The sequence below is a fragment of the Giraffa tippelskirchi genome, chromosome 12, assembly GCF_054371585.1.
Source record: "Giraffa tippelskirchi isolate mGirTip1 chromosome 12, T2T-mGirTip1v1.2.pri, whole genome shotgun sequence".
Classification (NCBI taxonomy): Eukaryota; Metazoa; Chordata; class Mammalia; order Artiodactyla; family Giraffidae; genus Giraffa; species Giraffa tippelskirchi.
Window position 1 is genome coordinate 108,330,328 of NC_137286.1, and position 144,179 is coordinate 108,474,506.

The 144,179-nt window shown below is 35.5% G+C and overlaps 1 non-coding gene and 1 pseudogene across 1 annotated transcript; one reads left to right on the top strand and one right to left on the bottom strand.

Annotated features, from left to right (window-relative positions):
• Positions 1-14,378: 14,378 nt before the first annotated feature.
• Positions 14,379-89,005, bottom strand: LOC145528644 (mitogen-activated protein kinase 1 pseudogene; annotated as a pseudogene).
• A 28,137-nt stretch (positions 89,006-117,142) lies between these two features.
• On the top strand, positions 117,143-117,215 carry TRNAW-CCA (transfer RNA tryptophan (anticodon CCA)). Its single transcript has one exon. It is a non-coding gene; the product is annotated as a tRNA-Trp (tRNA).
• Positions 117,216-144,179: the final 26,964 nt, after the last annotated feature.

The following is a 144,179-nucleotide window of genomic DNA, read 5'->3' on the forward strand; positions in this document are numbered from 1 at the left end:
TGACTAGATGGACCTTTGTTGGCAAAGTAATGTCTCTGCTTTTAAATACGCTATCTAGGTTGGTCATAACCTTCCTTCCAAGGGGTAAGTGTCTCTTAATTTCATGGCTGCAATCACCATCACGCTAGTAAAGTAATGCTCAAAATTCTCCAAGTCAGGCCTCAGCAATATGTGAACCGTGAACTTCCAGATGTTCAAGCTGGTTTTAGAAAAGGCAGAGGAGCCAGAGATCAAATTGCCAACATCCGCTGGGTCATTGAAAAAGCAAGAGAGTTCCAGAAAAATATCCATTTCTGCTTTACTGAGTATGCCAAAGCCTTTGACTGTGTGGATCACAATAAACTCTGGAAAACTCTGAAGGAGATGGGAACACCAGACCACCTGACCTGCCTCTTGAAAAACCTGTATGCAGGTCAGGAAGCAACAGTTAGAACTGGACATGGGACAACAGACTGGTTCCAAATAGGAAAAGGAGTACGTCAAGGCTGTATATTGTCACTCTGCTTATTTAACTTATATGCACAGCACGTCATGAGAAACGCTGGGCTGAAATAAGCACAAGTTGGAATCAAGATGGCTGGGAGAAATATCAATAACCTCTGATATGAAGCTGACACCACCTTTATGGCAGAAAGTGAAGAAGAACTAAAGAGCCTCTTGACGAAAGTGAAAGAGGAGAGTGAAAAAGTTGGCTTAAAGCACAACATTCAGAAAAGAAAGATCATGGTATCCAGTCCCATCACTTCATGGGAAATAGATGGGGAAACAGTGGAAATAGTGGCTGACTTTATTTTGGGGGGCTCCAAAATCACTGCAGATGGTGACTGCAACCATGAAATTAAAAGACACTTACTCCTTGGAAGGAAAGTTATGACCAACCTAGATAGCATATTAAAAAGCAGAGACATTACTTTGCCAACAAAGGTCCGTCTAGTCAAGGCTATGGTTTTTCCAGTAGTCATGTATGGATGTGAGAGTTGGACGGTGAAGAAAGCTGAGCACTGAAGAATTGATGCTTTTGAACTGTGGTGTTGGAGAAGACTCTTGAGAGTCCCTTGGACTGCAAGGAGATCCAACCAGTTCATCCTAAAGATCAGTCCTGAGTGTTCATTGGAAGGACTGATATTGAGGCTGAAACTCCAAGACTTTGGCCACCTGATGTGAAGAGCTGACTCCTTGGAAAAGACCCAGATGCTGGGAAAGATTGAGGGCGGGAGGAGAAGGGGATGACAGAGGATAAGATGCTTGGATGGCATCGCCAACTCAGTGGACATGACTTTGGGTAAACTCCGGCAGTTGGTGATGGACAGGGAGGTCTGGCATGCTGCGGTTCACGGAGTGGCAAAAGTTGGACACGACTGAGCAACTGAACTGAACTGAATACACACTATTATCTTCTATACTACATGAATTTTTGTCAAAAACTAACCTAATTTTACATAAAATTTCAGAGACCTGATGATTTATACAAAAATTATGACAAATGCAAAAGAAAGCACCTATTCCAATATTTGAAATTGGATTTTCTTACTCCAAAACACTACACCTGACTTCTACCCTTGGGTGAAAAAATAGTAATTGTTTGGAGGTAAGTTTGGTGAAAAGCTGAGAAAGCTTGGCTTCTCTGTCAAATATTGATTTATATTTACATATAGGCTTTAAGATGAAGACATTGCCCATGAATATTTCCATTTCTTAAAAAGAGATTGCCCTTTTTACGTTGTGAATAATTTCAATATCTAATATATTCCCACAAAATCTCTAAAGTTATATTGCGTATTTACTGTAGCTTAAGTTTTCCTTTAGGCTATTTTAGTAAATTGCTTGATCAACTTAAACATGTTCTCAGATATTTTCAGAGGCCAAAAATGTGTAAATGTAATAGGTGTCAGCTGCATACTTATCCCTGATTTGATCTTTTAGATTGCAACACCCCTTTGAAATGTGTACACTATTGTTTAGGGTTTTCTCATTCAGTTTTACTCAAATGATTTTTCACAGATTGGCAATAAATCATAATTCTTTTTTATTCTTTGCAGTGTCAAGAAAATAATGTAGCTATTTATATCAATATAAAATATGCAGGTATGTAATTAGAAAGTAATTTTAATTAGTAAGTCTTGCTTTCTAATAACAATAAATGTAGTCAGTTGATGACATAATGTATCCCAATACAATTCCTCTAATAATTGTTAATGAATATAGTGGCAATTAATCATTAAATATATGACTTTACAGATAAATTCTGCTTTTGATACACAAAATACTTTCTATCAGAGATTTCCTTTATAAAATAAAAATTTGGAATAAGTGCAACATATGGAGTACAAAAGTAGAAAATTTGCTTTCTAGTGATCTAGTGATCATTATATTCATTGGTAAAACACCATTTTTAGTTATAATACTTACCATCAAGATTTTAAAAAAATGGACAGATTAAATTTAGCATACATAAAATCTCTTCACTTGCCAATGGATGTGTACATCAATGCAGACATCTGTGACTTTTTTTTTGGTGCTTATTCACGTATGTGAGTATCAAATTTTAATTATTTGATAAAATATTTTTTAAAAGCTTAACTATTTTAAAGGAATTGTGTCTTGTGCAGTATTTTGCAAATATTTTTCAATATTTGCAAATCAATCAATGTGATACACCATATTAACAAATTGAAAGATAAAAAAAAGACATATGATTATCTCAGTAGATGCAGAGAAAGTTTTGAAAAAATTTAACATCCATTTATGATAAAAAAAAACTCTCCAAAAAGCAGGCATAGAAGGAACATACCTCAACATAATAAAAGTCATATATGACAAACCCACAGCAAATATTATCCTCAGTGGTGAAAAACTGAAAGCATTTCTTTCAAAATCAGGAACAAGACAAGGGTGCCCACTCTCGTCACTATTATTCAACATAGTTTTGGAAGTCCTAGGCACAGCAGTCAGAGAAGAAAAAGAAGTAAAAGGAATCCAGATCGGAAAAGAAGAAGTAAAACTCTCACTGTTTGCAGATGACATGATCCTCTATATAGAAAATCTTAAAGATACCACCAGAAAATTACTAGAGCTAATCCATGAATATAGTAAAGTTTCAGGATATACAGTTAATACACAGCAATCTCTTGCATTCCTATACAGTAACAATGAGAAAGCAAAAAGAGAAATCAAGGAAACAATTCCATTCATCATTGCAATGAAAATAATAAAATACCTAGGAATAAATGTATCTAAAGAAACAAAAGACCTATATATTGAAAACTATAAAACACTGATGAAAGAAATCAAAGATGACACAAATAGATGAAGAAATAAAGCATGTTTGTGGATTGGAAGAATCAGTGTAGTGAAAATGAATATACTACCCAAAGCCCCCTATCGATTCATCACAATCCCTATAAAGCTACTAATGTTATTTTTCACAGAACCAGAAGAAATAATTTAAAAATTCATATGGAAGCACAAAAAGCCCTCAAATAGCCAAAGAAATCTTGAAAAAGAAGAGTGGAACTGGAGGAATCAACCTGCCTGACTTCTGACTATACTACAAAGCTACAGTCATCACGACAGTGTGGTACTGGCACAAAGACAGAAATATATAGATCAATGGAACAAAATAGAAAGCCTAGAGGTAAATACACACACATATGGACACCTTATATTTGACAAAGGAGGCAAAAAAAATATATAATGGAGAAAAGACAATCTCTTTAACAAGTGGTGCTGGGAAAACTGGTTAACCACCTGTAAAAGAATGAAACCAGAACACTTTCTAACACCATACACAAAAATAAACTCTAAATGGATTGAAGATCTAAAGGTCAGACCACAAACTCTACAACTCCTAGAGGAAATCATAGGCAAAACACTCTCTGACATAAATCACAGCAATATCTTCTAAGATCCACCTCCCAAAGTAATCAAAATAAAAACAAAAATAAACACATGGGACCTAATTAAACTTGAAAGCTTTTGGACAATGAAGGAAACCATAAGCAAGGTGAAAAGGCAGCCTTGATAATGGGAGAAAATAATACCAAACAGAGCAACTGACAAAGAATCAATCTTCAAAACATACAATCAACTCATGCAAATCAATACCAGAAAAATAAATGACCCAATCAAAAAAATGTGCCAGGGAGCTAAACAGACATTTCTCCAAAGAAGACATACAGATGGTTAACAAACACATGAAAAGATGTTCAATGTCACTCATTATCAGAGAAATGCAAATCAAAATCAAAATGAAGTACCATCTCATATATATATATGTGAAATCTCATTGTAATATATATAGAATTTAGAAGGATGGTAACGACAACCCTATATGCAACACAGCCAAAGAGACACAGGTGTAAAGAACAGACTTTTGGACTATGCGCGAGTAGGCAAGGGTGGGACGATATGAGAGAATAGCATTGAAACATGTATACTACCATATGTAAAATAGATGGCCAGTGCAAATTTGATGCATGGAGCAGGTACCTAAAGCTGGTGCTCTGGGACAACCCAAAGGGATGGGATGGGAGGGACGTGGGAGGGGGTGTTCGGAATGGGGGACACATGTATACCCGTGGCTGATTCATGTCAATGTATGGCAAAACCCACCACAATATTGTAAAGTAAATAGCCTCCAATTAAACAAAGGACATCATTTTTCTCCTGAGTAACAGAAAGTCTTTTTTTATTATTTTGTTAAAGCACAGATTTTTTTTTTTTTAAATCAGCTGTTTTTAGAAAGAATGTATTTAAGCTATATTATCCTGTGATTAATAAACTTCAAAAATCTCCATAATGTGTAGTCCTGCCCCTTGAGGCTACAAAGATTAGCTGCTAACCCGCGGAAAGCATTGGCTCTCCCTAGTCTGTCAGGGGTTCAGCCCCCTGCATTTTCAGTGCCTTTATTATCTCTGTTCCTTGCTCTTAATAAATTCACTCGCTTCTGAAATACTCTGTGTCAGAAAATTATTTTCCAAGCCTGCACTCTGACTGGCAGGACACATAAGTTCAAGATTAACATCAATGAAAGATGGATATTTCTTTAAAATTTTATGATTCTGAAATATTCAAAAATAAATATTAAATTCATCAGGACATTATTCTAGGTACACATTATGAATGTTTTGCTCATTTATTGTTGCTTCCCTCTACAGTTTCCCTCTCACAGCCACTTCAAAATATGAATTCCCTGATGGTTCCAATGTACAGGTTATTAATAAACAATTTTTTACTCATCTGGAATTTATTTTTGAGTCAACATTGCTTTATTAATTTTCTGGAATGTTTAGCTTCTTGTCTTGGCCATTTAATGAATAACTGATTCTCTTTTTAATTGGTGAATGCCCTTAACGGTGGGTTCTCCTTTCCTTCATGGGCACACAAGAATAAGACTCTTGCATTTATGATGAACACATGACTTAGATTTTTATCTTCTCCTCATTTTGAGGGTCTCTTAAAGATATACTTTGGTAATCTGTCTTACAGAGTCTTACTTCCCTCTCTACCCATCACTCCTCACAGCCTTGTTCTCAGTAAGTCTCATTTCTCATAAGTATCCTTGAAGAAACAGTTGGCATGATAGGTTTCGGGCAAGGTCATTGTTAGTGTCCAGCTGGAGAGAAAACTTTAACTGAGTTCCTGGAATACTTTATTTCCTTGGCCTTCATACTCCCCTAGAGGATTTTGCCTTATCTATTTTCTCATTTAACTTCCTTTCTGCTAAATTTCTGTTTACTGAAGGAGATAATTAGCTCTGGGTGATTATGATAATTTTGTCTTCACTCTCCAGTTATCCTCCCAATAGGCACACACACACACACACACACAAATGCTTAGCAAACTGGTTCTTTGTGCCTGTTGGAGAAATGCAAGCTTTATGCGTAGCTTCTGTTATTAGGATGTTTTAGATTTGTATATCTATTTCCAGAATTTCTTCTTAACCTAACCATCTGCTTCAGTTCAAATCAGGAGTAAAAGAAATGTCAAGATTATTGCCTGCTTAATTTTTTCTCTCTTGTATCTCATTTTCACACACACACACACACACACACAATTCACACAATTTTGTTTGGTTTATGTGAGGGGAGAATGGGCAGGATTAAGAATTAAGAGACTTTCTTTTGCTTTTTCTTGCTTCTCAAAGCCACATGGGAGAGTAGGCAATCATCTGCATTTACATCTGTTTTCTGCTTGGATTATTGTGATGTATAGATATAAATATAGATGCAGAAAGAAATATAGCTATAGATGTAGATAGATAAAGATATACAGAGATACAAGTTGAAATCAGATAAATTTCAGTTTTCTTTTCGCTTTTTTCCCCACTTTTTAGCAACATTGAGTAGAGTTTATTTTATCTGGCAGTACTCTGCCAACACAAGCCACTATTTAGTGATGAACTTGGGCTTCCATAAGTTTGATTTAACTAGACTTAAACCTCTTAATTTTTTTACTATGGAAATTATGCTATTAATCTGTGCAGTTTACATATACTTAAAGAACACCCAAACCATGTGTTATAAAGCAAAATTTAGTTTGTTCTTATTGTTTCCTTGACGAAGATCTAGTAACACTTCAGAGTGGGAAAGGCAAAGTCATTACAATTTTGAAGTTTTGAATCTTGTTCAAATTAGGTCTCTGAACACAAGGGCTTGGTTAAGCTTGGGTAAAAATCAAGATACTGTAGTTGAGCATTAGTGAATACAGCAAAGTAAATATTTTGATTCAAGTATTTCAACAAATATTGGGGTATAAACAGTTGATTGATGCTATCTTTTGAAAAAAGAAAAGCTTAATGTTTACTCATATTGGTTTTTCAGAAAAAAATGACATTATTTGCAACTTGTATATCCCTTGTCAAGTGTTCTTTAGATTACAATACAATGTCATATTGATGAAGATAGTACACTAAGAAATTTGTTTTGGTAGAAACTAGAGGTAAGTGGCTGTTGATAGTTTTGATTATCAAAATGCATTGATTTAAAGAAAGTCACATTGTGCTTAATTCTCACATTTTTTCAGTAACTAAATGAGTGCTATTACTTTAGTGTATCCTGTGTAACAGAGCCTTTAATGAAAATAATAAAGTGATAAAATAGAACTTACAATAAAAAAAGAATCTAGTTATCTTCCTTCCAATTCAAGAAAATGTTCTGCCAAATTTTTGGCATAATTGGCCACTGTTGGTAAAATAAAATAATCCTGTCAACAAATTTCCCTTCATATCAATATTGAAGAGAGATGGAAACAATTTAACCTTAAATAAACATTATGAATGCACATGCATGTATGCTAACACAGAAATGACTACAAGTCTGGATGGAATATTACACAAGCTGAACAGTAGAGAGGAAGAAAAATTAAAACTCCTCTTGTCTCTTTGAGAAACAAATAGATGTACCTAGTGATTGTCTCCTGTGTTCATTACGAGAAGGTTAATTTCAATTTTACATATACATGGTACCAAGAGTCAGAAAGACTGTAACTTTGAATTATAAAATCAAACCTTTGGTCCTGTTATCTGGCCTATTCTGCTTTCAAGGAGACATCCTACAGAGAGGGATGAGTAGAGATGCAGCTGTTGCCTCACTGCTCAAAGAAAATGTTTTTATTTTACCTTTATATAATCCTCTGTTTCGATGCTTCCTTCCTTCTTTCCTTTATTCATATGTGATATCCTCTTACTTATTTGCTATATGATTCTGTACACACAAAATTTATCATTTTTAATATTTAATTATGATATATTCATAGCTATCTCTTTCCTTTAACTAGACTCTGAGTTCATAAAAGAGGAATTCTATTTTATTCTTGGTTTCCTAGCCAACCTCTAATGTGTGCTTGGAAGATACTGAAATTATTTTTATTGATGCAAGTAAAGTTTTATCATTATCCCTATTAAAAAGTAATGTCCACAACAGAAAAAATATCCTGCTGCAAAGAATGAACCTTACTCGTTGTACCTCACACACTTTACTAAAATTTCCAGGCTTTTGTGAATATTGATTTTTATACCACCAGGAGCATCATGAATTGTTACGCTCTTGCAGCTGAGTATGCTTACCCAATCTTTTTAACTTCTATTTGCTTGTATTAGCATGGACTAATACATTTTTCATTAGAAACTGCATCTAATGCTTATTTCATACCGGGGTAATTGTATAAACGAAGGATCATCAGTGTGATGCACAAATCATTTTTGATCCAGTGTTATAAATGTTTAATTTCCATGATTTCTAATGTGATCTCGCCACTAACACAGCTTAATTGCACGTTTAAGGGCAGTACTGCTTTTAAAATTGAAATCTGCTTCCATACAAAAAGAAAGATTTAGAAGCTGCAAATATCTTCAAACTCTTTTTTTAGTTTGAAATTGTGCAGCATTTTTACTTAGTCTTTGATTGAAGTGAGTATTCTTGGCATGATGTGGTCAGCTATTCTGTTGAGTTTCTTCAACAGAAAAAGACTAAAATGTATGGAGACACAGCTTTCAGTTGGAGCAACTGAAGAGTACAGAAATAAATGGAAAGAAAATGGGATACAGCCAAAACAAGTTACAATGCCTTAATGTCTTAGAGAAAATACACCTTTAACACAATTTCCCTTCAAAAAACAAAAACTATGCCATTCAACTTTCTCCTATTCACCTGTATGTGCTTTAAACATCGAAACACCACAGATGTGTGAACTATTAATAAAAGCTAATATGTTTTCTAACATGTCCAAATAAAAGTTGAATAAAAATAGACATTTGGATTCAGTGGGAAAAGGAGACGGTGGGATGATTTGAAAGAATAGCCCTGAAACATATACATTGCCATATGTAAAACAGATGAACAGTGCAAGTTTGATGCATGATGAGGGCACCCAAAGCCAGTGCTCTGGGGCAATCTAGAAGGAGAGGATGGGGAGGGAGGTGGGATTGGGGTTCAGGATGTGGGGGACACATGTATACATACCTATGGCTGATTCATGTAGATGTATGGCAGACACCATCACAATGTTTTTTGTATGTTAAAACAGCTTATTAAGAATAAGCACAATTGTTGCATAATATTATGGCATATACTTTTGAAAGATATATAATCTTGATGACTTAAATTCTTTACATGGTAAGTATTTGATATTAACCCAAGAAATCAATACATCATCAAGCAGAATCTTCTTTGTAATTTGCAGTGGTTTTTGGTATACATTGACATGAATCAGCCACAGGTGTACAGGTGTGCCCCATCCCAAAACTCCCTCCCACTTTTCTCCCCATCCAGTCCCCCAGGGTTGTCCCAGTGCACTGGCTTTGAGTGCCCTGTTTCATGCATTTAACTTGGACTGGTCATCTATTTCACATATAGTAATATATAAGTTTCAATGATATTCTCTCAAATCATTCCATCCTCACCTTCTCCCACAGAGTCCAAAAGTCTGTTCTTTATATCTGTGTCTCTTTTGCTGTCTCGCTTAGAGGATCATCGTTAACATCTTTCTAAATTCCATATATATGTGTTAATATACTGTATTGGTGTTTCTCTTTCTGGCTTCAATTCAGTTCAGTGGCTCAGTTGTGTCTGACTCTTTGCGACCCATGGACTGTAGCACGATAGTCTTCCCTGTCCATCACCAACTCCAGGAGTTTACTCAAACTCATGTCCATTGAGTCGGTGATGCCATCCAATCATCTCATCCTCTGTCGTCCCCTTCTCCTCCTGCCTTCAATCTTTCCCAGCATCAGGGTCTTTTCAAATCAGTCAGTTCTTTGTATGGGGTAGGCAAAGTATTGATTGGAGTTTCAGCTTAAGCATTAGTCGTTCCAATGAATATTCAGGACTGATTTTCTTTAGGATGGAATGGTTTGATCTCCCTGCAGTCCAAGGGACTCTCAAGAGTCTTCTCCAACACCACAGTTCAAAAGCATCAATTCTTCGGCGCTCAGCTTTCTTCACCGTCCAACTCTCACATCCATACATGACTACTGGAAAAACCAAAGCTTTGACTAGACGGACCTTTGTCAGCAAAGTAATGCCTCTGCTTTTAAATATACTGTCTATGTTGGTCATAATTTTTCTTTCAAGGAGCAAGTATCTTTCAATTTCATGGCAAAAGTCACCATCTGCAGTGATTTTTGAGCCCCCCAAAATAAAGCCTGTCAGTTTCCACTGTTTCCCCATCTATTTGCCATGAAATGACGGGACCAGATGCCATGATCTTTCTTTTCTGAATGTTGGGCTTTAAGCCAACTTTTTCACTCTCCTCTTCCACTTTCATCAAGAGGCTTTTTAGTTTTACTTCTTCACTTTTTGCCATAAGGGTGGTGTCATCTGCATATCTGCTGCTGCTGCTAAGTCGCTTCAGTCGTGTCCGACTCTGTGCGACCCCATAGACTGCAGCCCACCAGGCTCCCCCGTCTCCGGGATTCTCCAGGCAAGAACACTGGAGTGGGTTGCCATTTCCTTCTCTAATGCATGAAAGTGAAAAGTGAAAGTGAAGTCACTCAGTCACGTCCAACCCTTAGCGACCCCATGGACTGCAGCCTACCAGGCTTCTCTGTCCATGGGAGTTTACAGGCAAGAGTACTGGCGTGGGTTGCCATTTCCTTCTCCGCTGCATATCTGAGGTTATTGATATTTCTCCTAGCAATTTTGATTCCAACTTGTGCTTCATCCAGCCAAGCATTTCTCATGGTGTACTCTACATACAAGTTAAATGAGCAGGGTGACAATATACAGCCTTGATGTACTCCTTTCCCTATTTGTAACCAGTCTGCTTTTCCATGTCCAGTTCTAACTGTTGCTCCCTGACCTGCATACAGGTTTCTCAAGAGGCAGGTCCAGGTGGTCCGGTATTCCCATCTCTTTAAGAATTTTTCATGGTTTATTGTGGTCCACACAGTCAAAGCCTTTGACATAGTCAATAAAGCACAAGCAGAAATATCTACTTCTTCTAACTTACTTCACTCGTATAATAGGTTCCAGTTTCATCGACCTCATTGGAACTGATTCAAATGCATTTTTAATAGCTGAGTAATATTCCATTGTGTATAAGTACCACAGCTTCCTTATCCATTGGTTTGTTGATGGACATCTAGGCTGCTTCCATGTCCTAGCTATTATAAACAGTGCTGTGATGAACATTGGGGTACACGTGTCTCTTTCAATTCTGGTTTCCTCAGTGTGTGTGCCCAGCAGTGGGATTGCTGGGTCATATGGCAGTTCTATTTCCAGTTTCTTGAGGAATCTCCACACTGTTCTCCATAGTGGCTGTACTAGTTTGCATTCCTACCAACAGTGTAAGAGGGTTCACTTTTTTCTGCACCCTCTCCAGCATTTATTGTTTGTAGACTTTTTGATAGCAGCCATCCTGACTGGCGTGAGGTGGTACCTCACTGTGGTTTTGATTTGCATTTCTCTGATAGTGAGTGATGTTGAACATCTTTTCATGTGTTTTTTAGCCATCTGTATGTCTTCTTTGGAGAAATGTCTGTTTAAGTCTTAATTCATATGGAAACACAAAAGATCCTGAACAGCCAAAGCAGTCTTGAGAAAGAAGAATGGAGCTGGAGGAATCAAGTATGGTACTGGCACAAAAACAGAAATATCAATCAATGGAACAAGATAGAAAGCCCAGAAATAAACCCATGCACCTATGGATACCTTATTTTTGACACAGGAGGCAAGAATATACAATGGGGCAAAGACAGCCTCTTCAATAAATGGTGCTGGGAACACTGGACAGCTACATTTAAAAGAATGAAATTAGAACACTTCCTAACACCATACCCAAAGATAAAATCAAAATGGATTAAAGACCTAAATATAAGACCAGAAAATATAAAACTCTTAGAAGAAAACATAGGCAGAACACTTGCCAGAAAGAAAAACACCAATACAGTATACTAATGCATATATATGGAATTTGAAAGATGGTAACGATAACCCTATATGCGAGACAGAATAAGAGACACAGATGCATAGAACAATTTTATGGACTCTGAGGGAGAAGGTGAGGGTGGGACGTTCTGGGAGAATAGCATTGAAACATGTATATTATCATATGTGAAACAGAACACCATTCCATGTTCGATGCATGAGACAAGGGCTCAGGGCCGGGGCAATGGGATGACCCAGAGGGATGGGATAGGGAGGGAGGTGGGTGAGGGGTCCAGGAAGGGGAACACATGTAAACCCATGGCTGATTCATGTCAATGTATGGCAAAAACTATTACAATATTGTAAAGTAATCAGCCCCCAACTAAAATAAATAAATTTATTAAAAAAAAAAAGAAAAATCAAAAAGAATAATAAAAAAAAAAAGAACACTTGATGTCATAGCTCAAAGCAAGATCCTCTATGACCCACCTCCTAGAGTAACAGAAATAAAAACAAATGCGAACAAGTGGGACTTGATTAAACTTAAAAGCTTTTGCACAGCAAAGGAAACTATAAGCAAGGTGAGAAGACAACCCTCAGAATGGGAGAAAATAATAGCAAATGAAACAACTGACAAAGGATTAATTTCCAGAATATACAAGAAGCTCATACAAAACTCGATATCAGAAAAACAAACAACCCAAACAAAATGTGGCCTATTTTTTGATTGGGTCATTTATTTTTCTGGTATTGAGCTGCATGAGCTGCTTGTATATTTTTGAGATTAATTCTTTGTCACTTGCTTCGTTTGCTATTATTTTCTCCCATTCTGAAGGCTGTCTTTTCACCTTGCTTATAGTTTCCTTTGTTGTACAAAAGCTTTTAAGTTTAATTAGGTCTATTTGCTTATTTTTGCTTTTTTTTTTCTCCCATTACTCTGGGAAGTAGGTCACAGCCGATCCTTCTGTGATTTATGTCAGAGAGTGTTTTGCCTATGTTTTCCTCTAGGAGTTTTATAGTTTCTGGTCTTACATTTAGATCTTTAATCCATTTTGAGTTTATTTCTGTGTATGGTGTTAGAAAGTGTTCTAGTTTCATTCTTTTACAGGTGATTGACCAGTTTTCCCAGCACCACTTGTTAAAGTGATTGTTTTTACTCCATTGTATATTCTTACCACCACAATATTTTAAAGCAATTTTCCTCTATTTAAAATAAATAAATTAAAAAAATAGAGTGCAACTTGATGAAAAGTAGCATGTAGTTATATTAAATACTATTGTAAAGAATATTAAAATAGCAATGATAAGTAAGCAAATATTGATGCATGAAATATAGAAAATATATATATTAAAATATTTATTTTCTGTTTCTAGGAACAATAAAAATTATTGCAATGTAAAGTATATACTGTGACTTATATGATATTTTAAAGGGAGATGCTTTGGGTTCTCCTTATGTGATTAAATTCCACCAGTCTATTTTATAGAAACTGTAGCACTAATTAGACTCACTGTAATTTTTAATTTCGAAATGATTGTTTATGTCCGCTTCAACACTATGGATACATTAAAATAGCTTTTTCCACATTCTGCTTTATTACAAGGTGTGTTCTGATACTGTACTTTATGTTAGTCTTCTTTGTTAAGTACAATAAATACAGCACATTTACTATATGTTCTAAGATGTTTTGTCTTATTCTGTTTTCAAGAATTAAATGTTTTACCAGAAACTGATGTTTTACCAGAAACTATAAGAAAAGCATGGAAATAATTCAGATAGAAGCATAGAAAACAAATAAAAACATCTTGCAGTTTTCACATGCATTTGTTGTGCCATGCTCAGTCACTGAGTCGTGTCCAACACTCTGTGACACTATGGACTGTAGCCTGCCAGGCTCCTCTGTCAATGGGGATTCCCCAGGCAAGAATACTAGAATGGGTTGCTTTGCCCTTCTCAGGGCATCTTCCCAATCCAGGGATCAAACCCAAGTCTTCTCTGCAATCGCAGGCAGATTCTTTACCATCTGATTCACCAGGGAAGCCCATGGTAAATATCTTAAGGGCAAAGATAAAAAGCAGTATTCTGTGGCAGGTGTATTCACAAAATTTTCAATTTCTCTTAATTGCCTTAATATAATTTATTGTGACATATTATAATTAACATTAAAATAAATTTCACTCACAATGTTTTTTTAACATTATATTTCAGTTAGACTGAATTTGCATAATCCAATAAACCCATTATTCATAAGACAAAAACTTTGAAACAGAACAATGAAATTAGAGAAAGTTATTTAATTCATAAACAAGACTGATTATGTTTTTCAAATTCTACTACTGTTTATCAATACCTTAAATAATGAAGATATATCCATCAAGAAACTGGTAATGTGCATATGTATGCAAGCTTTGTTTCTATAAGTTAATGCAAGATCCATTTCAATTCTACTAGGCAGGTGAGTAGAAGTGGTATAGTTAAATTTTGAATCAAGCATTAAGTGTTTTTTTTTTTAACTATAAAATATGGGAATTTAGACAAAATGGAAAAATCATTAAATTTAGATTAGCTAAGAATGGTTTCTCCATGCTTTGTAACTCAAGGAAGGGTGAAATATGATTACATAAGGAGAACATTTTAGATATGAGTTCTCTGAGCTTTTCCTTGGGCAAGTCGTCCAATTCCTTGTCAAACTTGAAGGGTGCTTCAGTGATGGGCTCGTCACTCGGGTCATATTACTGCTCCAGGTACAGGTGGGCCAGAGCCTGCTCCACCTCAATCTACTTGAGGTGGAATGTCAACATTTTGTCCAGTAAACCCAGAGCTTTGGAGTCAGCATTTGGGAACTGCCTGTTCCATGGCACCTTATTTTTGTGTGGAAGAGAGAGCAGATAGTTTCTAGCTTTTAAATTTTTTATACAATTCAGGTCTTCCTGAGATGAGGATCCAAGAATATTCAGAACGTGGTTCAGCTGGTCGAGGTAGTGCTTCCTGGGGAAGATGGGCTTGTTGGAGTGCATCTCTGCCCAGATGCAGCCCACAGACCAGATATTGATGTACTTGGTGTAGCCCTTGGAATTCAACATGATTTCTGGAGCCTGGTACCAACTAGTGGCTATATTCTCTGTCAGGAGCCCTATGTGATCAGTTCAGTTCAGTCACTCAGTAGTGTCTGACTCTACAATCTCGTGGACTACAGCATGCCAGGCTTCCTTGTCCATCACCAACTCCTGGAGCCTGCTCAAACTCATGTCCATTGAGTTGGTGATGCCATCCAACCATCTCATCCCTGTCATCCCCTTCTCCTCCTGCCTTTAATCTTGCCCAGCATCTGAGTCTTTTCTAGTGAGTCAGTTCTTCGCATAAGTTGGCCAAAGTATTAGAGTTTCAGCATTAGCATCAGTCCTTCCAATGAATATTCAGGACTGATTTCCTTTAGGATTGACTGGTTTGATCTCCTTGCACTCAAAGGGACTCTCAAGAGTCTTCTCCAATACCATAGTTCAAAAGCATCAATTTTAGATTTAGGGTAGGTACAATCAAAGAAATGGATGCTGTGTTTTATCAAAATGAAATTTGTAGATACTAGATATCATGCACACATGTCGTGATGTCATGATATATCGTGTCATGATCATAAACAATCATCTTATATACTCACTATGTTCCATGTATATTTAAATTCATATACATATGAATATGTATATTACAAAGTATTTGTTTTGAAGTGATACCTTACAAGTGAAAAGTTTGTTGAGTATGATACTTAAGTTTGTAATTGAAGGTTTTTTCATACAAGCTTTCAATATATATTTTCCCTTTAAAAAATGATCCAGGGATTATGTAGCTGTTTTTACCAGTATCCTAGTATAGATAGGGAGTAGCAATATCCAGAATAGATGAGGTATTGTTTTAAGGAATGGGAACAAAGACATTTTGATGATAGAGCATGTATTATCAGCGAACTTTAAAGGCAACTGAGGGGTTCAGACATGAAATTATAGGTAACAAGAGATTAATATAGATTCCTGATTATAGCTGGGGAATGAAGAAAATATACATTTAAGGATATGATTAGAAGTGGTATTTGAGGAAAGATTTGGTGAGTAAAATGTCAAGAGCCAGGAATACCTAAGAATTATTTCAGTAAAGCCAAAACTTCCCTCATATTTGGCTATTGTGAGTTTACCTCAAACTAGGACAGTGGCATAGAAGTGTGTTGTATGTAGCTAGAAAAATGGAATTAGACATTCAGTAACTTTCACGGTGAAAATATTCAAAACACTAAAATAAAGTTATAATACTGTCTCCCCTCTCAATGTTAAAATAAACAAATAAATAAAGGCAAAGAGTGAAAACTGGATATTTCTGTGTTCAGGTTAAAACAAAATTATTGTAGCATGATATTGCTAGTATGTATCAGAGCCTAATGTAGTCATCTTCAGGTGTAGTTCTTTACAGAAAGAGATTCATTTAAAAGAATTTTGAATAAATTTTTGATTTCACTTTTTGCCAATATGATATATTTCTTAGTCTCTTTCAGTTATGTATTATGCATATCAGTTCAGTTCAGTAGCTCCATCGTGTTCGACTCTTTGTGACCCCATGAATTGCAGCACGCCAGGCCTGTCTGTCCATCACCAACTCCCGGAGTCTACCCAAACTCATGTCCATCGAGTCAGTGATGCCATCCAACCCTCTCATCCTCTGTCGTCCCCTTCTCCTCTTGCCCCCAATACTACCCAGCATTAGGATCTTTTCCAATGAGTCAACTCTTCGCATGAGGTGGCCAAAGTATTGGAGTTTAAGCTTCAACATCAGTCCTTCCAATGAACACCCAAGATTGATCTCATTTAGGATGGATTGATTGGATCTCCTTGAAGTCCAAGGGACTCTCAAGAGTCTTCTCCAACACCACAGTTCAAAAGCATCAATTCTGCGGCACTCAGCTTTCTTCACCGTCCAACTCTCACATCCATACATGACCACTGGAAAAACCATAGCCTTGACTAGACATACTTTTGTTGGCAAAGTAATGTCTCTGCTTTTAAATATGCTATCTAGGTTGGCCATAACCCTCCTTCCAAGGAGTAAGCGTCTTTTAATTTCATGGCTGCAGTCCCCATTTGCAAGGATTTTGGAGCCCAAGAAAATAAAGTCTGCCACTGTTTCCATTGTTTCCCCATCTATTTGCCATGAAGTGATGGGACCAGATGCCATGATCTTCATTTTTTGAATGTTGAGCTTTAAGCCAGCTTTTTCACTCTCCTCTTTCACTTTCATCAAGAGGCTCTTCAGTTCCTCTTTGCTTTCTGCCATAAGGGTGGTGTCATCTGCATATCTGAGGTTATTGATATTTCTCCTGGTAATCTTGATTCCAACTTGTGCTTCATCCAGCCAAGCACTTAGCATGATGCACTCTGCATATAAGTTAAATAAGCAGGGTGACAATAGACAGCCTTGAGGTACTCCTTTCCCAATTTGGAACCAGTCCATTTTTCCATGTCTGGTTCTAACTGTTGCTTCTTCATCTGCACACACATTTCTCAGGAAGCAATCAGATTGATTATATTCTTTGCAGCCAAAGATGGAGAAGCTCTATACAGTAAACAAAAACAAGACTGGGAGCTGACTGTGGCTCAGATCATGAAACTCTTATTGGAAAATTCAGACTTAAATTGAAGAAAGTAAGGAAAACCACTAGACCATTCAGGTATGACCTAAATCAAATTCCTTACAATTGTACAGTGAAGTGACAAATAGAGTCAAGGAATTAGATCTGATAGACAGAGTCCCTGAAGAAATATGGACAGAGGTTCATGACATTGTACAAGAGGCAGTGATAAAGACCATCCACAAGAAAAAGAAATGCAAAAAGGCAAAATGATTGTCTGAGGAAGCCTTAAAAATAGCTGAGAAAAGAAGAGAAGTTAAAGGCAAAGGAGAAAAGGAAAGATATACCCATCTGAATGCAGAGTTTCAAAGAATGGCAGGGAGAGCTAAGAAAACCTTCCTCGATGTTCAGTGCAAAGAAAGAAAGGAAAACAGCAGAATGGAAAAGACTACAGATCTCTTTAAGAAAATTAGAGATATCAAAGGAATATTTCATGCAAAGATGGGCACTAAAAGACAAAAACAGTATGAACCTAACAGAATCAGAAGACATTTAGAAAAGGTGGCAAGAATACACAGAATAACTATACAAAAAAAAATCTTATTGACCCAGATAACCATGATGGTGTGATCACTCACCTAGAGCCAGACATCCTGGGATGCAAAGTCAAATAGGCCTTAGGAAGCATCACTATGAATAAAGCTAGTGGAGATGATGAAATTTCAGTGAGCTATTTCAACTCTTGTTGTTAAAGTGCTGCACTCAAAATGCCAGGAAATTTGGAAAATTCAATAGCGGCCACAGGACTGGAAAAGGTCAGTTTTTATTCCAATCCCAAAGAAAAGTAATGTTAAAGAATATTCAGACTACCACACAATTGCACTCACCTCACACACTAGTAAGGTAGTGCTCAAAATTCTCCAATCCAGGTTTCAACAGCATGTGAACTGAGACCTTCCAGATGTTCAAACTGGATTTGGAAAAGGCAGAGGAAACACAGATCAAATTGTCAACATCTGTTGTATCATAGCAAAGGCAAAACAAGATGAAGTGTGGGGGAAAAAAAAAACTACTCAAGAAGGGCATCCCAAGGAGAAAATAAATTTCATCTTTCAGGAGATGGAAGAGAAAACGGAAAAAAAAAATATAGAAACTTAGTAATGTAAAGCAATTCACTTACATAGTTAAAATCATGAGATGAATTGAAATGAATAACAGTAGTGGACATATACAATAGCTTGAATCACAAATCTCAGAGAATATTATCCCACAAAGAAAACTCCGAGTCCAAATGGATTTTTGGGTAAACTCACTCAAGAATTTAAGAAAAAAAAAATACTAATATTACATAAAATACTTCAGAGTTTAGAAAAGTGTGCAACCAATTTTATGCAGAGAGTATAATATCAAATCTTGAAAAGGATATTACAAGAAAATACTGAGTCGATATCATTTATGACTACAAATACAAACATCTTAAGCACAATCTAACAAATTGAATTTAGTAACACATAATGAATAGTTGTTTGTTGGGGGGCACTAGTGGTAAAGAACCTACCTCCCCCAGTGCAGGAGACATAAGAGACACCAGTTCAATCCTTGGGTGGGGAAGACCCCCTGGAAGAGGAAATAGAAATCCACTCTGTTATTCTCGCCTGGGAAATCTCATGGATAGAGGACCCTGGCAGGCTACAGTCTATAGAGTAGCAAAGAGTCCAATATGACTGAAATAACTTAGCACAAGCGCTTTTTTGTTGTTCAATTGCTAAGTCATGTCCAATTCTTTTTGACTCCATGGAGTGCAGGACACAAAGCTTCCCTGTCTTTTACTGTCTTAAGAAGTTGGTGAGGCTCACAAACTCATCCTCCACCAACCCTTTCATTTTTTGCCTTCAATCATTCCCAACATCAGGATCTTTTCCAATGAGTCTGGCTCTTTGCATCAGGTGGCCAAAGTATTGGAGTTACATATTCAGCATCAGTCCTTCCAATGAATAGTCAGAGTTGATTTCCTTTAGGGTTGACTGTTTTGATTTTCATGCTATCCAAGTGACTCTCAAGAGTCTTTTCCAGTACCACAATTAGAAAGCATAATTCTTCTGCACTTAGCTTTCTTTATAGTCCAACTTTCACTTCTGTACATGACTACAGACCTGATGAGCTGCTTGTATATTTTTGAGATTAATTCTTTGTCACTTGCTTCGTTTGCTATTATTTTCTCCCATTCTGAAGGCTGTCTTTTCACCTTGCTTATAGTTTCCTTTGTTGTGCAAAAGCTTTTAAGTTTAATTAGGTCTATTTGCTTATTTTTGCTTTTTTTTTTGACTATCCAGACCACAGCTTTGACTATCCAGACCTTTGTTAGCAAAGTATGTCTCTTCTTTTTAATCTGCTGTCTAAGTTTGTCATAGCTTTTCTGCCAAAGAGCAAGTGTCTTTTAACTTCATAACTGCAGTCACTGTCCTCAGTGATATTTAGAGCCCAAGAAAATAGAATCTGTCACTGTTTTCAGTTTTCTCCCTTTTATTTACCATGAAGTGATGAGACTGAATGCCATGATCCTAATTTTGTAACACTGAGATTCAAGTCAGTTTTTTCACTCTCCTTTTCACTTCATCAGGAAGCTCTTTAGATCCTCTTTACTTTCTGCCATTAGAGTGGTAAAACCTGTATATCAGAGGTTGATGACATTTCTCCTGGCAATCTTGATTTCAGCTTCTTATTCATCCAGCCAGGCATTTTGCATGATGAGCATAGAAGTTAAGTAAGGATGGTGACAATATACAGCTTTGTTTTACTCCTTTGCAATTTTGAACCTGTCAGTTGCTCCATGTTCCACTCTAACTGTTGCTTCTTGATGTGCACACAGGTTTCTCAGGAAGTAGGTAAGATATCCTGTTATTCCAACCTTTTAAGAATTTTCCACAGTTTGTTGTGATCCACACAGTCAAAAGTTTTACCTAGTTAATGAATCTGAAATGGATTTTTTTTTTTTGGAATTCCTTTACTTTCTCTATAATCCAATGAATGTTGACATTTTGATCTCTGCCTTTTCTAACCCTATCAAGAAGTTCTTGGTTCACATGCTGCTGAAGCCTAGCTTTAAGGAATTTGAACATTACCTTGTTAGCATGTGAAATGGTAGTTAGAGCATTCTTTGGGATTGGAATGAATACTAACCTTTTCCAGGCCTGTGGCCACTGCTATTTTCCAAATATGCTGGCATACTGAGTGCAGCACTTTAACAGTATTATCTTCTAGGATTTTAAGTAGCACAGCTGGAATTCAATCACATCCACTGGTTTTGTTCCTAGTAGTGCTTCCTATAGGCCCTCTTGACTTCACACTCTGGAATATCTGGCTCTAGGTGAGTGAACACACCATCATGGTTATCTGGGTCATTTAGATCTTTTTTGCATAATTCTTTTGTGAATTCTTACTACTTCTTCTGCCTCTGTTATATCCTTACTGTTTCTGTCCTTTATTGTGCCCATCCCTGCATGAAATATTCATTGATATCTCCAGTTTTCTTGAAGTGAACTCTAGTCTCTCATTCTATTGTTTTCTTCTATTTCTTTGTGTTATTCATTTAAGAAGAATTTCTTATTTTTCCTTGCTATTTTCTGGAATTCTGCATTCAGTTGGTTATATTTTTCCTTTCCCTTTCACTTCTTTCCTCAGCTATTTGTAAAGCCTCTTCAGACAACTAATTTGCCTTCTTGCATTTCTTTTATTTGGATGGTTTCGGTAGCTGCCTTCTGTACAATGTTACGAACCTCTGTCTGCAGTTCTTCAAGCAATCTGTCTACCAGATCTAATCCTTTGAATCTCTTAGTTGCCACTATTATATAACCGAAAGGGACTTGATTTAGATCATGCTTGAATGATCTGATTGTTTTCCCTACTTTCTTCAATATAAGCCTGAATTTTGCAGTAAAGCAACCCACTCCCGTATACTTGCCTGGAAAATCCCATGGACAGAGGAGCCTGGCAGACTATAGTCCACAGGGTTGCAAAGAATCGACTTAGCACACATGCATGCTCATGATCTGAACCACAGCCAGCTCCAGGTCTTGTTTTTGCTAACCCTATAGAGCTTCTCCATCTTTGGCTGCAAAGAATATAATCAGTATGATTTTGGTATTGACCATTTGGTGATATCCATGTGTAAAGTCACCTCTTGTGTTGTTAGAAGAGTGTCTTTGCTATAACCAGTAGGTTCTTTTGACAAAACTATCCCTAAAATCTGAAAAGAATGACATTATTAAAATGAAAATACTGTTCATCAAAAACACTAAAATTGTGGATCACAAACTTGCTAAAATATATCTGTAATCCTATATTTGAAGAATGACCTTTTTTAATTGTTTCAGAATTTAGCTAATTAATGCTCTTTTTTATTTTTCTATTTTTTAGTTCTTATACAAATTTTAAAGATTACTTTCCATTGACAGCTATCACAAAATATTAACTATATTTCCCATGAGCCTATTTTACACCCGATAGTTTCTACCTCCCATTCTCCCATTACATTTTGTATATATATATATATGGGTAAATATATATATATATATATATATATATATATATATACATGCATATATGTATATATATTATATATATATGTATATATTGCATTTTCCTTTTCCATTTATCTGTTGATGGATGCTTAAGTTGCTTCCATGTCGTGGTGATTGTAAATAATACTGCTATGAACATTGCAGTACATGCATCTTTTTAAATTAGACTATTATCCAGAATATATAAAGAACTTCTCAAAAAGAGAAGGTAAATATCCCAATAACAATATTTGCCTTCAATAAAAGTTCTGAACTGTTATATTACAGAAGAAATTAACACACAGCCAACAAATCTATGATAAGAAGGTCACCTTTTTTTTTTAATTAGGAAAATTAATATTATGACCCATGTGAGCTATCACTACTGTGCTGATTAGTTTCTTTGAGAAGCAGACGTCAAGAGGATGACTGATGTGTGAAATTTGTTGGGGAGAATGCCTGTGAATGATCGGGATAGAAAAAGTAGGTAAAATCCTTAAAGTCACAATGCAAATCTGTGAAAGGAGAAAGAGAGAAATTGAGGATCATGGAAGAGAAATTCAGACTGCAAGGAGCCCTGAGGATGTTTCAGTCAGCTCAGTGAAGAGCTCCACTGTAAATGTTGCCCACAGAGAAATCCTGCACTTCTGAGAAGTGGCAAGACATTGCAGCAATGCTCTGTTCCATCAATGGCTGAACACTGGCCAGAAAAGTGCGTGGTCTCAGCTAAAGTCTCAGGCAGATAATATGGACAAGTGCTATTGCTATTAGACTGCAACATTCTCTGTGTCAGGCTCTTAGTATCCAAGTCTATTACACCCATAAACCCATCACAATGGCTAAAATTAAAACAATTCACAAAAACAATTATTGCAAAGAGATTGGATTTTCTCACATTGCTGGTGGCAGTATAAATTGGCATAATGATTTTGAAAAATTATTTGATAGAATCTACTAAAGTTAATCATATGCTTATCATTTATCTCCAGATATATGTGTTCCTAGGCATCAATCCCCAATGAATTGAGAACATTTGCTAACAAAAAGATTTGTATGCACCATTTTTAGTAGCATAAATGCCAAGCATGGTAAATCAAGAAGTTCATTAGTTATAAATACATTTTGGTATATTTATATAGTGAAGCATTGCACAGTGTGAACAAATACTTTACACAGTAACATATATGAATTTTGCTATCACTTTGCAGAGTGAAAAATGTCAAGTGCCAAAGGGTGCATACTGTATGATTCTATTTATATGAAATTCAAGAACACACAGCACCCAGAGCTAGTGACTCAATCACTGTGTCAAACCCCTGTCCTGGAACAATGCAGCTTCTTCAGCAATAGAAGCTTTTTGTTTGTGAAAGTTTTCTGAACACATCACATCCTGTATTTCTGATGTGACGATTTGAGCTTTGTCTGAAGGAAATTCCCCAGTCTTACCATCCTACTTTTCTTGATTACCATCCTCTTTTCTTGGTTATATTTTTCTACTCCTAAAAATGTTGATGCAAAGTTACTTCATTTGGCAAAATTTATAAATCATAAGAAGGATAATATACTCCTCCTATATGCCTTTGCCATCTAGCAAAAAATTGTGAGATCTTGTTCTAAGCATTTTACATATATTATCTCAATTGACCATCTCACACGCAGATCTATTGAATAGTTATTATACTATTATCATTATCAGTTTACATACAGGAAAACTAAAGCATAGAAAAATAAACAACATGCAAAACAGCATATATTTTTAAAATGATGTATCCTCTGTTATTATTTTTTAGCATTTCCTTGAATTTTTCTAATCCTCTTTCACTCAGTCTTATATTCAGTCTTTGCCCCTAACTCTACAACCATACTACCACAACGTTGTAAAGCAATTATCCTTCCATAAGAAAAAAGAGAGAGAGAGATGTTAAGTATTAAAGATTTTCCTAATGTTTCATTACACTGACACTTGCTATCCTCAAGTGTCTCACGTGATTAGGTCTGCATTAGCTATTTAAGTTTTGGTGAATATGTTCAGTGAATAATGGATAGTAATATATGAAATTGTTTTCCTACTTCCAAGAAATCACACTAAATGCATGAATTCCCAGTTTGTATGTCTTTCTTGTGACTTTATTTGAGATTAATCTATTTAATTTCTATAGTCTTTAGTAATAGATTTCCAATATATTTCTCTCAGAGATACTTAATAAAAGAGGAGAGTACTTACAAAGTAATATCCAGGGGCCGAAGATACAATGGTTAATGTGAAAGATAATTATAATTACATTCTATTATAACATTGATTAGAGTGCTTCTGAGAATTAAATTATCATCATTCATTGGAGCTTATCATTATAGAAATATATTAGATAACTCTCTAGCACAGAGTGATTTTAAAGAAAAAGGTCAAATTACTGGTAGTTAAACTTACATATATATGAAGGAAATTATTAGGATTTTTATATACACATCTATATAAATATTTATGCAATAATTTGTTTTACATATCCCTTTAAATATTATATTTAAAATACTAGCTAAGACCTAATTAGTAATATATTAACTAACTTACATTTTTTAAAAATCCTCACTTTTCTAGACATAGTATGACTAATTGACTCAGGAAACTTCTTTTATAGATTTAGTGTTATAATTCCAAATTAAAGTAAGCTCAAGGTCATCCTGTTTTTAGGTAATCTAATATTTCCCAATATTTTATTCATAAGTGCTAGTATCATCTTATCTCCAAGCTATAGCTGTCATTTTTCATTAAAGCCTTACTTGCAACCAAAATCAGAAGAGAATGATTTTACTTTATATTGATACTTGGTGAAAAGTTTTAAGAGAAATTTAATTTTATAATTTTATAGAATGTTTCTTTAATATTAACATACTAGAAATATCAGATGTATAAATCTTCTCTTAAGCATTAAATTGCCATGTGCATATATGTTTATTTCATTACTAAGTGACATATTAAGCACCAGAGGGAACAGAAGCATTTTAATCACATGACCACAGATAGATTATAATTTTTGCTTCTTCTGTCTGCTTTCTGATGGATGAGGATAAGAGGCTTGTGCAAGCTGTCTAATAGGAGGCACTGGTTGTGAGGAAAACTGAGTCTTGCTCTGGCGGACAGGGCCATGATTAGTACATCTTTATCCAGTTGTCTACTGATGAGTGGGGATGTGCTCCCTCCCTGTTAGTTGTTTGACTGGAGGCAACACAGTCCTGGAGTCTACAGGCTCTATGATAGAGCTACTGGTGACCTCCAAAAGGACTTATGCCAACATGCATCTCCCAGGACTGCTGCTACCAGTGTCTCTGTTCCCAGAAGCAGACAGAAGAAGCAAGAACTATAATCCCACAGCTTTCAGAATGAAGACTACAAGCACAGAAAGTTAATCAAAACAATCACATGGATCACAGCCTTGTGTAACTTGATGAAGTTATGAGTCGTGCTGGGCAAGGCCACCCAAGATGTGGGGTCATAGTGGAAAGTTCTGACAAAACAAAGTCCATAGGAGAAGGGAATGGAAAACCACTTCAGTATTCTTGCCTCAGGAATCCCATGAACAAACAAGAATAACATGTTTTATGAAAGACAAAAAGATATGACACCTGAAGATGAGCCTTCTCAGGTCAGTAGGTGTCCAATATACTACTGGGTAAGAGTGGAGAAATAGCTTCAAAAAGAAAGAAGAGACTGGGCCAAAGCAGAAACAATGCTCAGTTATGGATGTATCTAGTGTTAAAAGTAAAGTCTAGCGCTATAAAGAAAAGTATTGCATAGGAACCTGGAATGTTAGGTCCATGAATCAAGGTCAACTGGATGTGTTCAAGCAGGAGATGACAACAGTGAGCATTTTAGGAATCAGTGAACTAGAAAGGATGGGAATGGGTGAATTTAATTCAGATGGCCATTATATCTACTACTGTGGGCAATAATCCCTTAGAAGAAATGGAGTAGCCCTCAAAATCATCAAAAGAATCTGAAATGCAGTACTTGAGTGAATTCTCAAAAATTACAAAATGATCTTGGTTCATTTCCAAGGCAAACCATTCAGTGAGACAGTAATCACAGCCTATACCCCAACTGTTAATGCCAAAAAAGCTGAAGATGAACGAGTTTTATGAAGACCTACAAGACCTTTAAGAACTAACACAAAAATATGTCCTTTTCATCATAGGAGACTGAAATGGAAAAGTAAGAAGTCAAGAGATACCTGGAATAGCAGGCAAGTTTGGCCTTGGAGTACACAATTAAGCATGGGAAAGGCTAAGCAAGGTTTGTCAAGAGAATGCACTGGTCATAGTAAACACCCTCTTCCAACAACTCAAGAGATAATTCTACACACGGACGTCACCAGATGATCAAAACTGAAATCAGATTGATCATATTCTTTGCAACCATATATGGAGAAGCCATATACAGCCAGCAAAACAAGACCTGGAGTTGACTATGGCTCTAATTATGAGGACCTTATTGAAAATTCAGGCTTAAATTGAAGAAAGTAGGGAAAACTACCAGACCATTCAGGTATTACCTTAATCAAATTCTTTATGATTATACAGAGGAGGGGATGGATAGATTCAAGGGATTAATTCTGGTAGACAGAGTGCGTGAATGTTATGGAAAGACATTCATAACACTGTAGGAGGCAGTGATCAAAACCATACCCAAGAAAAATAAATGCAAGAAGGCAAAGTCATTTTCTGAGGACACCTTACAAATAGCTGAGAAGAGAAGTGAAAGACAGAGGATAAAGGGAAAAATATATGCAACTGAATGCAGAGGTCCAGAGAATAGTAAGAAGAGAAGAGAAAGCCTTTTTAAGGAAAAATACAAAGAAATGGAGGAAACCAATAGAACGGGGAAGACAAGAGATATCTTCAAGAAAATTGGGATATCTCATGCAAAGATGGGCACAATAAAGGACAGAAATGGTAAGGACCTAACAGAAGCAGAAAAGATTAAGAAACGGTGACAAGAATACACAGAACTATACAAAAAATTCTTCATGACCCAGATAACCAGGATAGTGCGGTCATTCCTCTAGACATCCTGGGGTGTGAAGTCAAGTGGACTTTAGGAATCATTACTACAAGCAATGCTAGTGGAGGTGATGGAATTCCAGCTGAGCTATCTCAAATCTAAATGAATGATGCTGCTACAGTGCTGCACTCAATATTTCAACAAATTTGAGAAACTCACTTTGGCTACAGGATTGGAAAAGGTGAGTTTTCATTCCAATCTCAAAGAAGAGTAATGCCAAACAAGGTTCAAACTACTAGACAATTGCACTCATTTCATATACTAGCAAAATAATGCTCAAAATCCCTTCAAGATAGGCTTCATCAGTACACGAACTGTGAATTTACATATGTATAATCTAATTTTAGAAAAGACAGAGGAACCAGAGATAAAATTACCAATATTCATTGGATCATAGGAAAAATAAGGACATTACATATATATACATATATACTTCTGCTTCATTTACTATGCTAAAGCCTCTGACTCTGTGGATTACAACAAACTGTGGAAAATTCTTAAAGAGACAGGAATACAAGACCACCTTACCTGTTTCCTGAAGAGCTGGTATAAAGGACAAGAATCAACTGTTAGAACTGGGCATAGAACAAGAGACTGGTTTAAAGTTGGAAAAGAAGTAGGTCAAAGCTTCATATTGTTATCCTGTTTATGTAACTTCCATGTAGAGAACATCATGCCAAAAGCTGGGCTGGATGAATCACAAGCTGCAATCAAGATTGCCAGGAGAAAGATCAACAACCTCAGATATGCAGATGATACCACAAAGGTAGAAAGTGAAGAGGAAGTAAAGAGCCTCTTGATGAAGGTGAAAGAGGAGAGTGGAAAAACTGGCTTAAAACTCAACATTCGTAAAACTAAGATCATAGCATCTGGCCCCATCACTCCATGGCAAGCAGAAGGGGAAACAATGGCAGATCTTTTTCCCCGTTGGGCCCTAAAATCACTGGATTCTTTGAGAATCTGCCTGCAATGTAAGAGACCTCACTTCAATTTCTAGGTCACGAAGATACCCTGGAGAAGATATAGGCTACCCACTCCGGTATTCTTGAGCTTCCCTGATGGATAAGACAGTAAAAAAAATCCACCTGTAATACGGGAGACATGGGTTTGATCTCTGGATTGGGAAGATCCCCTGGAGGAGGGCATGGCAACCTACTCCAGTATTCTTGCCTGGAGAATCCCCATATGCAGAGGAGCCTGGAAGGCTACATGGGGTCACAAAGAGTTGGTCACGATCAAGTGACTAAGCACAGACAAAGTCACTGGGCATGGTGAATGCTGCCACAAAACTAAAAGTTGCTTGCTTCTTTGAAGAAATCTATGACAAACCCAGACAGCATATTAAAAAGCAGAAATATCACTTTGCAAAGGTCCACAGAGTCAAAGCTATGGTTTTTCCAGTAGTCATGTATAAATGTGAGAGTTGGGCCAAAAGAAGGCTGAGCACTGAAGAACTGATGCTTTCAAGCTGTGGTGCTGGGGAATACTCTTGAGAGTCCCTTGGACAGCAAGGAGATCAAACAAGTCAATTCTAAAGGAAATCATCCCTGAATATTCATTGGAAGGACTGAAGCTGCTGAAGGTGAAGCTCCAATACTTTGGTCACCTGACTCAAAGAACCAATTCTTTGGAAAAGACCCTTCTGCTGGGAAAGATTGAGGGCAAACATAGACAGGGCTGACAGTGGGTGGGATGGTTGGATGGAATCACTGACTCAATGGACATGAGTTGGAGCAATTTCCACTAGATGGTGAAGGACGTGGAAGCTTGGCATGTTGCAGTTCATGGGTTCACAAAGAGTTGAACACCTCTTAGTGACCGAGCAACAGCAACAACACAGATAGATGCTAGTAGCCTAAGCCATTGAGATATAAATGCTCTTTCAAATCTAAGGATTTCACAAAGTGATGGGCATTACTGAAGTAATTCTCCTTTCATGAAATTTATTCTATAAATGAGTTCCAAGTCCCTTCAGTCATGTCTGACTCTTTGCAACCCTAGGGACCATGGCCTGCCAGGCTCTTCTGTCCATGGGATTATCCAGGCAAGAATACTGGATTGGATTGCCATGCCCTCCTCCAGGGGATATTCTCTAACCCAGGGGTCGAAAAGTCATCTCCTGCACTGACAGGAGAGTTGTTTACCACTAGCACCACCTGGGAAATACTTAGAGTCTTTTCACATTCTTTTGAATAATGAAATACAATTTTATAAAGGATATCAGTTTAAATCTAGAATAATACATGATTTTCTCTGGTTATTATATTTAAGTACTGTGTAAGCATGAAATTAAAAGATGCTTTCTCCTTGGAAGGAAAGTTATGACCAACCTAGACAGCATATTAAAAAGCAGAGACATTACTTTGCCAACAAAGGTCTGTATAGTCAACGCTATGGTTTTTCCAGTAGTCATGTATGGATGTGAGAGTTGGACGGTGAAGAAAGCTGAACTCTGAAGAATTGATGCTTTTGAACTATGGTGTTGGAGAAGACTCTTGAGAGTCCCTTGGACTGCAAGGAGATCCAACCAGTCCATCCTAAAGGAGATCAGTCTTGGGTGTTCATTGGAAAGACTGATGTTGAAGCTGAAACTCCAATACTTTGGCCACTTCATGCAAAGAGTTGACTCATTGGAAAAGACTCTGATGCTGGGAAGGATTGGGGGCAGGAGGAGAAGGGGAAGACGGAGGATGAGATGGTTGGATGGCATCACTGACTCGATGGACATGAGTTTGGGTAAACTCCAGCAGTTGGTGATGGACAGGGAGGGCTAGAGTGCTGCGATTCATGAGATCACAGAGAGTCGGACACGACTGAGCAACTGAACTGAACTGAAGCATATTTGAGGAACTATCTCTCCCATATAAATTAATGACACATGTATTTATTTTAATTAACATAGGTTATTTTTCCTTGGCAGAATTGAATGCATCTAATCATAGATCTAATCATGATGCTGGTATTATGGTGTGTTGTGATCATACAGTGGTTAGTACTCCGTGTTGTGGCTACAGCAACCTCAGTTCAAATCTAAGTCATGGCTTTAGAGTTACACATGATGTCTATCTTCCTTTGGTTTCCCTGATGGCTCAGATGGTATAAGAATCCATCTGCAATGTGGGAGACCTGCATTTGATCACTGATCTGGGAAGCTTCTCTGGAGGAGGGCATGACAACTCACTCCAGTATTCTTGCCTGGAGAATCCCCATTGACAGAGGAGCCTGGCGGGCTACAGTCCACGGAGTCGCAAAGAGTTGGACATGACTGAGTGACTAAGCATAAGACAATCATAGATAGTTGTAAATAAAAGCAACCATGAGTGTTTTGTTAAGTATTGTGATTTCCATTAGCATAGTTTTGGTGCCCATATTTAAGTTAATCTCACTTTTTTTGGTAAAGTTGCTAATATGTTGTCAGGGCAAGTTGTAAGTTCATAAGTGGTTTATTTTGAGCAGACTAAATAATGAAGTACAACTGCCATGTCTGGGGTCTTCTCCTTTTTATTACAACAGGTTTTTCCACCAAACTTAATCACATTAATGTTACAGACTTACAACATATGTATTGCTTCAGTTTAATACAACTGAACTGAATTGACATTTATTAAGAATCTATGTGCAATTATATTATAAAGTGTACGGTGACTCACAAAAATAACCTTTCACTTTGTATTTATTATTCAAATCTTGCACTGATTTTCTAATTACATTTTTTTGTTGGATTATAATTCCATTCAGTTCAGTTCAGTCACTCAGTTGTGTCCAACTCTTTGCAACCTCATTAACTTCAGCACGCCAGGCCTCCCAGTCCATCACCAACTGCTGGAGTCTACCCAAACCCATGTCCATCAAGTCAGTGATGCCATCCAACCATTTCATCCTCTGTCGTCCCCTTCTCCTCTTGCCCTCAATCTTTCCCAGCATCAGGGTCTTTTCAAATGAGTCAGTTCTATGCATCAGTTGGCCAAAGTATTGGAGTTTTAGCTTCAACATCAGTCCTTCCAATGAACACCGAGGATTGATCTCCTTTAGGGTGGACTGGTTGGATCTCCCTGCAGTCCAAGGGACTCTCAGGAGTCTTCTCTAACACCTTAGTTCAAAAGCATTAATTCTTCAGTGCTCAGCTTTCTTTATAGTCCAAGTCTCACATCCAAACATAACTACTGGAAAAACCGCAGCCTTGACTAGACGGACCTTTGTTGACAAAGTAATGTCTCTGCTTTTTAGTATGCTGTCTAGGTTGGTCATAACTTTCCTTCCAAGGAGTAAGCGTCTTTTAATTTCATGGCTGCAGTTACCATCTGCAGTGATTTTGGAGCCCCCCAAAATAAAGTCACCCACTGTTTCCACTGTTTCCCAAACTATTTGCCATGAAGTGATGGGGCTGGATGCCATGATCTTAGTTTTCTGAATGTTGAGCTTTAAGCCAACGTTTTCACTCTCCTCTCTCACTTTTATCAAGAGGCTCTTTAGTTCTTCTTCGCTTTCTCCCATAAGGGTGGTGTCATCTGCATATCTGAGATTATTTATATTTCTCCTGGCTACCTTGATTCCAGCTTGTGCTTAATCCAGCCCAGCGTTTCTCATGATGTACTCTGCATATAAGTTAAATAAGCAGAGTGACAATATACAGCCTTGACGTACTCCTTTTCCTATTTGGAACAAGTCTGTTGTCCCATGTCTAGTTCTAACTGTTGCTTCCTGACCTGCATACAGGTTTCTCAAGAGGCAGGTCAGGTAGTCTGGTATTCCCATCTCTTTCAGAATTTTCCACAGTTTATAGTGATCCACATAGTCAAAGGCATTGGCACAGTCAATAAAGCAGGAATAGATGTTTTTCTGGAACTCTCTTGCTTTTTCGATGATCCAGCATATGTTGGCAATTTGATCTGTCGTTCCCCTGCCTTTTCTAAAACCAGCTTGAACATCTGGAAGTTCATGGTTCATGTATTGCTTGAAGTCTGGCTTGGAGAATTTTGAGCATTACTTTACTAGTGTGTGACATGAGTGCAATTGTGTGGCAGTCTGAGCATTCTTTGGCATTGCCTTTCTTTGGGATTGGAATGAAAACTGACCTTTTCCAGTCCTGTGGCCACTGCTGAGTTTTCCAAATTTGCTGACATGTTGAGTGCAACACTTTCACAGCATCATCTTTCAGGATTTGAAGTAGCTTAACGGGAATTTCATTACCTCCACTAGCTTTGTTCGTAGTGATGCTTCCTAAGGCCCACTTGACTTCACATTCCAGGATGTCTGGCTCTGGGTGAGTGTGAGTGATCACACAATCTTGATTAACTGGGTCGTGAAGATCTTTTTTGTACAGCTCTTCTGTGTATTATTTCCACCTCTTAATATTTTTCTGCTTCTGTTAGGTCCATACAATTTCTGTCCTTTATTAAGCCCATCTTTGCATGAAATGTTTCCTTGCTATATCTAATTTTCTTGAAGAGATCTCTAGTCTTTCCGATTCTGTTGTTTCCCTCTATTTCTTTGTATTGATCGCTTTGGAAGGCTTTCTTATCACTCCTTGCTATTCTTTGAAACTCTGCATTCAAATGGGTATATCTTTCCTTTTCTATGCTTTTGGCTTCTCTTCTTTTCACAGATATTTGTAAGCCTTCCTCAGATAGCCATTTGGCTTTTTTGCATTTCTTTTTCTTGGGTATGGTCTTGATTCCTGTCTCCTGTGCAATGTCATGAACCTCCATCAATAGTTCATCAGGTACTGTATCAGATCTAGTCCCTTAAATCTATTTCTCACTTCCACTGTATAGTCATAAGGGATTTGATTAAAGTCTGAATGGTCTAGTGGTTTCCCCCACTTTCTTCAATTTAAGTCTGAATTTGGCAATAAGGAGTTCATGATCTGAGTCACAGTCTGCTCCTGGTCTTGTTTTTGCTGACAGTATTGAACTTTTCCACCTTTGGCTGCAAAGAATATAATCAATCTGATTTTGGTGTTGACCATCTGGTGATGTCCATGTGTAGAGTCTTCCCTTGCGTTGTTGGGAGAGGGTGTTTGCTATGACCAGTGCGTTCTTTTGGCAGAACTCTATCAGCCTTTGCCCTGCTTCATTCTGTACTCCAAGGCCAAACTTGCCTGTTACGCCAGGTGTTTCTTGACTTCCTACTTTTGCATTCCAGTCTGCTATAATGAAAAGGACATCTTTTTTGGGTGTTAGTTCTAGAAGGTCTTGTAGGTCGTCATAGAACTGTTCAATTTCAGCTTCTTCAGTGGGCTCAATAAAGGACAGAAATGGTAGGGACCTAACAGAAGTAGAAGATATTAAGAAGAAGTGGCAAGAATACACAGGAGAACTGTACAAAAAAGTTCTTCATGACCCAGACAATCACAATGGTGTGATCACTCACCTAGAGCCAGACATCCTGGAATGTGAAGTCAAGTGGGCCTTAGGAAGCATCACTACGAACAAAGCTAGTGGAGGTGATGGAATTCCAGTAGAGCTATTTCAATTCCTGAAAGATGATGCTGTGAAAGTGCTGCACTCAATATGTCAGCAAATATGGAAAACTCAGCAGTGGCCACAGGACTGGAAAACATCAGTTTTCATCCCAATCCCAAGGAAAGGCAATGCCAAAGAATGCTCAAACTGCCATACAATTGCGCTCATCTCACATGCTGTAAATAGTTGATACAATTTATTAGGTTGAAACAGACCAGCAGCAGACCAACAGTAAACATGACCCTTTTTTTTGGTGTAAATTTGGCTTTGGGAAACACTTTGGAACTTCTTCTTGGTCCAAAGACTGAACTGGTCATCACTGGTTGTCATTTAAATCCACTTTTCATCATTTGTCACAATCTGGTGAAAGGTTGTTGCTGAACCACGAAAGATGCCAGGATTCTTGGCCTCTGGAGGAGAAGAATTAAATCTGGGGCCAGAGACGAGACTTGATCCCTCAGAGCTTTTGGGTAATAAAGTTCTATTAAAATATAAAAGAGATAGAGAAAGCTTCTGACAGAGCTATCAGAAGGGGGCAGAAAGAGTGCCCTCTTGCTAGTGTTAGCATTGGAGTTATATACCTTTTAATTAGTTATTATAATGAATCAAAAGAATGTCTCAAATTTGTGAAAATTTTACCAGACCCACTCCCACAACTTACATTTTAGGATAACAAGTTTAGAATTTAACAATAGAAAGATCCTACCAGACCCACTCCCATAATATACATTCTAAGATATCAAGATTAGTCAGAAGGTTTTCAGGAAGGAGAAACTGTCCTCAAGCAGGATACATTGTTGTTGTGCAATTCCTAGTGCAGAGTTTAAACTGAGTTGTGTAATTGACTAAGACTGAGGAATACAGACAAAAAAGTTTGTCCTTTCCTCCCCCTTGAAAATTCCAGACCCCTATCTCCACTTCGAGAGCCCCAGACCCGTATCTCCTCCTTGGGGACCCTGGACTTCTTATCAATCTGCCTAGGAATTGACTCTCTCAAGGTTTGTTGTGATTGCATATGAAAAGAGAAGATAACACTTCAAAATGATGATTTTTTTTCATTTGGAATCAGCCCATGAGGCACCCACATATCAAACTTTTTCACCTTTCTAATTTGCTTCAAATGCTGAACAACCATACAATGATTGACACTGAGTTCTTTGACAAATTCTCATGTAGTTGTAACAGGATCAAATTTGATGATCCTCTCAGTTGTTCATTGTCAAATTCTAATGGCTGGTCACTATGTTCCTCATCTTCAAAGCTCTCGTCTCCTTTGCAAAACCTCTTGAACCAACACTACACTGTACATTCATTAGCAGTTCCTGGTTTAAATGTGTTGCTGATGTTGCTAGTTATCTCCACTGTTTTACAATCCATTTTGAACTCAGAAAAGAAAATTGTTTAAATATGCTTTTTGTCTAATATCATTTTCCTAGTCTAAAATAAATATACAATAACAGGGTATTTATTGTAAATATACAATAACAGGGTATTGTATATTGTAAATATACAATAACAGGTAACAGGGTACTCAGGGCTGGTGCACTGGGATGACCCAGAGGGATGGGATGAGGAGGGAGGTGAGAGGGGAGCTCTGGATGGGGAACACATGTACACCCATGGCTGATTCATGTTAATGTATGGCAAAAACCACTACAATATTGTCAAGTAATTAGCCTCCAATTAAAACAAATAAATTTAAAAAATAAATTAGTTAAAAAAAGAAAAAAATTAAGCAAGAATTGTGCATTAATATGATGTATAACATAATGACATTTCTTTAAGAATGTATTCCAATATCAAACAGCAAAGTTCAACAATGCAAAACTGCAATTAGTTTGCATCCACCTGATATAAGTGTAATGTAACTCCATTTAGTAAAGTTGTGAATCTGAATATCATGCTATGCTATGCTAAGTCGCTTCAGTCGTGTCCGACTCTTAGCGACCCCATGGGCTGCAGCCTACCAGGCTCCTCCATCCATGGGATTTTCTAGGCAAGAGTACTGGAGTGGGGTGCCATTGCCTTCTCCGCTGAATATCATACATGCCAGCAATTCTATTTTCAGGTATTTACCAAAAACTGGCTTACATTTTTAAGATGAGTCATGACAGCACTGTTTGTGAGGACAAAATGTAGACATAATATGGGTTTTCATCAACAAATGATAGGCATGCTGTGTATCTGTGTATGGTGGGTATCATGTAGCAGGTAGAAGGACTTAGTTAAAGCAACACAGGTCTTTAACTGATCTCAAAAATAAAAAGTTGGAAGCATAGTTTATAAAAAAAGACAGCTTATGCAAATTAAAAATCATATACAAATGAAACAATATTTTAAGAATAACTATCGTACAGGAGACAGGGATCAAGACCATCCCCATTGAAAAGAAATGCAAAAAAGCAAAATGGCTGTCTGAGAAGGCCTTACAAATAGCTGTGAAAAGAAGAGAAGCTAAAAGCAAAGGAGAAAAGGAAAGATATTGCCATTTGAATGCAGAGTTTCAAAGAATAGCAAGGAGAGATAAGAAAGCCTTTCTCAGTGATCAATGCAAAGAAATAGAGGAAAACAAGAGAATGGGAAAGACTAGAAATCTCTTCAAGAAAATTAGAGATACCAAGGGAACATTTCATGCAAAGATAGGCTCGATAAAGGACAGGAATCGTATGGACCTAACAGAAGCAGAAGATTTTAAGAAGAGGTGGAAAGAATACACAGAAGAACTTGTACAAAAAAGATCTTCATCACCCAGTGATGGTGTGATCACTCACCTAGAGCCAGACATTCTGGAATGTGAAGACAAGTGGGCTTTAGGAAGCATCACTACGAACAAAGCTAGCGGAGGTGATGAAATACCAGTAGAGCTATTTCAAATCTTAAAAGATGATGCTGTGAAAGTGCTGCACTCAACATGCCAGCAAATTTGGAAAACACAGCAGTGGCCACGGGACTGGAAAAGGTCAGTTTTCATACCAATCCCAAAGAAAGACAATGCCAAAGAATTCTCAAACTACCACACAATTTCACTCATCTCACATGCTTGTAAAGTAATGCTCAAAATTCTCCAAGTCAGGCTTCAGCAATACGTGAACCGTGAACTTCAGATGTTCAAGCTGATTTTAGAAAAGGCAGAGGAACCAGAGATCAAATTGCCAATATCTGCTGGATCATCAAAAAAGCAAGAGAGTTCCAAAAAAACATCTATTCCTGCTTTATTGACTATGCCAAAGCCTTTGACTGTGTGGATCACAATAAACTGTGGAAAATTCTGAAAGAGATGGGAATACCAGATCACCTGACCTGCCTCTTGAGAAACGTATATGCAGGTTAGGAAGCAATAGTTAGAACTGCACATGGAACAACAGACTGGTTCCAAACAGGAAAAGGAGTACATCAAAGTTGTATATTGTCACCCTGTTTATTTAACTTATATTCAGAGTACATCATGAGAAACGCTGGGCTGGAAGAAGCACAAGCTGGAAGCAAGATCGCTGGGGGAAATATCAATAACCTCAGATATGCAGATGGCACCACCCTTATGGCAGAAATTGGAGAAGAACTAAAAATCCTCTTGATGAAAGTGAGAGAGGAGAGTGAAAAAGTTGGCTTTAAAGCTCAATGTTCAGAAAACTAAGATCATGGCATCTGGTCCCATCACTTCATGGGAAATAGATGGGGAAACAATGGAAACAATGTCAGACTTTATTTTTCTGGGCTCCAAAATCACTGCAGATGGTGATTACAGCCATGAAATTAAAAGACGCTTACTCCTTGGAAGGAAAGCTATGACCAACCTAGACAGCATACTAAAAAGCAGAGACATTACTTTGCCAACAAAGTTCCGTCTAGTAAAAGCTATGGTTTTTCCAGTAGTCATGTATGGATGTGAGAGTTGGACGGTGAAGAAAGCTGAGCACCGAAGAATTGATGCTTTTGAACTGTGGTGTTGGAGAAGACTCTTGAGAGTCCTTTGGACTGCAAGAAGATTCAACCAGTCCATCCTAAAGGAGATCAGTCCTGGATGTTCATTGGAAGGACTGATGTTGAAGCTGAAACTCCAATACTTTGGCCACCTCATGCAAAGAGTTGACTCATTGGAAAAGACCCTGATGCTGGGGAGGATTGGGGGCAGGAGGAGAAGGGGAAGACAGAGGATGAGATGGATGGATGGCCTCACCTTCTCAATGGACATGAGTTTGGGTGGACTCAGGGTGTTGGTGATGGAAAGGGGGGCCTGGCGTTCTGAGATTCATGGGGTTGCAAAGAGTCAGACACGACTGAGCGAGTGAACTGAACTGTTGCACACTTTAATTGATACGTATGTGCAGATCTTGATCTTTGATAGATATATTAGTATAGATATTTTATACGTATAAATGCATATATACTTGACAATATATAGCTTTATAAGCTTGGTTAGAATAAGGTTATGTATGTACTCTGTTTGTACAGCAAAATGGAATTGATTAATCTCTGACGGTGTGACATTTGGTACATATATATCAATCCAATTTCTGATTGAACAAGCACCTCCCTGAATTAAAGATTCCCTCTGGTTTTCAAATATGATAACTGATTTATTATTTATTAATAAACTCAAACATAAAAAATGTTCTTATAAGTTAATGTGCATTCCACTTGAGTCAGAAAAACTGGAATGTTTATTCAAAGTATTCCAGGTCCCTATCTCAGATATATTGAATCACAATCTCTAAAATGGGGCCCAGGAACTTGTATGGTTTTAAAACATTCCATGACTGGTAAGAAGTCGAGTTTGGACAACAGGGGTTTGCAAGTGTTACAGTAAAATTTCCAATCTGTGGCAAAAAAAATAGAAATAATATTTCTAATATGAAATTATTATGTAATTTGTTTTTATTATAACTGTTTATTTGTGCTGGAATTAAATATATCTTGAATAAAAATATTTTGTTAGTAATATTTGAACATGTAGTTAATGTCACTCATATCTAGTATATTATTACATTTTAATTTAATTATGTAGCTATTTTTGCTATTTAATCATAAAGCATTTTATTTTGTGGAGAATTATGTTTAAGGGAAAGATACATTGTCAGTTTTCCTAAATGAAGTTGAAATAGCCCCATGAGGGAAACAAGATTTCTCCTGAATTTAGGTATTTTAACTTTTTGTGTCAAATTTTCAAGAATGAATAATTGCCAATTATTTTTCTTCTAGAGTTCAACCAGCTTTATGCTTAAAACACAAACACATACACACACACATATTTTCTGTTTCAGAGGACAGGAAAGTTCAAGGTCAAGTGCTAATTTTGTCTCCAGAAAATGTGCACATGTGTTTAGAAACCTGATCTAACATGGTTGCTAATAAGAAAATATGTTGGACATATATAAAAATTTATATAACAAAAAAGATGAAGTTGTAAGTCAATACTTGAGAAATGTTTCTTAAGTAAATGATTAAACGTATGATTAAATGATTAAATCATGATTAAAAATGATTAAAGATATGTCACTTTGCAATAATTTTGACTTTGTAATAATAGAAAAGTTTGATGAGAAACAGAACTATATTAAAAATGTAAAGAGAAACTAGCAAAATAAGGCAATATGATTTATGTGGATTTTAAAAGTAAAATATGAAAAATTCCAAAACAATAAAGAAATATAATTTTGCTTTAAGAATTCAAAGAATTAAGCAAACATCTTAATGTTGCTGCTCTACTAAATGAATATATCATCTCGGGTAGGGCCTTAAAATTTTTCGTTGGGCAAAAAAGTAAGAAAATATAAGTTGGTTTGATCATTCATTCCTCCTACTACTATATGCAGAATATTTATAGTTTCTATCATTGATCAGGTACTACAAAGAGGGAGAGATAAGAATCCTGTCATAAAAGGGCCTCAGGACCAATGTGGAAGACTTACTGATAACAAAATAATATGTGATGATGATTGTACTAATTAATACTAGTAATGAAATCAATAATTACACATTGAGTAATGAGTGATTACAGAGGTATAAACATATGGGAAATACACATACGAAATGGCACTTGACTCTGGGTTGTAGATGATTTTAGGGAAAGATTTCTAGGCAACATAATATTTGATTCATGCTATAGTCCGTGGGGCCTCAAAAAGTTGGACACAACTGAGCAGACACACATTGCAACTAAATAGAATTTTGTCATAAGACCAAAGAATTTAGCATATTTAAGATGAAAAGAGGGCTTTCCTGGTGGCTCAGTTGGTAAAGAATCTGCCTGCACTGCTGGAAAACTGCGTTTATCCCTTGGTCAGGAAGATCCCAGGGAGAAGGAAATTCCATGGCAGAGGAGCCTGGCAGGCTATAGTTCATGGGGTTGCAAAGAGTTGGACACACTGACACACACACACACACACACACACACGAGATAAAAATAACATATATGAAGAAAAATCAGTGAGAAAAGCCATGGGAAATTTGAGGAACTGCATGAAGTCCATTACAGCTATACAAGCAAAGTATCCATGTCCATGAAGCATGTCTTATTTTCTATCGATAGCACTTAGTATTGTTGTCAAAATATGTCCTTGGTAACGGGAAAATAATTAGAAGCATAGTCAAGATGATTACAGTGTGCAGATGTACTGAAAGAGAAGAAACTATGAGGAAGCAAAAGCTGAAATTCTGCTTTGTTATAGATTAACTCTACAAAAGTAATGGAAAATCAATAAGCATTCCCCTAAAGAAAAAAAAAAATCAATAAACCCTATATATTGATAGCATTAGAAACACAGATGTAGAGCTTTATATGACCCAAAATCAGCACAGGTTCCTGAACCATGGCCTCATTTTCCCTTGGGCCCAACATGTGCACTTCTTTTCCATTTTTTGTTATTGTTGTTGTTGTTCACAAAGGAAGTCCTCTTTACAGCCACTTCTTTGTGTTTGTGTATATTTTTCACACTAACTCCTGTTTTTGAGATAATCTCAATAAATCTGTTTCTTATTGCCATAAAAATCTATCTAAGAATGGAGGTATGGTACAGATGATGAATGAAGGCTTTCAAACCAGACAAACATGAAATTGTATGTCAACTCTTGCAAATACTGATTTCTGGCTTGGGCATATAATCCTTCAGAGATTTAGTTTTACACTGTATAAAATGGGGATATTAATAAGCATGTTTATGTATTTCATATTATCAGTGTTATATTGTGCTTGAAAACTGGCATACAATAAGATAGTAATAAATATTATTCAGTATTGTCCAATTAACAATAATTGTTACTGAAGGAATAAGTGAGCTAGGGTAGAGAAAATGTTTATATTCAAGCCCCAGAGCAAAATCACCAATCTAATTTTTTAATCCAAAGTATTTGCCAGTGTCTTAGTAGAGATTTAGATGGCATGCTTATCAAATTTGCTAATCACATAAAGCTAGTCACACTCATTAATACTGGGGAACAATTAAGTTTTCAGAAAGATCTTGAAGCAAACTAACAGTGAGAAATTAGAGTCATGTGTTTGGAGTTTTTTCTTAAAGTGAAGGAAAATTTTCAGTACATATAAAAATTTTAAAACTCTTTAAACAAGGTATTTTCTAGAAAACTATCTTACAAAAATAACAAGGGATCCAATAATATATGTACATAAATGCTTGCTGCAGTGTTATGTACAGTCACAAAAAACTAGAGACCTCTTAAATGCTCATTAACTGCTGCTGCTGCTGCTAAGTTGCTTCAGTTGTGTCTGACTCTGTGCGACCCTATAGAAGGCAGCCCACCAGGCTCCTCTGTCACTGGGATTCTCCAGGCAAGAATACTGGAGTGGGTTGCCATTTCCTTCTCTGGCTCATTAACTAGGAAAGTCTTAAATTCATTATGGTGCACTTATATGGTATAGTGGCAGACAGCTATTAAAAGGATGAGAGCATATTGAAGAGCAAGTTTTCTGGAGCCAGATTACCTGGTATAGAATCTCAGATAGCGATGATGCGCCAGTTAAGCTCTCTGTGTTTCTGTTTTCTCATTTGTAAAGTGGGAATAACAGATAGACCTCATAAGGTTGTTGTGACATTTATATGAGTTAATATATATAAAACTTTTAGTACATCACATTTACTAGAATATAGTAAATGATATATGGCCATTCTCATCATTTCCATACTAAATGGAAAATATTCACAATATACAAATTAAAAAAGTGCTGTGCTGAAAGATCTTTAGTCTGACTTCTTTTCTGTTTAAAATAAGAATGAAGTGATTTTATTTATATGTAGAAATAAGTAATAATATGGTAATAGGAGTGGAAATGGAGAGTGAACTGTAAATAAATAGAAACAGATATAAAATTACAATTAGAGAAATAGAAGGAGAAGCTGGCAGAAGTGGAGGAAGAGGAGGAGGATGGCAAGTGGTAGGAGAAGGGAGGAGTCGAAGAGAGAAGAAGGCCAGGGAGATCAGTGACCAGAAAGTATTATAGCTTCCATGAAAAGATTTCTTTAAAAAATCTTTCTACATGTTGGAATTCTCTGGAATGCTTTCAAACTAGAGTAGCAACATGTGCAATGTAGAAGTGACTTTTTTGTACTTTTTGGATAAAAGATAAAGGTGAAAAGGTACACTTCCCACTTAAACAAATGGGAAGCACAGGGAAACAAAAGTGTTACATGAGTGCTCTGGTTTCCACAGGGAAACCAATATATATAAGCAGAGATTTCTTATTGCATTTTTTAAAAAGTAATATCCTGAAAATTTTTTCTACTGAGAACATAGAATAGCTGGGAACATGCAATGACATTACTCATAGATATTATTTATTTTAAAGAAAACTTTGTGAAAAATTTAGTTTTTAGTTTTAGTTTTCCCTTTTCTTATCAGCACATATTCTAACGTTAAAATAAGCTTTCAAAATATTAATTTTCTCATAGAACCATTAAAGTTCTCTAGTTCATTTCCTAATAAAGTGAAACTTGGTTAATGTGTTCTGGTTCTTTCTACTAATATGTTCCTTTGTGTAGGTGATCTTCAGACTTAATGGGAAAGGTGACTATGTCACAGTGCTGAAGAAAAACAGCTAAATGATCATTACAGGTCACTTAGAGTATCATTAGCAATAATGCCACTCACAGATTAGAGAACTCTGGCAGGTACAGGTAGCTGATCAAAATCTATTTTGTCATGCTGCCATTGGAGCAATAAAAAATCTGCTGAAAGTTTGGCCACAGAGAGGACACCCATTTGTACTTGATCAATAACATATGATTGGATGCAGTGGGGTTTGAGAAATGGCTTTGACACTCACCATAATCAGCTATTTGTGTACTTACCCAGATGTCTTGTGTGCAACTGATGGCATGCGTTTTAGCTTTTCAGTTAGGAGAAGTATATATTCTGCAGTGTAAATAAGATGAGTCAAATATGGTATGGCACAAGGGTAAAAAATTGTGGTTCATATTCTATCTCCATAGGACCTATTGAGATGGAAAAGGCATGTTCTTTTTGGTAAAAAGTAAACTTGATTATACTGTAATTGCACAACAGTAATGCATATCAGTAATTATGTTCCAATACAAATTAAGCAATAGGGGACCAATGAAAGGATGTTTATGCTATAGAGGGGGCTAAACACTAACTCACAGATGAAAACATTAAATTTGTAAGCATATGTAAAAATAGTCATCATTCCTAATTGAATTATATCATCTTCTAGGTGGAATACATTGATTTTAATAAAAATGTGAATTCCAACTTGATCCTCCATAACAGCATAAGAAATTATCATTGTAAAGTGGTAAAACATTGCAGATTTAATAATCTAAAGATGAAAAATAGTACATTCTATTTTTAAAACACTAATTATAGGTTGCTGGTTAAGTTATTTGATATTCTGAGGCTTTGAGGGTCTTTAACTGATTAGTATGAAGTATTGCCCAGACTCAAAGTTGAAGTGCGCTAGTACATAAAAAAGTGTATCAAATAAAGAAATAAATGTATATTGTATTTTTACTGCTTTTCAAACTGTCAGTGGGCAATATTTTTCATCTAACTTCCCAATATTTGCTATGAAGGCTTCCCCATCAAAAGTTATGTTTGGAATTTCTAATATATATTCTTAATAGAATGAAATACTGTCTATTCTTCAGTATAAATACTTCTATATTATTGAAAGTAAGATAAAGCTTTCTCCTAATTTTCTATTTTTTTTCTTGAGATATAGGTAAAATGTCTGATACCTTAGAAGGAAAAGTTACTTCCGTAAAGTTAAAAACTCAATAACAGAAACAAAAACATTTGTTAATACATTTGCTTTTCTGAATTGAAGATATAATTTACATTATAAAAGCCTCATTACTAGAATTTGAGAAGGGACAAATCTTTATACTGACTTTGGACCTGGAAACTTAGATAATTTTTTATGCTGGAGTATTTCATTAATGCAGCTTCTCAAAATGCTACAATGAAACAGAATCAAACTCATTGAGAGCTCTCAGTTTATTTTCCATTTTTAAATTTTTATTTTATTTTATTTTAGCAAACACTTCAAGTCCTTAGTATAAGCCAAACAGTAGGTTTAGGTCTGGGCAAACACAACCCAGCCATGACTCTATCTTACAACAATTTGCAGTGTGGATCCATTGTCCTCCAACATAGGAAATGAAGATTCAACTTCCACATATTTGTTCATTTATGCGTCCACTCAACCATTCTTATATTTTATATTTGGAAAATAAAATTTTAATACTTATTTTATTAATTTTTGTGTTGCTCTCTGTCAGATCCTGTGTTAAGGATTTAACGAATAAATTATTTTAATTTTGCAACTCTATGGTCCTATCTATCTCTCTATATATCTATGCCTCAAAAATTTGGATCATTTACCCAGGAATATATAGTTAATGTTAATGGATAGCAAGGAGAAGTTGTATATATTTTACTTAAGAAATTCTATAGAATTAACAGTACAATAGAATTTTCCAAGTCTAGTCACAAGAAATCTATTTCCTGTTTCCTAGACAGGCTTCATGGAGGAAAAACTGTGTCAATAGCCAAAAAATTTCTGGAAATGCACATCATTCCCTCTTTATATACCACTTATGTTTGTATCCACAAGGCTGTGGAAATATCGCAATGAAAAAGACTGCTTGACTTTTTTTCCCAAGTCCACTGTAAAACCCATATTTTATGTCAAGCACATATTAATATTACCTTCCATGCACAGAAAAAAATTGCAATACACCGAAAAAAAAATCTTAGGTAAACACTAATCTACAGGAATAGTTGAGATTATAAACTTTCATTTTGGAAAATGAGAACAGAACAGAGAAAACAAGCTATATTAACTACATAAGTCTAATTATAAGAAATCTGTAAATTCACTGGACAAACAATGAATATTTTCCTGAGTCTTACAGTTTAAAAAGACTTCAGAAATTTTTTGAGCATTAAAAACAAGCAAATAAGCCAACCAACAAACAAAACTTTATCACTGTTTACCGTTGTTCATTCAACTGTGCTCCGTTAAATTACTTTACACTCTTTTTCCATTCCAAGGATGTTGTTTTGTAGCAGTGAATTTTTAATCACTAGAAGTAATAACGGAAAGCATACAGCTGGTCAATTAGCAAACTATCAACAACTACCAAAACAAAGCTAAGTAGCTCGTACCTCTAATAGAGACCAATAGATCTGTCTTTGCATGAAAGAAACTGAACCTTTCTGTGTTGTTTTACTTTTATTATTATACCTACGATTGTTGATTTCTTAGATGGTGCTCAGTAAGTGCTATATGAACACCTATTATTTTAACATTGTATCATGTAGTAAGTGGGTTCAAGCACAGAATGACTGAAGAGTCTTGTGAAATAAAGACAGTGAACTCATTATCACCATTTCTAAAGGTTAGATTTAATGATTTATCAGGCCTAAAATGATTTTGCCTCACTGAAAAAAAAAAATCAACTTAATTCACAATCTTTATGCTCAAGCAGTCCCAGAGTTTAGTAGGATTAGTATCATTCTTTATTCCTTGAAGAACAAGTTTATTTCTTATTACTCTTTTTGTGAAGAGGCCTAATAGCAACACTTTTCTTTCTCAATTTTTGTAGATTGCTGTATTCTATTTCTCCATCACACTCTTTCCTGTAGGGAAAAATGTATGATTTTCCAGTTTCTTGCCCTGTGCAATCATTTGCCTCTAATCAACACTAAAACAAACGGGAAGCACTGCCTAAGAAATTATTCTTCAGTGTCTCAAACATCCTTGCTTTAAAATTTAAGAGAGGGCTATAATGAGGTTCCTACTGTCGTGCAAGATAGGTGAATCTGTAATTTCATGACACAGTTTAGAATTATTTTCAATTTTGGTGGACTAAAAAAAGTGTTTCTTATTTCTTGAAACCAAGAAACTGGCTTCTAACAAAATATGTTAGGAGTAAATTTAGCTCAATGAGCTGAAAAGAAAAAGGTGGAAGTAAGTCATGCTGATAGACAAAATGGAATAGAGTTCTTCTTTCTATTGCATAAAGAAACATTCTTCTTTTTATCTATCACCAGTATTTTCTGTCACTATATTCAGAGAAACCAAAGTAATCAATGTTACAGGTTTTCTGTAAAGAATTGATTTTTGAAAAATGAAAGGAATTAAGAAGTAAAAGTGGTGGAATTTTGTATTAGGTTTGGGATTGGGGGAAATTGTACTCATTAGCTAGTTAATCAGATTGATTAATCCTTCCACATTATTCAAAAATTTGCATAATATTTTATCAAAATTCTATTGCATATCTGTTTTAGTCTGTACAGGCTGCTATGTTGAACTAACATAGGCTGAGGTGTTTAACACAGAAATTTATTTCTCACAGTTATGGAGACTGGAAGTTCAAGATAAGAGTGCCAGTGTGGTGGGGTTCTGGTGGTAACCATCTTCTGGGCTGCAGACTGGCAACTTTTCACCCTGTCTTCACATGGGAGAGGGGTTAGAAAGCCTTCTGAGGTCTTTTTAATAAGGGCACTGGTTCCATTCATGAGGGCTCAACCTGATGTGAAGAGCTGACTCATTTGAAAAGACCCTGATGCTGGGAAAGATTGAGGGCGGGAGGAGAAGGGGACGACAGAGGATGATATGGTTGGATGGCATCACCAATTCAATGGAGATGAGTTTGGGTAAACTCCGGGAGTTGGTGATGGACAGGAAGGCCTGGCATGCTGCGGTTCATGGGGTCGCAAAGAGTCAGACATGACTGAGCCACTGAACTGAACTGAACAACCCTCATGACCTAATCACCCTCAAATGCCCACCTCCAAATGCCACCACATTGGGGCTTAGGTTTCAACGTACAAATTTTGGGGAGATAAAAGTATTCAGCCTATATCAATGTCTTTCAATAAATAAATTCCTCATGTAAATAATACAAATGTATCAAAATGTTGTTTTCTCATATTTCCAGTTAACATTGCTGTTTATTTACATCATAAAAAACATTCAACATCTGATGTCATTCATTATATCAAAATTTTATCAACTTCCTGTAATAAGTGATTAAAAACTTCTAGATTGGGTTTCTTCAACCCATTAACATGCAATGTTTCCAAATAATAAAATATATTTTCAATGCAAATACATGAACCTGAGAGTTGGGAGAAAGAGCTAAACATAGACACTAAATAGTAGATTTTAATGTACTGGTAATTTATAAGTTGAAAAGGTCTAAGTATTTTGGAATTTACTTTATTAATTCTATAAGAAAACAAAAGCAAAGAATTCACATTAAATATATGGAAAATTATAAATGCATATTTTATTTATTTTGAAATAGTTTTTTGCTTCTAGATATGATATTTAACATTTAAGGAAAATATCAAAATATGTTCAACTTTTCTAAATTTTACAATTTATAATGTTCCTTTCGCCAAGATATTCATACCTAAATTTTTTTCTAGACACTGAGAATTTAATAAAAGATCCTTTGTTGTCATAAAATAACCATATTTGATTTCTTAAAGCATTCAGGGATATATTTATTCTTTTATTTTATGATTGTATTCTACACTTTTTTTTTTTTCACTTCCCTTTTCTCTCTGAGTTCTTAAAATGTCAAAACAAGATCCTATATATCCACAAAGTATTCCTGGACCTGGGAATTCTGCCTTAAATGTCTAGCATTAGAAGGGATTAAAATCAAGTAAAATCCCCAAGGACTTTCAGCCAGCACATATTTTGATCTAAGACTTTTTCTTTTGGTTTCATAGGGAGAAGTGTCTGAGATTAATGTTACACTGGCTTAAAGGGGCAGTTTTCTCCTTTTCCATTGCCAAAAAGCACTGAATAGCAAAATAATTGTTTGTATCATCTTTAAGTTTGGAAGGTCCTGTGGGAAAGTGTTTCCTTCACAAATTATTTTGGGAATTAAAAAAAAAAAATTGCACTGATCTTTTAGAAGGGCTTCTGGACCACATCTTGATCACAGAGAGGAAATGACTGTAATGTTGAAGGCAATTTTATTTTTTTCTACAAAGTACCTAATGATTCATCACCCTGCTGTTGCTCAGTCACTAAATCATGTCTGACTCTTTGGGACTCCATGGGCTGAAGCACACCAGGCTTCCTTGTCCTTCATTATCTCCTAGAGTTTGCTCAAACTCATGTCCATTTTGTTGATAATGCCCTCCAAGCATCTTGTCCTCTGTTGGCCCCTTCTCCTGCCCGCAGCCTTTCCCAGCATCAAGGTCGTTTCCAGTGGGTTGGCTTTTTACATCAAGTGGCCAACCTGTACTTTATTTCATTAATTAGCATTCTAATTGTATAAACTAGAATAGTACACAATATGCTAACTCTATTCCCATTCCCTCTGTGACTTTAGAAAAATAAATATATCACATTCTGGTCTTTGAGTTTTTCCATTTGTGAAGAGGGTATTTTAGCTTAATTATTATTAATTTTCTCCACTTCTTATGCATAATGTTTCTATGGGGTTATATGAATATGAGTTTAAAGAAATATCCGAATGGCTGGTGAATCAAAGAAAATATTTGTTGAGCTAGAATAAGACTTTTGAATGTTTGTAATCCCCCTCAAAATAAGTGAACATGTATTGCGTTTTCTTTTTCTGCCAGTCAGCATTACTCTAATTAGGGAATACTATCAGGAGTTAGAAAGCTACAATTCAAGTATTCAAAGTGCAGACACTTCTCATTTATGTCCACTTTTAGGATTTCTTCATGGATATTTTGACGATAGTAATTGAAGATATTATAAATGGTCAACACCCTAAAGCATCAAATTAGGATGTGAGTACAATTAATTAAATCCAGCAATTACTCAAATTTTGGCTTTTGCACTTTAAATCAAATTCAGTAAAAGCATTCTTTTCTCATCTTTAAGTTCACTAGATTAGAGCTATTTTTTTCTCCCTTTCTTTTCCTAATTCATCTTCCTAGATTTCTTTCTCAGAATGATCCATGAAAAAACATATGAACTCAAAAAAAAAAATGAAGATATTTAGTTAATAACTTGCAGGAAAAATATTTAAATGTTTATATTAAATTAAAGAGTCCAAGAAAGCCAATCACTTGCAAGGTACTAAAGATATTGTTCCAAAAAGATGTCTGTGTAATCTTAATATGATAAAAGGAAAACACTAGAGATACCCTTCAACATGAATCTGTTTCTGTCCAGATGAAGCTGTTTAATGATAATAAAATATAAACTGAACACAGAAATCAGGACTGCATATGTACTAACACTGTAAGCTATAATTTATATGTAAAACAATGACATTAAAATTATGAGAAAGTTTAATATTTTTGAATTGACAAAGATAGATTAAAATACAAACATTTCAGGTAGATGCCTGCATTAATAGCTCTTATTTAATAGCTATCTTTCTCATGAAGTACTACTGTTTTGTCTCTTATATTTTGGTTTTCTGTATAATGAGAAGAGTCAATTTTTGAGGTTGTTTACATTTTCAATTTCTGGTAAAAGCAAGAAGAAATGAAGGACAAAGGACTGAAGCATAAAAAAAAATACCTTTAGGCAAATCTTGAACTCACCTTGTTATGCCATTAATGCATTAACCTCAAAGGAATCAATAGCCCATTGAGATTAACACATTAGCAAATCTAATCTCTCTCTCTCTCTACCTCTCTCTCTCTCTCTTTTTTTTTAAATTTGAATCTGTTATAGAAATAGTATTTATGTGAAATATGGTTTTGGAATTTTAATTCTTTTATATTTGCATAGCAATTTAAAGTTTAAAAGATACTATAATAAGCATCATTTAAGTTTTATTTTTGTCTATACAAACATTGTGAGAGAAAGGCAAGACAAGCATTAACATCAGGTTTTATAGAACAGAAGAGGGGAACTGATAGACTGTTAATTTCTTGCTCAAGTTTATGAAGCAAGGAAGTGAACCCAGTTTCCATGAATTTAAGCCCACCATATCTCATGGTTTCCTTTAATAGGTCATTAATTATAGGCACTTTAAAAAATTATTTATTTACTTTAATTGGAGGCTAATTACTTTACAATATTGTGGTGGCTTTTGCCATACATTGACATGAATCAGCCATGGGTGTACATGTGTCTCCCATCCTGAACTCCCCTCCCACCTCCCTCCTCATCCTATCCCTCAGGATTGTCCCAGTGCACCAGCTTTGAGTGCCCTGTCTCATGCATCAAACTTGGACTGGTCATCTATTTCACATATGGTAATATACATGTTTCAATGCTATTCTCTTAAATCATACCACCCCCACCTTCCTCCACAGAGTCCAAAATTCTGTACTTATATCTGTGTCTCTTTTGCTATCTCACATATAGCATCATTGTTACCATCTTTCTAAATTCCATAATATATGTGTTAATATTCTGTATTGGTGTTTTTCTTTCTGACTTACTTCACTGTGTATAATAGGCTTCAGTTTTACCCACCTCATTAGAACTGAGTCAAATGCATTCTTTTTAATAGTTGAGTAATATTCCATTGTGTATATGTACCACAGCTTTCTTATCCATCCATCTAGGTTGCTTTCATGTCCTAGTTATTGTAAACAGTGCTGCAATGAACTTTGTAAATATTTTCTAGCTCCAATGTTCATTTCCCACATATACACTCAGTTTTTGTCCATGAAAATCTGTTGTAAAAAAAAATGATAATTTTCATACTCTGGAAAGATAAAAATAAAAGACATTTAACATTTTGCTAAAAATGTTTTCCAGTGATTGATAATACAATTAAAAATTTTTCCGTATGTATTTTAATAGTTAAGCCTGAAATAATTAAAAGTCAGAGCAGTGATGAACATTTTAACATTGAATAAAATTAGATATTAATCCATAATAATCCTGAAAGAAGTCTTAGAAACAGAAAAAAAAAATGAGAATCACTATGTCTTATTAAGTCTCATACGCAGTGCATAAAACTTCATAAATATTAGTAAAATGATCTTGTGTAATTGTGCTTCAATACTCTAATAAACTTAACTTGTCTTCCAAATTGAGCTACATTGAAAAATGCCCAAAATTTCATATCATTTTTTGATATCAGTTTGAAAATAATTTATACTGAACCACATTTATATTATAGATTGAATAAAATTATAAAATATATACATTGAAGTATAAATTTAATATATGTTCCAGTATCTTTGATATGATTTTACTGTTTTATAATTATAGTTTAGTTATTTTTCAGCTACAATACATAGATAAAATAGTCTTTTGGAGTTATCAAAACTTGAGACAGAAAATTTTGTCAAAAGCATTGACATGATGCACATTGAGGATTTATGTAACAAAGAAGAATTCAAAATCCACATATCCATAATTTACACAGACAATTTTACACAGAATATCTCCAACTCTAGAAGATGTGAAGCCCTAAGTTGTGATATGGTTAATCAATCATCCAAGTGCCATGATACAGTCAGGCAGGAGTGGTCTCTACAGTGGTTCTCTAAAGTACTTTTAAAACCCTGTATGTATATTTTAAACCTGTCAGTGTACAAGTTAAGGAATGTAATTTTGTGCAAAATACACATATTAAAGTTCAGTAAGACTAAGAATCTCAGATGGATAGAAGATGATTTCTCCTTCCTTTTATACATGTGTATGTATGAATGTGTTTATGCATGAATTGTTTAAAATAAAGACTGGCAAATGTTAGTAAATTAATCCAAATTTAATATTGTCTCAGTGGAATAGCATTGAAACATGTATATTATCATATGTGAAACAGATTGCCAGTCCAGGTTTGATGCATGAGACAAGTGCTCAGGGCTGGTGCAATGGGATGACCCAGAGGGATGGGATGGGGAGGGAGGTGGGTGGGGGGTTCAGGATGGGGAACACATGCAAACCCATGGCTGACTCATGTCAATGTATGGCAAAAACCACTACAATATTGTAAAGTAATTAGCCTTCAACTAAAATAAATAAATTAATTAAAAAAAAAAATAATATTGTCCCAGTGGAAAAATATTCCCCTTGACTTGATAATTTCCCTTGGATTAAATGGAACCTCATAGTTTATTGTAGCATATTTTGTTTGTTAAAATGAGATATTTAATGAAAAGATACCCACATTAAATTATATATACCAATGTATGCTCATTTTAAATAATTCCATGGGGTCGCAAAGAGTTCGACTTTCAGTTTCCCACTTTTATTTTCAAACACACATGTCAATTGGTATATTATTTCCAAATGGAATACACATAGTGTTTAACCAAATTCTAAGATAAAAAATAAATTATTGTATAAAATTATTAAAAGTGAAAATTTGGCAGAAAATTTAGAAATTTGAGCATTTATTTCACTAGATTTATGTTATTAAAAATTTCTTAGAATTAATGGTTAGAATTTTTTTTTAATGGTTAGAATTTTAATGCTGTGACTTCCCATTACTATTTAATTCTTATGATTTTCTGTTCAAATTAATTTTTAAATAGTATACTTCTACCATCATTGAACTTATTAATCTCTTAAGGCTAACTGTACATTGTACAAGTATATTTTGGTAAGTTCATAAAATATTATGACAAAACAGCACACTAAAGAAAGATACAAATGCTACTTTTTATGTTTTCTTACCAGTAAAAGTTGCCAAAACAAACAAGCTAGAGCATAGAGCAACTGGTTAGATAATGCTTGGCAAATTAATTCAAAACCTCTTATTTATGGTTTGACTTCAAATTCACACTTTGTTTAGTCAACAAGTGAATTGCATTGTCATAGCACAACCAATCAACCAAGAAATAAGTGTTAAACACCTATTATAATATTTTAGATGTTCGGTTCTAGGAAGGAGACACAAAATTTGCTATTTTAGCATTTATATTCTGGTAGGAGAAGACAGGAGAAGGAAAATGGAAGCCCACTCCAGTATTCACTCCATACTTGCCTGGAGAATTCCATGGACAGAGGAGCCTGGCAGGCTACAGTCCATGGGATCACAAAGAGTTGGACATGACTGAGCGACTAACACACAAACACACACACACACACACACACACACACACACACACACAGGAGAAGACAGATAATAAACAAAACATATATTTTCATATGATGGTGAGTGCTTTAGAGAAAATTGAGTAAAGGGCCTAGGATATTCCAAATGTTTGCATGCTTATGAATGGAGGATGGTTTGCAATTTTATCTAGAATGATCACAAAAGTCAAAGAGAAAATGTCATCTGAGTACAGACCTGAAGAAGATAATGCGTTGTTGTTTTTCAATCGCTCAGTCATGTCCAGCTCCTTGTGACCCCATGGACTACAGCACGCCAGGCTTTCCTGTCCTTTACCATATCCTGGAGCTTGCTCAAACTCATGTCCATTGAGTCAGTGATGCTACCCAGTCATCTCATCCTCTGTCGTCCCCTTCTCCTCCCGCCTTCAATCTTTATCAGCATCAGGGTCTTTTCTAATGAGTAAGCTCTTCTCATGAGGTGGACAAAATATTGGAGTTTCAGCTTCAGCATCAGTCCTTCCAATGAATATTCAGGGTTGATTTCCTTTAGAATTGACTGGTTTGATCTCCTTGCTGTCCAAGCCACTCTCAAGAGTCTTCTCTAACACCACAGTTCAAAAGTATCAATTCTTGAGTGTTCAGCCTTCTTTAGGGTCCAATTCTCACATCCATACATGACTACTGGAAAAATCATAGCTTTGACTATGGACTTTGTCAGTAAATAATGTCTCTGCTTTTTAATATGCTGTCTAGGTTGGTCATATAGCTTTTCTTCCAAGGGGCAAGTGTCTTTTAATTCCATGGCTGCAGTCACCATCTTCAGGAATTTTGGAGCCCAAGAAAAGAAAGTCTGTCACTGTTTCCATTGTTTTCTCATCTCTTTGCCATGAAGTGACGGGACCAGATGCCATGATCTTAGTTTTTTGAATATTGAGTTTTAAGCCAGCTTTTTGACTCTGCTCTTTCACTTTCACCAAGAGGCTCTTTGCTTAGTTCCATAAGGGTAGTATCATCTGCATATCCAAGGCTATTGATATTTCTCCTGGAAATCTTGATTCCAGCTTGTGATTCATTTTGCATGATGTACTCTGCATATAAGTTAAATAAGCAGGGTGATAATATACACCCTTGACATACTCCTTTCCTAATTTGGAAACAGTCTGCTGTTCTATGTCCAGTTCTAACTGCTGATTTTTGACTTGCATACAGGTTACTCAGGAGGCAGGTATGGTGGTCTGGTATTCCCATCCCTTTAAGAATTTTCCACAACTTGTGATCCGCACAGTCAAAGGCTTTAGCATAGTCAATGAAGCAGAATTAGATGTTTTTCTGGAATTCCCTTGCTTTTTCTATGGTGATGGAACCAAGCCAAAGCAAAGTACATTCTACACTACAGAAACAGAAAATGCTAAACTATAAGACTGGAGTTTGCTATACTCAAAAAGTAGTAGTAGGTAAGTAATAGAAATCATATCACTTGGAGACTCCTAGAATATTGTAAATCCTTGTCATTTACTCTGAGTGACATTGATGGGCTTGAGCAGAGGAGTGCCTTGATCTAAGTTAATTTTGTAAATAGGCCAAGCAGAGCTGTTGAAACAAGAGAGAATTCTGAACACCTTTTGACTTTGAACTTGCTTGATTAGGCATATTAACCCATATAGCTATAGCTACTGCTAAAACCATCTGTGTGAAAACATGCAGTAGGAATGTTTTTGGTTTGTTTCTTTGTTATATATGCAGGAGAGTATTCATTCTGTAAGCTGTGAATTTATTTGTGTAGTATTATATCCCCAAAATGTTTATGTACACCTAAATTGTTAACAGAAGTTCAATAAACTTATTTTACTTAAATATTTCTTACACTTAAGCTTTGTTTTCATCTTTTCTTTTGTACTATGTAAGTTAACAGGAATAAAGAAAATAGAGCCACTAGTCCTATTCAGTATAAATATATAATATTTACTAATAGGTTTATACAAATCAAAAAGGAAAATGTTTAATGAGTTATTTACATGAAATGTGAATACCATGTATTTTCCTAAAGATGTTAAAAATATCACATAATAATAAGATGGAAAAAAATTGATTCAGAATGCCCTTTAATATTGCCACAGTTCTATACTGACTTGTTCTCAGGTATTCTAAAATCTGTACATTGTACTAAACAGCAGGCCCCATGAGAATGTTTATTAGCTTTGATGAGAAGCTAGTTTATGGCTGCTTTCATGTAATGCATCCCTATAGCAGAAAACCTAAAATGAGAGCACACATCTGCTCTGAAAACAACATACAATAATAACCAGAGGTCATCTTCCAGACAAGTCTGTCAGCAGGATCGCTGGGGTCTGATGAGGATCCGACAGAGAAGCAGTTGTGACATACAAGCTGCAAACTGAGACTGTCTTCGGTTGTGTACTACAGTAGATTTGACCATGCCTCTGGGTTTCAAAAAATTCATTCTTTACACAAACTATTTTAAGTTAACCACAGACTCAGTGATTCTCACTGTTTGGTTTTTGAGTCTTAATGTTTTTCTGCAGCATATTTCCTTTAAAAGATATAATCATATAGCAGTAGAAATCATTCATAATATACACAAATATGGACACCTGAGATGTAGTTTTCTTTTCACATTGATAATTTCCCTTGATTTTCAAATTTTATGTGAATTAACATTCCCTTCTTGCTCAACTGCTATGTGGTTTAAACAAGTGATAAATTTTTATCATAGCATAAGTAATGGATCACTGCATAGAGATATAAATAATTACTTATTTTTATTTTGTGAAATAGTACCCATATGACCTTGGAAAATCTTTTTTACCTATAATTGCTTAGTTTATAAAAAGAGGACTATAACATCTGTTATGTTTATCTCTCAGAGATATGGTAAAATGTTTTTAATTGTCAAATGCTAACATACATAAGATGTTTTAAGTACAAGAGTTTTTTGTTGGTTTTTCATTATATATGTCACTTAAATGGTAATGATAGTCTTTGATTAAGTAATAAAATGTGATTTTTTGGAACATAAAATATTTCAGGTATTATCCAGTGTAGCCTAGGAGCACCCATCCTTATTGAAGGCATAATTCCATATTAAATATATGTAAAATATAATATTTAAGCATAAAAAAATCATTTCATGTTTTACAATGTTTTATTATATTTCCAAATTTTCCTACTTAGATGAGTTTCTGTCTAGTTTTAATTAAAGTAGTAACCACTAGCAACATCCTGTAGAAATACTATTTGATATTTAATGAGACCAAGAGATATCAGGCAAAATATGTCAGTTCCATATTAATACAGGTTTTAATATGACTATTCATAAACTTTCACATGGAAAATTGTGTGTGTGTGTGTGTGTGTGTGTGTGTGTGTGTGTGTGTGTGTGTATGTAAGTGTATGTGCTGTGCTGTGCTTAGTCATTCAGTCGTCTGACTCTCTGTGACCCCTTTGGACCGTAGCCTGCCAGGCTCCTCTGTCCATGGCGATTCTCCAAGCAAGAATACTGGAGTGGGTTGCCATGCCTTCCTCCAGGGTATCTTCCCCACCAAGAGATTGGACCCAGATCTCCCACATTGCAAGGGCATTCTTTACCATCTGAGCCACCCCATGTAAGTGTGTGCATACACACACACACACACACACACACACACACACACACACACACACATATACTAACGCACACATGTATACATGATTTTTTTAGCAACATCTGTTTACTCCCCTGTGTGTAACTGTGACACATGCCACATGCTGCCATTAGAGATTGTGTCTCAACAGTATTGAAAATTTAGAGAACTGAAAGATATCCATATGTTTGCTTTGCTGAAAGAAAGGAAGAGAGATCTGAGCAGTAATAAATAAGTTGTCTAATTCAATTCAGTTATGAAGACAGCTGGTTCAGAACTAAGCTGATCTCTGAAATCATTGTAGTGTGCTTAGATAAATTAGCTTGAAAACAGCAGAAATAGCTGCCAAATTAATATCACTTAAGTTCCTTTTATAGCATATTTAATCTTCTACTACTTGCTTCTCTCCACAGGTATTGACACCAATGCCTGAAAAAAAAATCTTTCTCAAGTCTTCTTTTCTTTGCCATTCACCTAAAAACATATATGTACATTTCTTCATGTTTTAACTACCTATTTTGCTTGTGCTTTGAATTTCTATTTGGGCTTTCATTTAATTAGCTTGTTCAGTTTTTAAAAGCATAAGAAATTCAGTATTTATTCATTAATTAATATTTTATTTTATATAATAAGCTCTCAAAAAAAGAATCGTTATTCTGGGTAGAAATGTTAGATATTTCCTAATATTATTATAAAACATTAAATTATTCTGTTTATTTTTAATAAATGTAATTATTTTATTTTATTATTTTAAATGATTATTCTTACTTATTTTTAATTAAGCTGAAAGCAATAATACTTTTTCGAGTGAAATTCAAGTTACTGTGATGAAAATGAAGTGAGGAACAGATAAGTAAAATATGTATGAATATATGATATATGAAAAATGTTTGGTAATCAGGAATATACTAGCAGTTCACTTAATGTCTGAGAACATGGATGATGGAAAATGCAGAACTTAATTTTTTTTTCCTCTTTTTGTTGAAGGATACTATATTTTCAGTGTTGTACTTGAGATTAACATGGACATGAAGAGTACATCATGAGAAACGCTGGGATAGACAAAGCATAAGCTGGAATCAAGATAGCCAGGAGAAATATCAATGACCTCAGATATGTAGGTGACACCACAATTATAGCAGAAAGCGAAGAACTAAAGAGCCTCTTGATGAAAGTGAAAGAGGAGACTGAAAAAGTTGGCTTAAAACTCAACATTCAGAAAACTAAGATCATGGCATCTGGCCCCATCACTTCATGGCAAATAGATGGGGAAACAGTGACAGATTTTATTTTCTGGGGCTCCAAAATCACTGCAGATGGTTACTGTTGCCATGAAATTAAAAGACACTTGCTCCTTGGAAGGAAAGTTATGACAAACCTAGACAGCATATTAAAAAACAGAGACATTACTTTGCTGACAAAGGTCCGTCTAGTCAAGGTTATGGTTTTTCCAGTGGTCATGTATGGATGTGAGAGTTGGATTATAAAGAAAGCTGAGCACAAAAGAACTGATGCTTTTGAACTGTGGTGTTGGAGATGACTCTTGAGAGTCCCTTGGACTGCAAGGAGATTCAACCCGTCCATTCTAAAGGAGATCAGTCCTGAGTGTTCATTAGAGGGACTGATGTTGAAGCTGAAATTCCAATACTTTGGCCACCTGATGCAAAGAACTGACTCATTTGAAAAGACCTTGACACTGGGAAGGATTGAAGGTGGGAGGAAAAAGGGATGACAGAGGATGAGATGGTTGGATGGCATCACCGACTCAATGGACATGTGTTTGAGGAAACTCCAGGAGTTGGTGATGGACAGGGAGGCCTGGTGTACTGCTATTCATGGGGTTGCAAAGAGTCGGACACTACTGAGCAACTGGACTGAACTGAACTGAGCTTATTTAGGCTAGATTGATGAGTTTCATGGGTTTGGGTAGACTCCAGGAGTTGGTGATGGACAGGGAGGCCTGGCGTCCTGCGATTCATGGTGTCGCAAAGAGTCGGACACAATTGAGCGACTGAACTGAACTGAGCTGATGAGTTTTCTGAATTGAAAAAGTTATAAGCATTACGGTATCATCTTCTCATCATTAAGAAACATTCTACTTCACATATAATTTTTTCTGATATATATTTATTAAAAAATAAGATATTTTATATCTAATTGTAAATTAGCTCAAATAAAAAAATTAAAGATGAAGAGATTATATATTATTACTTATGTGTTCCAGTTAAAGGGCATATTGAGGTAAAGTTTGTATCTTTGTATATTAGGATGAGTCAACATGGCAGTATATGCACAATTATCTGCAAAACTCTCTGGACTGCAATAACATCTTGGACAAACACACATACGAACACACTAATACACATTCACTCATTTTTCTATTACTATTTCAAACCCCTGTGGTTATTATACAATAGATCTGCCAAGGTATCTGCCTTTATTTCAGATATTTCTCTTTCAATCTAGGCACTGTTACACAAAACATATATGTGACATGTTTGTATACAATACATACATACACAAACACACACACACACCCCTACTGTCAGTTCAGTTCAGTCTCAGAGATTAAAGCGTCTGCCTGCAATGACGGAGACCCAGGTTCGATCCCTGGGTTAGGAAGATCCCCTGAAGAAAGAAATGGCAACCCACTCCAGTACTCTTGTCTGGAAAATCCCATGGACAGAGAAGCCTGGTAGGCTACGGTCCATGGGTTGCAAAGAATCGGACACCACTGAGAGACTTCACTTTTCACTTTAGTTCAGTTGCTCAGTCATGTCCGACTCTTTGAGACTCCATGGACTGCAGCACACCAGGCTTCCCTGTCCATCACAAATCCAGAGCTTGTCAAACTCATGTCCATCGAGTATCCAACCATTTCATCCTCTGTTGTTCCTTTCTCCTCCTGCCTTCAATCTCTCCCAGCATCAGACACTTTTCCAGTAAGTCAGTTCTTCACATCAGCTGACTTAAGTATTGGAGCTTCAGCCTCAGCATCAGTCCTTCCAATGAATATTCAGGACTGATTTCCTTTAGGATTGACTGGTTTGATCTCTTGCTGTCCAAAGAACTCTCCAGAGTCTTCTCCAGCACCAGTTTGAAAGCATCAGTTCTTCAGCATTCAGCCTGCTTTATGATCCAACTCTCATGTCCATCCATGACTACTGGAAAACCCATAGCTTTGACTATAGGGAACTTTGTCAGCAAAGTGATGTCTCTGCTTTCTAATACACTGTTTAGGTTTGTCAATGCTTTTCTTCCAAGGAGCAAGCGTCTTTTAATTTCATGGCTTAGACGAATGGATAAGGAAGCTATGGTACATATACACAATGGAATATTACTCAGCCATTAAAAAGAATGCAATCGAATCAGTTCTAATGAGGTGGATGAAACTGGAGCCTATTATACAGAGTGAAGTAAGCCAGAAAGAAAAACACGATACAGTATACTAGCACATATACATGGTATTTAGTCAATCAGTAAAGATAACCTTGTATGCGAGACATCAAAAGAGACACAGATAAATAGAATAGTATTATGGACTCTATGGGAGAGGACAAGGGTGGGATGATATGGGAGAATGGCATGGAAGCATGTAAATGATCACATGTGAAACAAATCGCCAGTCCAGGTTCAATGCATGATACAGGGTGCTCGGGGCTGGTGCACTGGGGTGACCTGGAGGGATGAGATGGGGAGGGAGGTGGAAGGGGAGTTCTGAAGGGGGAAAACATGTACACCTATGGTGGATTCATGTCAATGTATGGCAAAACAAATACAATATTGTAAAGTTAAAAAATAGAAAATAAACTAATTAAAAAAAATTTTCATGGCTGCAGTCACCATCCAGTGTGATTTTGGAACCCAAGAAAATAAAATCTGTCAGTGTTTCCATTGTTTCCCCTTCTGTTTACCATGATGTGTTGGGACCAGATGCCATGGTTTAGTTTTTTGAATGTTGAGTTTTAAACCAGTTTCTTCACTGTCCTCTTTCAAGAGGCTCTTTATTTCCTCTTTGCTTTCTGCCCTAAAGGTGGTGTCATCTGCATATCTGATGTTGTTCCTATTTCTTCTGGCAATCTTGATTCCATCTTGAGTTTTATCCAGCCTGGCATTTCATATGGTATGCTCTTCATATAAGTAAAACAAGATCCCCTGGAGAAGAGATAAGCTACCCACTCCAGTATTCCTGGGCTTCCCTAATGATTCAGCTGGTAAAAAGTCTGCCTGCAATGTGGGATACCTGGGTTTGATTCCTGGGTTGGGAAGGTCCCCTGGAAAAGGGAACAGATACACACTCCATTAATCTTGCCTAGAGAATTCCATGGACTGTATAGTCCATGGGGTTGCAGAGAGCTGGACATGACTGAGAGACTTTCACTTTCCTTCTTTCTTTCAAGCATGGTGACAATATACAGCCTTAACACCTTTCCCAATTTTGAACCAGTCCATTGTTCCATGCACAGTTCTAAATGTTGCTTCTTTACCTGCATATAAGTTTCTAAGGAGGCAGGTAAGGTGGTCTGGTATTCCCACCTGTTTAAGAATTTTCCACAGTTTGTTGTGATTCATACAGTCAAAGGCTTTAGTGTAGTAAATGAAGCAGAAGTAGATGTTTTCTGGAATTCTCTTGCTTTTTCTATGATCCAACAGATGCCGGCAATTTGATATCTGTGATTCCTCTTCTTTTTCTAAACTCCATTTGTACATCTGGAGGTTCTCAGTTCACGTGTTGTTGAAGCCTAGCTTAAAGAATTTTGAGCATTACTGTGCTAGTATGTGACATGAGCACATTTTTGTGGCAGTTTGAACTTTCTTTGGCATTGCCCTTCTTTGAGATTAGAATGAAAACTGACCTTTTCCAGTCCTGTAGCCACCGCTGAGTTTTCCAAAAGTGCTGACGTGTTGAGTGCAGCCCTTTAACTGCATCATCTTTTAGGATTTGAAGTAACTCAGCTGGAATTCCACCACTTCCACTAGCTTTGTTTGTAGCAATGCTTCCTAAGGCCTACCTGACTTCACTCTTAAGTATGTCTGGCTCTAGGTGAGTGTCCACAACATCATAGTTATCTGTATCATTAAGACCTTTTTTGTACAGTTCTTCTGTGTTTTCTTCACCTCTTCTTAGTATCTTCTGCTCCTGTTAGGTCCATACCACTCTGTCCTTTATTGTGCCCATCTTTGCATGGAATATTCCCTTGATATCTCTAAGTTTTTTGAAGAGATCTCTAGTCTTCCCCATTCTATTGTTTTCCTCTGTTTCTTTGCATTTTTCACTTAAGAAGGCTTTCTTATCTCTCCTTGTTATTCTTTGAAACTCTGCGGTCAGATGGATATATCTTTCCTTTTCTCTTTCGCCTTTCACTTTTCTTATTTTCTCAGCTATTTGTGAAACCTCCTCAGACATCTATCTTGAATTGTTCTATGAAGATCTATTAAATGTTATACTTATATATAGAATGTGTCTTAGTGTTCAATATGATGACATCAACATTCTCTAATGCTACAGCAATAAAAAGGACTTTTTGCAATTGTATGATAAGTGTTCTTAATATGTGTTATTATGGCAAATAAATTACTTTAAAATGTAATTTTGCTAACTAGGCCATTTTATCTATCATATAGTCTTGCTACTCCTTCAAGTGTACTATGACTATTTTTTCTGGTCATTTTGAATACATTTTTCTTTTTCAATTATGTTTTTATGAGTTTTGTTATATAGACTTATTTTGGTTGCTTTCTACATGACATTCCAGATGAAATATTTGAAATTTTGTTCACTGGGAACAAAAAGAAATCTCACAAAAGGAAATATACATTTTAACTGAAATATAGTAAAATCCATTCTGATACTGATGTCTGGTAATAATATAATTATATACTTTGTATATTTATTCTAACATAGATATATGATGCATATTCAGGAACTGTAATTTATTGAGGATATATGACATAACTGAATATGATGTTTGGTGAGGAAATTTATCTTTACATTTTATTTCATACTTGCATAAAATTTAAATTATTATAATCTAATGTTCATCTTGAGTACAGAATATGGTCATTGATCCTAGGTACAGACTCCGGGAGTTGGTGATGGACAGAGAGGCCTGGCGTGCTGCAATTCATGGGGTCGCAAGGAGTCGGACACGACTGAGCAACTGAACTGAACTGAACTGAACTGATTAGTTTAGTCCACCAGCTTGAATTTGGTTCTATACATACAACTGAATAGCTCTGTGTTCACTTACCCAAGAATTATATTAAAATGCTTTAAAAATTTATCCTGTAAAAAATATAGTACAGAGCTTCATAGAACAATAAGCAGTTAAAATAGCACTATCCATGCTTTTATATTACATTCTTTATATTTCAATTTAATTAAATAATTAAATTTTCAAAAAATATTAAAAGAGAAAGCATACAGTTCATTTCAATATTTACATCTCAAGCCATTACAAAGTTTGCCTAGTCTTAGTAAGATAAATTGTAGAAGACTTGGTTTAAAGTAGGTTTTCAGAGCTGTTTTACTTATTAGAAAAAGAACTAATACAACTTCTAAATATTAATAAAGTAAAGCTTTAAAAAAGCCAGTCAGTGTTTTTCCGAAATTCTTTAAAGCAAGTTGTTTGTATATATGAAAATAGAATTCTTGTTTCTTTTTCCTTTCCTCACCTTACTCTGAGAATAAATATGCACATTTTCCACATAAATAGTGCAAGAAAAATATGTGTAATGTTCAATAAAATTGTACTACATTAGTGACTGTGAATAGTATTCAATAAATGGTTTTAATATTAAGCACGTTTAGCAAATATGCATAAAATTATATTAAAACTGAATTATTCACAGGGGAGTAGTTTTCTAAATTTGAATAAGATACATTAAGGAACCAATTTTGGCACATGCATGCATTTTCCCTTTCTCTTGCCCCACAATTCGCTAATTTAACAACAAGTAGGATAACTATGTGCATTGCTTTATTAATTCAAGGAAAGTGGACAATAAAAAAATATGTTAAGACTATGAATTGGAAAACAACACAAATGCATATGCATACAACTAATATAGACATTCGTATGTTAGATATAGCTGTATATATCACAATAGGTATTAGTGATAGCCTCATATGATGTCATGATACAAATATCCTCTTAATTAACAATGAAATATTTTTTACCAAAAATTGGTAAGCAATATTCAAACTATTTTCAATGTTGTTAAATGTATTTACTCTATAGATTATTGAAATAATAAACAATAAGAACTGAAAGTGCTTGCTATATGTTCAGCATGATGTTAAGTTATACTTGGTATGTACAATTTATTTTTTGTTTTGTTCTTTTTTTCTTTTTTATTTTTTTAAATAAATTTATTTATTTTAGTTGGGGGCTAACTACTTTACAATACTGTAGTGGTTTTTGCCATACATTGACATGAATCAGCCATGGGTTTACATGAGTTCCCCATCCTGAACCCCCCTCCCACCTCCCTCCCCATCCCATCCCTCTGGGTCATCCCATTGCCCCAGCCCTGAGCATTTGTCTCATGCATCGAACATGGAATGGTGTTCTGTTTCACATATGATAATATACATGTTTCAATGCTATTCTCTCAGAACGCCCCACCCTCCCCTTCTCCCTCAGAGTCCATAAGACTTCTATGCATCTGTGTCTCTTATTCTGTCTCGCATATAGGGTTATCGTTACCATCTTTCAAATTCCATATATATGCATTAGTATACTGTATTGGCGTTTTTCTTTCTGGCTTACTTCACTCTGTATAATGGGCTCCAGTTTCATCCATCTCAATAGAACTGATTCAAATGTATTCTTTTTAATGGCTGAGTAATATTCCATTGTGTATATGTACCAGAGCTTCCTTATCCATTTGTAATTAGTTTGAATTTATCCCCAAAAGTAACAAAATTATTTGCAAATATATCTATATGCAAAAAAAAAATGAAAAAAGAAAACTATTGACAATCTTCATGAGTTAAATAATGCAAGTAAAATGCTGATTGTTTTATGAATAGATATAAGTGGGTTTCAAAAGAATTATCAATTAAATATATTTGTATTCTCCTTAACCTCACTGCACCTCCTCAAATAAAGGTGATTTTTACTGAATTATGTATAGTTGATTTTCTATTAATCGTTATTTAGAAGAGTGGTTTAAAAATCCTCTCAAAATTATACTGCATTGAGGAGGATTTTATTATATTACATAGTTTTCTTATTAAGATTAGAAGTTTTTTTCTTTTTCTTAGAAATAATTACATTTCTGAAAAGTGTATTTTCTTTTTTCTTGAGGTAATGGTAAATTTCAAACTATGTGTAGGCTTTTCTAGTGACTTCTAGAAAACAATGTTAAATTTTTCTCAAAACCATTCTCTGATTTCTCAAGTTATTCATTTAATAGTTTTTAATTATTTTCTTAGAAGTTGTTAAGACATAATATCAGAATTCAAATTTCAGATCAAGATCATATATTTCACAACAGAAAGAAAACAAATTTAAAAATGTAGGGAGACTAAATAAAGTTGAATATATAACCATGATGGCAAATGATTCTGCAAAGTGATGTTAGAATTCTAGAGCAGCCAAATTTCAATGTTACACAAGTCACAATAGGCATATGTTTAAAAACAGGTGATTTCCTAGTCATGGTCCTATCATTCTTAATGCATAGACAATTAAAAATATATCCTAAAATATTTTAACTAAAGAGAGAAGAGTCTATTCTGTAACCAATATTATCCTTATTGAAAATAAAGTGATATATTTCTTAAGACTCATTGCTTGGAGGGATTGTCACCATAGCTTGATGATATACAATATAAACATGATTAAATCATGGGTATTAATTACAAAAACAATATAATACACGATTCTAAAGGTCTGAGGAAACCTAAAAGTATATATTTCATAGAATCCAGAAAAGCACATAAACTTATACATCCTTCAGGCAATCCTTCACACATATCATTTCTTTGAACTAAGCTTCTGATAAACATCAAATGGTTGTAAGCCTAAAATATGCCCCCTGGCTAATGTCTGGAGAGTAACTTTTCTCTACTATTTGTGAGTTGAAATCTGACTCATGTGCCTGACTGGTTATCCTGGTTCTCAAAAGTTAAGCACATTTTTATGAAAACTGGGGAAGTTAGCAATGGCATGGGACAAAATAGCATGTACAATACTGCAATACATCCATTCAGATTTGAGTCAGAGAGTGTTCGAATATAGACAAGTATTTTCTCTAAAAATAATCTTTACCTATGGATACAGAAGAAGTTGTTAAGATTTCATATTATTTAACTATATGAGCATCACCAGATGGTCAACACCAAAATCAGATTGATTATATTCACTTCAGTCAATGGAAGAGAAGCTCTATACAGTCAGCAAAAACAAGACCGGGAGCTGACTGTGGCTCAGGTCATGAACTCCTTATGGCCAACTTCAGACTTAAATTGAAGAAAGCAGGGAAAACCACTAGACCATTTAGGTATGACCTAAATCAAATCCCATACAATTATGGGAAGTGAGAAATAGATTTAAGGGACTAGATCTGATAGAGTGCCTGATGAACTATGGATGGAGGTTCATGACACTGTACAGGACATAGGGATCAAGAACATCCCAAAGAAAACAGAAATGGAAAATAACAAAATGGCTATTGAGGAGGCCTTACAAATAGCTGTGAAAAGAAGAGAAGTGAAAAGCTAAGGAGAAAAGGAAAGATATACCTATTTGAATGCAGAGTTCCAAAGAATAGCAAGGAGAGATAAGAAAGCCTTCCTCAGTGATCAGTGCAAAGAAATAGAGGAAAAAGAATAGAATGGACATGAGTTTGAGTAAATTCCAGGAGTTGCTGATGGACAGGGAAGCCTGGCATGCTGCAGTCCATGGGTTTGCAAAGAATTGGACACAACTGAGTGACTGAACTGAACTGAACTATATGAAATATAGACAACATTTTCTTGGTATACCTTTGTTCCAGGCAGTAATAATAAAAGTGCTAATTATCTAGCAAAGTCAAACCTCAATACAATATTAACATAACTACTTGGAAAGAATAATAATCAATATAGATATGTGAGTGTGAATGTGAGTGAAAGTCTCTCAATCATGTCTGACTCTTTGAGACCCCATGGACTGTAGCTTGCTAGGTTCGTCAGCCCATGGAATTCTCCAGGCGAGAATACTGGAATGGGTAGACATTTCCTTCTCCTAGGGGATCTTCCCAAACCAGAAATCTGATTGCAGGCAGACTTTCTTTCAGCTGAGGTCCAGGGAAGCCCCAGAATAGAGGTAGCTGTCAAGAAAAGCAGAAGCAGGAAAGGAACAAATTTAGAGTCAGGCAGTACTAAAAATGATCATGAGAAAACAAACAATTATAAATAATCTTGCTAACATTTATTCTAACTCAAGTTAAAATAATGATCATTATAGACAGAGTGCGTGATGAACTATGGACAGAGGTTCGTGACATTGTACAGGAGACAGGGATCAAGAAAATCCCCATGGAGAAGATATGCAAAAAAGCAAAATGGCTGTCTAAGGAGACTTTACAGATAGCTGGAAAGAGAAAAGAAGTGAAAAGCAAAGGAGAAAAGGAAAGATATTCCCATCTGAATACAGAGTTCCAAAGAATAGCAAGGAGAGATAAGAAAGCCTTCCTCAGCAATCAACGCAAAGTAATACAGGAAAAAAAACAGATTGGGAAAGACTAGAGTTCTCTTCAAGAAAATTAGAGATACCAAAGGAATATTTCATGCAAAGATAGGCTTGATAAAGGACAGAAATGGTATGGACCTAACAGAAGCAGAAGATACTAAGAAGAGGTGGCAAGAATACACAGAAGAACTATACGAAAAAGATCTTCATGACCCAGATAATCACGATGGTGTGATCACTCACCTAGAGCCAGACATCCTGGAATCTGAAGTCAAGTGGGCCTTAGGAAGCATCACTACGAACAAAGCTAGTGGAGGTGATGGAATTCCAGTTGAGCTATTTCAAATCCTGAAACATGATGCTGTGAAAGTGCTGCACTCGATATGCCAGCAAATCTGGAAAACTCAGCAGTGGCCACAGAACTGGAAACAGTCAGTTTTCATTCCAATCCCAAAGAAAGGCAATGCCAAAGAATGCTTAAACTACCGCACAATTGCACTCATCTCACATGCTAGTAAAGTAATGCCCCAAATTCTCCAAGCCAGGCTTCAGTAATAAATGAACCGTGAACTTCCAGATGTTCAAGCTGGTTTTAGAAAAGGCAGAGGAACCAGAGATCAAATTGCCAATATCCACTGGATCATTGAAAAAGCAAGACAGTTCCAGCAAAACATCTATTTCTGCTTTATTGACTATGCCAAAGCCTTTGACTGTGTGGATCACAATAAACTGTGGAAAATTCTGAAAGAGATGGGAATACCAGACCATCTGACCTGCCTCTTGAGAAACCTGTATGCAGGTCAGGAAGCAACAGTTAGAACTGGACATGGAACAACAGACTGGTTCCAAATAGGAAAAGGAGTCCGTCAAGGCTGTATATTGTCACCCTGCTTATTTAACTTCTATGCAGAGTACATCATGAGAAATGCTGGGCTGGAAGAAACACAAGCTGGAATCAAGATTGCCAGGACAAATATCAATAACCTCAGATATGCAGATGACATCACCCTTATGGCAGAAAGTGAAGAAGAACTAAAGGGCCTCTTGATGAAAGTGAAAGAGGAGAGTGAAAAAGTTGGCTTAACGCTCAACATTCAGAAAACTAAGATCATGGCATCTGGTCCCATCACTTCATGGGAAATAGATGGGGAAACAATGGAAACAGTGTCAGACTTTATTTTTTGTGCTCCAGAATCACTGCTGATGGTGCCTGCAGCCATGAAATTAAAAGACGCTTACTCCTTGGAAGGAAGGTTATGGCCAACCTAGATGACATATTTAAAAGCAGAGACATTACTTTGCCAACAAAAGTCCGTCTAGTCAAGGCTATGGTTTTTCCAGAGGTCATGTATGGATGTGAGAGTTGGACGGTGAAGAAAGCTGAGAGCTGCAGAATTGATGCGTTTGAACTGTGGTGTTGGAGAAGACTCTTGAGATTCCCTTGGACTGCAAGGAGATCCAATCAATCCATCGTAAAGGAGATCAATCCTGGGTGTTCATTGGAAGGTCTGATGTTGAAGCTGAAACTCCAATACTTTGGCCACCTGATGTGAAGAACTGACTCATTTGAAAAGTCCCTGATATTGGGAAAGATTGAGGGCAGGAGGAGAAAGACAGAAGATGAGATGGTTAGACGGCATCATTGATGCAATGGACATGAGCTTAGTAGGCTCCAGGAATTGCTGATGGACATGGAAGCCTGGTGTGCTGCATTCCATGGGGTTGCAAAGAGTTGGACACGACTGAGTGACTGAACTGAACTGAACTGATTGGTTGACCATCTTCAGATCCAGGGTCAGATATATTCCCTGGATTTCTGCTGTTACATATTGGTTAGATCCTGAACTTCCTCCAGGATACAGTTATTTTTCTGTTTACTAGATATAGAGTGGTTCTGATTATATCACTTTATCTACCTGAATAATTATGTAACTCCACAGTAATTTTTATTTTGGTAGCCAGGAAAAGAGGTGTCTTTTACCTTGAAGAAAACAAATGTTTTTCTTGCTAGCAGAGGTGCTTGCATCATCGTCAGACTCTGGAGTAGTATAAGACTTCAGATAGGGGAGTAGTCCTTTTTCTTAGGTACCACAGGCACAAGAATTCCTAGTATTCAATATATTCATATGTAGAAATCCAACTGCCCACATACAGAAACTCAGAATCTCAGCCCTTCCTAGTTAGTCTTCAGGGTTTGGTGTAGTGGACTTGCCAAAATTGAAAACTCAAAATTCCTTTATAACTCTGTGACTTATGTAAATTCTGGGCTTGAGCATCCTTTCATTGTTGTTTTGCTCTCCAGCTAAAGGAAATAATAATCTTTTTATGCTATCCTGAAAGCCTCCTCATATTTATTCTTAACCTTTAATTGACGATTTGTGGTTCTCAACCCTTTGTTATCTTTTCAAAGTGAATCAATTTTCTCTGGTATTTACCACTAAATCCCAAAATCTTTATAATTAGGACTTTTCACTGTAGTCCCTATATACTGGATTCCTTACATTCATCATTTAATTCCCTCTAACTGTACCCATTCCAGTGCATCAGAGATGAACAGTTTAAGAATCAGATTACTACCAAAAACCAAGGATTATGATTTATCCACCTACTATTAGTACTTGATCTTTTTTTCCCAACTAGCCAGTATATGATTGGTCTCCAATTACCAGTTCACACTTGCTTAATTAGCCCACATTTGCATTTGATTCTCTTAGATTTTGTTTCTTAGGGAATAAACACAGAAGTAGATTATTGCACAAGAAGTCTGTATGGAAATGCTCTGAGTGGTCAGAGAAAGAAGATGAACTGTAAACAAAGGCCTCAGCTAATCCCACAGGTATTTTATCAAGGCCCTTCAGAGCAACTCCAAATTGAAAAGAAGATAAAACTTTTATATCTTTATATCAAACAGGTATTAGATGTAGACTGCTCTGAGGCAGGGCTTGTGACTTTGGGTGAGGAGACTCCTTTCAACAGAAGATGATTTCTGGAGAGAAATTCAACTGAGAGTTGTTAGCCAACTGGGAAGATGAAGACCTTTGGTCTTGAAAGGAGAATCTAAGTGGCCCACCATCACTTGATCTACATATATGTTTATGCATGCATATTTATAAATGTATATAGATGCCTAGAAACATGAAAGCCCTAATGATAACAAGTATCTACTTCTAGGGAGGAAATAAATTGTGGCAACCAGGAATTAAAAATATATATTGCCTTATTTGTTTAGTTTAGGCCTTCCCTGGTAGCTCAGCTGGTAAAGAATCCACCTGCAATGCAGGAGACCTGGTTCAATTCCTGGATTGGAAAGATCAGCTGGAAAAAATAGGCTACCCACTCCAGTTTTCTTGGTCTTGCCTGGTGGCTCATTGGTAAAGAATCTGCCTGCAGTGTGGGAGACCTGGGTTCAGTCTCTGAGTTGGGAAGATCCCCTGGGGAAGGGAATGGCTACCCACCCCAGTATTCTGGCCTGGAGAATTCCATGGACTGTATAGTCCATGGGGTCGCAGATTCGGACACGACTGAGCAACTTTCACTTACTTACTTACTTATTTGTTTAGTTATTTTTTCATAATAAGAATGCATTAGGATATTATTCCTATCATAAAAAAAAATCCATGAACTAAAATAACTGTTTATTTGCAATTGGTACAAATTTCAAAAGAAATATTTTCTAAATGAAGTGGGACATGGATGCAAGTCAATAATTACATGAATAAGAACTTGGAAGGTCTTAAAGATATTGTTAAAATAAATTGTACCTTTATTTTTTCAGATTGAATAAAGTGTGCAATAGCAAATAAGGAAAATCAAAGAAAACATCACACCAAAGTTTTGTACAAAGTTATTACTCAAATATGATGCAAAAGATTTTGGATCACTGATACTATTAAGGGAAGTTTACCTTTCTTTAAGGATTCATCCCTTAATTGACATAGGATTTTTACTCCAATGAATTTTAGAGGAATATATGCAAGTATATCTCATTTTACTGCACTGCACTTTACTGTGCTTTTTTTCCCCATAAACTGCATTTTGTGCCAACTCTTTAACTTTTATGTGTGCTTGGAAATCAAAATTTAAAAAAAAATGTTCAACTTGCTTTATTGAAATGGTCTGGAACTGAACACATAATATCTCCAATGCATGCCAGTATGTGATCTTTGTATCTTTATTGTCTTTGCCAGAAATTGCATTCAACTAATGTACATTTATATGTTGGCTTTTAATTAGACATCCACAGTGCAGCAAAGGTAATATCTGAAGATTTATATGAGGTTAATAAGAGTAAAAACATTTAGTGTTATTATATACAATATTAGCACAAATTGCTACTGATATTCATTACTAAGATACTATTTCATTATTATAATTTATTATTACTTTATTAGTATAATTTTATTTTGGTCATGTGAAAGTAAATGTAATACTAGTAACACATTGTTAGTGGAAACAAAGTGAATTTGTTTTCACCTCTTAGTGTATGGAAACAAAACATGCTATATAAATTTGATAGAGTAAGAAATGCAATTTTAAATATGTTATTGAAATTTAAGAAACTAATTGAGAGAAAAATTTTTAATTATTTTGGAAAAAAACAGCAAAATTTCAGGGAAATTGAAATAATGCAATTGAGCTGGATACTCATCTTAAATGATTTGTATACATCACAGAATACTCTGGTTGATGGATCAAAAGGTAGAGTCTTAATCATGTCATTTAAAATGATAAGAGATCACAAGAAAGAACCCCTTCCCACTAATAAAAGGTTAAAATTGGTTACAGGTAATGGGGTTGGGGGAGAGAAAATTAGGATAAATAACTTGATTCTCATTGAAATTCCTTATATCTATTTGATATACTGTTCATACAGTGAAAGTGAAGTCGCTCAGTCGTGTCCGACTCTTTGTGACCCCATGGCTTGTAACCTGCCAGGCTCCTCCGTCCATGGGATTTTCCAGGCAAGAACACTGGAGTGGGTTGCCATTTCCTTCTCCAGGAGATCTTCCCCATTCAGGGATCGAACCCAGGTCTCCCGCATTGTAGACAGACGCTTTACTGTCTGAGTCACCAGGGAAATACAGTACTTCTAGTTAAATAAAAATCTGGTGAAAGCAGAGGCTTATCCTAAAAATAACCTGTTCTACCCCGATGGTGGTGGTAAAATTCAGCTTCTACTATCACGGAATTTTTTGTAAGCTTTGTAAGATTTTAGGGTATTCATTGAATGTGCTCATTTTATTCCTGGCTCCATTTTAAAATCCTCATCCATCCTTAATTCCCCTTGCTTCATTGTCTAACTTAGTTCTTTTTTCTAGTTTGTCACTCCATATTTTATGAAGATCTGCAAGATGACTTAACCACTCTCTGGATTAAGGCATTGCAAATTAAATATTTTTAACTTTGCTTCTACAGATTTCTTCTTCAAAATCATAGTGTGGATCGCAGTGAAGCTACTCCATCTGCACAATATAGTGGAAATAATTCCCCCTCTCTCCCCAATAATATTCATTACAGTGAATAGACAAGACTACAATTTCTTGAATAAACTGGAAAATATACTCATTCTTAATATTATACCTACACTAGAAATATCTATTATTATTACCATTTAAAGTTTGCATATTATATTAAGGATATTTCACTGCTGTTTCAGAATAAAAACAAATGATTTCCTTTGAGAAAGGATTTAAGTGTTGTATATGTTGAAAACTTGGCATTAAAACTGATATTTAATGAAAGAAGAAGATCAAAAATTAGTCCTCTTCCATTAAATCACCACAGATATCTCTGAAACTCTATTCAATTATTTCAGAATAAACTTTGGCATGCTTATTCAGCAGAAGCTAACACTCAGCATTTTTTTAAAAGTTTTTTTATTGGAGTAGAGTTGATTTACAATATTGGTTAATTTCAGGTGTACAGAAAGTGAATTAGTTATGCATATAAATATATACTTTTTAAAATAAATTTTCCCATATAGGTCATTACAGATTAAGTAGAGTTTCCTATGCTATACAGCAGGTTCTTACTAGTTGTCTATTTTATTTTATTTTATTTTATTTTATTTTTTTATTAGTTCTACCAGTTTATTGCTACCGACCCATTTCCCTCCACCCTCATGCACGCGTGCTCAGTCATGTAACCCCATGGACTGCAGCCCACCAGGCTCCTCTGTCCATGGACTTTTCCAGGCAAAAATGCTGGAGTGGGTTGCCATTTCCTTCTCCAGGGAGTTGTCTATTTTAAAATGGCAGTTTGTATATGTCAGTCCAAGTCTTCCAATTTATCCCTTTCCCCTATTTATCCCCTGGTAACCATAAGCTTGTTTTCAACATCTGTTACTCTACTTTTATTTTGTAAACAAGTTCATCTCTACCCCTTTTTAGAGGTAATTTAAGTGTTATCAGGCTTCCCTGGTGGCTCAGATGATAAAGTGTCTGCCTACAATGCGGGAGACCTGGGTTCGACCCCTGGTTTGGGAAGATTCTCTGGAGATGGAAATGGCAACCCACTCCAGTACTCTTGCCTGGATAGTGTCATGGATGGAGGAGCCTGGTAGGCTACAGTCTATGGGGTCGCAAACAGTAGGACACGACTGAACGACTTCACTTCACTTCACTTCACTTCACTTTAAGTGATATCATACAATATTTGTCTTTCTGTGTCTGACTTACTTCACTCTGTACGACAAAAACAAATACAGAACAGTAGAGAAAGCCTAGAGATAAACCCTGTTCACCTAATCTATGACAAAGGATGTAAGACTATACAATGGAGAAAAGACGGCCTTTTCAAGAAGTTGTGCTGGGAAAATTGAACACCTACAGGTAAAGGAATGAAATTAGAATACTCTCTAACATCGTGTACAAAAATAAACTCAAAATGGATTAAAGACCTAAATGTAAGGCCAGATACTATAAAGCTCTTAGAGAAAAAACACAGGACACTCTGACATAAATAACAACAAGATTTTTTTCTTTTTTACCTTTCATTACTCTACACCCTCTAGAGGAATGAAAAAAAAAAAAAAACACGACAAAATGAGATCTAATTAAACTTAAAAGCACAGCAAAAGAAGCCATAAACAAACAAAAAGACAACCCTGAGAACAGGAGAAAATATTTACAAAAAGAAAAAAAAATGGAGAGATTAATCTCAAAAATATGCTAACAGCTCATGCAGGTCAATATAAAAAACATCATCCAATCAAAAAAATGAGTGGAAGACCTAAATAGACATTTCTCCAAAGAAGACATACAGATGACCAGAAAGCACATGAAAAGATGCTCAACTTCACTAATTATTAGAGAAATGCAAATCAAAATAGTCAAAACTACAATGAGATATTACCTCATGCCAGTCAGAATTGCCATCATGAAAAAAAATCTACAACAATAGTGCTGGAAAGTGTGTGGAGAAGAGAAAGCCTTCCAATACTGTTGGTGAGATGTAAACTGGTAGAGCTTCTATGGAGAACAGTATGGGGGTTTCTTAAAAAACTGAAAATTGAGCTACTGTATGCACCACCAATCCCTCTTATAGGCATATAACCAGAGAAAACCATAATCGAAAAGATACATGAACCTCAATATTCATTGCAGCACTATTTACAATTGCCACGATATGAGAGCAAGCTAAATGTCAATCCACAGATGAATGGATAAAGATGCGGTACATATATAGAATGGAATATTACTCAGTAACAAAAGAGAACAAAAATACTCAGTACTTTTTATTCTAACTTTTGCTATCATCTGAGTGGCTGAGTGAAACTTGTCACAGAAAAAATGGTAATAAAAAATTACTGGAAAGAGTAAATGACATGATTTCAACAAATTGCTTGAAACTGTATTTGTTCTGAAAATCTTTTGATTATAAATTTGTTGATTATTATTCAAATTTTATTCTATATTCAAACACATATCATTTTTCTATCACTTATACAAATTGATTTACCACATTTCCATATAAAGATGGGCCTTTATGAACTGATCTACTAAAGTAAGTAGTCAATCTAAACTCTTCTTCAGTTCAGTTCAGTTCAGTTGCTCAGTCGTCTGACTCTTTGAGACCCCATGGACTGCAGCACTCCAGGCCTCCCTGTCCATCACCAACTCCTGGAGTTTACTCAAACTTATGTCCATTGAGTTGGTGATGCCATCCAACCATCTCATCTTCTGTTGTCCCCTTCTCCTCATGCCTTCAATCTTTCCCAGAATCAGGGGCTTTTCAAATGAGTCAGTTCTTCTCATCAGGTGGCCAAAGTATTGGAGTTTCAACTTCAACATCAGTCCTTCCAGTGAATATTCAGGACTGATTTCCTTTAGGATGGACTAGTTGGATTTACTTGCAGCCCAATATAAGTTAAATAAACAGGGTGAAAATCTACAGCCTTGACATATTCCTTTCTATTTGGAACTTGTCTGTTGTTCTGTGCTCAATTCTAACTGTTGCTTTCTGACCTGCATACAGATTTCTCAAGAGACAGGTCAGGTGGTCTGATATTCCCATCTCTTTGAGAATTTTCCACAGTTTGTTGTGATCCTACAGCCAAAGGCTTTGGCATAGTCAATAAAGCAGAAATAGATGTTTTTTCTGGAACACTCTTGCTTTTTCAATAATCCAGTGGATACTGGGAATTTGATCTCTGGTTCCTCTGCTTTTTCTAAAACCAGCTTGAACATCTGGAAGTTCACAGTTCATGTACTGTTGAAGCCTGGCTTGGAGAATTTTGAGCATTACTTTACTAGCGTGTGAGATGATTGCAATTGTGCAGTAGTTTGAACATTCTTTGGCATTGCCTTTCTTTGAGATTGGAATGAAAATTGACCTTTTCCAGTTCTGTGCCCACCACTGAGATTTCCAAATTTGCACTTCATAGCATCATTTTCTGGATTTGAAATAACTCACTGGAATTCCATCACCTCCACTAATTTTCTTCATAGTGATGCTTCCTAAGGCCCACTTGACTTTGCATTCCAGGATGTCTGGCTCTAGGTGAGTGATCATACTATCGTGATTATCTTGGTCGTGAAGATCTTTTTTTGTATAACTCTTCTGTGCATTCTTGCCACCTCTTCTTAATATCTTCAGCACAGATTTTTATGAAGCCAGTATTTAAAGTCAGTTTATAAAGCCAGTATTATTGCTAATCACATGAATCTATTCATCTAAAGAAAATTGCTAAAACACTTCAGACTGCAGTTTCAGTAAACCTGATTCTCCTCGACTAATTGTGCTTTAATGATAGTTTTCCATTTTGTGGATAACAATGTTCAAATATTCAGAGAACAGATTATTAAAATTTTTGCTGAATGACACATGTAGGAACACTAATTAGAACTAGAAAAACATAGTTGCAATTTTCCAAAATAGTAACTGTGCCAGGTGAACTCAAGAAATACTTCTGCTAACTGAAACTTTTATATAGAAACTGGCAAGTAATACGTGTAATAATGATTAATGGCTTTGCTCTGGATATTTAAAATGAATTGCTTTTGACAAATTGGGACTTTGGGTTCTTATTCTATTAATAAATCTTGTCACTCACAATTTTACTGATTGACCTTTAGCAATATTCTATTTTTGCCTTAATTCTTTTATAAAAGTAAAACCTGGAGCTTATAATGAAAAACAAATAAATACAGTTGGTAAAGTGACAAGATGAAATATATTCTCTAGTTAGGAGGTTTGACTTAAATTTTCTTTGCTTTCTATATTTAATATTAATTAGATCCAATAACATCAACTACTATAAAAAAGAATGCCTTGTTATAAAGGTACTTATGCTAAATAGAAAATAACCTTAGGTCGTTTTTTTTTTCTTTATAGATATTTTTCTGTTTAAGAGAAGACTTACTTAAATATATCATGAGTTCCGAAGCTCCAAATTGAAGCCAGAATTTTTAATAACATAGTGTAGAGACCTCCAACTACTTGCTAAAGAAGGTAGTAGGGAAAATACTACTTTTTACATATCTAAAACAGAAAAACAAAATGAACAAGCAAAAAAAAAAACACCTCTGTCCATGGAATTCTCCAGGCAAGAATACTGGAGTGAGTAGACATTCCCTTCCCCAGGGAATCTTCCCAACCTAGGGATTGAATCTGGGTCTACCCACATTCCAGGCAGATTCTTTACCATCTGAGCCAAGGAAGCCCCAAAGGCACAAATACATGTTTCTTAATGTTTCAAATTAAATACTTTAAAATTAATATCTAAAAGGACTATAGTGTCTGTAGCTTATCTTAAATTTCCTTTCATAACATCAAATGACAATTTTGTTTTTTGTGCCGTGATACATGATGTCATAACAAGGCATTTCAATTCAAATTATATAATATTTCTAACTTAAACTTCTCACCTTTCCATTAACAGTTAAGCAACCCCATTTCCACTCTGAGTTGCAATTTTTTTGTGCAATGCACAGTGCCACCACACCCAGTGATTGTCTGTTCTCATGACATTTCCAAGCAAACACTTTCAAAGATCATTTCTCTTAACCCAAACATCTTAAGAAGTATGGGAGGTTTACTTAAGATCGCATAGCTCCTTGTTCAATCTTTGCTAATGCTGCAGCATTTGGAAGTCTTCTTGAAATACATTTTCTGATCTTTATCTGTAGTATGCAGAAAGTACAGTACTTGAAAGATTGTACCAGTCAAACAGCACACAAAATTCTTTTTCTGACACACCAAACTAAGTTCCAAGGAAATATTATGATTTTCCCTCTTTACAGTGCCTTGCACATATAGATTATCATTAACTATTTGGTGATGAAAATACTTTTTTTCCTTATCCATATTCTAGTAGTAAAGCACCTGCCTTTGACTGTTTGGTTCATTTAATTTTTCAATATAAGTCTCAGGGTCATTAAAAATACCACCTGCCATGTCACAAGTTATCCACAGATTTATAATCAACTCAGCATCCTCTCTTCATTTATTAGCAGATGCTGAACTATTTATTCTGCAATGAACTGATCCTTTGTGGGATCTGATAGCAATTAAATTTATAGTGGGTTTTTGAAGTGCTGAAAGATTTAATTTTTTTATTTACACAATTATTTATTCTGGTTAGAGTTGTTTAAAATTGAATACTATACAAAAAAGTGAAAGATTTTTTTTTTAACTAGGTTAATCAGCAGCTCTGTATTTGAAGGAAACTCAGTTATAAATATTTGTAGTCCATCTTAAATTAAAGTTGTAGAAATTTAAATGACAAGAATTTTCTGAGTTTAAACTTTACTAACAGCTTATATTTTCCCATATTTATTTTAAGTGGAGAAAAATAAGGAACAGTGAAAAGAAAGATGTATGACTAAATCACCAAAATAAAAGAAAATGGCTTTTTAATGTCAAAACAAATTGTTCTTTTCAAGCTTCTGATCTTCTTTTCTTTTTTTTTCGTACTTCCTCTCCCCATTTCTTTTTCATTTAGGATTGTATAGAACTTGTGTTTGGCTACTTGTTGCTAAAAAGCCAATAATTCAGGGGCAAGTGTTGGTAGAGAAGAAAGTAACTTAATTCAGAAAAGCTGACAATCTGGGTAGAGGTGGAATCATGTCCTGCAACGAACTCCAAAGATTCTGCTGAGTCATGAGAGTTTGTTATTTTTTTAAGTAGTTTTACCAACTTTCACTCTCAACAGATTTTATATATATATATAATTAAATATACTAAATATATTTAAATATAAATTATAATATATTAAAATTATAATATATAAATATATAATATATAATTATAAATTATATAAAATTATATATAAATTATAAATTATAATTATAATATAATATGATAATAAATATATCATTATATTTAATAATATTAAATTAATATATAATTATAATTTATAATAAATTATAATAAATTATAAATTATAATAATATATTAAATATATTATATTAAATAAATATATATATATTTGCAGATGGGCACATTTTATTAGACTTTTTTAAAATTTTTAATTGAAAGTTAATTGTTTTACAGATTTTTGTTGTTTTCGGTCAAACATCAACAAGAATCAGCTATAGGTTCACTCACGTCCCTGCCTCCCGAAACTCCTTCCCATCTCCCTCTCCATCCCATCCCTCTAGGTTGTTACAGAGCCTCTGAGTTCCCCGAGTCATACAGCAGATTCCCACTGGCTCTCTACTTTACATATGGTATTGTAAGTTTCCATGTTACTATCTCCATACATCTCACCCTCTCCCTCCTCACCTCCTGCCATGTCCATACGTCTGTTCTCTACGTCTGTTTCTCCATTGCTGCCCTACAAATAAATTCATCAGTACCATGACAGTTTTTAAAAGGAAAAAGAGGAAACAATCTCAATTCAGTTCAGTTCAGTTGCTCAGTTGTGTCCGACTCTTTGAGACCCCATGGAATGCAGCATGCCAGGCTTCCCTGTCCTTCACCAACTCCCGGAGCCTACTCAAACTCATGTCCATTGTGTCCGTGATGCCCTCCAACAACCTCCTCCTCTGTTGTCCCCTTCTCCTTCTGCCCTCAATCTTTCCAAGCATCAGGGTCGTTTTAAATGAGTCAGTTCTTCTCATTAGGTGGCCAAAGTATTGGAGTTTCAGCTTCAGCATCAATCCTTCCAATGAATGTTCAGAACTGATTTCCCTTGGGATTGACTGGTTGGATCTCCTTGCAGGCCAAGGGACTCTCAAGGGTCTTCTCCAACACCACAGTTCAAAAGCATCAATTCTTTGGCCCTCAGCTTTCTTTATAGTCCAACTCTCACATCCATACATGATTACTGGAATAAAACATAGCTTTGGCTAGACAGACTTTGTTGGTAAAATAATGTCTCTGCTTTTTAATATGCTGTCTAGGTTGGTCAAAGCTTTTCCTCTAAGGAGCAAGTATCTTTTAATTTTATGGCTGCAGTCACCATCTGCAGGGATTTTGGAGCCCCAAAATATAAAGTCTGTCACTGTTTCCATTGTTTCCCCGTCTATTTGCCATGAAGGGATGGGACCAGATTCCATGATCTTAGTTTTCTGAATGTTGAGTTTTAAGCCAAATTTTTGCTCTCGTCTTTCACTTTCATCAAGAGGCTCTTTAGTTCTTCTTCACTTTCTGCCATAAGGGTGGTGCCATAGATTCATCAGTGTCATGACAGTTTTTAAAAGGAAAAAAGGGGAAATAATCTCAGTTAATCATTAAGATAGGAAGTCAGATTCATTGTCACTTTCCCATTGCAGGCAGACCTAGTGACTTCTCCTGATCTTCTTTTGGATGCTATGTTACTTGTGTGGTCCACTTGCAATTGGATGCTATTCTGCCCTTGTTGTCTCCCTGTAAATTTGCTAAGGGGTTCAGAGTCAGTCATTCGTTAACTACTTAAATATCCATTCCTACTCCTTTTAATTCAAGAAATATATCAATAGTTTAATAAAAGTATTATGTACATTCATAGAGCAGTTGTCAAGAATTAAATTAAATGTTACTTAGAAATCTCACTTTTATAATAAATGTTCCAGGGAAACAGAAATAGACAGCCAGAAAAGGTGCAAAAGAGCTTACAAATCCCATTTGTCATATATCCCACTTCTATGGGTTTAGGAGCAAAGGTTTGCTTTCTGTAACTTCATGCTGACATAGGGTGCCATGTTTTCAGAGTAGAAAATGTGTACATGGATCTGTACCATCTCTTTGCTGACAATTTTAGTTGTTCTTTCCAGAGCAAGCTATAATTATGTTGATGACCTCAAAGATATAGACTATTACAAACAATAATGTTAATTCCATTTTCTTGAGGCCAGTTCATAGAATTGTGCTAGCTGTAGATTCAGTACTGCTCAAGATGGAGCAGCTTAAGTCATGCATACGGTCTGGTCATCACACAGTTAACATTTTCCTTGTAATGTCAGTATCTGTAAAACAACTCAGAAAAGTGCACGGTTCTACTGTCCCAATCATTTCCTGCTCAAGCCTGCTCGTCTGTGACTCAGGGAGGCCTGGGAGACTTCAGGTTTTCTCTAAGAAAGTGGCAGGGCAAATAGAGAAGCCTTTATAATTGGCAAGCTCTACTTGTTTCTGCTCAGTTCCCAGATTGCACTGCAATACTATAATTCTAGTATTTTGCATCCTTGTAGTCCTCATAGTGAAAAATGTTACTTACACAAACTAGCACCTTTATGATTTTCTCATCCTCACAGGAGAGTTAGAACGTCAAAAATTCACACAAACATTTACAAAATAAAACAAGTGTTCAGTTCAGTTCAGTCACTCAGTTGTGTCTGAGTCTTTGAGACCCATGAACTGCAACATGCCAGGCCTCCCTGTCCATCACAAAATCCCTGAGTTTACCCAAACTCATGTCCATTGAGTTGGTGATGGCAACCAATCATCTCATCCTCTGTTGTCCCCTTTTCCTCCTACCCTCAATCTTTCCCAACATCAAGGTCTTTTCAAATGAGTCAGCTCTTCACATCAGGTGACCAAAGTATTAGAGTTTCAGCCTCACCATTATTCCTTGTTGACATGCCCACTCAGTTTCTTGGCATGGATATACCTATTCAATTCTTCAGCATGGACATCTACACTCAATCTCTTAGACTTGATGTACAAACTCCATTTCTTAGTAGAGTTGTAACCACTCAGTACTTTAAGATGGATAAATATATTTAATTCCAAAGAGAATACGTGAAATTCCAGGAATATTATTTGACATTAGTTGAAAATTCTTTCCAACATTATTAATTAACAGAAATTAGTTTAATTTAACCATGGAAATCTTGAGAGTTTCTTCCATAGGACAGTAAATTGTTCAGGTATAATGGGCCTGGATAGGAAGAAACGGAGATTTTAAAAAATGAAGAAGTTATGGTAGTTGACTAGGTGGGGAGTAGATGAAAGGAGAAGAGAAAAATAAAGCACCAGAAAAGTTGTCAACTTTATTATTTTGTCGATCAATCCCATCTTAATTCTCCACAATTCTATTCAAAAGTATTTCTTGATGTATTCTTATAACAAGGTTAGTGGCATTTCTATTATGTGTTATTATGTGCATCTTTAACAGTTTTTAATTGTAATTATAGAAAATTTTAGAAACTTCTAATTATAGAAAAAATTAAGTGAATCCAAAGTAGAACAGTATAATGAACCTCCATGTGCCTGTCATTCATTTTCACTAATTGTCACTTCTTGGCCTAACTTGTCTCATCTGTACCTAGATCTGTTTTTCACACTCAATTTATCCCAGAATATTTTGAATCAAATTACAGACACTAGAATTATTTCACCTAAAATTATTTTAATCTATACCTTCAAAATGCAGGAAATCATCTCTATGTTTACCCTAGCAAGAATACCACTATTGTATTTAAAGTAAATTACCAAGATTGCTCAAGATGGTGAAATAGAAGTTCTTGGTGTTCATTTCTTTCCACAAGAATTTGGAATTCATTTCTACATCAAGAATATCTACAAGTGGAACAATTCACACACAGTACCCTCTAAACTCTAGTAAAGGACCTTAGACAAAGGTCCACTAAAAGGACAAGAAAAGATCCCTACATAAACTGGTAGGATAAAGGAGGGAAAGGGAAGAAGAAAAGAGTGAGTGTGAGGGAACCTACACTCCTGGGGAAGAGCTGAAATAGAGGAGAGGTTACTGTACCTGGGGAGGCCCCCTTCATCAGTGGCTAGTCTGTGGCAGGCAGGACAGAGTGAAATTTCCCCTGATGGTCTGTGCCAGAGCCCCGTGAGGCCCAGCCTGAAATGGATGGTTGTACACTAGTGCAAACAGGGGCAGGGTGCCAAAGGCTGGGATTAGGAGAGAGCAGACCCAGGGAGAGAATTCTGTTGATCTCTTTTGATGGCACTGAAACAGCTGGAGGGGATGGGAGTGGAAACAGTTGGAAACACTCCTGGAGAAAGCACACATTGCCTTGGAAGTGAGGTTCAATTGTTGAGTAGCACATAAGGAGCAGAGCCACCACTGTGGCCTCTTTTCCCACTCATCATCCCCTGGCTTCTGGGGTGCTGGGAAGGATTCTCAACAAAGAGAGCATGTGCAACTCAGTTGTAGCCTCTTTATTCTCCCCCTCTCCCATGCCTGACCAAGCCCACGTGTACCTTGGTCACCATTGCTGGGCCCACTTACCCAAATATGAAAGCATGTCCCACACAGTTGTAGAGCTGGGGACAAAATCAAAGCTGAGCCCTAGGGATTGTGTCACTAAAGAAGAGGAACTGAAATCTCTCCATGCAGCTACATGAGCAGTGGAATAAACCCCTGTGATCCACCTGGTATATCCAATACATGCAGAAGTTGTGAATGGATAGCAAGCACTCTCACAAACAAGATAGGTCTAATTCTACCAGCTGTGGACTTTGGGGGAATGTGGATGCAGAAGTTGGGCCAGAGAATGAGTTACCCTCATAGTGCCCACAGCAATTCCAAAGACATATCTAGAAGTTTTGGAGTGTCTCCTGGGGAGGTAGAGATTGGCTGTGTTTTACTGTGGGGGCAAAGGACACTGATAAAAATGGTTCCAGAGAAATTTTTTTGTTTGTTTATTTTGGTTTGTCTTGTTTCTGAAATTTTAATTTTTTAACTTTTAAAAAATTTTAATTATATTATATATTAACATTTAAACAAATCTTTATTTTGGGATTCTTTTGTTTTTTTTTTTTAGTTTTCATTTTTGGCTTTGTTGTAATTTTTGGTGTTATTTTTGCTTGTTTTTTTTATTGCTATTTTGTTTTGTATTTTGTTTTTGACTTTTTTTGATTTTTCTTTTTTGTTTTCTTTGTGTTTTTTGATTGTTTTTTTGTTTTGGGGGTTTTTGTTTGATTTTGTTTTTTATTGTTCATATTGGTTTTTCTCTGTTTTCTTTCTTTCTTTTTTTTGTCTTGGTTTTATTCTGTTGTCATTTTTGTGTGGTCAATTTTTTCTTTGATTTTCTTGCTGCTTTTGTTAATTTTTTGTATTTTTCAGTTTCTTTTTTTTTAATTATTTGCTTTCTTTTTTTAAATTTTTTTTGTTATTGTTTCTTTGGTTGTTTTCTTATTTTACATTTTCTTTGCACTTGTTTGTTTGTTCTTATTGTTTGCCATTTGTCTTGATTTTTCTTTGTTTTACACTATTTTATTTATTTATTTATTTTGGCCACTCTGTATGGCTGCTGAGGTCTTGGTTTCCCAGCTAGGGATCAAGACTGAGCCACTGTGATGGAAAACCCAATTCCTGGCCACTAAACCACCAGAGAATCCCCAGCCCCTCTGAATATTGATCAATATGAACTCTTCCAAAAGTCCCCCTCTGGATTTCAAGACCGGTACCACTCAATACCCTGCAAGCTCCAATACTGGATATCTCAGGCCAAATAACCAGTAAGACAGGAACAGAAACCCACTTGTCAGCAGACAGCCTGTCTAAAATTGTATAAACCTCACAGACATACCAAAAGACACCTCATGACAGTCTGGTCCACTAGAAGAACAAGACCCAACTCCATCCACCAGAACACAGATACTAGAAATACAAATGGATATAAGCAACTAAATGTCAATAAAATGGACAGCATAGAAGAAATGGACAAATTCTTAGGAAGATAAATCCATTCAAGACTGAAGCAGGATGAAAAAGAAAATAAGAATCGACAAATCATAAATACTGAAATTGAAACTGAATTAAAAATCTTGCAACAAACAAAAATTCAGGACCAGATGGCTTCACAGGCAAATTCTACCAAATATTTAGAGACGTATTAACATCTACCCTTCCAAAACTCTATCAAAAAATGGAGAGAAAGCAATATACCCAAGCTCATTCTCTGAGGCCAACCCATCACCCTGATACCAAAAGTAGAAATAAATATCAGACACACACACAAAAAATTACAGGGCAACATTACTGATGAATATAAATGCAAAAATCCTTAAATCTAGCAAACTGAATTCAGAATAGATTAAAATAATCATACATATGGATCAAATAAGATTTATCCCAGGGATGCAAAGATTCTTCAATACATGCAAATTAATCAATGTTATGTACCATATTAACAACTTGAAGAATAAAAATCATGATCATCTCAATAGATGCAGAAGCTTTTGACAAAATTCAATACTCATTAATGGTTAAAAACAAAAAAGTCTCCAGAAAGGGAGAATAGATAGTATCTAGTTCAATATAACAAAAGCCACATACAGCAAACCTAAAGCTAACATTGTTCTTAATGATAAAAAGCTGAAAGTATTTTCTCTAAGATCAAAAACTAGACAAGAGCATCCACTCTAGCCACTTTTATTCAACATGAATTAAGAAATCCTACTCATGGCTACAGAAAATTTAAAGAAATGAAAGAAATTCAAGATGTAAAACAAAAATAAAATTGTCACTGTTTGCTGACTACATGTTACCATACATAGAAAATCCTAAAGATGCTATTAGATAACTACTAGAGTTTATCAACAATCTTTGTAAATTTGCAGGATAGAAAATTAATGCACACAAATCTTGCATTCCTATACAATAACAATGAAAGATCTGAAGGCGAAATTAGGAAAACAATTCAGTTCACTGCTGCATCAAAAATAATAAAATACCTAGGAATAAACCTATTAAAGAAGCAAAAAACTGTATTCAGAAAAATATAAGATACTGATGAAAGAAATAAAAGATAACACATATATTGAGAGATAAACCATATTCTTAGATTGGAAAAATCAATATTGTGAAAATAATTATACTAACCAAAAATTGACAGATTCAATGCAATCCCCAGCAAACTACAAATGGCATATTTTTCATAGAAGTACAACAAAAATTTTTTCAATTTGATTGGAAACACAAAAGACTATGAATAGCCAATTGAAATATGAGGGAAAAAAAACAAAAAAACAAAAATAGAAGCTGGAGTAATCAGTCTCCTTGAGTTCACACTATAGATGGCTACAGTCATGAAAACAGTAGGATATGGTATAAAGTAGAAATACACATGAACTTCACTTCACTTCACTTCACTTCAGTCACTCAGTCATGTCTGACTCTTTGCAACCCCATGAACTGCAGCACGCCAAGCCTCCGTGTCCATCACCAACTACCACCCAAACCCATGTCCACTGAGTCAGTGATGTCATTCAACCATCTCATCCTCTGTCATCCCCTTCTCCTCCTGCCCTCAATCTTTCCCAGCATCAGGGTCTTTGCAAATGAGTCAGCTCTTCGCATCAGGTGGTCAAAGTATTGGAGTTTCAGCTTTAACATCAGTCCTACCAATGAACACTCAGGACTGATCTCCTTTAGGATGGACTGGTTGGATCTCCTTGCAGTCCAAGGGACTCTCAAGTGCCTTCTCCAACACCACAGTTCAAAAGCATCAATTCTTCGGTGCTCAGCTTTCTTTATAGTCCAACTCTCACATCCATACATGACAAGGGGAAAAACCATAGCCTTGACTAGATGGACATTTGTTGACAAAGTAATGTCTCTGCTTTTCAATATGCTGTCTAGGTTGATCATTACTTTCCTTCCAAGGAGTAAGCATCTTTTAATTTCATGGCTGCAATCACCATCTGCAGTGATTATGGAGCTCAGAAATGTAAAGTCAGCCACTGTTTCCACTGTTTCCCCATCTACTTGCCATGAAGTGATGGGATGGATGCCATGATCTTAGTTTTCTGAATGTTGAGTTTTAAGCCAACTTTTTCACTCTCCTCTTTCACCTTCATCAAGAGGCCCTTTAGTTCTTCTTCACTTTCTGCCATAAGGGTGGTGTTACCTGCATATCTGACGTTATTGATATTTCTCCCGGCAATCTTAATTCCAGTCTGTGCTTCCTCCAGGCCAGCATTTCTCATGATGTACTCTGTATATAAGTTAAATAAGTAGGGTGACAATATAAAGCCTTGACGTACTCCTTTTCCTATTTGGAACTAATCTGTTGTTCCATGCCCAGTTCTAACTGTTACTTCCTGAGCTGCATATAGGTTTCTCATGAGGCAGGTTAGGTTTCTGGTATTCCCACCTCTTTCAGAATTTTGCACAGTTTATTGTGATCCACACAGTCAAAGGCTTTGGCATAGTCAATAAAGCAGAAATAGATGTTTTTCTGGAACTCTCTTGCTTTTTCTATGATCCTTTGGATGTTGGAATTTGATCTCTGGTTCCTCTGCCTTTTCTAAAACCAGCTTGAACATCTGGAAGTTCATGGTTCATGTATTGCTGAAATAGTTCATCAGGCACTCTGACTACCAGATCTAGTCCCTTAAATCTATTTCTCATGTCCACTGTATAGTCATAAGGGATTTGACTTAGGTCATACCTGAATGTTCTAGTGGTTTTCTCCATTTTCTTCAATTTCAGTATGATTTTGGCAATGAGGCATTAATGATCTGAGCCACAGTCAGCTCCCAGTCTTATTTCTTCTGACTGTATAGAGCTCTCCTTCTTTGGCTGCAAAGAATATAATCAATCTGATTTCGGTGTTGACCATCTGGTGATGTCCATGTGTAGAGTCTTGTCTTGTGTTGTTTGAAAAGGGTGTTTGCTATGACCAGTGTGTTTTCTTGTCAGAACTCTATTAACCTTTGCCCTGCTTCATTCTGTACTCCAAGGCCAAATTTGTCTGTTACTCCAGATGTTTCTTGACTTCCTACTTTTGCATTCCAGTCTCCTATAATGAAAAGGACACCTTTTTGGGGTTTTGGTTCTAGAAAGTCTTGTAGGTCTTCATAGAACTGTTCAACTTTAGCTTCTTCAGTGTTACTGGTTGGGGCATAAACTTGGATTACCATGATATTGAATGGTTTGCCTTGGAAATGAACAGAGAGCATTCTGTCGTTTTTGAGATTGCATCCAAGTACTGCATTTCGGACTCTTTTGTTGACTATGATGGCTACTCCATTTCTTCTAAGGGATTTCTGCCCACAGTTATAGATATAATGGTCATATGAGTTAAATTCACTGATTCCAGTCTGTCTTAGTTCACTGATTCCTAGAATGTCGACGTTCACTCTTGTCATGTCCTGTTTGATCACTTCCAATTTGCCTTGATTCATGGACCTAACATTGCAGGTTCCTATGCAATACTGCTCTTTACAGCATTGAACCTTGCTTCTATCACCAGTCCCATCCACAACTGGGTGTTGTTTTTCCTTTGGTTCCATCCATTCATTCTTTCTGGAGTTATTTCTCCACTGATCTCCAGGAGCATATTGGGCACCTACTGACCTGGGGAGTTCATCTTTCAGTGTCCTATCATTTTGCTTTTTTCATACTGTTCATGGGGTTCTCAAGGCAAGAATACTGAAGTGTTTTCCCCTTTCCCTTCTCCAGTGGACCACGTTCTGTCAGACCTCTTCACCATGACCCGTCCGTCTTGGGTGGCCCCACATGGCATGGCTTAGTTTCATTGAGTTAGACAAGGCTGTGGTCACTGTGATCAGATCAGCTAGTTGTCTGTGATTGTGATTTCAGTCTGTCTGCCCTCTAATGCCCTCTCTCAGTGCCTACCATCTTACTTGGGTTTCTCTTACCTTGAATGTGGTGTACCTCTTCATGGCTGCTCCAGCAAAGCGCAGCCTCTGTTTCTTACCTTGGACTTGGGGTAGCTCCTCTCGGCTGCCACCCCTGACCTTGGACGTGGAGTAGGTCCTCTCGGCTGCGCTTCTGCGCTGTCGCAGAGACCACGCTTCTGCACCATTGCACACACCATGCTTCTGCGTACAGATGAAACAGGATAGAAAGTCCAGAGATAAACCCATGCACTTATGGTCAACTGACCTATGATGAGGAGACAAGAATATATGATGGAGAATAGACAGTCTCTTCAATAAGTGGTGCTGAATAAACTGGACAGCTACATGTTAAAGAATGAAATGAGAACACAATCTAACACTATTATATTTACACTATATGCCAGAATAAACTCTAAATATATTAAGTACCTAAATGTAAGTCCAGATACTATAAAGCTTTTAGCAGAAAATATAGGGAGAACACTTTGACATAAATCACAGCAAGACCTTTTTTGACCCACTTCTAGAACAATTAAAATAAAATAAACAAATACAACCTAATTAAATTTAAAAACTTTCACACAGCAAAGGAAACCATAAAGAAAACAAAAAGAAAACTTTCCAAATGTTAGAAAGTATTTGAAACTGAAGTTACTGATTAATCTCCAAAAGACACAAACATCTCATACTGCTCAATACTAAGAAACAAACAAAAAACACAACTCAGTCCAAAAACAAGTGGAAGATCTAAATAAATATCTCTCCAGAGAAGACCAACAGATGAACAAGAAGCACTTTAAAAGTTGCTCAGCATCACAAATTATTAGAGAAATGCAAATCAAAACTACAATGAGGTTCACATTATACCAGTCAGAATTGTTATCATTAAAATTTCTGAGAAAACCATAATTTGAAAAGATACATTCACCCCAATGTTTATTGCAGCAGTATTCACAATAGTCAGAACACAGAAGCAACCTAAGTCATCCATCAACAGAGGAATGGATAAACAAGGTGTGGCACCTATATACAATATAATATTATTCAACAATAAAAAATAACCAAATAATGCCATTTGCAGGAAAATAAATGAGCTTAGGGATTTTTGTACTGAGGGAATAAGTCAAAGACAAATATCATATGATATAACTTATATGTAGAATCTAGAAATGAAGGCTAGAGATGAACTTATCTATAAAACCTAAACAGTATTCTCAGGTTACATTAGTGGTAAAGAACCTTCCTGCCAATGCAGGAGAAGTAAGAAATGTGGATTCCCTCCCTGGGTCAGGAAGATCCCCTGAAGGTGGGCATGGCAACCCACTCCAGTATTTCTGCCTGGAGAATCCCATGGACAGAGTAGCCTGGCTACAGTCCATAGGTTTCACAGTCAGACACTACTGAAGCAACTTAGCACACATGAATGCATAAAAACTAAATAGAGCCACATATGTAGAAAACGGTAAAGGGGTGAGGGATATGTTGGAATATTGTGGTTGACACACACTGATGAGGCAGATTTGTTGCCATCTTAGCCACCAGAGAAACCCCAGGTAACTAATAAGGAGCTACTGTATAGCAGTAGGAACTCTATTCAATACTCTGTAAAGGCCTATATGGAAAAGAATCTTAAAAAGAGTGAATATATGTATCTGTATAACAGATTCACCTTGCTGTACACCTGAAACTAGCATAATATTATAAATCAATTATACACCAATTTTTTTAATTGAAAAAAAATTTCTAATTTTTGTTCAGTTTGTCGTATATTTTTAGAATTTTCTATTTGAACTTATTTTCAGTTAAAGCCCTTATATGTAGGTTAGTTGATAAGTCTCATAACAATCTTTCAATATGTAGGTTACCATTCCATCTTTTTTTTTTTCCTTACAATTAACTTTTAAAAATATATGATATTTGTCCTTGTAGTATTTACTGAAATCTGGGTTTTGCTGAAGTTTTCTTCAGGGAATTTTTGAACATGTCTTTCTGTCCCATGGATTTCCTTAACTTATTAATTAAAAGTGTACTGTGCTGTGCTCAGTCACTTCAGTCGTGTCTAACTCTGAGATGCCATGGACTGTAGCCTGCCAGGCTCCTCTGTCCATGCGATTCTCCAGGCAAGAATACTGGAGTGGGTTGCCGTGCCCTCTTTCAGGGGATCGACCCAGAAATAGAACCCATATCTCTGGCATCTCCTGCACTGCAGGCATGTTCTTTACCCCTGAGTCACCTGGGAAGGCATGAACTAGGGTTTGGCAAATTACAGATAATGATTTAATTCAGACTACAGTTTTTCTTTTTTATAAGCAATGATTCATTGAAACAGCCACAACTATTTATTTGTAGTATTATATATGGCTTTCATCACTTAAGAAGTCAGATTTTAGTAGTCATAATGGAGACCTCATGGCCCACCAAATCTAAAATATTTTGTCTGCCTCTACAGAAAATATTTTCTGTTTCCTAATTTTGTATATTGAGGTTGCATCTGATTGTTTCTGTTTTGTACATATTATATTTGTATTGTATACCTCTTAGGACGTAAAAAGTGCCCAACTGACATCCTTTTTGTTGTGTTAACTATCATTGATGAGCACTTCTATGATCTATTAAATTTTTGAAAAAGCTTAAGGATATGCAAACTGACTCCTTCAGTGTCATGACCTAAAACTGTTTCCTTGAAATTTGGTTATCATGCATTAGTATAACTCATAGCATTATTTTATAGGTAATTTGCAAAATTTTGAAAATATGAACTGATAAAAAATATCAGATTGAATCATGGCCTCAGAAATGAAAATTATTTTTTTTAATTTATTTATTTTAGTTGGAGGCTAATTACTTTACAATATTTTAGTGGTTTTTGCCATACATTGATATGAATCAGCCATGGGTTCACATGTGTTCCCCATCCTGAACCCCCCTCTCACATCCCTCCCCATCCCATCCCTCTGGGATATATTTGAGAATAAATTTTCCAACATGTAAAATAGAAATACTATAACATACTTGACAAGAGTATGATGAATACTATTACACATATAATTTTAGATATTATATATAGAAGCTATATATCATTGCTATAATAAATTACATATGTATGATTAGCCATTTACAGCATCATATTTAATGAGACAGTACATTTTTTCACATTTTCAAAAACTCTGAATTTGAACTATATCATTGATGGATCTTAGAGCTTGTGAGATAGTAGCAATATTTATATGACAACTATTTCATGTTTAAATGTGTCATTTTTGATATTACTACTGGAATGTCAAGCAATAACTCTTAGGAGTAGAATTTTTATTGAGTGAAAATTCTGTTAAGAATTTCTATTGAGCATCAATTATTCAAAATTTCATGGACGCTCTCTACATTCTGGATTTCAGGTGTCCATTTTATGTGTCTTGATCAGTTTAACAAAGATGAATTTTCAGAAATATTTGAAACTTTAATGTTATCATCAGGAATCTAGGACACAAAATAAAAGCAGAATTTAGAAAGTGAGTTGCCATTTTCCTATTTTATATTTTACATTTTTCATTTTTTTATATATATAGCATAGATATGTATATGTATTAAATACAGATATACTATGGAATGTTACATCAAGGAAGATAAGTGCTTTATCCAAATCATGACTAGCATAAAATATTTTACCAACATGATATACATATTCTAAAATGAATATCAGGAACTCTTAATGTTTCAGTTTCTTCTATTATCGAAAATCAATCATATTTCTCAATACTCATTGCCTAGTCTTCTCACATATAAAAATACATTTTATAATCTTAAACATGTGTTTTCATTATACATTTTTTATACATTCATTAAATATTAGAAAAAATAAAACATTGTTCATAATGCTATGATACAAATTAAATGCCATTTTTTTTTTTACATGTATATGGGAGAAGGAAATGGCAACCCACTCCTGTATTCTTTTTTTTTTTTTAATAAATTTATTTATTTTAGTTGGGGGCTAATTACTTTACAATATTGTAGTGGTTTTTGCCATACATTGACATGAATCAGCCATGGGTTTATATGTGTTCCCCATATTGAACCCCCCTCCCACCTCCCACCCCATCCCACCCTCTGGGTCATCCCATTGCCCCTGCCCTGAGCATTTGTCTCATGCATTGAACCTGGAATGGTGTTCTGTTTCACATATGATAATATACATGTTTCAATGCTATTCTCCCAGAACATCCCACCCTCACCTTCTTCCTCAGAGTCCATAAAACTGTTCTATGCATCTGTGTCTCTTATTCTGTCTCGCATATAGGGTTATCGTTACCAAATTCCATATATATAGAATGCCATTGTTTTTTACATGTTCTTTCAGCTTATTTTTCTTAATTTCTCTGTAATTGGTCATAATATATATGTCATCTTATTTTGCATCTTAACAAGATTCACCATAGTATCTTTCTACATTTTCCTGTCATTTTAATTATTAAATATTAGTGTGAGTGCATGCTAAGTCACCTCAGTCGTATCCAACTCTTTGTGACCCCATGGACTGTAACCCACCAGAATCCTCTGTCCAAGGGTATCTCCAGACAAAAATACTGGAGTGGATTGCCATGCCCTCCTCCAGGAGGTCTTCCTGACCCAGGGATCGAACTTGCATCTGTTATGTCTCAAGCACTGGCAAATGGATTCTTTACCACTGGGAATGGGGGATTAAATGTTAGTAGTTAATATTAAAATATTTCATTTGGTAGTTAGAAAAAAATCCAACTTACTATTATTCTATGTTGAATATGTTTCCCATGTTTTTTGGTTAAAATACTTTGCATTAAGCATAGTAAAACCCCTAATTCTTTTCTTCTTTTGGATCACAGTTCTTGTCTTTATCTCCAACTCCAATTCAGTTCAGTCACTCAGTCGTGTCTGACTCTGTTACCCTATTGACTGCAGCACGCCAGGCTTCCCTGTCCATCACCAAATCTTGGAGCTTGCTCAAACTCATGCCTATAGAGTAGGCGATGCTATCCAACCATCTCATCCACTGTCCTCCCCTTCTCCTCCTGCTTTCAATCTTTCCCAGCATCAGAGTTTTTTCAAGTAAGTCAGTTCTTTGCATCAGATGGCCAAAGTATTGGAGTTTCAGTTTCAGCATCAGTCTTTTTTGTTTGTTTTTTTCTTTTATAGTTTGGTCTTTACAATGGATATTCAGGACTGATTTCCTTTAGGATTGACTGGTTTGATCTCCTTGCTGTCCAAAGGATTCTCATGGAATCTCCAACTCCAACACAGGGATAATAAATTTCTTTCTTTTGACTGATTTTTTAAAATTTTATATCAGTTACATCTTCACATGCCCAGGATTGTTTTACTCATGCATGTGGAGAACAATAGAGGTTAAGTACATTGTGTGTGTGTGTGTGTGTGTGTGTGTTTTACACATGTATTCTCCCACCAATATCCAAAGGAATGTTCTTTCTTCTGTAAGAAACTAGAGTTAAAGATCGGTCACTCTGACACAGTCAGAATTTAGTTGCTTAGAAATTTGGTTGTAGTTCTTACCTTCCCTGGTGGCTCAGATGTTAGAGAATCTGCCTGCAAAACTTAAGTCCAAAGAAAAGTAAGTACAAGAAAGTGACCTGATGAGCAAAGGAAACCAAAAATGATATTAGCCAATTAAAAACAAAACTATTAAAACATAAACTGGAAAACAAAATCAAATCAAAGTTTCAACTGGGGTATAAAGCAAAGAAAACTAAAACTAAAAAAACATGGTAAAAAAGAGAAAATAAAGAAAGAAAAGGAAAGAAGAAAAAAAACCCAGAAAAGCAAAGTTAAATAGAAGTATATAAAAGAGATTTTATATATAGAAGTATATAAAAGAGATTCTATAAAAATAGAAGTATATTGAAGCCAAGTTAAATAAAATATATACAGTATTTATTAAAGAATAAGTACAGTAGGTTAAGAACAATAAGGAAAACAAAGAAACAAAGCAAATTCTTTTAAAAAATAAGAAAAAAAACATAGCACTGCAAAAGGCCAACATCAAGGTGGAAGCTTATAAAGGAAATAAAAAGTGTGATTTAAAAAAAAGAAAAAGGTCTCAAGATCATAGTTCCTCTTCATTGTGGAGTCTGCCCCGTGTGGGTAGAGTTGGATCAGTGCCTTGTGGAGCTTTCCTGACTGGAGGGAATTTTACCTGTCTTCTGGTCAGTGGACCTGAATTTCTTCTCTCTGAAGGATAGTGCCATGTCCAGTAGTGAGTTTTTGGGTGTCTATGCATTCTCTATGGCTTTGGGCAGCCTGTCTACTAAGGTTCAGCACTGTCTTTCTGTTTCATTGAAGGACTGGAGTGGGGCAGTTGGGCACTGGCACTTGCTGATCTTTGGTCGGGCTTGATTTTGGTGTTGAGATGGAGGCCTTTGGAAAGGCTCTGACCTGTTAATGTTCTCTGGGTTCAACAGTTCTCTGGTAGATCAAAGTCCTGTGCTCGAGTATCCCGCCTCAGGGGTTCAGGCTCTATCCCTGCAGCTCCAAGACCTCACAAGTCACACAGCACAGAAGACAAGTCCCTAAGACTCTTGGTAAAAGCAATACTCAGCAGATCATAGCACCATGTAAGACTTATACCAAAATCTTCTAATATTTCTAGAAAAGTCTCTGGACCTTGTTCTAAGGAGATTGGCTTGCCTTTTTGGAGGTTTAGTGTCCTCTGTTGTCATTTAGAAGTTCTTCTGTAGGAGTTGTTCCATATTCTGATGAATTTTTGATGTGTTTATGGGAAGGCAGGTGATCTCCCTGCCTTACTCCTCTGCCATCTTCTCAATAAATGTTAATATTTTGAGTTCTTGAAATCTATAAAAATGTCTATGTTAGACTGACAGTTGAGTGATAGTTTGCCTAATTATGGATCTAAGTTAGTTTTAAATTTTCTTCAAAATTTTTAAAGTGTTTTCTATTTCTTGTTAGCTTCTATTGTTTCTCATAAAAAGCCTGAGGCCATACTGATGACTGAATCTCAACATGTAGATTTTTTTTTTTTCATCTGGAATATTATATGATATTTTTGTTTAACTCAATAAACTGAAGTTTTGCAATGATATGCCTTGACATTGGTCTAGTTTTCTCAATTAGCTATGTATATGTAATACCTATATGTGTATACCTACATATATTATATATAATAATCCTGTTTGCCTCATGAATGTTCTTTTTCTTTAGAATTTGTCTTTTTTTCTAGAGTCTAATTTTATTCCATCATTCCCTTTTTAAAAATAGACTTTGTTAACTTAAAGCATTTTTTTACATGTTATTTTCTCTGTAGCTCAGAGAATTGTCTACTAACAGGATGCTTAGTCACAACTGCTAATCAGTTAATCATATACTTTTAAATATGAACAGAGTACAAGATTGCTAAAGAATAAAACTTTGTTAAGGATTGAAGAGATAAAAAAAGACGAAATAGTCTTGAAGGAAACAAAGAAAATTAAATTTTGCAAAAATGACTTTAAATAAAAGATACAAAAAGTGACCTTTTGTTTTACTTTCTTCACAGAATAATTCTCAGGCTTTTTTCTCACAGTAGGAGATGGCAGATATCTGCTTTCTTTGATATTGTACGGCATGAGGAAATGTTAAATGCTCTTCGTAATCTGCCTATTAAATCTGCCTATTTTAGCCTAACTTTTGCCCTCTTCCCAATTTCTAGTTGTGAATAAATGTTTTGGTAAAATTTCAAGGTATAAACTCAGTTATTTCTCAACTTACCTCATAATTAACCAGTTAACCAAGGATTCAGTCTTGGTAGTTTTCCTAAATAGGTTTAGGACAGACCCATTGTATTTCAACATCAATAATTTGTTGATGATAAGTCATTTACTATTCTTCTTTCTGTGTGTTTACTCTGTCATAAATAAATAAACAAGTATGTTTACAAATATATATTTTTTAAAATATTTGCTCTTACTATAATGGGTTTTGGGGACATAGCAGAGTAGATATATATATTCAAGTTCCTTACTTGGGTGGTATGCTTTTCTTTGTTTACATTACATTGTTAGAGTTTCTCCAAAACTTTATTTCTTTTAAGAAAGTGATTTTAGTACTGTGTCAGTATTCCATCATATTGAAATAGTTTATATCTTATTTAGCAATCTCCTTTTGTTGCATAATTATTTTCTCAGACTTCATTATAAATATTGACAAACTTTTAACATATTGTGAAAAACATGAATCCTGTAACATTTTTCCAGTTACAAAATCTTCAATTCTTAATTATCCACATTTTCAATTTTCTTCTGCTGTACCCTAAACTTAGTCTTAAAGTTAATTAAATTTATTTTTAAGAACTTAAGTATACATAAGACTAATTTATTTTCAGAACATGAATAAAACGGCACAGTGGGCAGCTCTAAATAGTTGCCCCTTCCCCGCCATGGAAACATAAAAAACAAGCAAAAACTATCAGAACTAACTTTGTTAGAACTCTAAAAGAGTCAAAGTTCTACAGCAACCAAGTAAAACCTGAATTAAAGAAAAGGCAACTAAATGATGACAGGAAAACGGCAGCATTTTTATCTGTGCCCCAACGCTTTTCCAGTGTAGTCTGCTCTTGAAGACAGAAGTCTGAGTTCCCAATGTCGGACTGTGGCTCACGGTTTCAGAGAGTGTTGAGAACATACATTTTATTCCCAAAGTTTTGTGAATATCTGCTCTAATCTGTCGGAGGACTATCTGAAGGATTTAGTGCTTGGCCCTGTTTTGACGAACATGGATCTCAAACTGGAAATGACACGTTGCTTTATGACACTGCAAGCAAACATAAGGATTCACAAGTAATCTGGCATTTAAAATTACAATGGAAACATACGCCTGACCATCTGGGAGAAAAATATGGTGAGGTTTCCTTTGGGAATTTAAGACATTTAAATGTATATAAGAGAATTCAGAAGGCCACAAATATGCCCAAGAAAAGACCTGAGAAAACCTTAAGCTTTCACCTGGAACTGATTCCTAGGCTTGATCCAAGCCTAAGAATCAAATGAGTGCCCCAGCACAGGACATGACTCCAAAAATCGGGCAGGGTGTTTGATTTTTTCCCCCAAAGAATGCACAAGAAAGCAACCAGAATAATAATAATAATAATAATAATAAATATATATGTGTGTGTGTGTACATGTATATATATACATATGTATATATATATGCATATGTATATATATATATATGTATATATTGTAACTGCTGCTGCTAAGTCGCTTCAGTCGTATCCGACTCTGTGCGACCCCATAGACGCACCACCAGGCTCCGCCGTCCCTGGGATTCTCCAGGCAAGAATACTGGAGTGGGTTGCCATTATTGTAACTACAGGGTGCAAAATCAATGCATTGCAATCAGTTGTGTTTCTATGCATGAGCAATTAACAATCTGAAAAACAGAAAGCAGTACCATTTACAATATATGTAAAAGAATAAAGTATCAATAGTTAGGAATAAATAAGGTTAATTAAATTCACCTTACAAGGTGAAAGATGTAAAGAAATGTAAAGATAGCCTAAATTAATGGATAAGAACACTTAGTCATCAAGAAAATGCAAATCCAAACCACAAGATAATGTATCATACCTACTAGTATGGTTATTTAGAAAAAAAAATAAATGAAAAACAGAAAATAGCAAGTGTTGAAAAGGGTGTGAATAATTTGGAACATTTGTACATCATTGATGGAGATGTAAAACGTTGCATGTAGTAGCTGCTGTGGAAAACAATTTAGTGTTCCTCAAAAAAAAAAATTCATCATGAAATTACCATGTGTCCCAGCAATTTCACTTTTAGGTATATATGCCAAGAATTGAAAACAGGGACTCAGTCAGATACTCATATCCCAATATCCATTGCAGCATTATTCACATTACTGAAAGATGAAAATAACCCAAGTGTCCATTCACAGATGAATGGATAAATAAAATGTGATATATACATACAGTGGAATATTACTGAACCATAAAAAGAAATGAAGTTTTGATATATGATACAACATAGATGAACCTTGAAAACATTATATTAAGTGAAATAAACCAGACACATGAAGAAGTAGTATGTGTTCCCCTTTGCATGAAATATCTAGAATAGAGGAAAATGACAAAAAATAAATTCCTGGTTACCAGGGATTGGAAATAAAGGAGAATGGTGTTGTTACTTAATGATAACAGAATTTCTGTTTAGAGTGAGAAAAACTTCTGGAAATAAATAGTAGTGATAGATTGCACGAAACTGTTCATGTAATTAATGTTACTGATTTATACCATTAACAGTGGCTGAAATGGAAGAGATATTGTGTATATATATATATATATATTACCACATTCACATCTTTTTATTTCAAAAATTATGTCCAAATTTCTTTAAGGGGAATATTATAGAATTGCATTTTAAATTGCTATGGAATGCATGTCTGTATGTGCTTATGTGATATCCAGGTATATACTGAAGAAAATACAGCTTGTCACTTACATATGTAAGCTCAAGAGTCAGATGCTAATGCCATGCCTAAATCTTGGAACTATGTCTTACTAGGTGGACATACTTAGGCAGGTTATTTATATTGTTCTTTTCTCAGTTTCTTTATCTGTAAAATAAAGCTTAAATTTTTCCATGTAAGATTCTTTTGAGGTGAACATATGCAAAATACTTGAGAGCATATATAGTAAGTTCAAAAATGTTAGCGATCATTTTATTCCCAGAATTTACACTTAAAGTGAAAACTGAAAGTGAAAGTCACTCAGTAGTTTCCAACTCTTTGCAACCGCATGGACTATACAGTCCATGGAATTCTCCAGGCCAGAATACTGGAGTGAGTAGCCTTTCCCTTCTCCAGGGGATCTTCCCAAACCAGGGATTGAACCCAAGTATCCCACATTGCAGGCAAATTCTTTACCATCTGAGCCACAATGGAAGCCCTAATTTACACTTAAAATGTTGTCAAAATAGTTGGGATAACAAACCTACACTGGCTTTCAAGTGAAGAAATTTCTATTGATATGTCTATACATAACAAGCTAAAAAAATAGAAAATAATCTCATAACCATCAATCAATATCACAATTATGATTTTTCAACTATATGAAGAATATGGAGCTAAGCAAAAATAATGTAAAAAATAAACATAAAATATACTCATAAGCCAATGAGTGTATAGTGTGTTTGAATAATGCCTCATAAATGTCAATGTAGGCTTTTACATTTTTAAATAAATACCCATTAATGATGATTATGCCTCAAGATAGCAGAAGTTCATGTCAATGTATGGCAAAAACCACTACAATATTGTAAAGTAATTAGCCCCCAACTAAAATAAATAAATTTATTAAAAAAAAAAAAAGATAGCAGAAGTTTGAAAAACAAATATTGGTAGGCTCTTTTTAAAGCAGTTTCATGTGTATTTTCTAGCAAGCTACCTCATCTGAACAAATGGCAGGTGCTATCTCTGATAGGTGAGCATTTTAACAACCTGCTGTGTCACAGATGCACAAATCCTAATACATACAGAATATAATCTTGCCAAACACAGAGACTCACTGTTAATTACTTTTTTCCCCCTGTAAGTTATATTTACAATTTTTTACAGGTTCTTAAATAACAAGCTTTACCCACAGGATATTATGTCAGTTTATTTTTCATAATATATTTTAGGTGTGCTATTTCAGTTTTTTTAAATAATATTTTATGCAAAATCAGTAGTTGCTGACTAGTATAGGTAGTATAATGTAGGTAATGCACTGGGGTTCCTTTTGTAATTTCTAAGAAATGCACATGTTCTATGCAGCTACAGACATAACATTAACTGTAATTTTGACGTACTACTGATAAAAAAGGGTTTCCATGGTGGCTCAGACAGTAAAGCATCTGCCTGCAATGCAGGAGACCTGGGTTTGATCCCTGTGTCAGGATGATCCCCTGGAGAAGGAAATGGCAACCCACTCCAGTACTCTTGTCTGGAAAATTCCATGGATGAAGGAGCCTGGTAGGCTGCATTCTATGGGATCGCAAAGGGTCAGACACAACTGAGTAATTTCACTGGTACACTGATAAAAAGAATGAAAAATAAGTGGTGTAGCAGTTTAGCATTTACAAATCACTTTTCACATTCACAAATTATAATAACCTCATTATCAGTAGCTCAAAAATGACATCCTATGAGACTTACTAAAAGAACACATGAGAGGTCAGCATTATATAAACATAATTAGTTCTAAAAAAAGACATTTTAACGTAGTTAAAATTATTCATAATTTCACAGTAGAATGGTTAAAAAGATATGATTATGATTTTATCTGGAAAATGCACCTAAAATAATATAAATATTTAAAACAATTCTATTTACCTTATAAGGTACAATGGGATTAGGTTACTTTAATAACATTGTTTTTTAAATCCTTCAAGAATGCATTAAGCTAACTTTTGCTTGTGTATTGTATGAATTTGTAATTTTGCTAAAACTTAATAGCATGTTACACTATGTTTCAGGCTTCCCAGGTTGTCCTAGTGGTAAAGAGCCAATGCAGGAGATATAAGAGATGCAGGTTTGATTCCAGGGTGGGAAAGATCCCCTTGAGGAGTGTATGGCAACCCACTCCAGTATTCTTGCCTGGAGAATACCATGGACAGAGGAACCTGGAAGGTTATAGTCCATAGGGTTGCACAGAGTCGGACATGACTAAAGCAACTTAGCATGCGTGCACACACATTGTTCCAGAAAACAATCACAAATAATGCTGTTTTGCCAAAATATTTTAGGGTTTCATCAATTTCCCCAAGGACCTCTCTCAATTCTTTGGTAGTCGAAGATGGAATATGTGCTTCGAAAGAGAAGCACGTATTCTATTATCATTCTTGTTAATATTTTTCTTCAATTTTTAACCAGTCTAACTCTGCTACAACATCATTTGTCAAAGGCTTTCTTTACTTGTAACTCAGATAATTTTAACATTATTGGCTTCAAGAAGTCAGGTAGTTATTGTAAGATTGCAATTCCACTTTGCATTATACTACATGGGTTTGTCAGTTATATACAAACTTGAAACCACAAGGAAAATAACTGAAAAAGATGTTGCTCAGTGTATTGTGATAAATATTGTTGGAGAGTAGAAGAAAATTTGAAGTGTGAACCAGTTTTAATTAGTGTTATTAATGTGGACTAGTGTTATTAGTAAATAATGTCATTCTATGATGACTTTCAGGGCTTCCCAGATGACTCAAGTGGTAAAGAATCTGCCAGCAATGCAGGAAAAGCAGGAGATGCAGGTTCTTTCCCTGGATCAGGAAGATCCCTTGGAGAAGGAAATGGCAATTCATTCCAGCATTCTTGCCTGGAAAATTCCATAGACAGAAGAGTCTGGTGGTCTACAGTCCACAGGGTTGAAAAATCAGACACAATCCGGTGACTGAACATGCATGCAATGATAACTTTTATTTTCTAACAATATTGTAGATAATACCTACTTGGACACTGAAGAATTCCCATACACCTAGAAATTTGAGTATAGATTTTGCATTGAAGCTTGATTTATCATTTATTGTTTCCTAAAGTGATAAAATTGCCAGTTATATTTAAAAGACTTTCAGCTATGTCTTAACAATGGCTAGTGAGTAAGGCACCTTTGCTTATCATAGAAATTTTAATGACATATTTTCAGTCTCATAGTTGAAACACTAATTGAAAAACTGTATGCATTTATGTATAATAGTTCTGAAAAGGGGTTAACCATCATTTATTTGAATAGCAATCTTCAAGTGCAGTTTATTATTCCATCACATTAGCTCATTTTAAATTTAACCTTTCTCATTGTCATAAAATACACCCTCACATTTGTTCTATATTTGAAAGCAGACTCTCAAAACACAATCTTTTGTTGACTCTACTTAAAAATTCTGCACCTATGCAGACCAAGGCATATTTCCATTTTATAAAACAATATTATATAAATGTACAATTTGATATGCTGCTTTAAGTGTTGTTTCTTCCAGGCAAACGTTCTCTAGTTCCTTGTATCATTCCACATGACATCTTTATGCCCCGTTGTTACAATGCCTGGATTCAATTTGTTTGTAGATGTCCATCTTAAAATGAGGTATCCAGAACTAATCAAGTCCTTTAAAAGACATCCCTCAAGGGTATAAAAGGCTTTGACTATTTTTGTGATAGTTCTCTCAAAGAATAAAACATTCTTATTTCCTAAAGTTCCTGCTTGTGCTGAAACTGACAAGTGGTGATCTATTACAACCCTTTCTTAAGGTGACTTATGCCTCATGTCATTTCTCTTACCTCAAATCCTACTTGTGAAAAACAGAATGTCTTAAAAAAAACAAAAACTGCGTCTTATCTCTACTGCTGTGCTGTGTCTCCTTTTAATCAGTATGTGTCTGTAAGATACTGATGTACATTATACATATATATTATGCATGTATACTTATGAAAAATTCCAAAATGTCTTGTAATAAAATAATTCTTATGCTCCCTATGAATTTAATATATAAGATTACAATTTTAAAACTCTACATGTTTTATATACCCTATGCCTTCTCTTTCATTCACAAGAGCAGATCACATTTTTTAATTTCCTACCATTTATACTAATTCAAACCTCATTTAAATATATTTTCTGGAAAAGAGCAAGAATTATAATACATACAGATTTTGTTAACTTCCAAGTTATTAGATTTTTTGACCTTTGTTTTAAAAATTCACATAAACATCATGCTCCCAAATAATGAGTATAGTATTGTAATTACAAAAGTATTCTGTTTACAGAAATAAGCCTATTTGCAAGTTGAATCTCAATACTTATAACAAAACAGAATATACATTTTCAAAGAATTTATCTTCTAGAGGGAGAAAAAGAAAATAGATGAGTAAAAATTGTAAGTTGTAATAAATATTATAGCAAACGTGAAACATAAACAAAAATAAAAATCTAGTAATTTTCTTTTCAAAAGATGGTCAGAAATTTTCTGACTAGGCAACAATTCTGCTGAAATTATATATATATGTATATATATATATGTATGTATATAATCAGCTAGTTCATGAAAGAAGCAGCACATATATTCCAGAAATAAGAATTTTTAAACATTGATTCTTCACCAATGTAAGTCTGCCGTCAGAAGACATTGGAATATCTTCAAATTTTTGTAGAGAATAAATCCAACGTAATGAAATGGTCAACATATAAAAGTTGTTATTCCAGTGTAGGGACAAATGAAAAATATATTCAATATGACAAATGGGAAGGTTTACCAGTCAAGACTTTGGAGTTAATTATTACATTGTCCTTAAGAATAAGATGAGAGAGTAAATATACAAATGGAAGATGGCCAGACCATTTACAAGAATGGATATCTCACTCCAGAACTATGCAGTAATCATTCCAGAAAGTCAAACAATGAATTCTGGAGCAGATTGCACAGGAATGGCTGAAACCTGGTCACCAGCTACAAACTTCCATATAATTTTCCTGTATTTCTCTAACATAGTACAAAACAGATAAAACCAAATATGCTTTCCCAAGTAATGATGTAAGAAGCCCCACTTCTACTTAGCTTCCCCATGTCAACAACATCCAGGCAGAGGACATCTGAAGTCTTTAAGACTTGGAGTCTCTGCCAAAGCAAATGGTAGTGGTTGCCTCACTTGCTATAATAATTGCAGAAGGAATAGTCATTGCTTATTCATAGTTGTATGATTTAATTTTATTTTCAGAAGGGAAATAAGAAATTTAACAGACTGACTTGGATGGATGAAAGAAGAAAAGGTGAACAGAGACTAATAAAAGTATAGGTAAATCAGAATAAACATTGTTAGTAGAATAATAATTTGAATAATTGTATTGACAAAGGGAGTTTAGAAAAAAGGAAGAATTAAAATAGAAAAGGGAAAGTATATAAATAGCATGATAAGGTAACTCACCCAAATGTCTTCATCTTATTCTGATTCAGTTCAGTTCAGATCAGTCACTCAGTCATGTCTGACTCTTTGTGATCTCATGGACTGCAGCATGACAAGCTTCCCTGTCCATCACCAACACCCGGAGCTTACTCAAACTCATGTCCATTGAGTTGGTGAGTCCATCCAACCATCTCATTTTCTGTCATCCCTTCTCCTCCTGCCTTCACTCTTTCCCAGGATCAGAGTCTTTTCCAATGAGTCAGCTGCCAAAATATTGGAGTTTCAGATTGAGCATCAGTCTTTCTAATGAATATTCAGGACTGGTTCCTTTAAGATTGACTGGTTGGATCTCCTTGAAGTCCAAGGAACTCTCAACAGTCTTCTCCAACACCACAGTTCAAAAGAATCAATTCTTCTGCACTCAGCTTTCTTTATAGTCCAGCTCTCACATCCATACATGACTACTGGAAAAACAATAGTTTTGACTAGACAGGACGCTGTTGGCAAAGTAATGTCTCTGCTTTTTAATATGCTGTCTAGGTTGGTCATAGCTTTTCTTCCAAGGAGCAAGCGTCTTTTAATTTCATGGCTGCAATCACCACCTACAGTGATTTTGGAGCCACCAAAAATAAACTCTCTCACTGATTCCATTGTTCCCCCATCCATTTGCCATGCAATGATGGGACCAGATGCCATGATCTTAGTTTTCTGAATGTTGAGTTTTAAGCCAAATTTTTCACCCTCCTCTTTCACTTTCATCAAGAGGCTCTTTAGTTCTTCTTCATTTTCTGCCATAAGGGTTGTGTCATCTGAATATCTGAGTTTATTGATATTTCTCCCAGAAATCTTGATTCCATTTGTGCTTCATCCAACCCAGCATTTTGCATGATGTACTCTTCATATAAGTTAAATAAGCGGGATGACAATACACAACCTTGATGTACTCTTTTCCCAAGTTGGAATCAGACTGTTGTTCCATGTCCAGTTCTAACTGTTGCTTCTTGACCTGCATGCAGATTTCTCAGGAGGCAGGTAAGGTGTTCTGGTATTCCCATCTCTTGAAGAATTTTCCACAGTTTGTTGTGATCCACACAGTCAAAGGCTTTGGCATAGTCAATAAAGCAGAAGTAGATGTTTTTCTGGAACTCTCTTGCTTTTTCAATGATTCAGTGAATGTTAGCAAGTTGATCTCTAGTTCTCTGCCTTTTCTAAATCCAGCTTGATCATCTGTAATTTCATGATTTATGTACTATTGAAGCCTGACTTGGAGAATTTTAACCATGGCTTTGCTAGTATGTGAGATGATTGCAATTGTGCAGTAGTTTGAACATTCTGACATTGCCTTTCTTTGGGTTTGAAATGAAAAATGAAAAAATTTTCCAGTCCTGTGGCCACCACTGAGTTTTCCAAATTTGCTGGCAATTTGAGTGCAGCATTTTAACAGCATCTTTTTTTTAGGATTTGAAATAACTCCACTGGAATTCCATCACCTCCACTAGCTTTGTTCGTAGTGATGCTTCCTAAGGCCTATTTGACTTCACATTCCAAGATGTCTGGCTCTAGTTGTGATTATCTTGGTTGTGAAGATCTTTTTTGTATAGTTCTCTTGTGTATTGTTACCACCTCTTCTTAATATCTTCTGCTTCTGTTAGGTCTATACTATTTATGTCTTTTATTGTGCCCATCTTTGCATGGAATGTTCCCCTGATATCTCTAATTTTCTTGAAGAGATCTCTAGTCTTTCCCATTCTATTATTTTCCTCTATTTCTTTGCATTGATCACTGTTATTTGCTCTTTGTTGAATCAAGTGTTTTCATGAATAATTTAAGAATAAATATACAGTAGCTTAAATAAGAAAGAGAATGAAATGACAAAATCAAGAAAACTTAAACAATTTTTTAGATAGCAGAAAAGTTATAGATGTAGATTCCACAGAACCCTAGAAAAAGCTAGGGAAGGCAAAAAGCCAAGGCTGTTATAAGATTCGTACTTTTCTTTTGTATGTTTATTTTTAAAATTTTTTGTCATGTCTATCTGAACATCTGTCACAGTTGCTATGAAATTTACTCCTCTTCTTTTTCAACATCTATTGCCATGTCAGTTTCTTCACAGAATACACCCTTCATTCACAAGTAGTTTTCATTTGAGCTTAACATGTGCATGTCAAGGAGAACAAATATTATTATGCTCATCACATGGATAATAGTACTAAGCTGTACATAGTTTATGCAAATCCTGTAAGTAATTTAAGTAGCATACATGATAGACTAGCTACTAGTCTTCAGGTGGAACTTAATACACTACCTAATGCATTCTAGTGTATCTGGTGTATTCTTTTCAGCATTCTAGTAACTTCTAGATTGTCAATGAATCATATGCATTATTCTCCAAATAAATGAGGTTAAGAGTAACATATATTCAGCTTATTAGAAACCCAAAGAACAGTCTCTGTATTGGAAAGAAAGTGAAATTTTAACATTATTATTCAATTACAAACTTCCCATTAACATTATGAAAGTCATTCAAAAGTGATAACAGTAACATCTACCAGCATGTTAACCAGAAGTGATTTGATTGTCCCAAGCAACTGTTGCTCTGTTGAACTTAACATTTTGCCAAGGTTTAAAAGAAAAATAAATACATGAAAGAATGCTGAAATAAACACTAAAAACCTTGCAAACTGCAAAATGGATAATTTAATCTTAAGACAATCTCTCAAAGTAGTACTTTTTCTTTAACATGCAAGTGAAGAGAGTATTTCCACAGTTAAGGCATGTTTCAAAATGTTCTTTCCTGCACTTTTATTTTTTGAACTTTATATTATTTTTGCCACAAATATGTCTTTTGCTTTGTTTTTAAGAACATTAAAAATATATGTGTTTCACTATGAGTAATCTATTTCTACCTATATATATTTTACAGAGTTGCGTGTGGAACTTAAAATATTATATCTGAAATGATTCCAAGTTAGTTTTTTAAAAATATTTACTCCCTTGCCTTTAAAACTACTTTAAAATTTAAGCTTCCAAAATCAGTAGTCCAGGCTGACAATTTTATTATTATTTCCTAGCTTCTGGGTACATTTGAGCATCAAAGTTCTAATCAGGAAGACACTTTGAGCATCACAAAATTAAGTTATAACTAGATTATGACTACCAGCTAATATTTATTTGTATAAACTGAAATAGTATATTATATTACTATAGATTACTTTTGAAAATGTGGCTATTGAAGATAAACGAGAATGTTAATAATGTTAAATAGTTACGTCTAAAGCACAGACATCTCTAATTTATATTTGATAAGAAGGTTAACCTAAAAAATCCAAACATATAACTGCTTTAATTTAATGTATATCTTTGAAAGAAATTCAAATATAATCCAACTAATTTTAGGTAATATACATATTTTCCAATTAAAATTAAATAGAGAAAACTATTTTATTTAACAGTTGTGAAAAATAATTGTGTTGAGACTGCAAGTTCACTTACTTTTGAAATTTCTAAGGTATGGGAAAGACTAAAACAGAGATTTTGACTTACTGATCATATTTTAAGACTTTGAATTCTAGTTTTTCTTCTTTTACAATCTCAAATTTTATTCATGTATTCACCCTATATGTACTTATTGATTAGCTATTATATGTCAGGGACATAATAAGCAGTAATGAAGAAGACAGACTGTACCATGGTGGATGTACATTATGCTTTCAAAAATATCTAAAGCATCATCATTTTTTATTACTTTAAAAGATTGAAATATAAAATAAAATTCAGCCAGCTCATTCACTGAACCTGAGAGACAAATACATATCTACTTTTTGAATACTCAGCTATTACATATAATATATAAAAACATAGTTTGTCTAAAATGTATGAATAAAGCACATGTTTGCTTTCTATTTTTAGAAACTTAATACAGTATCATATTGATACATAACTATTTAGATAATTAATTCCTCTATGTAAATTGCTAATGTTATTTTTTTTTATAAAGCAATTAAGGTAAGGGAAAGACAAGCAAATTATTCTTCAATTATGTTATGGCAGATGATTTTATCCCCAAGTTTCCAAAATATACCAGTTCACAATTAAAATATCAGAAATGTATATTTAAGCATCTGCATTAATTTTTTACTAATAGTGTAGCATGTAATATTAAATTATATTAACATTGAATAATGAATATATGAAATTTTTATATATTAGCTTTCCATTGGTTAATAATCCATCATAACTCTCCAATAATCCATCATAACTCCCCCCAAAAATACTTCAAAGCTCAGAAATGTATAATTAAATTTACAAATGTAAATTTGTAAGACTTTCACCAAATAGGAATTTGTTAGAAGAAGCAACAGGCAAAAACAAATTACCTTTTTTCTAGTTTAGTTATGATAAACAGGCAGCTTCCATTTCATTTTAAAATATTATCTATCCCATGGATACTTTCAAGCCTATCAAACTCAAATATGTCTATGGCTTGGAGGTAACAGTAGTGACTATTCAGTGCAGTCACGCTATAACCCACATTGCAATTACATGAAGCAAAGAAACTTTCACTACACATCTTAACTTTATATTTTAAAAATGAATAAAATACCTATGGCTGATTCATGTTGAGGTTTGACAGAAAACAACACAATTCTGCAAAGCAATTATCCTTCAATGAAAAATGAATTAAAAAATGTATAAAATAGTTATACTCACAATGATAAATGAATATGATTTCACATTAAGCAAGATCTTTGAAATATGCCATGAGCTGATGGGTTATCATTTTTTCTTTTAAGACCGTGTCTTTAGGATATTAAATATATTGATGAGGGTAATGTAAATGATCAAGCATATTCTAGAGGTTTAAGTGGTCACTTGCTTTTTGTTGAAATGCCTTTTAGATGAAACAGTGATCATTTCTTAATTAAAATAAATTTGAAAGATAAAGGGCTTTGTTAACAAAGCTCTTTTCCTTTCAAAACTTTTAATTGGTTTCAAAGACACCTTTTAAATTTATTAACCAATGGCTTAAAAAAGAAAAACTTAATAGCATCTTTTCCCTCTATTGTTTTTCTATTGTTTACTTTAGATTTCTTCCACAAAGAAAACTCTAATTATGCTATTAAAAAAAAGGGGTGGGGGAGGGACCATTTCCCCAACAATATACCTAAGAAACATCAACTCCTTTCATTTATTATCTATTACTCTCATATAGATAAATCCCCTGGGGCTTCCTTGGTGGTTCATTGGCAAAGAATCTCCCTACCAATGCAGGAGACAAGACACAGATTTGATCCCTGTGTCTCAAAGTTCCCCTGGAAAAGGAAATGGCCACCCACTCTAGTTTTCCTGCCTGGGAAAACCCATGGACAGAGGAGCCTGGCAGGCTACAGTCCATGGGGGTCACAAAAGAGTCAGGCATGACTTAAAGAGTAAACAGCAACAGCAAAAAACTGTTTCAATTAAAGAATAAAGACCAATATTCCTGTAACAATGTGAGTGTATCTGATGTTTACTAGATGTGAACATATAGGACATTATTTTCTTCCCTATGGGTTCTTAAGTCTCTCCATATTCTGGTGGTTTCCTGGCAAGCTTCAGCATTTCTTGGCTTGTAGCTGCATACTCTCTTGTTTTCTTGTTATTAATACATGGAATTTTCCTTGTGTGCCTTAGACTTCATATATTTGTTTTGTTATATGAATACTAGTCATATTGGATTAAGAGTCCATTCTACTCAGGTACAATGTCATCTTAAATAATTGTCTCTGCCCTATTTCAGATAAAGTCATATTCTGTGGTAATGGGGGCTAAGACTTCAGTATTTACTTCTTGGAAAGATAAAATTCAACCTATAACATACAGAGTTTACTTAACATGGGTAAGGGATGGATTATGTCAGATAGAATAATGTTAATAATAAGTTTAAAAATGATAATGCTAAGGCTAATAGTCAGACTAGGTCAAAATATAAGAAAGGGCCAATTAGCAAAACTGCCTTAATGTAAGGCTACTGGGTTTATTCTGAAGAGAAATAAAATCTGTGAAAAAGCTTAAAAAATACAACTGTGGTGCTTGAAATGTTTTAAAGGTAAGAATCAGGTAATATAAACATAAAGAGGAGAACAGCACAGATCCAGCTTCACAAGATTTGTAGTGGTGAAATTTGAAAAAGACACAAGAAAATAATGCATCTGATAGTAAAAACAGCAAAATATAATGTGCCACCAGGAATGACCTTAAAGATGAAAAATGCAAGATAGTATACTCCATCAATTTGTATCATTATTCAAGAAATTGGGCATGCTCTCTAGAGCCTAGTTATTCCAATTGTTGTCAGTGATCAAACTACAACAGCATTTAGTGGGAGCTTGCTGCAACCCTGATCAACTTTCTAAGAAAATCTTATTGGTATCCATATGTACATTCAATTTTCAGAAGCACTGCTCTACTGGTTTAAGAGAATAACATATAAGAATCCCAATGTCTGCCCTGCTACAAATTTGTTATTTTAGTTGGAATATGTGTTTCTGGATCTACAAAAGGAGGATTTGAACTCATTCTCTTTGAGATATTCAAACTTTGTGATTCTATGTATAACACATTTGCCTCTAAGTTTTCCAATTTATTAAAACTTTAAAAAGTTGCCCTGCCCCAAACATATAATGATAGGTAATTTTCAGCTAATAAGAATAAGAAAATATTTTCCATCAAAATGGGGAAGTTTAAAAAAAATCTATTTTTAATTGGAGGATAATTGTTTCACTATATTGTGTTGGTTTCTACTATACATCAACATGGATCAGCCATAGGTATATGGCTGAGCTTCCCTCCCACCTTTCACCTCATCTCACCTGTTTAGGTTGTTACCGAGCACCAGATTTGAACTCCCTGCATCATACAGCAAATTTCCAATGGCTATATAATTTTGGATATAGGAACGTATATGTTTCATTGCTACTCTCAATTCTTCCCACCCTCTCCTTCCCTCATTGTGTCCACAAGCCTTTTCAGCCTATTATACACAGTGAAGTAAGTCAGAAAGAGAAAACCAAATTATATTAATGCATATATGGGATCTAGAAAGATGCTACTGATGAACCTATCTGCAGGGCAGCAATGAAAACATAGACATAGAGAATAGAAAAGGGGGAAATTTTAAATTTTGCTTTTTCCCTTGGTTTATTATTGAATTAGAAAAATACAAAAGTTTGTATAGAATTTTCACTAAATAGAATATGTGAGCCAGATATTTCAGAGTGATGACTTATTATTATGAATAGTTACCCACTATCTCTTGTTGTCTGGAATGACAGAATTTCAATATATATAGTTAAGTTTAATCAGCAGCAGTTACATGAGTAAGAATAAGCTGATGATTTCATTTAAAGCCGTGTTGTGAATATTCTATAGGTCAGTAAAAAATGCAAAGTTTAGATTTGAATCCAAAATCAAACTAACATTCAAGTATTAAAAAAAAAGAAGTAAATAAGGCTGGCCAAAAGCCAAGATATGTTGCCAATTTAACATGATAAAACAAATAAAAATACACACAGGTTAGTTTCTATCTATCTGCTTAATCTTTCTCAGTCTGATCTCTAACTGCAAACAAACCAGCTCTTCTCCAGCATCATCTAAAAAATTCCCTGTGCCTCAACATTGATGGTGTTAGGAGAGTAATTCTCCAAATGATTCTCCAAGTAATTCTTCACATCAATAAACAATGTTTTATGTCCACAGTCTAAACACATATTTTGTGCCAAGTATTTGCAAGAGGCCTGCCCAGTCATAGTTTTGTAAGGTTTACCAATGACTGACCCTAAATAATTTGCACAGAAATTAGAAACTGAGAGAGTAAATATTAGGACAATAAAATTCTTGGTACTTAACTTCAGAAACAGTGGAAAAGTAATGGCTGATATGTTTACAAGGACAACAAAAGGACTATCTTAAAATGATTATACATTAATTATGAAATAAATTCCATTTAGTTTAATGAGCTAAGAAATTTTGATGTAACTATATCTAATACCTTGTATTAGAGTCAGGAAGCAGATCGGATAAACTATTTAGTTTAATTATAAACTTGCTTGTCATAATCTTCAAACTACAGTTTGGCATGTAATACGCAGATTTTATAAGCACAGTTTCTATTGTTCAAATTTTCATTTCCTAGTCAATTTCTCATGATTCAGAAACTTCTTTAGATACAGAGTCTCTCCCATTGCTCATATACTTTGCTGACACCATAAATATACTGCCAAAAATGAATGGGTGAAAGAAGTATCATAAATATTACAGAATTTCAAAAATTCTGTGTGTAGGAAAAATAGGTGTGTGTGTATGTGTGTGTATACTTTTCATGTAAATTCTGGTTCAATTTTTTTCTATCTTACTGAAATTTTTTTTTATCTTACTCTCTATATATGTATATATATATGTTTAAGTCTCACTCCAAAGGAATTTTTTCTACAATTGATTTTGTTTCCTTCAAAATTCATGTTTTTCAAACTTCAAGCTGCTTACTTACAACCTGGGATGAGCTCTGTATTCTGAGTTTCTGTTAAGCTTTCAGGTAATGCCAGTGCTGCTGGTCCACATGCCATGTTTAATCCACATTTTATGTGGGATAAACAGATAGAAGCAAAGAATAAAGTGCTATGTGGTGAGGAAAAAAATATTTTTTATTAGAGAAATTTGATTATGTTTCAACATTGACTTGGAGAAGAAAATGGCAACCCACTCCTATTCTTGCCTAGAGAATCCCATGGACAGAGGAGCCTGGCAGGCCATGGTACATAGGGTTGCAGAGAATTGGGCATGACTGAAGTGACTAAACACGCATGCACACACAACATTGACTTCATGTGACATTAAAACATTTTAATATTTTTTTCATGTAGATTGGGATTGTTATTCCATGTAGAAGTTCCTCAAAAGATGAAAAATAGAACCATCATATGATTTAGCAAGCCCACTTTTGGATATATATCCAAAGGAAATAAAAAGATATCAAACAGATGTCTTCACATCCATGTTTATAGCAGCATTTTTTCACAATAGCCAAGATCTGGAAACAACTTAAATGCCTGTCAGTGGATGAATGGATAAAGAAGATGTGGTATTAATATAAAACAAAATATTATTCAGCCATGAGAAGAAGAAAATCCTGCCCATTTGTGACATGGATAAGGGCATTATACCAAAAAAAGACAATTCAAATGAGGAAAACACTGTATAGTATTACTTACAGTGAAATATAAAAAGGTGAACTTATAGAAGGAGAAAGTAGAATGATGGGTCCCAGGGAAGAAGGGTGGGAAATGGGGCACTGTTAAAGGGTACAAACTTACAATTTGAAAATGAGTAGGTCCTGGACCTCTAATGCACAGCACTGTAATTAGAGTTAATAATAATGTATTATACATTTAAAAGTTATTGAAAGATTAAATCTTATGTTTTCATGGCAAAAATGTTATAATTATGTGACCTGATGGAGATGGTAGCTAATGCTACAGTGGCAATCATATTTCAATACATAAATGTATCAACTCGACACATTGTGCACCTTAAACTTATACAATGTCATATGTCAGTTATATTTCAATCAAAAACATGGTTCTAAGATTCAAATAGAATGATATACATGAAAGTGCTTTTTGTATGATAAAGCACTATATATGCATATTATATTGTTTTTGTATGCATTTGTGTTAGGTGCTTCCTACCCCTCCCCCAATAAACATTGTTGCCAGTTTGTATCCTTCTTTTCTTAGCTGTGAAAACTGTTTAAGAAAAACATTCAAAGGTAGCAAAGGATGCCAGCACTAAACCAATTTGATAGAAGGATCCAAGAGAAGAGAGGACTGAAGATTTTCTTCCCTCTGTAGTTCTAGTTATAAAGCCCAGATATAGAGGAGAAAATCATTCTGGTATGGCATATACATTTTGAGATGCTTTCACTGAGTTCGTTTATATTCTAGATTGGTGTCCTGAAGAATTTTACCTTAGTAAATATATATACATACATACATACATATATATGTGAATATATACTTTGTCTTTTAAAAATATTAAAGGGAATATATCATCTGCACAAAAATGGGTTATTATAGTCATTGATCATGTAAGAACATAGATAAGATTCTGGACTTATTTGCAGCCAGCTACAAACCAACTAGCGACTTCATATTTGATATATAGATGAAGTGAAATTGCTTTAAAACTAATGCAGAATTTATTTGTAGTGCACAATTTATTAGTATGCATGAAGATGAATTAGAACCTGCAAGCTATATTAAATTTAATGCATAAGAAAGGGAAGTAATGAATTACTTGGAAATCATTTTAAAGTGTCACTGCTAATGTAGCTGCTAAACCACAATAGTACTAACTATAGAAACAAATATTAAACCTGCCAGAGTCCGCAAACTATGTTTTACACAATTCCTTAAAGAAAAACATTTAACTCCTAGCTACATGTATAAATGTAGTATGAAAGTATATGCACCAAATCTCAAAAAATATCTCAGTAATTTGATTCCCATAAAATAATTTTTATTCTAATTGATTAAAACAAAAGCTGCTTTAATTGTTAGAGGGATGGAACATGAGCTTTATTAACTTCATATTTCTGATGGTTGAAAGAAAATGTAATAAATGAAGAGATGAGCCTGAAATTGCATTTGAGTGGCTTTATTTAGCATCCCTGCTCAGTTAGCTGACTTCACTATCTGGAACTCTACTGGCTAAGCCTTTTAGTGTGCACTAAATCCTAGCCGCATAAAAGTGAAGCTAAAGAGTATTTACAGGTCTTTTTCATACAAAGTGCTAACCAGTATTCCATTTTTAATCCTATAATAACACTTTGTAATCTGCATACCAATGCAGTGCAAATAGAATATTACTTTAGAAATGAGCATAATTAGATTATATAGATGATAGTTGAATTAGACTGAGTGACCTTTAGCTAGCTTTCTCTGATAACTCAAGAAAATTTTATTACTTGGCTGCTTTTCCTTTTCAATCAAAATTATCAGTTTTTGGTGTGAGTCTCTAAAATCTTCGGAATCATTCACAGTTTGGATTATATAAAGATTTTTCCCCCCCATCAGGAAGGAGTTGAAGTGTTGAACACAGAGCTAGAGTGTTGAACACATCCAGATAAGGAGGAGAAATACAAATTATAAAATAAAGGGTGATGTAAGAATCTTATAATTAGGTTTAGTATGATTTTTGCAATTTTATGTTTAATTAGCATCTTTGATGATATGCTGTATTTCTATGCATAATTTAAATCAAATTGATGTTATATATCACATAGTTGGGACTTCCCTGGTGGCTCAGACTGTAAAGAATCTGCCTGCAATGCAGGAGATCCAGGTTTGATCCCTGGATCAGGAAGATCCCCTGGAGAAAGGCATGGCAACCCACTCCAGTATCCTTGCCTGAAGAATTCCACGGACAGAGGAGCCTGGTAGGCTACAGTCCATGGGGTTGCAAAGAGTCAGACACAACTGAGTGACTAGCACTTTCATTTTTTATTTTCATTACATAGTTCAAACTTACCTTTTCCACTTAACAATGCATCAGAAATGTGCATCAGATAATTCAATGTCTTCTAGTCATTTATTCACTAAAGTAGTTTTGTATGCCTACTATGCTTCTCGTACATGTGGTTAAGTGGTGACAACTGCATGTTTGTTTCAAAGAATTTTCCTCCTAGAACACAAACGATAAAGATAAGGGAGTGGTGATAGATATGGTGATAACAATAAAGTAAAACAATTATTCAAAAAGTAAAGCTCAGCTCCTCTGATTAAGGAAATGCAAATGTATTAGGAGTTATTTATAACCTTAACACATTTCTATTCTTACTCCTAGGTCCTCCCAATAAACACAAATCCATATAAAGTAGGCATGCATTTCTACACACACATCAGTGAAAATAACTCTTGTACCCTCAAGATAACGAAGGGTTAAATCCACAGCTCGCATCCATCCATCTCTTTATTCTTCAACCAGGGAAATTTTAAAACTTGGGAAAATAACACAAGGACAGATTGGGAGACCATCCCCCAAAATATTTGTTGTTAGCATGGTCATAAAACTAGTTTGCAGGCCGTCTCTGTTCAGAAAAAAGATCTCATGAGAGTAAAAGTGCCTCATTTGGTTGAGTGCAGCTGACTATATTTACAGGGTGGCTATGAAATATCACAAGTTGGTAATAAATATGAACAGTTACTTAATTTATAAAGCAAGCAAAATATGGGCTTCTTCAGAGTCCTATCTCACAAAATATGTAATAAATGTGGGTGATTGTGTGGGTCAAATGTTTTTAAATTTATAAAGACACATTATTGAGATTCACTTTCCTGTATTTTATATTGTACCTAATAAACCACAGGACTTCCCTGGTGGCTCAGAGGTTAAAGCGTCTGCCTCCAATGCGGGAGACCTGGGTTCGATCCCTGGGTCAGGGAAGATCCCCTGGAGAAGGAAATGGCAAACCACTCCAGTATTCTTGCCTAGAGAATCCCATGGACGTTGGAGCCTAGTAGGCTACAGTCCACGGGGTCGCAAAGAGTCGGACACGACTGAGCGCCTTCCCTTTCCCTTTCCTTTTCCCTAATAAACCACAGAATTCTATAGTTAGTTTGTGTCCTTTTTCTCACCCAGATGTGACCCCTGATACCCATTCTCCTTAGAGATGTATTGTGAATTTTTGCTCACATTATTTTAATCCAAGCCCCCTTGAGAGCTCCTAGAAACCTCTTTTAACTAATCTCTTGCTTTCATTCTTATAATGTTCAATTAACTCTCTATGTTTTAACCAGAGTGGTGTTTTAATAAAATAATGTCATCTTTTTTATTTAAACTGGTCGGTGTACTCCCATTGACCTCAGATGAAAATGTAGTATTTAATCACAGCTATAAAGAGATGGGAATACCAGACCATCCGATCTGTCTTTTGAGAAACCTGTATGCAGGTCAGGAAGCAACAGTTAGAACTAGACATGGAACAACAGACTGGTTCCAAATAGGAAAAGGAGTTTGTCAAGGCTGTGTATTGTCACTCTGCTTATTTAACTTCTATGCAGAGTACATCATGAGAAACACTGGGCTGGAAGAAGCACAAGCTGGAAGCAAGATTGCCGGGGGAAATGTCAATAACCTCAGACATGTAGATGACACCACCCTTATGGCAGAAAGTGAAGAAGAACTAAAGAGCCTCTTGATGAAGGTGAAAGAGGAGAGTGAAAAAGTTGGCTTAAAGCTCAACGTTCAGAAAACTAAGATCATGGCATCTGGTCCCATCACTTCATGGGAAATAGATGGGGAAACAGTGGAAACAGTGTCAGACTTTGTTTTCTTGGGCTCCAAAATCACTGCTGATGGTGATTGCAGCCATGAAATTAAAAGATGCTTACTCCTTGGAAGGAAGGTTATGACCAACCTAGATAGCATATTTAAAAACAGAGACATTACCTTGCCGACAAAGGTCCGTCTAGTCAAGGCTATGGTTTTTCCAGTGGTCATGTATGGATGTGAGAGTTGGACGATGAAGAAAGCTGAGCATCGAAGAATTGATGCTTTTGAACTGTGGTGTTGGAGAAGACTCTTGAAAGTCCCTTGGACTGCAAGGAGATCCAATCAATCCATCCTAAAGGAGATCAGTCCTGGGTGTTCATTGGAAGGACTGATGTTGAAGCTGAAACTCCAATACTTTGGTCACCTCATGCGAAGAGTTGACTCACTGGAAAAGACCCTAATGCTGGGAAGGATTGGGGGCAGGAGGAGAAGGGGACGACAGAGGATGAGATGGTTGGATGGCATCACTAACTCAATGGACATGGGTTTGGGTAAACTCTGACAGTTGGTGATGGACAAGAAGGCCTGGCGTGCTGTGATTCATGGGGTCGCAAAGAGTCGGACACGACTGAGCGATTGAACTGAACCAAACTGAACTGATACAGTTGAATGTACTATATCTGTTTCTCACTTCTGTAAACACAACCTAAACTATTTTATTTCCTACACACTACTCTCATTTAGACATACTGGTCTCTTTTGGGTTTTCTAAACATAACTCTTCACTTTCTCTAGGACTTTACATGATTTACATTTAGTAACTATAAAGATAGTTCTTCAAAGGCTGGTTTTTGAGGTGCTCCAGTAAAAATGTCACCTTGTGGGGGCCATTCTGTAGTTCCTCATTTAAAGTGACCTTTACCAGATCAGTTTTTATCCCACCATTGGGACTTTTGTTATTCCTTCATAACACATTTTCCAGCCTCTGAAAGTAATTTGTGTTTTATTTGCTTATTGTCAATTTCTTACAAAAGTACAAGCAGAGGAGTGGGGCCTTGATTTCCAAATTTGCCTTCTTATTTTTGTACTTGGCACAGTTCCTGATGTCTAGTAGTCACACAGCTAAATGCTAAGAGAATGTGTTTTATACCCTGGTGGCAAAAGGAGGGATGTATGTTCCCATCATGGGGTGCTTATAGATCTAAGTGGTCCCTGCTTAAGATTATAATTATATATGCACAGTCATCTACAGAATGTGATTGTTTTATATCATCTGGCTGCAGTAAAGTTGCATAAAATAGTTGTGTACCTTAGATTTATCTAATATTGAAGTTTTAAATATTTGCATAAATTATTTTGTCCATAGCATCAGCATCCCTTCATATTTCTAATTCTTTGAATCCTCTTCTGGAGCACTCCCTTTTCCTCAATTGGTTCTCTTGATTTTAACTTATCTCTTAAGTCCTATATCCTTCATTCTTACCTTTCAATTTTGCTAATGTCAATAAATTTACCAATGCTCATTACTCCATCTACTACATTTACATTGAAAACCACTTGTACAATATTGATCATTTATATGCAGGATCATAACCTAACATGTTGAAATTTGGCATTATTTAGATAATGGACTTTTATTTCAGTCCTGCCAGATTAAAAACAACCCAGAGGGATGGAGAGGGATGGGGAGGGAAGGGAGATGGGAGTGGGGTTCAGGGTGGGGAGACACATGTGCACCAGTGGGTGATTCATGTTGATGAATCAATAACTACCACAATATTGTAAAGAAATTATCATCCGATTAAAATTGATTAAAAAAATCAGTTTTCTTTCTATTATGTCTTTATCATTACAGATTTTCTCTTTCTTTATCGATATGTCCAAGGGTGGGAATTTATGTCATCTTTAGTTAGTATTCTTATTTTTGTCTTTTTTTCTTTGTTTGCTCTTAGTATTTACTTCATAGTCTCATTTGAATGCATCTTTTATATTTCTTTCCCCATAACCCTCTCTCTAATCCCTTAATTCTCTCTTAAATAACTATAAATATTTTCTATCTTGTTCAAAGTGTCCAGATTCCTTCTGTTATCCACCACCAAACTGCATTTTAAAATACATTTTTCATTTTATTTACTACCATACAAGAGCTAAAAGAACACACACACATGTATACACACACATACACACACACCTCCCAAACCAAACTTCTAAAATCTTTTGATAAATTTGATTCTTTTAAAAATTAACTTACTATTTGATTTATTTTCTTAACAATGAAATATATTTATTTTTTCCTCCATATCATTCAGTATGTTGGTACCCAGCTTTAACTTTTTTTATTGTTTCTTCCCTTCTCTATACCAATATGCTGCTGCTGCTGCTGCTAAGTCGCTTCAGTCATGTCCGACTCTGTGCGACCCCATAGATGGCAGCCTACCAGGCTCTTCCGTCCCTGGGATTCTCCAGGCAAGAACACTGGAGTGGATTGCCATTTCCTTCTCCAATGCATGAGAGTGAAAAGTGAAAGTGAAGTTGCTCAGTCGTGTCCGACTCTTCCCGACCCCATGGACTGCAGCCTACCAGGCTCCTCTGTCCATGGGAGTTTCCAGGCAAGAGTACTGGAGTGGGTTGCCATTGCCTTCTCTGATACCCATATGAGATACAACATTTAGAGCTAATTTAAATGTATCTATTAATACTACGTCTGCCCCATGTTGAATTATTTCTTCCTTAGATTTTAAACTATGTTATGTCTTGCATCATGAATATTATTCTTTGAATATGTACATATTATTTACACACTGGGTTGACCAAAAAGTTACTTTGGTTTTTAAGTAAAAATAGCTTCATTTTAACCAAGAAATTAATTGAACAATGTATTCATCATTTTGTTTCATTACCATCTGCCATTTTTCAAGAAACTTCAAAATACTGTATTCCCAAAACTTCTCATCTTTTTGAGTAAAAAAGATACATTTTACAGTTTTCCAGGGAACTGAATTTTTTTTTCCATTATGCAAACTTGGTAAAGACTAAAATAAATGGAAATCTGAAGGTTCAGTGTCTGAAGAATACAATAGGTAAATCAGAACTTCCCAGCCAAGTTGTAACAGTTTTTGCCTGGTCAGCAAATGAATATGTCTTGTGATATCTTGATGGAAGATTCAGTTAGGTTCAGTTCAGTCGCTCAGTCTGTCCAACTCTGTGACCCATGGACCACAGCAAGCCAGGCTTCCCTGCCCACCATCAATTCCTGGAGCTTGCTCAAACTCATGACCATCGAGTCAGTGATGCCATCTAACCATCTCATCATGTCGTCCCATTCTCCTCCTGCCTTAAATCGTTCCCAGAATCAGGGTCTTTTCCAAGGTGTCAGTTCTTTGCATCAGGTAGCCAAAGTATTGGAGGCTTCAGCTTCAGCATCAGTCCTTCCAAAGACTATTCAGGACTGTTTTCCTTTAGGATTGACTGGCTTGATTTCCCTGCAGTCAAGAGACTCTCAAGAGTCTTCTCCAACACCACAGTTCAAATGCATCAGTTCTTTGGGGCTCAGCTTTCTTTATGGTCTAACTCTCACATACATACATTATTACTGGAAAAACCACAGCTTTGACTAGACAGACCTTTGTCAGCAAAGTAATGTCTCTGCTTTTTAATATGCTGTCTAGGTTGGTCAAAACTTTCTTCCAAGGATAAAGAGTCTTTTAATATTGAAACTGCAGTCACAATCTGCAGTGTTTTTGGAGCCCAAGGAAAAAAGTCTGTCATTGTTTCTCTACCTATTTGCTATAAAGTGATGGTACCAGATGCCATGAGTTAGTTTTTTGAATGTTGAGTTCTAAGCTAGCTTTTTCATTCTCCTATTTCACTTTCATCAAGAGGCCTTACATTCCTCTTTGATTTCTGCCATGAGGGTAGTGTTATCTGTATATCTGAGATTACTGATATTTCTTCGAACATTCTTGATTCCAGCTTGTGCTTCATCTACCAAGGCATTATTCAGGATGTATTCTGCATAGAAGTTACATAAGCAGGGTGACAATATACAGCCTTGATGTACTCCTTTCCCTGTTTGGAACCAGTTCATTGTTCCATATGCAGTTCTAACTGTTGCTTCTTGACCTGCATACAGATTTCTCAGGAGGCAGGTAAGGTGGTCTGGTATTCCCATTTCTTCAAGAATTTTCCAGTTTGTTGTGAGCCACACACTCAAGGCTTTAGTCAATGAAACAGAAGTAGATGTTTTTCTCGAATTCTCTTGCATTTTGTATGATCCAACGGATCTTCTGCCTTTTCTAAATCTTTCTTGAACTTGTGGAAGTTCTTGGTCCATGTGCTGATAGAGCATAGCTTGGAGAATTTTGAGCATTACTTTACTAGCCTGTGAGATGAGTGCAACTGTGTGGTAGTTTGAACATTCTTTGACATATTCTTTCTTTGAGATTGGAATGAAAACTGACCTTTTCCAGTCCTGTAGCCACTGCTGAGTTTTGCAAACGTGCTGACATATCGAGTGCAACACTTTCACAGCATCATCTTTTAGGATTTGAAATAGCTCAGCTGGAATTACATCACCTCCACTAGCTTTGTTTTTAGTGATGCTTCCTAAGTCCCACTTGACTTCACACCCCAGAATGTCTGGTTCTAGGTGAGTGATCACAACATCTTGTTTATCTGGGTCATTAAGACTTTTTTTTTTCTTTTTGTAGAATTCTGTGTATTCTTGCCACTTATTCTTAATATCTTCTGCTTCTGTTAGGTTCATACAATTTCTGTCCTTTATTTTGCCCATCTTTGCATGAAATATTCCCTTGGTATCTCTAATTTTCTTGAAGAGATCTCTAACCTTTCCCATTCTATTGTTTCCCTCTATTTCTTTACATTGAACACTTAGGAAGGCTTTCTTACCTCTCCTTGCTATTCTTTGGAACTCTGCATTTAGATGGATATATCTTTCCTTTTCTCCCTTGCCTTTTGCCTCTTCTTTTCTCAGTTATTTCCAAGGCCTTGTCAGACTGCCATTTTGCCTTTTTGCATTTTTTTTTTCTTGGGGATGGTTTTGATCACCACCTCCTGTAAAATGTTAGAAGCCTCCATCCATTGTTCTTCAGGCATTCTGTCTAGCAGACCTAACCCCTTGAATCTATTTGTCACTTCTACTGTATAGTTGTAAGGGATTTGATTTAGTTCATACCTGAGTGGCCTAGTTGTTTTCCCTACTTTCTTCAATTTTAATCTGAATTTTTCAGTACTCACTTTATGATCTGAGCCATAGTCAGCTCCCAGTCTTGTTTTTGCTGACTGTATAGAGCTTCTCCATCTTCAGCTGCAAAGAAAATAATCAATCTGATTTCAATATTGATCATCTGGTGATGTCCATGTGTACTGTTGTCACCTGTGTCATTGAAAGAGTGTGTTTGCTATGATCACTGAGCTCTCAGCAAAACTCTGTTAGCCTTTGACCTGCTTCATTTTGTACTCCAAGGCCAAATTTGATGGCAGTTTATGTATTTGCTATTGTCTAATCCTGGGCAATTTTGTTCAATGCTGCTTTCATTTGATTGAGAGCAGTACTTGTCTAAAATAATCATTTGGTTTTCAGGAAGGATCTCATATTAAAGGATTCCCTTCCAATGCCATCATATATGCAACATCACCTTCTTTGGATGAAGATCAGACTTTGCTGCGGTTAGTGTGATTTATTTCGCTTGCACCTTGATCTCTTTAGTTCCACATTATTGTACAGTGTCCACTTTTCTTCACTCATCACAATTTGTTTTAAAAATGGAATATTTTCTTTATGTTTAAGTAGAGAATGATATTCGGAAATACAGTGAAAAGGTTTTTTCTTTTTTCTCTTGCCTTATGTCGAATCCAAATATCAATCAAAGTGATTAACATAACCAAACTGGTGCAAATGATTTTCAGTGTTTGACTTGGATATTTTGAGTATGCCAGCTATCTCCTGCAGGTTATAAAATTGACTGTTCTCATTTACTCTCTATATTTAATCACTACAAACTTCAATTGATCTACTTGACCATGGAGCATTGTCCAGATAGAAATCTCTGGCAGAAAGCTTCACAAACAACTTTTGTCACATTAGACCAGTCACAGCACCTTCTCCAAAAAGTGCACAAATCTTTTTGTGTGTTTTAGTTGTGTCTTTTCCCTTGAAATAATAAAGCATAGTATGCCAAAAATATTACTTTTTTATCTTCAATAATAAAATGGCTACACAAAAATTCACCAGTTTTGTTGTTCTTCTTTACATACATGCTTATATGACAACAGTCACAATACAATCTAATAACATTGTTTTGAATGAAATTGAAGACAACTAAGTGCTACAAGAGCCATCTTTTGGAAAAAAAACAGTGACACTTTTAGGCCAACCCAGTATAAACTTCCTGCAGTATAAGAAGCTATCTTTTATAATTTAATCATGCTCATCCAGGAAGTCTGATTTTAAATATTGTCCAATATTAAAGTTGCAAAGTTATTTATAAATCAGAATGTAGGCAATAAGAGTTAAATTTATAAAAATACTAATATGCAAATAAGTACTTGTACATATAATACTTGTAACAGTTCTTATATACCTGCACTAATATAAATTTCTTCACGTAAAACATGATATATTTTTAAAAGCACCTTGAGAAAATATTACTCATTCTTTTACATGAAGAGATGCTTAAAATTTCCTGAAGTGCCAAAAAAATGATATAATGAATACATTTTAAAATGTCCTTACACTTTAGAATCCACCATCTTTACATATTTTTTAAAGCCCAAAGTCCCAAATGTTTTATAATCTTTCTTAGGAGTGTAATATAATCATATTAACACATTTATATTGGTGGGAAAATGAAGAATATTAATGAATTCTATAGTTATATACTAAATTTATCTTATACCTAAGAATAATTCTTTGAATCTGCAAAACAAGTTTGAAATGTTTCATTTTTGTAAAGCTGCTCAAGACAGCAGAGACAAATAGCTTATAAAATGTTCATAGTTAGGAATGCTGCTTTCTTTTCATTTTGACACATCTGGGCCATGCAATTATTCACAAAGGTCACTTTCCTAAGAAGAAAAAGAACAATGACCAAAGGCACTATTTAGGTTTCAAATAGACTATGACAATTTAATCAATGACAAACTCCCAAAGTCAAGTACCATCTTATTTCTAGGTAGACAGAATGACATCTCATCACAACTAAGTACAATTGCAAACATTAAAATCTAGCCAAAAGGAAGACAAAAATAGTATGGACTCTTATAGTAAGATTTAGAGAAAAGAGAGAGAGATATTATACAAAGTTATTCTAAGTTTAGAAGTGAATACAACTTTATTTTCTTGACCAGCATTTTCAAAAATGTCTTATTATGAATGGAATAATCTTAAGGATACACGAAATTCAAAGTGTGGCAGAGAATATATCTTATCACTTTCCCCCTTCCCCGCCCTAGCAAGCATACTTTTCAAATTTGTATTGCAATTAATTGACTGAAAAATATAACACAGTAAGATTGCTTTCACCGATTTTTTTTCAAAATCATAGAGATGTCCTAAATTATGTACGTAGTACATTTTAAATTACTACATGTTGTAATGTAGCTTACTTTAAATGTAGCTTAAAAATGCCTTTCTTGAAATATTCTGGTATGGCAACTTTTTATATTTGCTTTTTAAAATAACATTGCTCAGTATTTTTAATCAGCATCAATAACAATTTAACCTAAGTATACCTCGTCTATAATTGTTATTATTGTTTACCTGGGAGAGTTCTATTCTAAATATATTTTAATTCTCTGATACACAATTTCTATTCTTTAAAATAAATATAGCAATACTTTAATACACATGAAGCTTTGAGATGGTTCAGCAACACAGTATATGCGAACCCTAGCAATGTATTAGACATATATTTTCCAATAATTTTTAATGAGATACTTTCTGTGCTTACTTCATATTCCTCAAAATGTGTATCTTCTTTTCTACAAGATTCTCTTGGTTCTTTTTGTGAAAAACTGTAAAAGAGAATGGTATTCTGATAATATATTCACAATACCTTTGTTCAAAGATGTACAAAATTGTACTTTAGGAGAGAAAGAAAATAAGACAATTCACTCTGATTTCCAGTGGAAATAGCTGATTCAACCATGATATAATAGCAGATGGGTGCTCGTTGCAAGGATTGAGATTCCTGAAATACGTAGAATACTATTAGAATGTGAAATGTTGTAGAATAGGAATAGTTGTACTCTAATATATTTTTACAAGCTGAAGTGTCTGGATCACTTTACTAAATCATAAAATTTCCATTTAATATTAAGAAAGCATAAATTGTAGCTGGGAAAATAAAATGCTTTCTTTCCCCAGATTACCATTACAAGATATGCATACATATTAAAGTTCATATAATTAAGACAGGAGGGTGAATAAAGTGAGACTTATAGATTATAGAACTAAGATAGTTTTAACTGCAACATTTTCAAATATCCAAGAAAGAGAAAAGTAGCAGTAGAAAGGAAATTTTTCTATAAATAGAAGTGTTGCTAATTGTTAACAGGAAAAGAAAAAAAAAGAGCATAGAAACAACTGGAAAAAAAGAATATGTATAATAATAATCAAACCTCAAAGATTTTTTGAGTCTGTTGAACTGTAAATTTTAAAATTTTACTTTGCTTATACATTCTTCAAAAAACTAAATGGCCAAAATGTTTCCATTTCACCTACACACCTGATCACCTTAAAATTTCCTGTTGATTGTTTTTTCTCACACTCTATAGCCATGAAATCAAAAAACGCTTCCTCCTTGGAAGAAAAACTAAGATCAACCTACACAGTGTATTAAAAAGCAGAGACATCACTTTGCCAACAATGGTCCATATAGTCAAATTTATGGCTTTTCCACTAGTCACACATGGGTGTGACAGGTGGAGCATAAAGGAAGCTGAGCACTGAAGAACTGATGCTTTCAAGGTGTCGTGCTGAAGAAGACCCTCGAGAGTCCCTTGGACAACAAAGGAGATCACACCAATTCATCTTAAAGGAAATCAATCCTGAATATTCATTGGGAGGACTGATGTTGAAGTTGAAGCTCCAATACTTTGAGAACATGATGCAAAGAGCCAAATTATTAGAAAAGACTCTGATGCAGGGAAAGATTGAGGGCAAGAGTAGAAGGGGGCAACAGAGAATGAGATGATTGGATGACATGGCTGACTCAATGGACATGAGTTTGAGCAAACTCAGAGAGATAGTGAAGAACAAGGAAACCCGGTGTGCTGCAGTTCACAGGGTCTCAGAGTCGGACATGACTTAGTGACTGAATAACAACAACAAAATCTTGTTTTACTTTAAAGTATCTGAGATTGCTGAGTATGAAACTGATAGTGACTACTTTATATTTTAGAAAAAGCATGCAAAAAGCTAATATCTCCCTAATAAACTTCAAACTCTACAATACTTATAAATGTTTATTGTAGGATTGTGATTCTGTGGGTGGATATTATGAGATAAAACCCATGAATCTTATGTACAGTCTCTAAGAAATACTGAGAGAGGTTTATTTCTAAATTCTTGATTATAAAGTGACTTTGTTATTGTTGTTCAATCACTAAGTCAGGTCTGACTTTTTGCAGTCTCATGGACTGCAGCATGCCAGGCTCCTTTGACCTTCACTGTCTCCCCAGACTTTGCTCAAATTCATGCCCTTTGATTTGGTGAAGTTATCCAACCATCTCATTTTCTGCTGCCTGCTTCTCTGTTTGCTTCAGTCTTGACTGCACACTCCTGGATGTCTGGCTCTAGGTGAGTGACCACACCGTCATGGTTATCCAGGTCATTAGGCCCTTTTTTGTATAGTTCTGTGTATTCTTGCCACCTTTTCTTAATCTCTTCTGGTTCTCCGAGGTCCATATTTCTTCTGTCTGTTATTGTGCCCATCCTTGCATGAAAGATTCCCTTGATATCTCCAATTTTCTTGAAGAGCTCTCTAGTCTTTCCCATTTTATTGTTTTCCTGTATTTCTTTGCCTTGTTAATTTAAGAAGGCCTTATCTCTCATTGCTGTTCTCTGAACCTCGGCATTTAGATGGATATATCTTACACTTTCTTGCTTGCCTTTCATTTATCTTCTTTCACAGCTATTTGTAAAGTATCCTCGGGCAACCACACTGCCTTCTTGCATTTCTTTTTCTTAAAAATAGTTTTGGCAATCACCTCCTGTACAATTTTAGGAACATCTGTCCATAGTTCTTCAGGCAGTCTGTCTACCAGAGCTCATCTCTTGAATCTATTCATCACCTCCTTATGACTATATAGTCATAAGGGATGTGATTTAGGTCATAACTGAATGACCTAGCAGTTTTCCCTACTTTCTTCAATTTAAGTCTGAATTTTGCAAGAAAGAACTCATGATCTCAGCCACAGTCATCTCCCAGTCTTGTTTTTGCTGACTGTATAGAGCTTTTCCATCTTTGGTGCAAAGAACATCATCAGTCTGATTTCAATATTGACCATCTGGTAATATTCATGTGTAAACTTGCCTCTTGGATTGTTGGAATAGTTTGTTATGACCAGCACATTCTCTTGACAAGCTCTGTTAGTCTTTGCCTTGCTTCATTTTGAACTCCAAGACCAAAATTGTCTGTTACAACAGTATCTCTTGACCTCCTACTTTTGCATTCCAATTCTCTATGATGAAAATTACATGTTTTTGGTGTTAGTTTTAGAAGGTCTTGGAGATCTTCATACACCCGCTCAGCTTCTGTTTCTTCATTAATGGTTGGGGCATAGACTTGGATTATTGTGATATTGGATGGTTTGCCTCGGAAACAAACAGATCTGTCATTTTTGAGACTGTACCCATGTACTGCATTTCAGAGTCTTATTGGCTATGAGGGCAAAGCCATTTCTTATTAGAGATTCTTTTCCACAGTAATAGATATAATGGCCATCTGAATTAAATTTGCCCATGCCCATCCATTTTAGTTCACTGTTTCCAAGATGTCGATGTTCACTATTTTTGCCTTTTCATACTGTTCATGATGCGAATACTGGAGTGGTTTGCTATTTCCACCTCCAGTGGACCATGTTTTTTCAGAACTCTTCACTATGACGCATCTTTCTTCTGTGGTCCTGCACCTATCTGTCTTGTGTGGACCTGCATGGTGTGACTCATAGTTTCACTGAGATTCAACTTCTTTTTTTTTTCAATTTTATAACAAGACTTGTAAAACAGTTTATAAAAATTTAAAGTATAATCATTGGAATCTTAATTAAATGTTGGAATCTATTTAAAGTAAGTCCCTTTTAGATTTTACAAAATATAACTAACATTGGTAACATATATTTTTTCATTTCTCTAACTCATCTTATGCACACATAAAATCATGTTATATTTATGTACTATAAAAAGATTGAAAATGTTACTGGTAACATTTACAAAATCCTACCAATATAACTAGAGTTTCTAAATGTTGCATATATAAAAGATAAGCTCTTCCATTGTATACAACTACCTTACACTATTAAAATAATAGGTTGCTACTTTTTTTTTTTCTTAATAGTAACAGAACAAACTGTTAGTCACTCAGTTGTGTCCAATTCTTTGTGACCCCAGGGACCATTGCTCACCAGGCTCCTCTGTCCATGGAATTCTCCAGGCAAGAATACTGGATTGGGTTGCCATGTCCATCTCAAGGTGATCTTCCCAATCCAGAGATCGAACCTGGGTCTCCTTCATTGCAGGCAGATTGTTTACAGTCCGAGCCATCACAGAACAAACCAAAGAATATCATTAAGGTTCAATATCCTAGGTCATGTTTATGCACAGAAAAATAAACACTTATGTTTATTCAGAAAAATCCCAAAGTAGTTTTAGTTTTGAGGATAATCCATTTATCCCTATACTTTGACCCCTATTAAAATTCAAAGACCCTCTTGGAAGAAGGGAAACTATCAACTATAAACCATTACATATATATAGAAAAATCTAATCTAAATGACAAAGGAGAAATGGGGCTATGGTAATGGTAGAAATAATTTTAAAAATGTGAAGCATGAGAAAAAGTTTTCATTTTTTTTGCAGGGTGAGGCCATTTCCCAGGTGGCACAGTTGCTAAAGAATCTGCATGCCAATACAGAGATGCAAGAGACCTGGGTTTGATTCCTGCATCAGGAAGATCTTACTGCAGTAATGGCAACCCACTGCAGTGTTCTTGCCTGGCAAATTCCATGGACAGAGGAGTCTGGTGGCCTACAGTACATGGGGTCGTAAAGTGTCAGATACAACTGAGCAAGCACACACATGTATGCATACAAAACAATAAGCATGCTGATCTTTGAAACAGAGATAACTATTCTGGTCCTCAACACTTTTTCCATTGTGTTAAATTATGTACAACTGAATCATTGCAACACCCTCTTGTGTATAAGTGGTGATACTATAACATCTTTTGATGCTTCTTTCCTGAGGTTCCTTTTTTCACCTTTGCCAATATTAGACCAGAAGATGGAAGATAGTGAAAATGGACAAATATGCAATGATATGCATATATATGTACTAGTAGAATACATAATATGGCTTAGAAGATGCACTCAAGATTAATTTGTGCACTGATTATATTAGGCTCACTGCTAGACTCTAGGGATATAAACCGTTAATCCTTAGTGACTAGATACAGCCATAGTTTAGATTCTAATGATAATATGAATGCTAGTTCATTTTGGCCTAAACTGAAGGAGTCTTTCATTTGCCCTTTTTTTCAAATTGAGGTGTAGCTGATTTTCAAAATTGTATTAGTTTCAAATGTACAAACGATTCAATACTTTTTTAGAATATACTCCACACAATTGTAAAATATTGACTGTATTCCCTGTGCTTATTTATTTTATACCTAGTAGACGTCATCTTTTATTTCCTTTCACTTATCTTACCACTACCTCTTCTTCTCTCCAAATGGAAATAACTAATTTGTTCTCTATACCTGTGAAACTCTTTCTGTTTTGTTATATATGTTTGTTTCTTTATTTTTAGATTCCATATGTAAGTTATAACACAGTATTTGTCTTTCTCTGACTTATTTTACTAAGCTTAATACTCTCTGGGTTTATCCATTTTCTGCAAATGGCAGGATTTCATTTTAATGGTTGTGTAGCATTCCACTATGTATATATAATACATGTTATATGTATTATTGTAATAATTGTATATATTATTACAATAATACATATATATGTGTATATAAATATCACATCTTCTTTTCATCTGTTATTGACACTTAACATTTCTTCCATATATTGACTATTGTGAATAATGCTGCCATAAAGATTAAGGTATCTATGTGTATGTTAGTTGCTCAACCATCTGTCCAACCCCTTGCAACCCATGGACTGTAGCCTGCCAGGCTTTTCCATCCATGGGATTCTCCAGGCAAGAATACTGGAATGAGTAGTCATTCCTTTTTCCAGGGGATCTTCCCAACTCAGGGATCGAACCCAGGTCTCCCGCATTACAGGGAGATTCTTTACTGACTGAGCCACCAGGGAAGCCAAAGAATACTGGAGAAGATGTTCCTGAGCTAGGGATCAAACCCTATATATACATCTTCCTTGGTGGCTCAGACACTGAAGAATCTGCCTGCAATGCTGGAGACCTGGGTTGTATCCCTGAGTCTGGAAGATCCCCTGGAGAAGGGAATGGAAACCCATTCCAGTATTCTTGCCTGGAGAATCCCCATGGACAGAGGAGCCTGGTGGACTACAGTCCATGGTTTAGCAAAGAGTTGTACATGACTGACTGACTACACATATATGCGCGCGCGCGCGCGCACACACACACACACACACACACACACACACACATATCTTCTCAGGTGGTGCAGTGGTAAACAATCAGCCTGCCAATCCCTGGGTCCAGAAGATTCCCTAGAACAGGTAACGGCAACCTACTCCAGTATTCTTGCCTGGACAATTCCATGGACAGAGGAACCTGGAGGGTTGCAGTCCATGGGGTTGCAAAGAGCTGGACATCACTGAGTGACAGAAGACGCACGCTCATATTATAATGTCATCTGCACATAGTGATAGTTTTAATTCTTCCCTTCCAATTTGATGCCTTTTATTTTATTTCTTTATCTGTCTATGGTTAGGACTCCCAATGCTATGTTAAACATAAGTAGTGAGAGTGGGCATTCTTGTCTTGTTCCTGATTTTAGAGTTTTTCAGTTTTTCGTTTTTGAATATGATATTAGCTGTGGGTTTGGCATGGCTTTATTATGTTGACATATGTTTCCTCTGTACTCATGTTGATGAATTTTTATCATGAACATATTTTGAATTTTGTCAAATGACATTCTGCTTCTATTGAGATGATTGTGTTATTCTATAATTCCTTTGTTAATATGGTATATCACATTGACTGATTTGCAGATATTGAACCATCCTTTTATCCTTGGAATAAATCTCACTTGATTGTGTTATATGATCCTTTTAATAAAATTTTGAATTTCATTTTGTAACATTTTGTTGAGGATTTTTTGGTCTCTATTAATTAGAGGTATTGGCCTGTAATTTTCTTTTCTGTAGTGTCTTTGTTTGGTTTTAGTATCAGGGTAATGGTGAATGAATGAATGTATTTGGGAATGTTCAATCATCCTTTTTTTTTTGAGAAGTATAGATATTAGTTCTTCTCTCTTCTCCCTCTGGGACCCTTATATGTGAATGTTGGTAAGCTTGGTATTACCCCAAGATCACTTAAACTGTTCTCATTCTTTTAATTTGTTTTTTATTTTGCTTTTCTGACTGGAAAATTTCCATGATTCTTCTTCTTGATCATATAGGCATTCTGTATATCCTAGTCTGCTATTTATTTCTTCTGATATGTTTTTCATTTCAATTACTGTAGTTCTCAGTTCTGACTCATTTGATTTTATATGATCTAGTTCTTTGTTAGAGTTCTAACTATGTTCATCTATTCTTTTCCCTAATTCAATCAATATTCTTATTACTAACGTTTTGAGTCATTTATCTGATATGTTGTTTGTTTCTATTTCACTTGTTGTTTTTCCAGGAGTTTTCTCTTGGTCTTTCAATTGAGATAAATTTTTTTGTCTTCTCTTTTGTTTAACTGTTTCTGTCTCTGTGAAATTATTTGATACACTTGCCTATTGCATTCTTGAAGGGGTGTACTTGTTCGTGATTTTCCCTATTATGGTCAATGTGCCCAGTAGCTTTGTGGGAGAGCTGGACAGATGTGAACACAAGTCGCATCTTTTCCCCGTGTATTCTGGCATCTCTCACCATGGTGGATGGTGGGACTGAAGCTGGGATGCTTTGAGCCAGAATCAAGTGTTAGCTGGGGCTTTCCCTCTTTTCAGTGGCCATCACTGCCATATCAGGAGGGGGTGTCTGATCTCTAGTTGCTAGGGTAGAAGCCCTGAGGGTCAAATCTGAGCTGGCTTCCTTCCCTTCAAGCATATGATCTCCCATCTCTCAGGACTGGGATTCTCATCCTTGAGGGGAGCAGTGCTAAAACAAGTGGGGCTAATGCTGGCACTCAGCATGTGTCAGGGAACAGGCTGTGGTGGTTTGCCTAGGGTTCAAGACTCAGACTAGCTTCCCAGTTGACTCTGCAGTAAAGAATCTTCCTGCCAATGCAGGAGCTGCAGGTTCGATCCCTGGGCAGGAAAGATCCCATGGGGGAGGAAATGACAACCCACTCCAGTATTTTTGCTGGGATAATCCCATGAACAGAGGAGCCTGGTGGGTTACAGTCCATGGGTTCACCAAGAGTTGGACATGACCGAGTGGCTAAGCACAAGATCCAGACTGATTTTGACACACTGTGTATACAAGGGACAGTAATGGCTAGCCAAACACTTTTCAGATGTCACTTCAGGTCTGAGTTACCTCTTTGTCTTACAGCTGGGACTGAGCTGCTTTTGTGCCTCATGGCCAAGCCTTCTTTTCAGTGTAAAGCTGCTTTGCAAATCAAGCAGTGTTGGTATATAACTGCTGGGGTTGGGCTGGGGCATGTGCTGGAGCAGTCATGGGAAACTGACCAGCCACTTATGCAGTTTTCAATCCACTTTCTCCTCCCCACCTCAGGAGTAAGCATGTGCATACACACTTCTCACAAGCAGAGTCTGGACTTCCCATAGACTTCCTGTTAGTTCTACCGGCCCCCCAACCAGATCATGGGGCTATTCTTTGCTGTGGCAGACCACTGGGCTGGGACAGCCAACATGTAGTTTGGATTACTTACTCTTTAAGGAGGACTTATCTCTATGTAACTCCCTTTTCCACTGAGAGCCCCCTCCCAGTGGGACAGGTTCCAACTTTTCATCCATTTGTACCTGATTCTGTATGAATTTTCCTTACAGCCTTGGTTGTATGGGAGTCATTCTGCCAGCTGTCAGTTAGTATTTTACTGATCGTTGCTCCCCATGTAGATATATTTTTAACGTATACACAGGGAAGGTCAGTTCCACATTCTCCTACTCCATCATCTTGGTCTCCTCTTTCATTTGTGATTTTAATCATGATACTGCATTGGCAGATAGAAATACATATTATAACTATCTAATTAGATAATGTAACTCAAAGCCTATGTATTGAGTTCCAGTTTTCTGATAAAATGTTGATTGTTGTACAGGAACAATAATGTACTAATGATAGAGATAAGTTCAATCCTTTCGAAATATTGAATATACCACACCCTTTAGGGGCAACACACCATTTTCCCTAATTTCTACATTTCAAATATTCAACTACATTCAAAAATCAAGTTCCTATGACTGAACAAAATTTGAAGAGATACGTAAAAGTAATATCTTGAGCATTTTACATATGAGTAAATTAATATTTGCAAAAAGCCAGTAAACTAATGAATATTTTGTTTTTTATGTATAGCAGCATTGGGATTAAATACATTGAGATATCTTTACCATTAATTAAAACTACATAATTCAATTAAAATAAGTTCATCAAGTTATATCAATGTCTGATTTTTAAATGATTTGAGGTTTATGAAAAAATCTTTCCATACTTAATTGTTCCATTTTATTCTTACAAGAAATAAGTAGCAAGTTGCTTTTGTTGTTCAGTCACAAAGCATCAAAACATCACCCAAAGCTTTCAATCCCATGTTACACTTTCTAGAGAAATTGAGGGCTACCCAAAGGAAATCTCAGCTCTTTGCATTTCCATGGATTGCAGCATGTGAGGCTTCCCTGTCCTTCACCATCTCCCAGAGACAGTGCAAACTCATGTCCATTGAGTCGGTGATGCCATCCAACAATTTCATTCGCTGCCACTCCCTTCTTCTCCTGCCCTAAACCTCTCCCAGCATCAGAGTCGTTTCCAACAAGTCAGCTCTTCGAGTCAGATGGTCAAATTATTGGTGCTTCAACTTCACTATCAGACTTCTAGTGAATATTCAGGGTTAATTTATTTTATGATTGAATGGTTTGATCTTCTTGCTGTCCAAGGGACTCTCAAGAGTCTTATCAAGCACCACAGTTTGAAAGTATCAGTTCTTAGGCACTCATCCCTTCTTATGGTCCAACGTTCACATCCATACACAACTAGTGGAAAAAATCATAACTGCTATATGAACCTTTATTAGCAAAGTGATGTCTCTCTTTTTTAATATACTGTCTAGGTCTGTCATGGCTTTTCTTCCAAGGGGCAAGCGTCTTTTAATTTTGTGGTTGTAGTCACAGTCCACAGTGATTTTGGAGCCCAAGAAAATAAAATAGGCCTCTCTTTTCAATTTTCCTCCGTCTATTTGCCATGAAGTCATGGGACCAGATGCCAAGATCTTAGTTTTTTGAATGTTGAATTTCAAGCCATGTTTTTCACTATCCTCTTTCACCTTCAACAAGAGGCTCTTTCGTTCCTTTTTGATTTCTACCATTAGAGTGCTATCATCTGCATATCTGAGGTTGTTGATATTTCTCATGGCAAACTGGATTCCAGCTTGTGATTTACCCAGCCCTATTTTTTGCAAGATGTACTTTGCATATAAGTTAATTAAGCAGCGTGACAATATACAGGCTTGTCATATTCCTTTCTCATTTTTGAATCAGTCTGTTGTTGTTTGTCCAGCTCTAATTGTTGCTTCTTGACCTGCATACAGGTTTCTAAGGGGCAGGTAAGAAGGTCTGGTATTCCCATCTCTTTAAGGATTTTCCACAGTTGTGAGCCACACAAACAAAGACTAACACGTAGTTAATGAAGCAGAAGTAGGTGCTTTTCTGGAATTCCCTTGCTTTTTCTATAATACAAAGGATATCAACAATTTGATTTCTGGTTCCTCTTCCTTTTCTAAATTCAGTTTGTACATCGGGAATTTCTCAGTTCATGTACTGTTGAAGTCTAGCTTGAAGAATTTTGAGTAAGATGTTCAAGCTGGATTTAGAAAAGGCAGAGGAACCAGAGACCAAATCGCCAACTTCTGTTAGATCATCGAAAAAGCAAGAGAGTTTCAGAAAAGCATCTACTTCTTCTTCATTGACTATGGCAAATCCTTTGACAGTGTGGACCATAACAAGCTGTGGAAAATTCTTAAAGAGATAGGAATACCAGACCACCTGACCTGTCTCTTGAGAAATCTGTATGCAGGTCAAGAAGCAACAGTTAGAACTGGACACGGAACAAAAGACTGGTTCCAAATTGGGAAAGGAGTATGTCAAGGCTGTATATTGTCCCCCTGCTTATTTAACTTATATGCAGAGTACACCATGACAAATGCTGGGTTGGATAAATCACAAGCTGGGAGAAATATCACTAACCTCAGATATGCAGATGACATCACTCTCATGGCAAAAAGCAAAGAAAACTAAAGAGCCTCTTGGTGAACGAGGATAGTGAAATAGTTGGCTTAAAACTCAACATTCAGAAAACTAAGATCATGGCATCTGGTCCCATCACTTCATGGCAGATAAATGGAAAAACTGTGGAAACAGTGACAGGCTTTATTTATTTTGGGGGGCTTCAAAATAACTGTAGATGGTGACTGCAGCCATGAAATTGAAACACTCTTGCTCTTTGGAAGAAAAGTTATGATCACCCTAGACAGCATATTAAAAAGCAGAGACATTACTTTGCCAACAAAAGGCTACCTAGTCAAAGCTATGGTTTTTCCAGTAGTCATGTATAGATGTGAGGGTGAGACTCTAAAGAAAGCTGAGCACCAAAGAATAGTTGCTTTTGAACTGTGGTGTTGGCAAAGACTCTTGAGAGAATCCCTTGGACTGCAAAGAGATCCAACCAGTCCATCCTAAAGGAAATCAGTCTTGAATATTCATTAGGAGAACTGATGCTGAAGCTGAAACTTCAATATTTTGGCCACCTGATGCAAAGAACTGACTCATTTGCCATGACCCTGATGCTGGGAAAGACTGAAAGTGGGAGGAGAAGGGGATGACAGAGGATGAGATAGCTGAATGGCACCACTGACTCAATGGACATGAGTTTGAGTAAACTCCGGGAGTTGGTGATAAATAGGGAGGCCTGGCATGCTGCAGTCCATGGGGTGGTGAAGAGATGGACACGACTGAGCGACTAAACTGAACTGAACCGATACTAACCTGTGAAATGAGTGCAACTGTATGATAGTTTGAACATTCTTTGGCATTCCTTTCCCTGGAATGTCAGCAAGTTATTTCCCTATTTTGAAAGTGCTTAATAAATATTCAACTGTAAATAAATCTGGATACTTGTTGCTAAAATCAGAGCAAGAAACTAGAGTTTGTTTCCATGTATTGCTTCTGAATTACCAGTCTGATATAGATAACCCATTTTATTCTATCCAGTGTTTAGCTCAGTTCAGTCACTCAATCATTTGCAACTCTTTGCGACCCCATGGAGTGCTGCACGCCTGGCTCTCCTATCCATCACCAACTCCTGGAGTTTACTCAAACTCGTGTCCATTGAGTCAATGATGCCATCCAAACATCTCATTCTCTGTCATCCCCTTGTCCTCCTGCCTTCAATCTTTCCCAGCACCAGGGTCTTTTCAAATAAATCAGTTTTTCAAATCAGGTGGCCAAAATACTAGAGTTTTAGCTTCAGCATCAGTCCTTCCAATGAATATTCAAGACTGATTTCCTTTAGGATTGACTGGTTGGATCTCCTTGCAGTCCAAGGGACTCTCAAGAGTCTTCTCAAACACCACAGTTCAAAAGCATCAGTTCTTCAGCACTCAGCTTTCTTTACAGTCCAACTCTCACATCCATACACGAACACTGGAAAAACTAGAGCTTTCACCAAACGGACCTTTGTTGGCAAAGCAATGTCTCTGCTTTTTAATATATGGTCTAGGTTGGTCATAGCTTTTCTGCCAAGGAGCAAGTGTCTTTTAATTTCATGGCTGCAGTCACCATCTGCAGTGATTTTGGAGCCCCAAAATATAAAGTCTGCCACTGTTTCACATCTATTTGCCATGAAGTGATGGGGCCAGATGCCATGAGTTTAGTTTTCTGAATGTTGAGTTTTAAGCAACCTTTTCACTCTCCTCCTTCACTTTCATCAAGAGGTTCTTAAGCTCAACTGGAATTCCATCACCTGTACTAACTTTGTTTGTAGTGATGCTTCCTAAGACCACTTGACTTTGCATTCCAGGATCTCTGGCTCTAGGTGAGTGATCACACCATAGTGGTTATCTGGGTCATGAAGATCTCTTTTGTATAGTTCTTCTGTGTATTCTTGCCACCTCTTCTTAATATCTTCTGCTTCTGTTAGTTCCATACCATTTCTGTCCTTTATCGAGCCCATCTTTGCATGAAACATTCCCTTGGTATCTCTAATTTTCTTGAAGAGATCTCTAGTGTACCAAAGGCCAAAACTTTCTATCGAGTATATGAAAGGACAAAACTTTTATCAGTGGAGTTGAGACTAACAGAAAAGCCACAGAAGTTTGTTCTGGTATATCAATATATTGGTGATGAAACTTTGCAATATGGGATAAATTAAAATTATAGGAGGTGACATGGAGAAGATTCATCTATGAAAGTATGGGATAAAGCCAAAATTTTTAAAGAAAAAGGCTAAAATAGTACATGCAATTTATGCCTTTCAGTAAATTTATAAACAATAAAGTATTAGTCACTCAGTCATGTCTGACTCTTTCATGACTTGGTCTGTAGCCCTCCAGGTTCTACTGTTGATGGGATTTCCCAGGCAAGAATACTGGAGTGGCTTGCCATTTCCTACTCCAAGAGATCTTCCCAATCCAGGGATCAAACCCAGATCTCCTGTATTGCAGGCAGGTTTTTTAGTATCTGAGCCACCAGGGAAGGCCCTACAAGCATCAAAACAGAACCTAAGTCATGGAATCCCACTGTTATACTTTCTAGTGAAATTGAGGGCTTCCAAAAAGAAATATTTTGTTAAGAGGCAAAATGGATTTTGACTTTTTACAGAGGCTTTTCTTATGAAATGACTTCTAAAATTTCTAAAGCAGGAATTGTTTCAGAAAAGGTTTATAAATAAAGTGTGAGGGATGATCATTCTTTCCCCTGAATCTTTCTCCTATTCATTGATGCCTAAACTTTTATACAGTAATAAATATTTCAACATTCAATTAGAGAAATAATTTTTTAATTAATATTCCTGCTTGGAAAAAGTTACAGTTTGACTGAAATAAGTACACAAAAGTTTGAGTATAAAGCTTTGGAAGCTTTGAAAGAATCTGAAAAAGAGGGAACAATAATTTTGAAAGTAAAGCATTGAAAGTACATGATTTCCTTTCTCATTTGGATGATTTTTAGTTAACAAAGGAGGTATGGATAAAGAAGGAGAAAATATGAAATAGAACAGAACTCTAATTAAAACTGAATATTATGAAAAAGATGCCACTATATTCAAGTTGCACAGTGATTTCTTACTTTTAAAGTTTACCTGACTCATATATCAGTCTTTTCCAAGTAATCAGTTCAAAAGACCAGTATATGAGTCAGGTAAACTTTAAAAGAAAGAAATCTCCATGTGACATCATCATCATCATCATCATCTCCATTGATAGATTTTATTTGGGGTGACACTGTGTTAGATATTTCCTCAATGCTTATCTTTTTTCTTCCTTTTTATGGAGTGAAATATTATATATATATATAATCACAGAAATCATAAATTTATATCCAGTACAGTATAAAATTTCTCAAGTACTGCTTTATCTACATCTCATAAATTTTGATATGTTTTTATCATCTAGTTCAAATGTTTAAAAAAAATTTTCCTGACTTCTTGAATCATGGACTCCTTACAAAAATAGCACTTTATTTCCAAATATTTGGATTTATTTAGATATAGTATTGCTATTTATTTCCAATTTAATATCATTTTTATCAAAGAGCACATTCTGGATTGTTTCAATCATTTGAAATGTATTGGAGCTTTTTTAATGGATGTTTTATATGCAAGTGAAAATACACATGCACTTAGTGGTTACTACAATATTCTGCAATTGTCACTTAAGTCAAATTTTTAATATTGTTGTTCAACTATTTTATTTTCTTGTTTTTTTATCAAACAATGAAAGAAGATTCTTCTAATCACATACTATTACCGTGAATTTTTCCTACAATTCTGTCAGTTTTATTGCTCTAAAATTCAGATATTAACTGTGGACAAATTTCAGATTACTAAAATTTGTTGATGAATTGCCTGTTTTATACTATGAAATATCCCTTTTTATTTGGCTATAATGAATATTTCTATAATAATATAGCTGCTTCAATTTTCTAGTACTTAGTGTGTTTGCAATGATATATTTTCTTTCCTTTTTATTACCATCTCTACTGTTCTCAATATTTAAAATGTTTTTAACAACATATTTAAAATTTTTGAACCTCTGCCTTTAATAAGCATATTTAGTCTATTTACATTTATTGAAAGTGAAAAATGTTCATCACTCAGTCCTGTCTGACTCTGTGACCTCATGGACTGTAGTCTGCCAGGCTCTTCTGTCCATGGAATTCTCCAGGCAGAAATACTGCAGTGGGTAGCCACTCTCTTCTCCACCGGATCTTCCCAATCGATGTATTGAGATTGGGCTGAAATCTACCTTCTTTTTATTTCTTTCTGTTGATCTGTGTTTCTGTTCCTAATTATCATTTTTCTTTCAAGTGAAACAAATATTTTTTACTATCTTACTTCATCTGGCTTATTGATTTTTTTAGATCTATTTATCTATTATTTGTTAGTCGCTCTTCTGGATAATAGAGCAAGTACCTTTAAGTCATTAAGTTATTCCAGAAATAATAAACATCCTGAACAATGTAAGAAGCTTGCTTCAATGTAAGTCCATTTATTCCCTTTCTGCATTTTCTGTTCTCATTCTCATATATTTTATTTCTACAGTGCCATAATTCCTTAGCAATGTTTTTTAACAATGTAAGTATATCTACTTATGAATAAAAGTTTTATGAAAAGGCTTAGATATTTACTCATATATTTATCTTTTCTATTGTCTTTTTATTTGGGGCTTCCCTGGTGACTCAGAGGGTAAAGCATCTGCCTGCAATGTGAGAGACCCAGGTTTGATCCCTGGGTCAGGAAGATCCCCTGGTAAAGGAAATGGCAACCCACCCCAGTATTCTTGCCTGGAGAATCCCATGGACAGAGGAGTCTGGCAGGCTACAGTCCATGGGGTTTTTTTTTATTGTCTTTTTATACTTCTCATTTGCATATACAATTTTTCATGCAAACAGTTCGAAGGCCACCACACTGTAAAACTCCACGGTAACAAGTTATTATTGCAATTTTTATGAATGGCAGCTTTTAGAGATGTTTCTTGGACATCTTGTATGTACTTCTTATATAGTATGACTAACTAACGTATACTTTAAAATTACTTCTTTGATTATTTGTAAAATCATTACCTTAAACTTATTTTTGTCTCAGTATGTCTCTCATTTTATATTGTCATTGCCAATATACATTTGGGCTTTGGAGAACTTTTGTAGTATGTACATAGAAACATAAAAATTAGATTCATATCTGAAGATATTATTTCTCCAAGTCATATTTCTATCTCTAAAAACGATAAAAGACCTAGGACTAGTGTCATATATAATTATAAATGAATAAATTAGCAGTGTTTTAACCTTATTAGATACAGTTGGAAAGAATTTCAGTAGCGAAAGCAAGGTTGAAAATGTTTCAAAGTTACAGTTATAAAAGGAGTATAACTGGAAGATAAATTACTTCAGGAAATAAAATTTTAGATGAGATACATAAATAGTCTTCAATGGTAAACAATATATCTTGTGCAAATTCATACGTGCATAGTTTTGAATCACCTTCCAGTCTATTTAAATTGAAATTTATCAGTATGTATTCTTTACGTGCATTATCTTACAGGCAATCCATTGGTTGCTTTAAAAAAAAAAAAAGAAGAAAAAAGTATACAAACATAGTGCTGGAGTTATAGGTTAATCTGAAGGTCAAATCTACATCTATGTTGAAGGCAAGCTACTCAGTAGCTATAGCAACAGCTGCACTCACATAAGAAAAGGGGTGTTTTTCTATTCATACCTTTCTCAGCTTTGCAACTATTTTAAATCTTTATTTTTCAGAAAATGCAAAAATAAGGTCAAACAAATTCATGGGTATATTAAAATTTACCAAAAAGTTAAATTATTACTTACAAGTTTAAAATGATTTAGACATTTCTTTTTTCAAAAATGCCTTTTCTTAACTTTATTTCTTGTCGTGTTTTAAAAATATTTTCTTTTAACTTGGAAAAATGTAGACTATTAAATAAATGAAGAAAATAGTATTACATTTACAAGTATTAACAATAACATCATTATTCAAAATCAAATTGTACTTCAATGAATTTACTTAAAATAACTAACTTGTTTATACTTTTATTTAAAATAAACATTTAGTCATCTTTCCTTTGTATCATTCACATTCAATATGTACAAGTAACTTGAAAATATGAACAAATAGACTTTGTAAGTCCTAATGATAATTGCTAAGATCATTTTAAAATTTGATAACATGTCTTGTTGAAAAGCTTCCCAGGTGGAACAATGGTAAAGAATTCACCTGCCAATGCAGGAGATTCAAGAGATGTGTGTTTGATCCCTGGGCCAGGAAGATTCCCTGGAGAAGGAAATGGCTACCCACTCCAGTATTCTTGCATGAAAAGTCCCTTGGACAAAGGAGCCTGGTGAACTACGGTCCATGGGGTCACAAAGAGTCGGACACAACCAAGCGATAGCACACTCACCCACACCTACTGAAAAAGAATAAGTAATGGTATTCAATCTTAATATAACAACTATAGACTACTAAGGGTATGTGTGTGCGTTTATATGATTGTGTACATGCACATATGAGTAAAGCTTAAGGATTTAACTACTGATTTTACTTGCTAATTGGGCCTGAAATTAGGTGTCAAATACTATCCCCAATATTTTCCTGTATTTTAGAGTTATTTTAGCAATAAGTACAATGTTATATTGCAGAAGGCAATGGCAACCCACTCCAATATTCTTGCCTAGAGAATCCTGTGGACAGAGGAGCCTGGTGGGCCGCTGTCCATAGGGTCGCACAGAGTAGGACACGACTGAAGCGACTTAGCAGTAGCAGCAGCACAACGTTATATACAAAATCACACATAATATTACTTCTCCAAGGTGGATTCAAGAGGCTGGTTGTAGTTAACATATACTGACCTATACAAAAATGACAAGATGTAAAAACAAATGATCTACCAGTCACATATGAAAATGTATGATTTAATGGTATGAATTTATTTACTTAGATTAAGAGTTTTTGGAGTTAATATTGCCTCAAGTTAATAACAGCCTTCCCTGGTAGCTCAGTTGGTAAAGAATCTGCCTGCAGTGTGGGAGACCTGGGTTCAATCCCTGGGTGGGGAAGATCCCCTGGAGAAGGGATAGGCTATCCACTCCAGCCTTCTTGGGCTTCCCTGGTGGCTTAGTTGGTAAAGAATCCCCTTGCCACGTGGGAGACCTGGGTTCAATCCCTGGGTTGGGAAGATCTCCTGGAGGAGGGCATGGCAAACCACTCCAGTATTCTTGCCTAGAGAATCCCCATGGACAGAGGAGCCTGGGGGGCTGCAGTCCATGGGGTCACAAAGAGTTG